The 127,141-nt window shown below is 40.5% G+C and overlaps 2 protein-coding genes and 1 non-coding gene across 14 annotated transcripts in view; all 3 read left to right on the plus strand.

The window, feature by feature from the left end:
• htt (huntingtin) overlaps nucleotides 1-36,503 on the plus strand; it is a 72,108-nt gene extending 35,605 nt beyond the window's left edge. For 2 of the 9 annotated variants that reach the window (XM_038307332.1, XM_038307337.1), the window contains 38 exons: nucleotides 7,369-7,446; nucleotides 7,741-7,964; nucleotides 8,065-8,143; nucleotides 8,254-8,415; nucleotides 8,505-8,560; nucleotides 8,635-8,783; nucleotides 8,881-9,017; nucleotides 9,105-9,221; nucleotides 9,315-9,437; nucleotides 10,707-10,966; nucleotides 11,058-11,200; nucleotides 11,312-11,525; nucleotides 11,698-11,839; nucleotides 13,945-14,124; nucleotides 14,265-14,441; nucleotides 14,565-14,641; nucleotides 14,784-14,919; nucleotides 15,028-15,150; nucleotides 15,302-15,509; nucleotides 17,200-17,345; nucleotides 17,529-17,706; nucleotides 17,806-17,904; nucleotides 17,997-18,181; nucleotides 18,273-18,399; nucleotides 18,569-18,672; nucleotides 21,851-22,005; nucleotides 22,087-22,226; nucleotides 22,300-22,382; nucleotides 22,469-22,599; nucleotides 24,815-24,947; nucleotides 28,372-28,527; nucleotides 28,694-28,884; nucleotides 29,138-29,252; nucleotides 30,802-31,015; nucleotides 32,309-32,522; nucleotides 32,672-32,834; nucleotides 33,068-33,228; nucleotides 35,157-36,503. In XM_038307332.1, coding sequence (XP_038163260.1) covers nucleotides 7,369-7,446; nucleotides 7,741-7,964; nucleotides 8,065-8,143; nucleotides 8,254-8,415; nucleotides 8,505-8,560; nucleotides 8,635-8,783; nucleotides 8,881-9,017; nucleotides 9,105-9,221; nucleotides 9,315-9,437; nucleotides 10,707-10,966; nucleotides 11,058-11,200; nucleotides 11,312-11,525; nucleotides 11,698-11,839; nucleotides 13,945-14,124; nucleotides 14,265-14,441; nucleotides 14,565-14,641; nucleotides 14,784-14,919; nucleotides 15,028-15,150; nucleotides 15,302-15,509; nucleotides 17,200-17,345; nucleotides 17,529-17,706; nucleotides 17,806-17,904; nucleotides 17,997-18,181; nucleotides 18,273-18,399; nucleotides 18,569-18,672; nucleotides 21,851-22,005; nucleotides 22,087-22,226; nucleotides 22,300-22,382; nucleotides 22,469-22,599; nucleotides 24,815-24,947; nucleotides 28,372-28,527; nucleotides 28,694-28,884; nucleotides 29,138-29,252; nucleotides 30,802-31,015; nucleotides 32,309-32,522; nucleotides 32,672-32,834; nucleotides 33,068-33,228; nucleotides 35,157-35,370 — 5,694 coding nt within the window. In that variant the 3' untranslated portion in view covers nucleotides 35,371-36,503. Of the gene's footprint in view, nucleotides 1-7,368; nucleotides 7,447-7,740; nucleotides 7,965-8,064; nucleotides 8,144-8,253; nucleotides 8,416-8,504; nucleotides 8,561-8,634; nucleotides 8,784-8,880; nucleotides 9,018-9,104; nucleotides 9,222-9,314; nucleotides 9,438-10,706; nucleotides 10,967-11,057; nucleotides 11,201-11,311; nucleotides 11,526-11,697; nucleotides 11,840-13,944; nucleotides 14,125-14,264; nucleotides 14,442-14,564; nucleotides 14,642-14,783; nucleotides 14,920-15,027; nucleotides 15,151-15,301; nucleotides 15,510-17,199; nucleotides 17,346-17,528; nucleotides 17,707-17,805; nucleotides 17,905-17,996; nucleotides 18,182-18,272; nucleotides 18,400-18,568; nucleotides 18,673-21,850; nucleotides 22,006-22,086; nucleotides 22,227-22,296; nucleotides 22,383-22,468; nucleotides 22,600-24,814; nucleotides 24,948-28,371; nucleotides 28,528-28,693; nucleotides 28,885-29,137; nucleotides 29,253-30,801; nucleotides 31,016-32,308; nucleotides 32,523-32,671; nucleotides 32,835-33,067; nucleotides 33,229-35,156 lie in introns of all 9 variants that reach the window. The other 7 variants (XM_038307331.1, XM_038307333.1, XM_038307328.1 and 4 more) reach the window with 6 other exon arrangements.
• LOC119798016 lies at nucleotides 7,492-7,621 on the plus strand. The gene has a single exon (XR_005282651.1).
• Nucleotides 36,504-42,050: 5,547 nt separating the features above from the next.
• Nucleotides 42,051-118,292, plus strand: rgs12b (regulator of G protein signaling 12b). 4 transcript variants are annotated; one of them, XM_038307291.1, is made up of 19 exons: nucleotides 42,051-42,203; nucleotides 44,260-45,535; nucleotides 47,058-47,297; nucleotides 49,574-50,563; nucleotides 56,252-56,371; nucleotides 95,334-95,355; nucleotides 103,715-103,884; nucleotides 104,425-104,517; nucleotides 104,632-104,775; nucleotides 107,250-107,432; nucleotides 107,563-107,713; nucleotides 108,008-108,114; nucleotides 110,652-110,855; nucleotides 111,146-111,219; nucleotides 111,311-111,437; nucleotides 112,568-112,664; nucleotides 112,750-112,811; nucleotides 115,371-115,542; nucleotides 115,849-118,292. In XM_038307291.1, the coding sequence occupies exons 2-19, from the start codon at nucleotides 44,456-44,458 to the stop codon at nucleotides 116,454-116,456; spliced, it is 4,644 nt and encodes a 1,547-aa protein (XP_038163219.1). In that variant the 5' UTR covers nucleotides 42,051-42,203; nucleotides 44,260-44,455; the 3' UTR covers nucleotides 116,457-118,292. The 4 variants fall into 4 exon arrangements, with proteins under 4 accessions (XP_038163219.1, XP_038163220.1, XP_038163221.1 ...); XM_038307292.1 differs by having other exon boundaries at nucleotides 108,020-108,114; XM_038307293.1 differs by lacking the exon at nucleotides 115,371-115,542 and having other exon boundaries at nucleotides 115,849-116,048.
• The last annotated feature ends 8,849 nt before the right edge of the window (nucleotides 118,293-127,141 follow it).

A 127,141-nucleotide genomic window follows, 5' to 3' on the forward strand; every position in this document is an offset into this window, starting at 1 on the left:
TATATAATAAGCATTCATGATTAAATGTCGTTCTTGGAGCAAATGTCACATAGCAGCATGAGGTGAGAGAAAAGATGTGAGCGCTCTTACCGTGGGCAATTCACTGTGCCCTGCTTCACCGCCGTTCACCCCACGGTTAAGGTTTTGTTGCATTGATGAAATTATAGAAACACGATAAAGGAATCTTTCTATGGTGGACTTGTTTCTATTTGGAGGAGTGGATGGAGTCATGAGGAACCAAATAGGAACTGACATCCATCAGAGCAGAGCTCTCTAACCCCGAAATCCCACATCCTCTATTTTTATTTCGAGGATTTGAGGAAAAACATTTAAGAAAACTGACATCCCTACATCAGAGCGCTACCTGTTCGATCTATGAGCGGTTTTCCATCCCTGCAACAAAACGTTGGGTTACTTAACGTAATCCCTGGTTCTTTGATAACAGAGTGAGGTGTTTCACTATGGGAATCGCCTTGGCGTGACCAACTACGGAAGCTCCAATGACATCACGTCTGTCTGAGACAGACAGGTTGAGCCGTGTTCGTGGCTCCACCCACCAGCTAGATCACGGCCAACCTACCCGCCTCAACTCATTCTAGGCAGGTTTCTTTCCGTGCCCATGCAAGAAGGGATGTGTTGGTGAAACATCTCACTCTGTTATCAAAGAACCAGGGATTACATTAAGTAACCCAACGTTCTTTTTCTAACTTCGCTCGGTGTTTCACTATGGGAGATATGGCCCACTCCCGGATTGCATGATGATCCCGAAGCCATATATGATAGGAATCACAACCCAGGTCTCAGTTGGACCCTAACATCCCTACTCCAAGCACTGAGTGTGCTAGCGATGGCCGGGCCACATCCAGCCTGTAAAACCTCACAAATGTGTGCGGCGTAGCCCAACTGGCTGCAGCACAGATGTCCTGAACTGACACACCACGGAACAAAGCGCAAGAGGTGGCCATGCTTCTGGTAGAATGGGCCCTCACCCCTTTAGGGGGCTCTGATCCTGCGCACCTATATGCCAGAGATATAGCCTCCACAACCCAGTGTGCTAATCTTTGGCGGGAGACAGGTTTGCCCTTATGAGCAGTAGCCCAGGATACAAACAGAGGGTCAGCTCTTCTAAAACAGGCTGTCCTGTCCACATAAACTCTTAAAGCTCTCACTGGACATAAGCAATGAAGCTTCTGCTCCTCTGCTGAAGAGAAAGGGGCTGGATGGAATGCCAGCAATTCCACCATCGAACACCTATATGCTGAATCCAACACCTTCGGCACAAAAGCCGGGTTGGGTCTCAAGCACACCTTAGAGAGCCCGGGTGCCCACTGTAAACAGGCCGGACTAATTGAAAGTGCATGCAACTCACTCACCCTCTTAGCCGTAGCCAACGCTAAGAGCAGGGCAGTTTTCAATGAAAGGACCTTTAAGCCAACACCCTCCAAAGGTTCAAATGGGTGATGACAGAGGGCATCCAACACCAGAGAGAGATCCCATAATGGCACCAGAGGCTTAGAAACTGGTAACTTACGTCGGGCCCCTCTCATAAAACGACACACTAAGGGGTGCTTCCCCACAGGTTTATCACCAAACCCTACATGACAAGCAGAGATTGCGGCTAAATAAACCTTAATTGTTGAAAAAGCCTTACCCTTCTCCAACAAGCTCTGCAGAAAGCAGAGCACGTCCCCCACTGAACACTGAAAAGGAATGGTCTGTTTTTCCTCACACCATTCCTCAAACACTCGCCATTTACCACTGTAAAGATAGCGAGTAGAAGAAGCCCTAGCATTCTGTATGGTGTCGATCACCTCTGGGGGGAGGCCTGTTGCATTTAAATTCCACCTTTCACGGGCCAGGCCCAGAGAGCCAGGTGATCTGGGTGTGGATGATAAATCTCCCCTTGAGCCTGAGACAGCAGGTCCCTTCGAACGGGGAGGGGCCATGGTTCGGCTGACAGGACTTGGATTATCTCTGCCACCCAGGGCTTCGATGGCCACCAGGGAGCCACCAGAATCAAAGACAGCCCCTGTTCCCTCACTCTGACTAGAGTTGGGGATATCAGGCTGAGAGGAGGGAAAGCGTAAAGCAACGCGTCTGGCCATGGGTGCGCCAGCGCGTCCATACCCAGTGGAGCGTCTGGGTCTGACAGGGAGAAAAACAGCGGGCAATGAGTGTTTTCCCATGAGGCGAAGAGATCTACGGCAGCCCGTCCGTATCTCTGCCAGATCTGCTCCACCACCTGTGGATGCAGCTTCCATTCCCCATAGAGAGGGTTCCCTCTGGATAAAAGATCGGCCCCTCTGTTCAGAATTCCCGCTACGTGCGTTGCTCTGAGCGACAGAACTCTGGTGCTGCTCCACATAATTATGTCCCTGGCCAGTCTGTGTAACTGCAGGGACCTGGTGCCGCCCTGACGGTTGATATAAGCCACCACAGTGGAGTTGTCGGTCTTTACCAAGACGTGGCGACCCATCACATATGGCATGAAGTGCTTCAGAGCTAGGAACACTGCGTGCAGTTCCAGCATGTTGATGTGAAGCCGCCTCATTCTCGGCGACCATATGCCATTCACCGCTCTGCCCATCATAGTTGCGCCCCAACCTGTCAGGGAAGCATCGGTTGTCATGGTAACCCTGGATGCTACGGTCCCCAGCGGGACGCCCGACGTGAGAACCGTCGGGTCTCTCCAGGGCTGAAGAGCCGCCACGCATGTCTGTGTCACTTTTACTCTGCGGCACAGATGACGGCGGGGACAGAGTCGCAGCGAGGCGACCCACCGCTGAAAGTCCCTCATCATCAGAAGCCCCAGATGGACCACTGAAATCACGGATGCCATAAGGCCGAGGAGCCGCAGGCACAGTCTGAATGTAACGACGTTTCCCAACTGAAAACGCGTCATGCACTGGGTGAATGACAGGATTCTCCCCTCTGATAGTGTGACACGATAAGAGAGGGAGTTTATTTTGAGACCCAAATACTCCGTGCATTGCACGGGAGTCAGGCGACTTTTGGCTTGATTTATCCTGAACCCGAGGTTGATGAGGTGGTTGATCACTGCCAGGGAGTCGCTGACTGCCTGCTCGCTTGACCGAGAGCAGATTAGATAATCGTCTATGTACGAAAATATTCTGATCCCGCGCGTCCTCAGAGGGGACAGCGCCGCCTCCACACACTTGCTGAACACCCTCGGGGCTAATGACAGCCCGAACGGGATGGTCTGAAACTCGTAGGCTGCGCTCTGATAAGCGAACCTGAGAAACTTTCTGTGTGGGGGGTAAATGGAGATGTGAAAATAGGCGTCCGCGAGGTCGATGGTTACAAACCAATCCCCCGGACGGATGGAACGGCACAGTGCTTTGTGTGTGAGCATCCTGAATGTATATCTGCGTAAGTGTCTGTTTAACACACGCAGGTCCAGAATGGGGCGTAGTGATACGCCGTCTTTCTTTGGAATGAGAAAATAGCGCGAGTAGAAGCTCTGACGAACCTCCTCGTCCGGTACAACTCTGATCGCTTTTTTCTCTAACAGGGATGCTATTTCGTCTTTCAGGACGTGAGCTGAATCCCCGGTGGCAACCGAGGAGAGCACTCCGTTGAATCTCGGAGGTCTCGTGGCAAACTGCAGTCTGTAACCCTTGGAGATTGTATGCAAAACCCATGGAGAGACAGCGCATGCGCGCCACTGATCTGCCCGAGCAGAGAGAGGAGAAGCGTCGCTGCTGAGTGACGTCATCCCCTCTGCACTGCTGCGCTCGGCTCTGTTGTACAGAGCGCGAGCTCCCTCTGCTGGGCGCAGAGGGGAGTGGCAGAGAGCCATTTGTGTTAATTTTTTTCTTTTTTGTGGGGGGCTTTCTGCCCTTGGCAACATGCCTGGCTGCAGAAAAGCTGTATTTATTTTCTCTAATTCCCCCTGAACAACACTTTGTAACATGGGGCACAGCTGAGTGCTTGGTGACACTGATAACGTGCTGTGGAGTGTTTTGTGACACTGTGTCCTCCACCCCAAAATGTCTTCTCTCTGAACGTGAGAGGGAGAATTTAACATGCCTCCTGGTGAACTGGGAACTACAGGAGCATCTGAATCCTGGACAGAGAAGTTTGCCCTGGTGCCTGGAAACCTTCTCTTCAGAGGGGAGATGGTTAACAGTGGGGTTAGGTTGCCCGCTTTTTCTTGCTCTCCCCAGGGTGGGATGGACGATTTTTTGCAGCGGCCGCTGCAAAAGAGTGCTTCCCCCATGGTCTTGGGTTCTCCGCTTTGCTTTGCTGGGTGGATTGTGTGGCAGGTCTCCTTGAAGGCTTGGCTCCACCTTGCCGTACTCTCACTGCAGCAGCCGCAAACCCAGGTCTGGGTCCCTGTGGGGGGGTTTGGCTGGGCTTACGAGGCAAACAAAGGTTAAAAGCCTCTCCCTCCTGTTTTCTGAGGTTACTCGTCTCCCTCATCTTCTCCAAGGAGGGGCCAAATAGACCTTTTGTCGGGTCATAGGGCGCATCCATGATCTCGGCCTTCTGGGAATCACTCAGGCCTGACAGGTTTAACCATAGGCCTCTTTCCCCTGAGACAGCCAGACCCATGACCCGACCACAACCTTGAACAGCACCTCTAGAGGAGCGCAAGATGAGATCGTTCACCACACAGATCTCATCCCATAGACTGGGGTTAGGTGTCCCCGAGTCCAGTTGACGCCCCATCTCCTCCAAGATTTCACCTTGGTACGCAGACAGCAGTGTAACCGCGTTAAGTGAGCACACTGACTGACCCGCATATCTGTACATCCTTTGGTAAATGGAGGCTGTGAGGCGGTCCATTTTACCTGGGAGCGAGATGTTTGAGGATGCTGAAACCGATCTGCGGTTAGGGTGGAGGTGGTAAGCCACTGAAGGCTCTACAGCTGGGGGTTCGGCCAGCCCCAGCTCACCCATGCCCTGTATCTCCAGCTTAGAGAAGCCCTTGGTGGGAAGCTTACTCTTAAATGGGCTGGACCAGAAACGGCTCATTTCTCTCATGCAAGCGGGAACGGCTGGTAAAAGTTGCTTTGCTGGTGGTAAAGCTGGTGGAAGCCTTTTACCGTCGTACAGGTCCCGTTCTGCTCCTTCTGAATTCTGCGCTGCAGGCCAGGGGATGTTCAGCTTTAAAGCCGCCCGTCTGCACACATCGTACAGATCACTATCCCCCGGGGAGGTGACTTCTGCCCCGCTTGGAGGCCTGGAGTGATGACCCGGGAAGGTCGAGTCCTCCTCCTCCTCCTCCATGTCCTCCAGTTCCAGGAGGTCGGAGTTAGCGTCACCCTCCGTTTCGTCGATGTCTGCCTCGAGTTTCCCACTGTCCATAAGGCCCTCAAACAGAGGAGGCATGGACGGGTACTCCTCTTCCATCACGTCCGCCCAGCTCTTAGAGGCTAGCGGCGGATGGTTTTCACCCGCCGCCGCAACGGCTGCAGGTGAGGAGAAGCAAGGGTCCTGGCTGTTAGCGACAGCCACCCTAAGCCGCCTCTCCAGGATCCTTTCCGGTATCGACGCACAGTGCTGGCATCCCTGAGGGTCCGCCAGCGATGCCTGAGCGTGCTTAGCGCCCATACATGCTATACACATCGGATGAGGGTCCCGCCCAGAGATAGATGCCCCGCATGACGCTGGACACGGGCGGGATACAACCTCTTTAGCCTTCGGTTCCGAACCTTTGGCAGGGGTAGGAGCCGCAGACATGACTGTGGTTAAACACGGAGCTCGTCGCTACACGTTAGCTCTTTACTGATATAAAGTCCGTTCGCCACAACACGTTAACCGGACTCTTATGCTAGCGATACACTGCTAGCCAAAAACCAAGCCCACCTTTACGTGTTAGCTCGGCTGACACAAGCGCTCTCTATTCCGTTAATTAAAACGGAGTAGATACAGGGACAGCTCGCCTTTACGCGGTCACCGCTCCCAGCGTTTGTGTTCCAGAAAGTGCTTCTGCCGAAGCGCTTACTCAGCACGGTACAGGCCTGTCCTGGTCCTGCGTTCAGCGACGTTTTCCTTTACGGAACGCCTGAGAACAGTTAAACAGGTCCAAGCTAACCTGAGCGCGCTGAGGGAGCTTAGTTGTAGTCTTCACACGGGAAGAAAGCGAGAATGAGTTGAGGCGGGTAGGTTGGCCGTGATCTAGCTGGTGGGTGGAGCCACGGACACGGCTCAACCTGTCTGTCTCAGACAGACGTGATGTCATTGGAGCTTCCGTAGTTGGTCACGCCAAGGCGATTCCCATAGTGCAGGGGTCTGCAACCTGCGGCTCCAGAGCCACATATGGCTCTTTGGAGCCTCTCCAGCGGCTCTTAATAGTAGCTAAAATGTATATAAAGAGCAAAATAATTTACTATAATATATACCGGTATCAATAGCTTTAGTGTTTTTTATAAGATGGAAAAGAATGAGATTAAAAGAACCAGAAATATGTTTTAAGAGACATTTTTCTATGAATTAGCTCGAAAATTATATGTTTTAACATTAAAAATACACGAATTGTTGATTGTTTGAGATGGCAACAACTAATTTCCTATACAAAAAAAAAAGGTTTTCTAGAAAAAGTCATGGTATATTTTGCGGCTCTAAACAACTTTTACTTGGTCGGACTCTGGGCAAAACGGCTCTTTGGATATGAAAGGTTGCAGACCCCTGCCATAGTGAAACACCGAGCGAAGTTAGAAAAAGAACTAGCAGCAGTAGTGGATTTTGGATATGCAATCCACTTCTTAAATCTATCTTTTCTCTCCACTAATTGCTCCAGAAGTTCTGCAATCCTGCTTTTTCTCTAACTCCCAACTTTGTTGCCAGCTGCAAATTTAGCTTGCCTTCCCTGGAAATACCTTTCCAAATTACTCTTTCTATTTTTTGACAACTTCTCGTTACAAAGCAAACATGCAGGCAATCCTTCCACACAATGAAAGTAAATGATTCGGTACATTCTTCTTTGAAATCCTTTGTTGTCATCAGGTATCTTCTCTTTTTTCTCTTTGCGGGTCCGAGAAACACCTTTGTTTGCCTGGCACCGCGTTGCGCTGAAATGTGTGTTGCAGGCCACTGATCTCTATGGCTATGACGCAAATTTTTATTGACAGAAATGTTAAATTTTTTGTTTACATTTATTTATTATACAAATGGTTTACAGCATGTTTGACCTCCTGCACACCATATTAAACAGTTTTTGAAAACGCTCCAGGGAGCTGCAAAGGGGTCGCTAAAGAGCTGTGGGTTGCCGACCCCTGCCTTAGACGGCTATCTTTATTTTAACTGCTTATGAAGATAACATTATGCTTTGTTTCACTAAAGGCAGAACTGGCATAAGACTAATGTTATTTACAGAAAGTGACAATCTGTTTGTCTTTTTAGTGTGTAGAGGAGATCCTTGGCTACCTGAAGTCCTGTTTCTCCAGAGAACCGACCATGGCCACAGTTTGTGTGCAGCAGGTTTGTGATCTACGTTTAAATTTGGCTTTCTTACATTAACTATGTGTGGAAGTCCTCATGGCTGTAGCACTGAGCAGTGTGCTACATCCGGTTCTGCTCCACACAGAGTGAGGCTGGTTCCTGCCGACAGGGCCTGTAAAGACATTGGTTTCCCTGTGCGATGGTTCCATACACTGTTTAAGAGGAGAAAAATCAGTTTGAAGAAGTATTTCATGCTCTAGATGAAGGTTAAAGAGACTCATTTGGTTGATGTTTTGGTTGAAAGGCAGATTTTATTCCCGATTTATTGTTCAGTTATTGAAGACGCTGTTTGGGACCAACCTGGCTTCCCAATATGAAAGCGTGCTGAGCGGACCCAGCCGCTCCCAGGGCAAAGCGCTCCGCCTTGGCTCCTCCAGTCTGCGCCCTGGCCTCTACCACTACTGCTTCATGGCTCCGTATACACACTTCACGCAGGCGCTGGCTGATGCTAGCCTCCGCAACATGGTACAGGCCGAACAGGAGCAGGATGCCTCGGGGTGAGTGGAGTAGAATAAATCCTAAATACTTTCCTTATTAAAACACTGACAGCCCTTGATTTTTTTTCACATTTCGGTCACATTTTCTCTCAATGTTTAGATGGTTTGACGTGATGCAAAAAGCGTCCAATCAACTGAGATCTAACATTGCAAATGCTACACGTCAGCGGGGAGACAAGGTGCATATCCACTGCTTTTTCACTACGTTAACTTTCAGATGTTTACTCAGACATAAGTGTGTCCTAAATTGGCTTATTTAACAGTTTTTTGTTTTTTTTCTCCTCCTCAGAATGCCATTCACAACCACATCCGTCTGTTTGAGCCGCTCGTGATCAAAGCCTTGAAGCAGTACACCACCAGCACCTCTGTGGCCCTGCAGAGACAGGTGCTGGACCTGCTGGCCCAGCTGGTGCAGCTCAGAGTCAACTACTGCCTGCTGGACTCGGATCAGGTTAAAAGCATGCACCTTTCCTTTAAATATACCCATCTATAAACATTGTGTAACCTGCTGAAACAATGTTTTTTTTTTTTATGTTGCAGGTGTTCATAGGCTTCGTCCTAAAGCAGTTTGAGTATATTGAAGTGGGGCAGTTCAGGTATGTTTGTCTCCCCCCCCTAAAGATCAAAACCTTTCATTTGAGTGGATATAAACGTTTGTCCTCCTGTGCAGGGATTCTGAAGCCATCATTCCCAACATCTTCTTTTTCCTGGTGCTGCTGTCTTATGAACGATACCACTCCAAGCAGATTATCAGCATCCCAAAGATCATCCAGCTGTGTGACGGCATCATGGCAAGCGGCAGGAAAGCCGTCACCCATGGTGAGCAGAACACTTCCACAATTTTCTTTGTTTGTATTTTTGATCGGTGTAACTAATCTGTTAACTAATCAGGATATATTTATTTATTTTCCTCCAGCCATTCCTGCCTTGCAGCCCATAGTTTATGACCTTTTTGTGTTGAGAGGCTCAAACAAAGCAGATGCAGGCAAAGAGCTGGAGACCCAGAAGGAAGTGGTGGTGTCCATGCTTCTCAGACTTGTACAGTACCATCAGGTACGGACGGAGGCGACAACAGGCTAATGTTAGGGGGTATCCTAAGTTTGTTTCCCTACCTTAACGTGCCTGGGCCTTCTGTTTTAGGTGCTGGAGATGTTTATCCTTGTTCTGCAGCAGTGTCACAAAGAAAACGAGGACAAGTGGAAGAGACTGTCGAGGCAGATCGCAGATGTTATCCTTCCTATGATTGCAAAGCAGCAGGTTGTTGAAGACCAAAGCAGTCATCTCTTTTAATACCCAAACTCTGTTTTATTTCTTTAACTCCCTGTTCGTCTTTTCTCTATCATGTGACAGATGCTCCTGGACTCTCCAGAGGCGTTAGGTGTGTTAAACACTCTGTTTGAGACTGTGGCCCCCTCCTCTCTCAGACCTGTTGACATGTTGCTCAAGAGCATGTTTACTATCCCTGTCACCATGGTGAGACTCCGCCTCTATTCTTACTGTACTGTAGGATGTATTCTTTACCTATTTCATTCAGTCACCTCTGTACCTAATAGTTCAAAAAGCTTCACAAACATTTCTGAAAGAAGGGGTTGCTTTTGTGAGCATAATGATTCCCAGCATGCTTTTCTGATAAGATGCTAACTTGGTTATAAATTAAGTCCTAAAATGTCCTCACTACTCATTATTCTATCGTTAACTCTTCTTTGTATCAGAAATGATTGGGAATAACAGCAACTTGGCCTCAAATTCAAAAGGTGAAGGGGATCCAGTAGCTACAGACCTTTAGCGATGATTTGGCCTTTAGATTTGGTCATTAACAGGGTATAGAGAACCTCATTGGACGAATTTTACTTGCTGAGGAGCCATCCAAACCTTACACCACAAAGAAGAGTGCAAAACCAAAACAAGCGCTTTAAAGGAAGCCACAAAGAACAGTGGAGACATCTTCTTTTTAGCATCTCTGTTTGACAACTGCAAGATCATCCCGTATTCACAGAAAAGTGAGTCAGTGTAAACCAAACTGAACCAGATTGTTTTAACAGCAACATACCTTAAGCTTTTCATGGGGCATTTTGGCTGATCAGCAAATGTTCAGGCAAAGAATTTTCTGCCTTAAGTTTTTTTAAGGCAGCAACTTTCCTCACTTACATCTAGCCTTTTATTAGATATCTTTTTAATAAAATATTAATTATGCCTTCCTAATGAAAGATTGGATCCATGTTGCCAGAGAGAGAGAAGCTGCTGCTCTTAGTTCGGGGCAGATGCTGATCACTGATTGGTCAGTCGCTAATGAGTCTCCAGCACAGATTGGCAGGTTACGTTACATCTATTCATTGAACCAGTTTAGATTTTTCAGTTCTTATGAAAACAATCTGGCTTCAAATGTTTGCTGCAGAGAGACAGCAGAAAGATTTGTCCCCAAACTGTAAAATGGAATCACTAAACTAAGTTATAACTGATAACTGGTAGGCAAATCAGTCTAGATCATAAAATCAGACTCTTGTCCAAAATCAGTGTCTGACCTTATGAATGTGCTTCTGGAACACTGCTTAAAAAAGAATCGCATGATCACTCTCCTAAACTTCATAGAAAACTTTTTCATAAAGAGTTGAAGCTATTGATCTGTTAGGTCAGAGAAATCTGGTGTTAAATGCTGCGGCTGTCACTTCATTGTTAGCAATATCTGCACAACAGTCAGTTTAGTAATTAATGAGTAAATAGAGCTTTTTTTAACACCTCTAGGCATCCGTCGCTACTGTCCAGCTGTGGGTTTCCGGAATCCTGGCCGTGCTTAGAGTATTAGTGTCCCAGTCCACTGAGGACATTGTCCTGTCCCGGGTCCATGAGCTGTCTCTCTCTCCACACCTCCTCTCCTGCTACACGATTCGTCGCCTGCATCAGCAGAGCCCCTCCTCCAGTGACCCACCCGCTGCTGAAACGGGCTGCAACCAGGAAGCCAACGGAGACCCACAGAAGGTTCCACCTGAAGAAACCTTTGCAAGGTGTGTAGGGTGGTATGGTGGGGTAATACACAAACTCCTTTGGCTATTTCATACAAGTTTATTAAATATCTTTTTCAATATCTCCCTCTAGGTTCCTTCTTCAGCTAGTGGGAGTGTTACTGGACGATATCTCCAGCAGACGGATTAAAGTGGACATCACCGAGCAGCAGCACACCTTTTACTGCCAGCAGCTGGGAACGTTGCTCATGTGTCTCATACACGTCTTTAAAAGCGGTCAGCGCATGCTCTTCTACTTTTACTCAGAAATTTTGCAATTTAAAAATGATTTATCTCAAGTTTCCAAAATAAAATTTAGAAAGTAGGCTTTAACTTTTGTATGAACAGGAATGTTTCGCAGGATCACAGCTGCAGCCAGTCGTCTCCTGAAGGGCGAGGCCGGTTCGGAGACCGGTCTCTACTACCCTTTAGAAGGACTCAATTGCATGTTCCAGAGTCTCGTCACCACCCATCCGCCTTTGGTGCTGTTGTGGTGCCAGGTTCTCCTCATTATCAACTACACAAACTATTCATGGTGGACCGAGGTTCATCAGACACCCAGGTGAGAAGAAACTAGAAGACATACTTTGATTTCTAAAATTCTTTCACATACATTTTCTAGAAATGAACAGAAGTGATGCTAGTTCTCTTGCAGTTCTTTTATGTAAATTTATTAAGAGATGATTTCCATCCGACCTCTTTCTGTCTGTCCCTTCTTCCATCCTTCTTTTCAGGGGGCATAGCCTCTCATGCTCTAAGCTGTTAAGTCCACATTCCTCTGGGGAAGGTGAAGAAGAAAAGCCAGAGTCCCGGCTAGCGATGGTCAACAGGGAGATCGTACGCAGGGGAGCCCTAATTCTCTTCTGTGACTATGTGGTGAGAAAGCTACTGTTGACTGTAATTTGGATTAAATTTTGAGCTTATATTATTGAGGTGGATGTACAGATTCAAGGTTCATTCATGATTTAAGAGCACGGCTTCTATGCAAGCTAGAACCATGGAATTTCATCAGAATGTCTTGATACGTCTTGAAAGGAAAACATTATGGAAACATCCATCTGTCCATCTATCCATGCCCACTGCAGAAATAACTGCTATTGTTATTTTGATCATTTCTCCTCAAATTTTAAACGAATTTAAAATAGGCTTTAAACTATGAAAATCTTAGGCAGGATAAGTGAAGCTTTACATGAATAATTGTGCAGTTACTGCAAAGATGAGATTTGGGCTACAATCATGCTCTATTCTGATTTTTTTTGTTTTCCTCTTAATTTTTATTAATTTTTTTCATATTCGACCGTTATCAGACTTCATTCTGAATGGTTCAGGACATCATAGCGAGTGCAAGCGTAGAGGAATACTGTAGACATCACATAGCAGTCCAGTGTTAATGGAAATTATGATGAATGTGACTCTGATTAGAAGTGTTGATTAAAGTCCTGTTAAAGAAAAAAACCCAAAACAAAAAAACATAATGGTTGATGCTAGGGGTGTAAATCACATCCATCATGGCGATTCGATTCAGTATCGATTTCCTGACCCAACGATTCGATTATTTTCGATACTCAAGAATACACCACGATACGATTTGATTCGATTAATCGGTAAATTTTTTTTTTTTTTTTTTTACACCTTACAGGCTAGACAAAGTATCAAGTTTCAAATAAATCAATGAAAGCTGTAATATCGTTATGCTTTTTTTTTTTTTGAAACAACAGCAAATAACAGAAGTAGAAAAGTTGCATCAAAAAATACTGCACATAATCAGTGCAATGAGTGCAATTCAGTACCTCGGCTCCAGACGTCCCCGCCCCCTCCACAGACGCTCCGCTGCACCTCTCCCAAACTGCAGCTCACCGCAGACAGGAGGCCAGCTTGTTTTGTTTTTATGACCGAAATTGCGGAAAACAACTCGTGAAGTTTGACTTGCTAGAAGAGCGAGGTGCGCGAGAATGCTGGGATCCTTTTTCCACCTGGATCTCTGCCCTCTTTGGCCCTCATGTCCCTCCGTCATCAGACTAAACTCGCTCCCACTTCCTCGCCGCTTCGGCCGTATCTAGACCCACAGCGTGTAGCACAGACCATGCTTCAATATTGAGCATAATTTAAAAATGTCTGTGTCAAGCTTACTGCAACACACTGCTGTAAGAGTATAACCAGGAAGCGAGGTAGGAGGGCAAAATAGGTTTAGCGCCACCGCAGCACGGGAGGAGAATTACGCCCAGGAGCAGATGGATAAAAATAGTCCGGAGGAAAAATCAAAACATGAATCGATTGTCTTGCGGACGTGTCGATGCATCGGATCGTCGGCTGTTGGATCGATGCGTCGATACAAAACGATTATTATTTACACACCTAGTTGATGCCCAGTGTCTTTGTGTTAATAAACTCCTATTTTATGGGAGCTGATAGCAACATGACAACATCATTAACAGAGAAGGAAAGTAAGAAAAAAACAGCACAACTAATAATGGCCACCCAATGGCCACTTCTCATTATGTACACCTGGCTTGATCCTTTTTTGTATTTATTTATTTAATCATTATTATTATTTATTTATTTTTTTTTATTATTATTTATTTTTTGTATTCTCAATGGGAGTATATATGTGGGTATGTTGGGGTTTGTTCTAGTTCAATTATGTTTATATGTTAAAGGTACATTGTTATCTATATAATTATTCATATGTCTTTATGTTGTACCATATGTTAAGCGTAAATAAACTTTGGAAAAAAAAAATAACAATGGCCACCCAATAAAATGGGTTCCATTCAGACTGCAGGCACTAAATACGATTGGATACATATCAGATTTAGTACCACATATGGAAGTGAATGATATTTTAAGGATCAGAATGGGGCTGTTCGGACTGCCATTAAAAAGATCCGAATTGGATCACATTTGAGTGCATGTTAACGTAGCCTTAGCCCCACTGAGCCGCATCCTACTAGAATGAATTTGTAAATTGTGCTGCTTTTTAGTGTCAAAATCTCCACGACTCGGAGCATTTGACCTGGCTGATCGTCAACCACGTGCGCGACCTAATCAGCCTTTCCCATGAGCCTCCAGTACAAGATTTCATCAGCGCTATCCACCGCAACTCTGCTGCCAGTGGTCTCTTCATTCAGGCGATCCAGTCTCGATGTGACAATCTCACCACTGTAAGACAAAAACCTGCTTAAAGTCTGAATAGTTTTTCATTTAATCCTTCTTCTCAATGCTCAGTCCTGTTGTCACTGGATCCTTCAGAGTTTTTCCCTTTCTTTTTCCTGACATCTCTTCATTTATTTGGAATTCCTAGCCCACCATGCTGAAGAAGACGTTGCAGTGTTTGGAAGGCATCCACCTCAGTCAGTCTGGGTCTCTTCTCATGCTCTACGTAGACAAGCTACTCAATACGCCCTTCAGGGTTTTGGCACGCATGGTGGATACGCTAGCATGCCGCAGAGTAGAAATGTTGCTGGCCGAGACATTACAGGTGACTGTGAATATGTGGAAGTGTAATGATGATACCAAGATGTGAATGTGGTGTGAAGGTTGGTGGAAAACTTTTTTTTTTAAATAAATGAATCCTTTGGGCTCCATATATCGCCCCCTACAGAACAGCATAGCCCAGCTGCCTGTGGAGGAACTGGAGAGAATCCAGGAATACCTCCAGACCAGCGGATTAGCTCAAAGGTCTGCTTTCACAACTTGTGGTTTCTGCTTCTCCTGTAGCTGAATAATTCTCTTGTATTGCACACCTGATAAGAGTTTGATTTTATGGTCTGTCAATGAGGAAACAAGTGAAGTAAAGGTCATCTCTGTTTATCTGTTGAAGGCATCAGAGGTTCTACTCCCTGCTGGACAGGTTCAGAGCCACTGTCGCTGACACCAGTAGCCCGAAACCTCCAGTGACGTCCCACCCTCTGGATGGGGATCCTCCTATACCCCCTGAAAATGTTGCTGCAGACAAGGTAATGAATAGAAAGCTAATTTTAACAACATAACTTTCAGGAACACCTTTGAGCTCCTGTTTTACTAAACAAGAAGTAAATCTGGTTGGAAATGTTTCATCTTTGTAGGAGTGGTATGTTGCTCTGGTGAAGTCCCAGTGCTCGCTTGGTGGAGATGTTTCCTTACTGGAGACAACAGAACTACTCACTAAATTACCTGCTGCTGATCTGCTGAGTGTCATGAGCTGCAAGGTAATAAATAACACAGATGCACAAAACATCTGTTGAAAACACCCGATTCCAACCGACAAAACAAATATGGACTTATGGATTTATTTCCTCATGCAAGAGTGGATTAAATTAGATATTGACTGTAACTTTGTTGTTTGTTTTTTTTTCTCAGGATTTTAATCTTGGTCTGTTGTGTCCATGCCTGAGTTTGGGGATGCAGAGGCTAACCCGGGGTCAGGGGTCTCTGTTGTTGGAGACAGCCTTGCAGGTGACCTTAGAGCAGCTGGCTGCAGTTACTGTGTCACTTCCTGTCCCCCACCAGCCCTTCCTGCCACCACCTGAACCTCAGACGTACTGGAACCAGCTGGGGGATGTGTACGGTGAGCGGGGAGGGGGCTTAACATTCAGGATAAGTCTTTGATTCTTGCCTTATCATGATAATAACAGTGACTGATGATACTGGTTATAGGGACAGCAATAATACCAGTTATATTAACAGGGATGAAAACTGTACTTAATAGTAGTGATGATACTGATACTGTAATAATAATGGAAATTAAAACACTGATAATGATCATTGTAATAAGAAGAATATTGGTTGGACAAAAGATAATCCATATTTTACAATCTGTAAAATAGATCTTGCAAACACACGAGGAAAAAAACGCTAAAATCTTCCAGCCGATGTTTTGGTCCATCTCTAATAATAACAGTCCTGCTAATAGTGAACTGTTATCATGATACTAATGAGAATTAGGATGATAATAATCATTTCTATTCAAGGAAGGATATTGGCAACTACAACATTTACTTTTAACAATGATAAATGTATTAATGACAGTATTAGTACTGTCATTTATCATAGTAATGGTGATGACTAGAATAATACCGTATTTTCACGACCATAAGGCGCACCGTACTAAAAGATGCAGTCTCAGTTATGTGTGCCACTACTGTATTTAACACACACCGGATTATAGGGCGCGGGTTTTATATTCAGGTACATATCCTCTACTACGTTTAAATACCTCTACTGCGTATTTAAAAATAGAACGGGAGCAAAACTGAGTATGTTTGTGCTTTATTCATTTATTTATTACAAAGTATTAATCAAACCCATCGAAATCATCATCCCCTGTTTCTGAATTAAACAGCTGCGCTAAATCAGACATGCCAATTTCTCCTTCTTTGCTGTCAGAGTCACTTTCCGTGCCGGGCGGCTCCTTGGAAATGATGCCGGCTTTTGCGAAAGCTCGAACAACAGTTCCAGCAGACACGTTAGTCCAAGCATCAACAATCCATCCGCAAACGGTGGCGTAACTTGCCCAGTGCTGCCTTCCACTTTTCGTGAAACTGTGGTCTCCGTCGGTCATCCATTGCTCCCACGCCGCTCGCAGCCTTACTTTGAACGTCCGGTTCACACCGATGTCGAGCGGTTGAAGTTCCTTTTTTCAGACCCCCCGGGATAACGGCGAGCACAGCGTTCATTTGATTCGCCTTGTTTTTGACATCGGCTGTGAGATGGGCACGCATGGAGTCACAGATTAACAGCGATGGAGATGTGTGGAAAAAAACACCTGGTCTCCTTACATTCACCTGCCTCAGCCACTCTTTCATCATCTCCTCATCCATCCAGCCCTTTTCATTTGCCTTAATAACGACTCCAGCTTAAAAAGACTCTATAGGCAAAGTCTTTCTCTTAAAAATCACTATAGGTGGCAGTTTCTGTCCACACTTCCCCCTTTAACGTTCTCATGGTGGTCTCAACAACGTCCGCAGTAACAACACACATAGGGCGCACCGCACTAAAAGACTAAAAGAGGGGAAAAAAAGACGTTTATATGCGCCTTATAGTCGCGAAAATACGGTAGTAGTGTTTTTATGAATAAAGAAAGTCCATGTTTTCATAGTGAAACAGTAAAAAATAAGATCACAATAAATTAAATCTTGATTTTTGATAGCATTGATAAGGAAGATGAAGACAGTCTTAGGTTTAATAATAATATACCCAGTTTTTATTATTTTATGTCAAAACCACTGAAAAACCAATAATTGTTGTGTTATTTTCAGATGAGCCGGGTTTCTATCCCAGGGTTTTGGCGCTGTGCAGGGCTTTGTCCCAGTATTTGTTGAGTGTGAATCAGCTGCCTTCATCACTACATATTCCCTCTGACAAGGAGCACCTCATCACGTCTTTCACCTGCACGGCTGCAGAGGTAAAACACGACACACGCCAGATGTTAGAAAGCCTCTGGAGAACTTCTAAAGGGTTCTTTTGTTTGCTGTCGGATTTGATTAAGACATTAAATCTGCAGTATGGATTAGTTTTCATAAAGTCTTTTCAGCATTTAAATTAGCATTATGAAATGAAAATGATCTCAAATCATCTCTTTGTCCAGGTGGTTGTATGGCGGCTGCTTCAGGACCACTTGCCACTGAGTGTGGACCTACAGTGGGCTCTCTCCTGTCTGTGCCTGGCCTTGCAGCAGCCCTGTGTGTGGAACAAGCTCTCTACCTTCGAGTACAAGACACACACCTGCTCCCTCATCTACTGCCTACACCTCATCATCGCTGCTGGTAAGGAAAGCTATGCTGGCTGCATTCTCTCACAGATTGGGTAAACTTTGCAACAATCTTATATTTTAAGTTCTGCTACTTGTTCATTTTGCCTCCCAGTGGCTGTGCATCCCGGTGAGCGGCTGCTGCCTTCAGAGAAGAAAAAAGCTCAAGGAGAAAGAGACGATGAAGATCAGCTGGACTCAGCCCATCCTAACAGTAAGAATCATTTCAGACATGCTAATATTTATTCGTTGGCGTTCTTTGTTCCCCATCTTTTATTTTTCTAAGTAACAATGTGTCTGCTACAGATGAGTGTGAGTGGCGAGCATGTGAGATCATGGCAGAGCTGGTGGAAGGACTGCAGAGCGTCCTCTCCTTGGGTCACCCTAAAAACTCTGCATTTCCCGTTTTCCTCACACCGACGTTAAGAAACATCATCATCAGCATTTCACGTCTGCCACTGGTCAACAGCTACACAAGAGTACCTCCACTGGTTGGTTTCTGAAAGAGAAAAAGCAGCGTTTGTGGTTCAGATCCAGAACTAAATGGGAATATGTGGTATTAATAGATGTGTTTGTGTTCAGGTATGGAAGCTGGGCTGGTCCCCTCAGGCAGGAGGAGAATTCGGCACTACGCTCCCAGAGATCCCTGTGGACTTCCTACAGGAAAAGGATGTCTTCAGGGAATTCCTGTACCGCATCAACACCTTGGGTACAGAGATGCTAATGCACCGTTGGATAATATACTTGGTTTAATATAAAGCATTCCAGCATAATAATGACACATTTTTATTGCATTGTTCTGAAATAACTTTCAAGGTACGTCTAACCTAATGTTAACTTTTTGTCAATAACATGGACTATGCTTGCTCTGTCTGAAGGCTGGAGCAGCAGGACTCAGTTTGAGGAGACCTGGGCTACTCTGTTAGGGGTGCTGGTTACCCAACCAATCACCATGGACCAAGAAGAAGAGACGCAACAAGAGGTCCGTATACATGGCAGCTGGAAAAAACTAACCTTAAATTTCATCACTAACCATATACAGTTTTTTTATAACTAGTTACTTGAATGTATTTTACTGGGATTTTATGTGAAAGAGAGTACGAAAACAACGCATTAGATTTGATTTAAAATAAAACATATTTTTCGCCCGTTCTTCTAAGACATCTCTAGCTGAGGATATTACTGTGCAATTAATTGCATTTGCAATATGATCACAGTTTACCAAAAGGTAATTCTAAAATTGCAGAGGCGCACTGTTTTGGTCACTTCGCATTTAACAGGAGTAATGCTATTTTTTCTCTTCATACAATTTGCGCAACAAAAAGCACCTGTTGCTTCATTTTGAAATGCTTGTACACATTAAGTCCAGTAAAGCGTGTACAGATGCATCTGATGCTTCTGCTGCTCCTGTGTTCAGTTGCAGAGAGTGGCTTTGCTATATTTGCTGTTATAAGTGGGTAAAAAGTAGTTAGGTATGTTTTTAGGTGAGAAAGTCCACCTAAAAGCTTCATCTGTGCGGTCAGTTCATCAAGATTATGATCCTGCCTTCAAATATTTTGCTGTCAGAGCCACCCAAACCTAGCCTGACGTAGTCCTACTCAATTCTAGTCAGAATATGAGTCTGATACTGCTCCATAGAGCTGTGATTATGGGGCGTGTTTCGAACGAACCAGGAAAAAAAATGCCTCTGCACTCAATTGGATAGACCTACAACCAATAAGAGCAACGGAGTGCGTGACGTATGTTAAGCCAGGAACAGTTGTTAACAAAAATCAAAGCGTGCAGTTTCACGCCTAGAATAAGATGAGCCTTGATCGCGTTTCTCTGTTCCTCTTTTAAAATTAATTTGCTGTCAATATCTTCTAGAACAGACCTAATAGCAGAATCTACACACCTCAACTCTCCAGCGGCAGCCATTGTTGTTGCCAAAGCGCGCTTTGGTCACGTGGTTGATTACGTTACTGTTGATCATCTGTCCATCATCGTATAAAGCCCGCCCTGACAATTTGATTGGCCCGCCAGATATTGTTGCAAGCATACTCGTGCTACTACTGAGCAATGCCAGACCGAACTTCCCGACCTCAAACGTTGTGGGCGGGACTAAGTTCGGAATGACACCCAGGCTAACCCAAACCCCCACATACCGGCGATGTTCTGTCACTAGGAATCCCCTTCAACAGCTGCATCTGTCCCAGTGGCTTCTTCTGGGTTTTCCTCTACTGTTCATGGAGGCAGGAAGTAGATGTTAGCGGTTTTCATGTATGTGATCCAAACTGCAAGCACCAGAATTATAAAAGCGAACATATTTTGCTGGCAGGCTTCAACATTTTAAGTTAATTTAGGGGTTAATAAACTGTTTCGGTGGAGTGATCATAGCGATCTGTGTCAGCAGTGCTGTGTCTGTCCTCCTGCCAGCTTCCAGATCAGCTTCTCTGACTGGTTGATGTGACGTGTCGAGCAGCAAAAGTTCAATTTTTCCAACTCTAGCTTCTGCTGCTTGTGAAGCATGTCACACGACTGAAATGCTCAGAAGCTCATGAGGCGCTGCTCAGATGCGTCAAGATATGCTGCTCCTGCTGCTCAAAACACGCTGCAGGTCCTTTTGCTGTGCCATGATGCGAGCCAACCATAGACTTGGCATGTAAACTAGCAGCTTCAGGTGCTTCTATCGCATGTGGTCTGAATGTAGCATAAGACCCTGACTTTCCAACTGTGGGCCATTATACTGGGCAGTAATACTCCCAGTGTGGGTCTGCTGCTACATAGAAGGGAAGAGGGCGTTGTAGCGAGAGTGTAGATCAATGCAAATGAATAGAAGTAAACGCTTTTCTACCTAACAGTAACAGTAAAGTCCTGCCTTAATGGACCGTATACAAGCTTTTGATGAAAACAGTGAAACCCTGGAGTCAAACCTCTACATGACTTTGGTTGGTGCAGAGGAAAATCAAAATAATACCAAAATATTGGTAGAAAAAAATAAAGTACTAAGAAGTAAACTAAAAGGAGGACATTAAAAAGCAAAATATGTGCCCTGACATCTGACCTGCTTTCCTGTCCCTGCTAAAGGAAAGAAACCCCCAGCATGAATCCCTGTTTCTTGGTGGGTTTTGGTGAAATGCAGTCAGTATTTGCCACCTTTTTTTCATGGTGGTGATATTATTTAGACCAGGCATCCCCAAACTCGGTCCTCAAGGCCCCCTGTCCTGCAGGTTTTAGAGGTTTCTCTGCTTCAGCACAGCTGGTCATAATGATTGCAGTAGACCAAAAGCCTGTTAATCAGCTTTCAATTAAAATCAGCTGTGCTGGAGCAAAGAAACCTCTAAAACCTGCAGGACAGGGGGCCTTGAGGACCGAGTTTGGGGATGCCTGATTTAGGCTCGATACGTGGATCGGATCGGGACGCCGATATTGGCAAAAAAAATGTGTATCGGCAAAGCATGTAAAATGCCGATCCAGACTGCCGATCCAGTTTTTTAAAAAAAATCCGGTTTCGCCGATTGAAACGATCCATTCCACTATTTTGCGCCAGTGTTTCCCTGTTTTGCATTTTTTTTAAAACTTACAGTAATACTTGCACCTTTACCTGTTTATGGTTTTACTCTTCACTGTGCAATTTCAGATTGCTATTCATAATTTTGTCCAGTTTGTGTTTATCTCTTAATAAACAGGTAAGATTGTTGTTACCAATAATTGTGTTTTATTCAATCTCACCTAATTCAGCTGGCTAGATGTTATCAAGAGTACTAAAACCCTTTTCAACATGAGTCTTACAACTAAGGCTAAATACTTTAACTTAAACTTAAATACATGCTCGGATAGGCTGGTATCGGCCAGTATCGGTATCGGATCGGAAATCCAAAAACAATATCGGTATCGGATCGGAAGTGCAAAAACCTGGATCGGGACATCTCTAGCCTGATTTAGACCATGATTTATATAATTTCACTTGGAAATTTATTTTGGGTTCCTTACATAAGATACATTTATGGAACTTCAAAGTTTGTGATCATGATATAATAAAAATTATATTAAAAAAAATTGAAAATGGTTATAATCTTTTAAGTCTCACTAGAGGAAGTTTTTTTATCATATTGGAGTGAAATTTTTTTTATTTTTAATCCCATATGTGTCTTTCATACCACCGTTCTCTGTTTTTCCAGGAGGACCTGGAGCGTACCCAGTTAAATGTGTTAGCAGTGCAGGCTATCACCAGCCTGGTGCTGAGTGCCATGACCCTTCCCACTGCTGGCAACCCTGCGGTCAGCTGTCTGGAACAGCAGCCCCGAAACAAAAGCCTTAAAGCTCTGGAAACACGGTAGAGATGCAGTTTTTATCCCTCTAATAACAGCCACCTAAAGATTAGGCAGATTATTGATGACTGTTTCCCTCTGTTCAGGTTTGGAAGGAAACTCGCTGTCATTCGGGGGGAAGTTGAGCGAGAGATTCAGTCTCTAGTGTCAAAGAGGGACAATGTCAGCACACACCACCCATACCACGCCTGGGACCCTGTACCCTCACTGTCAGCAGCCTCTGCAGGTAACAACTGGACTGGTTTAATCCTGCGCTTTGCAGTGTCAGGTTAGTTTTGGCACCTTATTTGTCTCAGCAGGTACGCTGATCAGCCACGAGAAGCTGCTGCTTCAGATCAACACAGAAAGGGAGCTGGGAAACATGGATTACAAACTGGGGCAGGTGTGAGAAGGAAATAGTTGGACGCTAATATCTGAGGCAGAAGATCCATTGCTAATGTGTGTTTTATTTGACGTATGTCTCACCAGGTCTCCATCCATTCAGTCTGGTTGGGTAATAACATCACTCCTCTTAGGGAGGAGGAGTGGGGTGAGGATGAAGAAGATGAAGCAGACACACCGGCACCTGCCTCTCCCCCTTTATCACCTATAAATTCAAGGTCAGACCTCATCCAGTTAGTCAATCCAATCTGCAGTACTTCCATGTATGTAAGGACCGAATTTTACAACACTAAAGTATAACCAAGAGCTCTTGATAGATATTATATGCCCAGTCCCATTTCTCTTGCTCGGTTCTGAGAACACTGCAGTGAGTTCCCTCCACAGTGAAGTCCACTCAGTGAGGGAAGTGCAAGTGAAGATTTTCTCCTTAAAAAATGGGACACCACTAGTTGTAAAATAACATCCTAGCCCAGTAGATGGCAGTAATAAATAGCCTTATGTGTTCACCTACATCATGGGTAAACACAACCTGAGTCACAGTCCTCTGCATGGAAACTCTGCAATACTCTTTCACCAAACACATGCATAATATTGAACAACAAATATATTACCAAATGTAAAAAGTCAATTTATTAGCCAGCATGGAGAAATAAAGTTATCACAACTATCTCTAAATTAATAGACAATCATGGTAATATAATTAGCTACAACAACTGTTTGATGAAATATCGGTTTCTAATAAGATACTAGGAATACATATCAATTATACAGTGGATCCCCAATGGACTCTAACAATTATTAAAATCGTAACAGTTTACTCCAACTGTGACCATCAAACTTTTTCTCAACAGACTGTATTTTCTTGGGACCAAATATAATAACCAACTCATACGCGACACATTTCAACAATCCAAATGCCTCCAACCAAGAGGCAAATTCTACTGGAATTCCTTTTTTAGTAGAATAGACCAGAATAGAATAGGCAAATCATGGATCTCTACCTCATCAGTATCCCATTAACAATAAAATGCGTGAAATTAATTTCATAATTCTTTATGACATCTATCGTACAAATAATGAAATAGCGAAATATCTTGAAATAAATCCAAATTGTTCCTTCTGCAGTATTGAACCTGAAATAACCCCTCACATATTCTTCACATGTCCTGTAACCACATCCTTCATGAAAAGCGATAGAGCAGAAAAAATAAACTCCAGTATAACCCTCTCTGGCCATAGCATTGTAGCTTTTTTTACACACCTAAACAAGGAACTGGCAAAACAAATTAATCTATTCATATTATTTGAAAAATTTCACATTCATAGAAGTATATTAAATAAAACAAAACCCTCTTTATTTGCTTTAGATAGTAAAATAAAGAAATACATCCAATTTAAGACACTGAACTAAAGAAATGCATCCAATCTGCAAATCATAGCAACATTATACAAACCAACTCTAAAGTTAACACATGCTGGAAACTGATCCTTCATTTACCCCAAATACCAAATTAATCTAAAAATTTAAAGCCCTCACAACTTTATTCGTCCTCAAATGCACTCATCATTGTGTTTGTAAATCTACTGCCTTTTTTATTATGTACTTGAAATTACAGTAAAATGATTCTCTCTTCTACTATAAATATTGTATAGACCTTTTCCTCTATATTTTCCTGTATATTATGTATACATAAAAAAAAAAAAAAAAAAAACGCTTTGTTTTTGTTCCGTGTTTTCCTACATGTGTGGATGTGGCAGCTCCAGCAGTTATTTTACCTTTTCCTTGGGTGCTGATGACGCTTGTCTGTGTGGTCAACCAACAGAGAAGTAATGTGTAAAACCGAAGACTGCTCTGACGCTATTTTTCACTAATTAATCAGTTTACCGTATGTTGAATAGTTTATTAAGATACAATTCTTTTCATATGGATTGGCCCAGGAGCTATTGAGATATTACTCATAAACCTGAATAATCATGCCTTATGACAGTTACCGTGTGTCTGGTGCTGTGCCGTTTAAAAAAAAGTGCGATGAGAATTATGCATAACGTTATACCATCTATGCTGCTATAGTGACCGTTGCAATTCCATGTGTCCAGATAGAAATGGTCATAACATCAGGTTGTCAAAAGCTCCCGTGCATAATCATACCGTGGAGAAGTTGATTAAAAACCAGACACCCAAGCCCCACGCAGCCAGTGAGATCCAGCGTGGGGCTGATCCGACCAAGGGACCTAGCTCTTAAAATTATTGGGACACACTAACCTTACAAGTGAATGTGCAAAACCGAGTGCTAGGGTCCAAAATGAGTGCAAGTGAGAGAAATGGGACTGGGCCATTTACTGTCTCTACTATTGTTTTTTCCTTTATTGTTTTGTGGACAGATTTTGTGTCTAAAATCATCCACGCTCTCAGCTTCTGTTTTGTATTTTCAGGAAGCACCGTGCAGGCGTGGATATTCATTCATGTTCTCAGTTTCTCCTGGAACTCTACAGCCAGTGGTTGATCCCAGGCTCTCCCGGTAACAGGAGGACGCCGACCATCCTCATCAGTGAAGTCGTCCGATCGGTAAGCTAGAGAAATCACCTTAACAGCTGGTTACAGGACTATTAACATAAGGGCTGGGCGATATGGCCTGAAAAAAAATCTCAGATTTTTTTATTTACGTTTTTTTCTGATCCCCCAATTATTAAGGAAAGCAATAAGTCCCCTATGCGGGGGGGCACATCACTACCACGCCATGCTATTGGCAGCCATGCTTCTGTTAACAGCTAGCTTGTTGGCTATCTTGACTGGAAATCTTTTCTGACCCTTTTAAAATGTGCATTTCAATGCATAACCCCATTTCTTCTAACACAGCGCATCTAAATAAACTCGCCAGCCTTCCTCCCTCGCTGTTAACCTTGCGTGTTGCTAATGTTTACAAGCTTCTATTCACTGCCGTTTCTGCTATCTTGGCTGAAGCTCGCTCATGTAACTGACCTCCCGCTCCCATCCTCCTACTAAACTTCTTTTTGGGTAGCAGTCAGCATTATCGCTGGTGTTGCTATGAAACTCACATTGACAAGTTTATTTTCCCCTCCCAAAATAAATCCCCAACCACGGATGCCACATGCCGGAAATCCGCAACTATGCCCGAGAACTTTAATCCCTGCAGTTCCAAACAACAGATGATTTTATTTCTGTTTTGAGAACAAAGTTCTCACTCACCAGTACTTATGATGTCGTTTGCTGTTTTGTGTGATGCTGTCACTAGCCAAACTGCAACCAGAGGGTAATACTGCAGCTACAGAAACTCAGAGGTGCCAAAAATGTAGCGTTATAAAAGAGAAAAATTGTCCGCAACAAAGAATTAATTTAATTGAATTTTTTTTTTTTTTTTTGCCCGGGCCTATGTTGACATTAATGAAAGAATAGTCCACTGTCTCTGTGGACACATTAACATTTACACAGTTTGGTTCAATGTTGAAAATAAAGACTGTAGTTAAAAAAAGGCTTATCTGCTTATTAGTAAATCTAAAAATGTGAAAATGTCAAGTTAGTTTCAGTTACTCCATGGACAACTCTTATTTAAATGCATTAAACAGAATAATATGTTTGAAGGGTGTGGTTTTAAGTTTGGAGACTGTAGCTCACTGCTGATTAAAACTCAGACCAGTTCATTAGAGGATTATTAAAGGAGAAGTTCGGTTTTTTACACTTTAAGCCCATTTTCTGTAGTGTCCAGGATGAAATCGAATGATCGACACCAAAATTTTGACAATTGCTCCTGTCTCTGCTTTTTGGCTCATTTAGAATCCCCCCCTGGCTGCTTTAGAATGGCTTGCATAGAGCATGTCCGATAATGTCCTTAAAACAACCTTAAACGTTCTTTTTTTAAAATATGCTACTCACCGGGTCGTCAGCGCTGTTCAATGACGTTCCAAAAAAAGTTTCGTGAAGAAAAAACGTTCCTGTAGTGTTTTATTTAGCATTTTGTAAATCCCATTGAGTTCTGTAGGGATAGTCAATATTCCCCTGCCGACGGAAACGGAAATGGAGCATGTTTACACAGTTGTAGTCTTTTCGCTTCACTCTGTGTACTCCGACGTCGAGAATCAAGAATCCACCTTTCGTATTCCATTTTTAGAGTTTTTTTAAAGTGTTTAACAGAGACGTTAGCACCTCAACGTCGGAGTACACAGAGTGAAGCGAAAAGACTACAACTGTGTAAACAGGCCCCATTTCCGTTTCCGGTGGCAGGGGAATATTGACTATTCCTACAGAACTCAATGGGATTTACAAAATGCTAAAAAAACACTACAGGAACGTTTTTTCTTCACGAAACGTTTTTTGGAACGTCATTGAACAGCGCTGACGACCCGGTGAGTAGCATATTTTAAAAAAAGAACGTTTAAGGTTGTTTTAAGGACATTATCGGACATGCTCTATGCTAGCCATTCTAAAGCAGCCAGGGGTTGATTCTAAATGAGCCAAAAAGCAGAGACAGGAGCAATTGTCAAACTTTTGGTGTCGATCATTCGATTTCATCCTGGACACTACAGAAAATGGGCTTAAAGTGTAAAAAACCGAACTTCTCCTTTAAGAGCTCTTTAAACCAGCGGTCCCCAACCACCCGGCCGTGGACTGGTACCGGGCCGTGGGTCATTTGGTACCGGGCTGCACAGAAAAAAGTATGTATGTGTATATATATATATATATATATATATATATATATATATATATATATAAATAAATAATTTATCGACGAAGAGACTCTGAGCGATGTTTTGATAAATATAAAAAATTGGAGTATTCTCTCCCAATTACATCAGTCGGTGCATCTGTGCCTCTTGACAAAGGTTAATTCAGTTCAAGACTCATCCTATCTATAACATCCTATCTTTGTGAAGCGGGATTTTCTGCGGTTACAGTGACCAAAACAAAGCTACGGAGCAGACTGGACATCAGGAGCACACTTCGTCTGTCGTTTTCTCCGATTACGCCTAGATGGGACCGGCTTGTTGTTTTATTTCTATGCTATTTGTATTTGATTTTATGACAGTCGTATCATTTTACTTGATTGTATCAAGTAAAATACCATTAAAAAGTACCATTAAAACACAGGTTTTTAATTCAGACACAACAGGTGAAGTACAAACGGTCACCACTAAATAAAGTTGACTATTTAGACCTGTGTTTTAAGGCATATTATGGAAAGTTAAGTGGAATGAAAAAGTGGGAAAATACCAGGTTAAAATTTTGAAGCAAACTCCCATTTAAAAAGTTTGGGGGATATTTGCAAATTTTGTTCAGTAGCTGTGGTCATAGATTCGGGAGCTACAGCACATGACAGAAATATCCCAGATGAGGGATACAGCTGATGAATCCTTGATGTTAAACCACCTGAACCAGACAGCAAGTCAAAGGCCTCTGACCTAATGCTGAGGAGAAATGCTTTTGAATTAAAATTGAAAATCAAAGTCCCAGAGTCTGGGCGATGAGGGGAGAGACTCCTAATCCAAGGTAAAGGTGAAGTTTACAGGTCGGCGATGTTTAAGGGTATCACACTAGCTGCTGTGTTTGCCAATGTTGGAACATTTCATCCTTATCTCTGATGAAAAGTTTATCAGGATAATACTTTCATTTTCCAGCTGGACTTGGCATCATTGCTCCTAGTAACTATACCCTCTAAATGCCAGTCCACGTCATCCAGGAGAAACCCCAGCCAAGTATGAAGTGCACATACTTCACAGGATATGCACAGACATTTTTAGTTGGCTGAAGTTCCTTAAACAAAAAATCTTTTATTGGTTATTTGTGATTTTTGAACTTTGAAAAAGTGATTTTTCTAGCTGCTAGAAGCTCTCCAGGGAAATTCATCAAAATGAGCAAAAACAAATGCTTGTTGATCATTTGAACACTTGTTTTACATTTTAACAGACTGAGATGTGCCTGTATCTCGTGGGAATGCGCCTCTCCAGGCTCTAATCAGACACCTCTCTGTCTCTAGCTGCTGGCGGTATCGGACCTGTTCACAGAGAGGAACCAGTTTGACATGATGTTCTCCACTCTGATGGAACTCCAGAAGCTTCATCCACCTGAAGACGAGATCCTGAATCAGTACCTTGTGCCCGCCATCTGTAAGGCTGCTGCTGTGTTAGGCATGGTGAGTGAGACATGCACTTATTTCCTTGTGGGGACAGTTTCTCAGAACTATGATACATTATTGGGACTTCCGGGTACTTGTCGATGAAAACACACAAGTGGAACACTGCAGACCTTTTTAAACTACCGTCAACAACTACCTCTAATATTTGCCTAAACATTTGCAGGATAAAGCGATAGCTGAGCCTGTGTGTCGTCTGTTGGAGACGACCCTGCGGAGTACTCACCTGCCCAGCCGCATGGGGGCCCTGCACGGGGTGCTCTATGTGTTAGAGTGTGACCTGCTGGATGACACGGCCAAGCAGCTCATCCCCACAGTCTCTGAGTACCTTCTGTCAAACCTCCGGGCGATCGCTCAGTGAGTGTCTCTCAGTCACACAGACACTAACCTCAGTTCATCTCTAATGAGTTTAAACGGTGATGACAGACCCTTAGTGAGTCACTGTGTTTAATGTCACTGTTAATCCCTCTCCTCTGCAATGTAAGAGGATCCATTTGATTAGTATTTTTAATCCACTTTATCAAATTAATAGAAGCAAGAACTCTGCTGACATTTCACATGCATGGCAGCTGTAATTTCCATCTCCTGGCTTCGTTTCTGTGTTCTGCAGCTGTGTGAACCTGCATAACCAGCAGCATGTGTTGGTGATGTGTGCTGTGGCCTTCTATATGATGGAGAACTACCCTCTGGATGTTGGAGCCGAGTTCATGGCTGCAGTTATACAGGTAAGATAAGATTGATTAACAGTTCTGTTTTTATGTATTAAACCTTTCTGGTGCAAAAGGATTGAAACTCCCTTTGAACTTTTCTAACCTGGCGATCAGGTTTAGTTCAGGTTTAGGACATGATTAATCTAAACTCACATGCGTTTGTGACACAAATACCATGAGACCTCAGCTTCCAGGCAAGGTTACAACTTCTCTACATTTGATCACGCTTTAACGAAAGACCTTAATGTGTTTATAAGGATCCTTTGTGATCAATCATCAATCCGTAGTTTTTCATGTCTCAAGCCTGTTATTCACATTTATATCCAACCTTCTTTAGTTTATGCCCCTAATTAAATCCCATACAGCAGTCATGTTATTTGTGAAGGAAGCTCAGTATAAATTACAAACCAACAACTTTCTCTTGTGTTTTTCTGTTCAGTAAAATACCTCCAGACTTTTTGGCTACGTTCACACTGCAGCCTGAAGTGACCCAAATCTGCTTTTTTGGCCCATATGCGACCTGGATCAGATCTTTTCATGACAGTCTGAACAAAACAGATCCGACTTTTTTCCCAATATGACCCAGGCCACTTGGCTATGTGGTCCTGAATCCGATATGAATCTGATCTTTTCAAATGCGACCTGTGTCTGAACGGCCAGGTTGCATTCATCCGACCTGAACGCCATTAATACCCGACAAAGGTCACTATTCTGGGTCCTCCTATGAAGAAGCGGCAAGAAAACGTCAACCTTGGCAGACAATGATGCAGGAGCAGTTTTTATGTTTAACCATCTTGAAAAGATTGTGTTTTTATGGTTGGGAAAGATCGCTAAATGCGCTCTGGCACTACCATCCCCATGTTTACTTCCGTAAACACGTCATTGCGTCCTCTACTGTGCATGCGGGACACTTGCGTTGTATGAATGCAGTTCACACAGGAGATCACATAGAAGTCGTAAATATTTGGAAATGTGAACGGCGACGCAAAAAAATCGGAATTGAGCATCAAGGCCTGCAGTGTGAGTAGCCTTTGAGTCTGACGCTGAGGATGCCAATACTCACTGCTGCCACCCCCGGGTTAAGTGGGGAACTGCTTGTTTTGACAAATAAATCTCACAATGTTGGATTATGTTTAAATGAAACAAAATCCTGTATCCAAATTATGATCATCAACTTTTAATGTATTTTTCCTTTGCATGAGGGACACCTGTGATAAACATTTCATTAAAATCCACCCATAACTTTTAAAGAGAGACGAACACACAAACTTTCCTAAAAACAAAACCCCCATGATGGAGGTAATAACAAAAAACTTATATTCCATAATTGAACCTCTAGTTGCATTTAAATTCCAATAACAGCAAAGTTCCAAATTCTTCAACAATTAGCTCATAAAATGTAACTGCATAGCTACTTTGGCTAGTAACTAGTTACTTTCACTGAGCAGTAACTGAGTTAGTAACTCAGGAACCAAGCCAACCTCCCACAGACTTCAAAGCATTTCACTCCATGTATTGAAAAGAAATGAAAGCTGTTTCCCTGTAACACTCCTGTCCTGTGTAGTTATGTGGCGTGATGGTGTCAGCCAGTGAGGACTCCACTCCCTCCATCATCTATCACTGTGTTCTGCGGGGGTTGGAGCGCCTCCTGCTGTCAGAGCAGCTCTCCCGCGTCAACGGCGAAGCCCTGGTCAAACTCAGCGTGGACCGAGTCAACATGCCGTCCCCTCACCGAGCCATGGCTGCTCTGGGCCTCATGCTCACCTGCATGTACACTGGTAAGCAAGGCTTTGACACGACGGCTACCGCCAGCGCTGCAAAACATGACTGATGCTACCATTGCTGCTGCGGTGCAACAAACCAGCCAGCGAACCGTCTGCCCTGATGAGCCTCTAACACATTCCTGCTACACATTTCATTCAACTAATAGCATGCAGATCCTTCCACTGCTCCATTCTCCATAACAGCCTAATTATGAGTTGAATGTGAGCTGATGTTTGACTATAAAGTATATTTATAACTCTGCTAAACTTTCAACAATTATTTCAGAATGTATTATTGCTCTTAGCTGCTTTACATGCATATTCATTGTATTCATCTTCTCTTCTTCAGTGCATGTTCTCAGCTTTGCACCTTCATCTGTATATAAACAATCTTTATTATTTTAACTATTAGAAGCAAATCATCATCATCATCATCTGCTTCATAAACTGTTAAATATACTGTTTGCTGCCTGCATGTGTTAGCTATTGTACCTCTTATAAATCCTACCTCTAACCCCTCGGCTACTAACTGTATAAACTTTTAGCATTATGTATTTTGCGCTAAAGGCACAAACATTTCTCTTTTGTCCGGGGCAAACCTGTAGATTCTGAGACTATGCTCTCCTACAAATTCCTATTGCTCTCTGGTTCCTTTGTGCTGTTTGTTGGAAAAGTATTCAGACTCAATGACCTTTTACACACTTTGTTACACGACAACGACTAGTTCGTTATGTGTGACTTAAGGTATATAGTCCAACACAGGAAAATGATTCATGGTTCTCAAATTACAAAACAAAAATAAAAACAACCAAGTTTTCTTTTGTTTTGTAATCAGATGACATTAATTTAATTAACTTTATTTAAGAGATCAGCTGTATTTAAGTTAAGCTGATACAGATTTTAAATTCAGGGAAGTTGAATGTTTTTCATATTTATGATAAAACATTTGAATAAAACCATGGTTCGTTTTAATTTTATTACAATGATGGGTTAAGTGTTGGAATATCTCATAACATCCGAATAAAATGCATTAAAGATTGCAATAACAAAGTGACCAAATTTCAAGAGAAGTAATGCTGCAGTAATAAAGGCATATCTATGAAAGAAACTAGGCCCAAGGTCTTTTTTGTTTTAGCATCAGTTCAGTTCTGAAATTCTCCGACAATAATGTTCCTAAAAATTCAATTCTCTTCTGTTATGAAAAATTAAATCTATATATCTGTCAAATGCTGGCATTTGCGATCAGCTCTCTAACCTGTCCCCCTTCCCGGTGTTAACCGGTGCCACCCATCCCTCTCGCCCTCTCAGCGGTGCTCGCGTCAGGTTCAGATGCGACAGGGGTTACAGGTCAGGTTGACTGTGCTGTTGCGGAGGCGGTTGGCGTCACGGCGGGTCATGTTGGTTTCTCCTCAGGCAAGGAGAAAGCCAGCCCCGCCAGCCGCCCCCCTCACTCAGACCCACAGGTCCCGGACAGCGAGTCGGTCATTGTTGCCATGGAGAGGGTCTCTGTGCTCTTCGACAGGTAAAGCTTCTTCATTTACCACTTACTGTGAAATACATGATTGGTGTTTTGATCAAATGCGTGTCAAACTGAGCTGCCATGAGATGAAGATTGTGTCCAGAGAAGCTGCTAGTTCTTAATAGTGTATCCACCTGTCTCTGCTCCTTCAGGATCAGGAAGGGTTTACCCAGCGAGGCTCGGGTTGTGTCCAGGATTCTACCCCAGTTTCTAGATGACTTCTTTCCGCCGCAGGACGTAATGAACAAAGTCATTGGAGAGTTCCTTTCCAATCAGCAGCCATACCCCCAGTTTATGGCCACTGTTGTCTATAAGGTCAGTGACCGAACATAACGACAAACGTGTTTAATCATATCGGTTTTGGTCAGAAAGTATTTAGGATTCAAATGTATTTTATGATACACCAAGTTTTGTCTCCAGAAATCCTCTCTAGCTTATTTTTTTTAAGTTTTTAAGGTGCAGTTGACACGCATTAGCACCCATGTACAGTATGTATTCTCTTCTTTTGCTCTTTCTCACTAACACTTTCTTTATTTTTGATTGCCCAGGTATTCCAGACGCTCCATGCTACGGGCCAGTCTTCCATGGTGCGTGACTGGGTGCTGCTGTCTTTGTCCAACTTCACACAGAGGACACCGGTCGCCATGGCCATGTGGAGTCTGTCCTGCTTCTTCGTCTCTGCTTCCACCTCCCAGTGGATATCTGCCCTGTATCCTTACCTTAGGGGTAGATCAGCTGAATTAAACAGTGATTGTTCTTTTCTATTTCCTCCCAGTGAGTATTTGATAATTAGCACTGCTGTGAGAACATTCTGACACTTGTCACATTAGATTTTTACAGCCTGCCATCTTTTATTTGAACACATTCAAATGGAGGAACTACTGTCTGATGGAGAACACAACCCCTTATAATGAAAGGAGATAATTTTTCCATGAAAACAAATCTGATACAGTGGGTGTGCTTTGGAGGTGCAGTGGTTTGCGCGCCACCCATATACAGAGGACTTAGTCCTCAGTGCGGCTGACCCGGGGTCGAATCCGGCCTGTGGTTCTTTGCTGCATGTCTCTCCCCCTCTTTTTTACCCCCTTTCCTTTCAGCCTACTTTGCGAAAACGAGTCACTAGTGCCGAAAAATCCAAAAACAGAGAAACCACTATGTGTATTGAATGATGGCGATAAGACACCATAGCACTGAACAGCCCTGGAAAGAATCAACTACTTAATATTCAGTCTTTCTTTTAACCAGTACATAAATCTGTACTTTTATCAATCTTTGTTAAGAGAATTAAAATAAAAATCTTATTTTCTTACCTTTTCCACTTCCAACACTTTAAGCAGAGACAACACATTTTATAAGGTTTAGCTGAAAGTAAATTAAAATGTATTTGATACAGAAGGTGCCCAGGTTACTGAGTAACGCTCTGAACATACCTGCCTGCCTCTAGCTGCATTTTCATTAACCATCAAAATGTGCGGATTGTAATTACACAAATAAGTTGGCTAATTCAGAACACTTATTTAGAAAAAACTCCTGTTTTTCCATAACATGTTTTCACGCTTCAAAGAGGTGTTTTTTTACTCGTATCAAAACTTATATTTGGAAAAACTGCAAAGGGAACACTTTTGTTTTGGTTGCATCACAGGAGTCACGTGATCTGCAACTTTTATTTTTATATGCAGCATTTTATTTAATTTTGCTTTGGGATTAGTAAAGTAATTTTGAATTGAAATGAACCTTACTGCCTTGTAAAGGGATGATGAGCTGTTGGAGGATGATGGCGCCCGCTAGAACTGTGGCTGAAATATGGATATATCACATCCACCACCGCCATGTTGTTTTCAGTTATCGTGTTAACAAGCGTATTCACGTGCAAATTTAATTGTATTTATTTAATGGAAATAATCTTGAAACTGCATTTCGGATATCAGAAAATCAACATAGTTTTGCATACATCTGCATTGGAAACATAGTTTCTGTGAATGTGAGCTACTTGAAGAGTGCAAACACAAACAAACCTGTAATCATCCACAGCTGCACAGCTGTTCCATTTTCACTGCAGCCTCCCAGGAGGTGATAAACCGTCTAGTGTTCCTTTGGTTTAACTTTCTTCTTTTTTTCTGTTTTTCTCTTGTAATGGAAAACTGCAGGGGTCTTATTTTGGCCCACTAAGTAGCAATGTGCAACTATAGGCAGAAGGAGGCGGTGCTGCTGTGTTACGCAATGCTTCTACTCAGCCGGACAAAAGTCAGGTTTCTGTGGCTCTTTATTACGAAGAACTACGATGCAGGAACGTTATAATAGAAACATCTTGTTATATCTGGTAGCATTAACTAATCTAATGCGTACAGGCAAAAAGAAGGCTCATTAATTTAGAGAAAGTAGAGCCAGCATTATTGCTTAGCTTATGTCAGGGTTGAGCTTTGTGTCACACCCACATGACTTTCTCATTTAGTTATTTGTTTGGTGATTTCATTACTGGGGGGAAAAAGTGGGTTTGATAATATAATGTGCCTCCTCCTAACTGCATTAAATAATTAAACCGCCTTCTTCCAGATTTACCACGGATTAGTTAAGCAAAGATCAGTCCCTGCTGGTCAGATGTGCTTTGTTTTCCTTAACCCCCTGTCTGTTAACTAGCCTTCCACATGTGATCAGCCGGATGGGCTCCAGTGACGTAGTGGACGTCAACCTGTTCTGCCTGGTCGCCATGGATTTCTATAGACACCAGATCGACGAGGAGCTGGACCGCAGGGCTTTTCAGTCTGTCTTTGAGACAGTGGCCTCTCCGGGGAGCCCCTATCACCAGCTGCTGGGCTGTCTGCAGTCCATCCACCTGGAAGCATCACTCTGAAGGGAACAAACCGAGACGGGCACAGAGGGAAGGCCGGGAGGCAAAGTGAATTAGAGTGATGAGTAATTCAATCTGCATGTCGGGCTCCCTGATAAACTGTGATGGAGGTTAAACAGCAGGAAGTTCATTCAGCGATGCTGCCGAAGCTACAGTCTCTGCACCTGAACCCACTCGTGCGAAGTCAGCGGCACAAGTACACCAATGAAGAATGAGATTTTAGATTGATGCATTTGGAGGAGCAGATCCCTGCCTGTATGTGAAGGAAGCTGCTTCCAGCTCCTGCAGATTGTTCTGCACACCCCCCCTCCCCACACACAGCACTTTTTCTTTAACAAGAGAAAAATGTAAATTAAATACAAAACGGCTTTGTTTCTTTCGCTGGTAGGATTTGCTTATGTATTGTGATGTCAGTGAAGTAAAATAGAAACAAAAGTATTTGCTATATTTAAAGTTTCGACGCATCTATTTTTCAGTGAATTTTCCTAAAAAGTTGCTTCGACGGGACGTTGTAAACGGGGCTGACACACATGGGGTCAGATAGGCCTGACCGATCATGTTAATAGTTATTCTATTTAAGTTGCGTGTGTCTACCTTCAGACAGGTGGAAGGTTAAAAACAGTAACCAATCTCTATGTGCGGATGCTAATCCTGTTTTTGTTTTTCTTTGCCATTGATGTGGGGAACTTCTTCTACTTGCTACTACAGAAAGTAACAAGTTGCCCACCCTGGATGTTGTATATGGAGGGGGAAGGATCTAAACGGGTATATCTAGTTAGTTAGTGATTTAAAGTCAGCTTTTGCCTCTGTTCGTCTAAGTTATGTCATTTTAACAGTTTAACCATCCTCCTATGTCAGTGTCCAACTGTTCAGGACGAAAAATATTTTTTTTTCTTAAATCCAGCAGCAGGCAGGTGCAAATCATTCCCCTTATGATTTTATGAAATAGTTAAAATCTACCCAGATTCTCTTTTTATTATAATTAATAACTGCAGATCTAAATATAATCCGTTCTACTTTTTTAGTCTCAGGATGTTGGATGTGACTTTATAAGTATTGTTATCAGACTGGAAGTAGTTTCCAGTCTTATGTGGAGATACCTTCTTATTCTGTAAAAGAATAAATAAATATATATATATATATATATATATATATATATATATATATATATATATATATATATATATATATATATATATATATATATATATATATATATATATATATATATATATAAACACACACAAAAAGAAAAAACTGTACAGTGACCTGAAAGCCATGTTGCATGATAAGAGTAACTATTTAAAGAAGGGTGTCCACACTTTCTCACAACTTATGACAGACATCAGTGAATGCAGAAAAAAATCCAAGCTTAATAAAGACTTTGAGCTGCCGGGGAGTGTGCTCTGTAGATACACTTGCCTTAGACAAGACTGAACCTGTCCTCTACACTGACTGCATGCTAACACTACTGCTGTGTTTAATATTGTATTCCTATGGGCGGCAGAGATGCAACACAATCCAAAGGGAACTCTTGGGACCTTAAGAGACCGACAGCAGCTTCGACAAATCAAGAGATTGTGAGAAAGGTGTAGCAATGCCACGTCAACGCAGTTTTTTTATAAGCTCTAAATATGACATCGGTATCAACCGCAACCTGCACTTACAGTGAAAACTTGAAGTTCTGTAAATGTTGTTTAGTGCTTTCTCTCTTTATGCACTTAATAAAACATCCTAGTGGTTTGCAACCTTGACAGCTGTGATTGGTTTCTTCTGCCCAACTTAAAATAATGCAGTCGGACGATAAAGGAGTCTGCTGCAGCTGTCGCTTAAATTCCAAAGTGAGGCCTTGCTGAAGGAGAAAAGCAGCCCTTGTTCCCTTTGTTGGTTTTCTTTGAGTCTCCAGGGTTATGAGAGGGTAAATTAAATAATTGTTATCCTTTTTTAAATGAAAAAGTAAAAAACTTCAGTGTATTTTTGGTTGCAATAAGAAGTGTAGAGAATCCCTGCAGGGGGGTGTAATAGGATTACCCTGAAATCTTTTCTGGGTCTGGGTCAGATGAAATGTCCTGACTGAACACCATTCTTCTTTTCCCTCAAATGGAAAAGTCTTTGTTTACAAAAATGCCTCTTTATAACCCAACACAGTGTTTAATAAACAAAATAGGGCTTCAACTAACAATTATTTAGCAAATGCATCTGTTGATTATTTTTTCGATTAATCCATTAATAATCGGACAACCAAAGGTTCATTTGAGTCTTTTTATGACGTTAAACCAGGTGAAACTAAAATATTTCCTCTAGAGGAGTTCTGCATCGAACATATTGACAGATGTTTGTTTTTTTTAACTTAAATGCAAAATGTTTAAACATTTCCATTACAATTGTGGTATAATTGCTGCTCAAGGTGGGTTGCTCTGTTAGCTGAAGGCCTGTTTAAGAGTCTCTTATCCAGTTAACAATTAATCAATAACTAAATTAGTTGATTTTTTTTCAATAATCAATTAAGCATGATTAATCTGATTCTTTCAGCCCTACAAAATATGTTTTTTTTTTGTTTTTTTTTGCAGCCTGATTGTAATAAAACCTAGCCAAACTATCAATCTGTGAATATCTCTAATGGCTAAATGCCAGAATAATAAATGTTTTTAGAAACATTATTCAAATTCTGAAGTCTTTGAAGGTTTTACATTTAAATCTTGGCCTAGATGTTTGGGGTCTCCCTCCATGGGCTGTTCACAGCAGACTGCAGGAATGTCTGCTGCTACAAACCCGTTGTCTATGGGTTAATTGTGCCCAACTCTTAAATCTCTGGATGTTGTCATTAACATTTCTTCAATATTTCCATATATTCTTTTTTTCCTTTTCATTATACCAACAATTTTGTGAATATTCTCTCTCACAGCACAACAACGTACTATACGACTCAATTCACTCTTCTCATGATTTCCTCATTTTGCTACTCAACAACCAGTTGGAGCAACCAAATACGTTTTGGTTTTGTTAGACGGAGTGATATATCTGCAAAAATCTTTTTTTGTCTTTGAGTAGTTTCATAACAGTAACTGCGCTCTCTTTGCAGGTAATTACATAATTTTGGTCATCCTAACTTGACTAAAACAATTTAGTCTGCTATAATAAGAAAAACGGTATATTTGTATATTTTATAAATACCTTGTCTCCTACCTTCAGTTCCCCGAGAAACTATAAAAAGACAGTACCTCATTTTTACTGCTCTAAGGAGATAATTTCTCTGCATACACTGTGGGAATAAATGCTTTAAAATATCCTGTTTTAAAACTGGATTTGCTTTCTGAGAAATAAGTGGAACTCCCCATCATGACACAATCAGCCTAAGAGATTAAAAAATATGCCACTTCATTTTAGTGCCAACTGGAGAAACAAATTCACCAGTCAGTTCCAGTTCGAGAGGGAGAAATGCTCATATTCAGCTGGCTAGAAAAACTACAATAATCAGGGGATTTGTTGCTATTAGTTTTTGCACTACACTTTTCTGTAGTATTAAGCGTACTGCTGCTGTACAGCAGCCATTAAGATGAGTGGTTTAATTAAAGGTATTAGCAGGATTACCAGGTCGCTGCCATATGCTCCATGACACAATGAGAGTAAGAGATCTAAACGTTGCCAATGTATAATGATATTTTCTGATCATGCAGATGGTGTCTGGGTTTTCCTCTTACTGGCTACTATTTTTTTTTTGTCAGAAATGTTCTTATATCTAAACTAAGTAGAAAAGCACACCTAAGCCTGCAACTCTTTGCTCATAAATCACAACCATAAATAAAAAACAACAACTTATAATAACTAAGGTTCTTAAATATAAACTAAAGGTCACCAATCAGTTCTAAAAGCATCTTTAAATGAACTCTTGCTGAACCTGGGAGAACCACCGAACTAGATTATTGCATTACAAGGAGTTTCAATCTGAGTCTATTTTACTCATACCAGCGGTAATCCATGGTCCTGTCTTACTTCTTTTTATTGATTATTTTTAAAACTGGACACAGTTGGCAGACTGCTTGTTTTTGCAGCTAAATGCTGCATATGTAGGTATTTTTACTGCACGTCTCAGTGGGAGTGGGGAGTACCAGCATGGCGGACGGTGGCTTCATTTTTTTTCAATCAGCATTCCAGTGAATAAGTAAAGATCAGTGGGCAGCTCCCCATCAGTTGTGTGGGGATGTGATAATGAACTTCTGCTTTTACTTCTTTGTCTGTTTGAAAAGTGTGGCGCTCTATTTCTGGCAGCTGAGATCCATAATGATCATTACAGTCCAACAAGCGCTGCACCCTTTTAATCATCTTGGTCAGGGGTCTTCAATGTTCCAGGTCAAGGACCCCCAAACTGATGGCGAAATGGAGCAGGGACCCCCTAATTATATATATTTGTATTTTGTATTTTCTTCTCTTTTTATTTATTTGTAAAGTGACATTGAGTGTCTAGAAAAGCGCTGTTAAATAAAATGTATTATTATTATATATGGTATGAAATTGTGTTAAATCAAACTGGTCCTATAGTCACTCTATTACAGATGGAGTAATGTAACGAAGGTAATTTCTCCCTGGGATTATTAAAGTATTTCTGATTCTGATTCCTCATTGATGGGACAGGTGTTGTGAATGAAACGGTGCCCAGCTTGAAAGAGCTCTGGTGTGTTGCTGAATGTGTGCATTGATGACTGAAAGACATCTTCTGCCTCCATTTATCTGTTTACTGCAGTGTGTTGAATTCATGTTAATGTGGATTTAAATACATTTCAATCAGTGGAAAAATTGCAGGGGGGGAAGATATAAACAAAAAAAGTCTAATCAACCAAAATATTCGCGACCCCCATGCTGTACCTCCGTGGACCCCCTGGGGGTCGCGGACCCCCTGTTGAAGACCTCCGATCTTGATGTTAACAGCAGCACAAAATGCTTCTGTAATAATTGTTTCTGCCTGCTATGCTGAGGTGCTTTTCTACCGTAATAACAGTAAACGGTATAATCGGGGACATTTCCAGGGACAGCTTTAACCGAGGACAGGTGGTCCAAAATGGGTACTTTCCCCAGAAATTGGGGATCTCTGGTCACTCTGTCATGTGGCGGCCTAGTGGTTAGGGCATTGCTCTTGGCCCCCAGAGATTCTGAGTTCAAGCCCAACTTCCACGGACTGACACTCTGGGTCCCTGAGCAAGACTTAACCCCACACTGCTCCCCGGGCGCCGCACAATGGCAGCCCACTGCTCCCCAGAGGGGATGGGTTAAATGCAGAGGAAAATTTCTCCAGTGTCAAAAGTAAACACATTTATTACTTAAGTAGAAGTATAGATACTGCAGTTTCAAAACAATCTGGTAAAAGTATCAACTTGACCTCTTTACTCAAGTGAAAGTGAAAAAGTATGTGCTCCAAAAACTACTTAAAGTATAAAAGTATAAAGTAACCTTTAAAGAAACAGCCAGATGCCAATATAGGAATTGAAAGCTCAATTTTTAGACTAATTTGACATTTTTTTGAGATAGTGCCAAGAGTAATGAGTAACGTTTGTTTTAAAAAATTTAAGGAATAGAAAGCACAGATACTTGTTTGAAAATGTAATGAGTAAAAGTGTACTTAAGTACAGTCAGTATTTGTACTTTGTTACCTCTGCCAGTGTGAGATTAATAAAGTTCAATTATTATTATCAAAGACCATAATATAACACTGTCTTAAATAAAATTTTAAATTAGTCATGCAATATTGTCATTTAGAGGAAAAAATTATTTTAATTAAGGAATAATAATCCTCAAAATAGTTAAAAAGGAGTGAGTGGAATTTATTATTTTTACTTTTTGAATTAATTGACTGGATTTCAGCTTCAGAGCAGCAGCTTAGATGGGTGACATGTTTAACCTAAATCAACAAATAATCCAGAGTATAAACGGATTTTAACTCTATCTCTATTCAAAATGCTTGAACCTATAAAAAAAGATCAAATATGAAAGTTTTTTTTACGTTGAAGTTAAGCTTCAATCTAAAAGTCACCAGTACAGTATTGTTTTAGTCAATGGCGTAACAACACAACAATAGGGCCGACAGCAACATTATCTGGGTGGGCCCCATATGCAGTACAACACCTCTGGATTACCTAGAATTCCAAGTTGTAGAGTAAAAAATAAAATACTCAAATACGTCGTTCTTTTAAGATCTTTATTGCGGTTTGAAACATGTTATATAAGCATATTTTCTTACCAACTGATCTAATGAACTATACACAGTTATTAACATAGTAATTAAAAGTACCACTGTCTGCTTTGCTATATCATGTTGAAATCTGGCATGTCTTGGGGTATAAATACTTTTTAATTTTCAAATTGTACATTTCAAATAGAATGTTGGTATGTATATGCTGGGGTACATTTTGAAAAATAAATCTCAAATGTCTTTTTCATTTTAATTAAGTAAAAGGATGAGCAGTGTTAAAGAAGAAAATGCAAACAGGTTTATTGATTACTAATTTCATTTATGAGTCAAAAAATGCCTCCACATTCTTAAAATGAAAAAGCATTTCTGGAAATGATTTTTCATTTGAAATATGGTAACGATTTGCTTCCATACTGGACATGATAAAGCCTCCTAAACTAAAAGCCTGTGCTTCAGTCAGGGGGTCCCACCACGTCTGCACGCCCTTTTCCCTGCTGCCCACTCTAAACACACCTCCTCCCAATCCTCCTCCTCCTTCGCCAGATGGTGCAGTCTTTTTCTTTTGTTTACCCATCGCCTCAGAGTTTACCTAACATAGCTTAGCGACAGAACTATGGGATGTCTCTGAGCAGCATCACCGCTGGACACGCACGTAAGTCCTGTTTCAAATCTCCGCATGAGTGAACCCGTTGCTGCAAACACATTTACCAGGAAAGAAAAAGGAACCTGCGTCCACATCTTTAACTTGGCCATCCCAACTCGGACGTCTTTCTTTTTTTTTTCCTTTTTTTTTTAGCCAGCTATAAAGTCGTTGTAAACATAGTTTCCCTCCCTCACTACTTTAATTAGAAACGTTTTGCTTTTTTTAAAAATGGCAGCTTCTGCAGTTTGAGGCTCGCGGCGCTTACTGACACCTGTGGAATCCGTTACCGTTAGAAGTTTTACTTGTGATTTCTCAGGCTAACTTCTTGGTCAGTTTTATCAGCGCGACCCGTTGACAGACAGCGGGGAGAACCAATGAGAGAGCAGAACGGGTCTGTGTATAGTTCCGTTGCTAAGGTAACAGACCGACATTCCAAAGATGTGGAACAAAAAGAGGCGGGGCCTCAAGCTGTAGCACGGGTGTGTGAACGCCACGACAGGGGACTTAACTGAAAGGAGGAAACTTTGTGAAACGGACCTAAACTGATTGCAAACATGCAGCCGTGACAGGTTAAAGTCGGCGATTTTGATTGCATGCCGTCTGGAACAGCTAACAGCCATGGCTAACTCTACTAGCATGCTCACCTAACGAAGCGAACGTCAATGTAAACATGTCAATTATGAACATGGATTCCTTTTACAAAAAAGTCCAATAGTTTAAGTTGAGACAGTTAAACATGAGCAAAGAAAAATAAAACAAATATTGACATTAAATCGTTACAGAACTCAGATATGTCCTTATAGGTGTACCTGCAGCACCACCTCTCACCTGTCCCACCTATTGGAGGTAAACATGAGGACACACTGTTTGTGATTACAGGAAAATGAATCTAAATCTGGACTAAGTTGGTTAAAAAAAAACAAAAAAAATTAATCAAAAACACACATTTATTGATTGTGGCTTGTAGGTAAGAAAAAGGAAACAAAAAAGTCTGTCAGAAAATGAGAGAGGTAACATAGGACCACCTTAATCAAGGATATTGGTACCCAGGTGTTGGCCTGCTGAAAGGTGCATTCATCTACTGTTCATAATGAGCAATCACCAGTAAACTGGGACTTGCTTTTGCAACATGATTATTATCCTGTTTCAATTACACCAACACCGCAGTCATACAGGTGCCAAATCCTGTGGGTAAATAAAATCAGTAAGCCTTTTACAGCTGCTTTTTGTATCTCTGCTTCTGTCTCCTTGAACCCCAGTCGGCCTCAGTAGATGGTCGCTCACACTGAGCCTGGTTCTGCTGGAGGTTCCTTCCTGTTAAAAGGGAGTTTTTCCTCTCCACTGTCGCTACAAGCATGCTTAGTGTGAGGGATTGCTCTCAAGTCAATGAGTCGATGCAATCAACTGGTTTTCCTTAGATAGAAAACTTTAAATCAATTTGACTGTATGATCTGGTGAACTGTAAAGGGCCTTGAGATAACATGTGATGTAAATTGGCGCTATAGAAATAAACTGAATTGAAATTGAACTGAATTGAATTGCTCTGTCTTCACACAGTGAACCAACACAGCACATGACATGGCTCCTCAGATCACAACTGCCTGGGGATACTTCAAACTGGACCTCTTATGTACTCTTCTTCTAGAACTTGATTTAAATTAACTTTGTAGTTTGTGTAACTCTGTTTCATGTCCATCTTTACTGCTGTTCTTTTCCTTCCCCTTATCGCCTTGATACAATTTCTATCATACAGCTCTGTGAGCAGTGTCTTGTTGCTTATCATGTGGAAATCATCAGAACTGCCTGCAGTTAAGATGGCATATTTCAACGTTTATACACTAGATATACATTTGTCTTGGTTTTCAGACAATGTTTTAATCATCCTAAAAACATTAGGTCATTATCATCAGAAGCCGCAAAATTAAATGCAAAATTTCCATTTTTGAATGGGATCACTTAAATAAAGTTACTCTTTGATGATGGTTTCATTGATTATGTGTGAAATAAACTTGAACAGCTTTAAATGATCCTGATAAAGTGACTGCTTTCTCATGTTCTGCCTCAGGTGTCTTTTGGCAGAAAGAAGGACTGACACCGTGATGGGATCCCTCACAGGGTTGTGTTAAACCTTGAAGTCTTCTTCTCACCTATGTGCTGCATTCTGAGCTGCTGCTCATCTTTTGGAAGCAGGCCAGCTGAGACAGATGTCGGACATGCCTCCAACCCAGAGCGTAAAATGATCAACTGAAACCATCCGTTTGATGGACAAGAAAAGGTTTCCTGGCACAATGTCCAGGCAAATGGATTCGGCGTCCAAGAGACGCCCCTGTGCAGGAAGTGGCTTGATCTTTCCTCAGCCCTCGCAACTGTCTGCCACTGTCCAGTACGGTTGTATTCAGGCGGTAGAGGTTGCAAGAGGAAGAACAGGGTATGGCTTCACACTGACAGGCCAAGGGCCTTGTGTCCTCAGCTGCATCCTTAAAGGAAGTCCTGCAGACTATGTGGGACTGCGCTCAGGAGACTGCATTCTCTCAGTCAATGACATCAACGTCTCCAAGGCTTCGCATGAAGATGTGGTCAAACTGATCGGACGCTGCTCTGGGGTTCTGAAGCTTGTCATTGCTGAGGCAGAGCGCCACAGACGCCACCCTCAGCGCGCTGCTGGAGGTCGACACCACAGCAGCAATGCTATGGGGCCGGCTTACCTGGATTCCTGCTCCAGCGATGATGAGCTGGACGTTTTTTACAGCAATGGTGCAAGCAACAGCAATAACGGCCGGTCGGGCTGTGGAACTAAAGGAGGCTGGTACAAACCCAGAGTGGATTCCAAACAGCTTGGCATCAACAGAGCAGAGAAGGTGGTGGCAGAGCTTCAATCTGGAGGGATCTTTAACATGATCTTTGAAAACTCCAGCCACTCGTCCAGCAGCTCCGACAAGGACAGACCTGGGGTCAGCCTCTCCTCAAAGCCGCGTCGGCTGTCTGATCCAGAGTTCCATCCGTACCGGAACGCCTCCTGTTCCCAGAGCAACCCCAACCTCCTCTCCGAGGAGGAGATGGCCCAGGTGCTGAATGATGACTCCGTCTTCCTGGAGTCCAACTTCCGTCACCTCCACCTTCACCATCATGAAGAGCAAGACATGGATGTAGGAGAGGGTGCTGACTTTGGTCTGGAGCCCAGTGAGGAAATCCTCAACGTGGGGATGATCGTGGGGTACCTGGGCTCCATAGAGCTCGCCTCAACAGGCACCAACCTGGAGAACGACAGTCTGCAAGCCATCAGAGGGAGCATGAGGCGCCTGAGGGCGGAGCAAAAGATTCATTCACTGGTCCTCATGAAGGTTCACTTGATGCTTCTTGTTACTTTAAACACTTTTAAACAGTTATTTTTAAGGCTGCTGCTATGTTAGAAAAAATAAGTAAAATTACTGAGCTACCGTTGCTATTTAGTCGCTAGACCCTGAACACATCCTAGAGAAACCAAACACTTTTGCTTTTCCATCATCAAGCCCTTTGGAATTCCCTGACAGCTCTTCTTCTTTAGCTGCTAGGTTTCATGAATCAGACTCCGCCTTATAAGCATAGTCCTCCAAATATTTAATTGAATATTGAATATTTCCAGCCCCACCATAAACTGTTCACTTGCAGAAATATCCAGGATGAGGCTTGAGAATACCGACCAAGAGAAAATGCTCAAAAGTTGACACCTTCAGGGTTGACCAACCTTGATTTAAAGCTGCATACTTTGAAAAGTCAGATGCCGTGTACAGAACATTTTTACTATCAGGAGAGATAAAGACTGAGCTGTTTAGAGGAGTCAACATGAGCTTTTCAAACCAACTAACACTGAGGTGGTAGAATCAGGTTTGGGGTATGTTTAATTTCTAGCTGTAATACATTGAACATTGTAGACAAATGAACAGATGGAGAGCTATATCCAACTCCAGTAACTGTAGCTCAATTTACCAGGTAGATGGTTGAAATGCAGCGAGTGCAGGGTGTTCCAATAATGATACCAAATAAAACTGCTTTTGGATTGGAAAAAAGCTGGGTTAACATTACGTTTCTGGATTTACTGACTTAAGAGTTTCTGAATTTTTGTGGACTGTGATTAAAAGCTTATTAGATGCCAGTTTGAACCAGATTGTCACGGCTTAGAACAAAGGACCCAGTATTCGAGGCAAGACAGTGGAATTACTCAAAAAGTGTTGATTTAATACAAACAGATCTGTGGTAACAGCTGCTAGGACACCTAAGGCAGGACACTTTGCCTTAACCGTTCAGTCCGTGCCCAAAGAACAAGTTAGGATCCAGGTGGTGGGCTGCCAACAAGATGCGGCGTCGTCGCTCAGAGTGTTCCAGATGCTGCAGCCCCGGAGAGCAAGCAGGAGTCCGAATCCAGGTCAGGCAAACAGAACAGGAACAGGCAGGCTCAGAGGTTGAGAGACAGACAAGGAAATCAGAAACACTAAGGTACGCTAAAAACACTCTTACCACAGGCTGGAGAATAATCTCTTTACTCGCTTCAGTGAAATAATCTGGCCCTGATGACTGGATGAAAGCAGCTTAAATAGAGGCAGTAGCAGGTGGATTAGATAAGGGTAATGAGAAACCGGGCAGAATTGGACAGGTGAATGAAATGAGTAATTAAGCCAGTCAATCAGCACCAAGATTAATGTGTAACAGGGCCTTTAACCATAATCTTATTGAATAAATGTAGCCTAGATCAAACATTAACTTCCATTTGTATCAACACCAAAACAAAAGGATTAATTGAAGCATGCACTTACCTAACTATACTTTCTACATGTGGAAACCTTATAGTCTATGAGGTAGTAAGTTGCATCGGTTTGATCTGAACAGGTCCTGCATGACAGCGTGCTCCTGTGCAGCGACAGAGGTCAGGTTCTGGCCACCTATCCTGCAGAGAAACTAGCCTTTAGCGCCTGCTGTCCCGACGATCGTCGCTTCTTCGGACTGGTGACCATGCAAGCCACAGACGACCACAACGGCCGTTACTTCAGCAACGGGCGGGACGAAGAGGGGTGTCTGAGGACCTCGTGCCATGTGTTCATTGTGGACCCGGAACTATGTCATCACCAGGTAAGCCCAACCTAAGTAATTGGAAAAAAAAGGTTTAATTTCGTTCCCCTATGACCAGAGGTCTCTTTTCCTTAACATATGATTGGAACAAACAAGTTTTTCCTCTAATGGCAACTTTCTACCAGCGGCTTGCTGTTTGCTACTAACTCTTATATTAGGAGGACTAGACTTAGTTCTCTAAGAAACAAATACAAATTTTGGTCTTACAGTAGATTTCAAGACCCCAGAAATCATCTCTGTGATCCATAAAGTTTGAAATTTTTTCCGGGTTATTTTGAATTTGCCTCTATGAGGTTTGCCAGATCTATGGCAAAGAAGCCTTAGCTGAATCCTCATCTTGGATTTTTGCCCTTACTTCAGGGAAACTTCCATCTGCTTCATGTTTGATGTGTTTGACTTGTGAACAACGATCCTCAAGTGTATCCATAGATTCTCATTTCAATTAAAGTCTAAAATTTTTTTAGGTCAATCAAACACATTTAAACGTTTTCCTTTTAAATCACTATAGTTGCTATAGCAGAACTCTTTAGGTCATTAGCTACGTTTACATGGACACAACTAATCGGATTGAAGGCCTGATCAGATCAAAAATGTTTCATGTAAACATGTCAGACTGAAGATTCTAATCCGATTCGGTCCGATCGGATCTAAATTTAATTCCGAAAGAGAGAGGTGGTTTTTGCTGATCGCCATTCCAATTGGCGTCCATGTAAACACCCATTCGGATCTTAAGAGTAAAATAATCTTCACTGCGCATGTGTGCGACGTCAGCGTGACGTTTTTCCGCCTTGTCAACAACAGGAAACCACCGGTCGCTCTCGCTCTCGCTGTGAACATCATGGCGGGGGGAGTCTAGGAACGCCGACTTATACACTCAAGTTCATTTAAAGCTGCAGGAAGCAGGAATTTATCCTCCTCCTCTTCCTCTTTTCTCTCTCCACAGCCCACTCGCTCTCCCACGCCGGTTCAATCGCTCATTCTCTACATTTTCTCTCGTACATTTCGCTGCCAAGCGCTTTTTTTCCTCCTCTCTCCTTTTTTCTTTCCGCTCGCTCCGAGCGCATCGTTTGTCAGGCCTCCCAAAAACCAGACGCAGACAGAACTGCCAAGTTTGGCAGGAAGTTCTGCGCATGCTTAAAAGATTTAATCTGATCCAACGCTTGGTACATGTATACACACGTCATGATCGGACCATTTCATTTAGTGTCCATGTAAACGGAGATTTTGAATTTCCGATCAACCAAGGTTTGGTCGGATTGGGGAAATTTTGCGCATGTAAACGTAGCTAATGTCTAACTTATCCTCCCAGCCCCAATTTACAACCAGACTTGTGGTTATTTTTTTCTCAAGAACTTCCCTGTATTTAGCAACACCCATTTCCCCTTGACTATGACCAGTTTCCCAGTCCCTGCTGCTGAAAACCATTGCCACAGTATGCTGCTGCCGCTACCATGTTTCACAGTGACGATGGTAATGTCTTGGTGACAAGCCTTTTCCTTGGTGACTTAAAAGCTCAACTTTAGTCTCATCTGACGAGAACTTCTCCCTCCATTCATTTTAAGAGTCACCAAAACACTTTTTGACCAACTAAAAACATACCTGCTGCTCTCTTTTGTCTCTGTGCTCCCTCTCTAATTAATGCCCACCTGGCCTGGTTTGGTCTGGGGGTCAGTTTTTTCTGGTACCATGTTTAAATTGTGCTAAATCAAAGATGACCTCACTCTTACATTAATGTCTAGTTTAGAGAGCTCCTTGGTGTTCATGGTTTAATGCTTGGTGGTGTTCAGTCCATGAGGACTTCCTGATTAGTGGGATTTTACTGACAGATCATGTGACCCCGGGTGGACTAGTTTGATATAATTAGGTGATTTTTTAAGGCAATTGTCTGCAGCAGAATTAGGGCTGGGTGATTAATCAATAAAATCAACTAATTGCATATATTTTTTTGTGTTTTTTAGAAAATCTTTTTTTTATTAATCCTCTTGTTATGCTTCTATAGCTCAGAGTGACTTCAGCTCATCACTTTTTATTTTTAGATGTGATCTTATAACTAATCAAATAGTGTGATACCACCAGCTGGAAGCATTTAGTTTGTTGTATTTTGATTGTTTTTTGTGAAACATGATTATTATACATTATTTTTCATAGCTTGAATTTTTATTCTTATTGCTCTTCATCACATACTCTAAGAAGAAATGCATTTAATTCACAGGCTGTGTGTGGGAGCATAAATACTCTCCTAAATGGCATCATTGTTGTTTCTGTTGCACGGACAGGTCCACATGGGGGTAGCCAGAAGGTTCGGCTTTGAGTGTACTCCTGATCCAGACACAGGCGGCTGCCTGGAGTTCCCCCCCAGTTCCCAGCCTCTGCTCCAGTTCGTCTCCGTCCTCTACCGAGATATGGGAGATAATATTGAGGGGGTTCGGGCCCGCGCTTTCCACGACCCAGACAACGACGCCCAACAGAACCACAGCACCAGCAGCAACAGCGATAGCGGAATCGGAAACTTTTTACCCGAGGAGAAGAGCAACAGAGTTCTTTTGGTCGACCTGGGAGGGCCTCCCAGTCACACCCACATGTCTGGAGCACGTCACTGGGACAGCCCGCCTTCATCCCAGCAGGCCTGGAGCCCCATCCTGGGAGCTGCTGCCTCTCACCCGCCCCCTCCGCCCCCTCCTCCTCCTCCGATGCTCAGAAATGGTCACTACCTTCATGATGCGCACCTTGCAGAGCTCCCTCACCCTCTCCCTCTGGCTCACCCTGACCTGCCGAGCAGACTCTCACGAGGACTCAACCCGCACCACTACTCAGCGGGGAAGCTGGGAGGAGCCATGGTGGGAGGAGACAGGAGAGGGGCTGGAGGAGGGGTGGAACCTCAGAGGTGGCTGCCAGTCCATGTGCTGAGAGACTGGCGTCAGCAACACCACCACCACAGCCACTTCCAGGGTCTGAGCAGCGATCAGGAGTCCTACGCCGAGTCCACCGACGGATGGTCCTCAGCCAACTGCAGCACCCTGCCCCCACCTATGAATAAGATCCCTGCCGACCGCTACCGGGCCCCACTGGCCCCAGGGGACCACATGCATCCACCTGGGGTCAGTCAGCCTCCTCCTCCTCTTCCCTCACACCCACACAGCAACCGGCTCACCGCCCAGAAAGATGAGTGGGCTAAGAAGCTGTTCGGAGACCGGGAGCGTAACAGAGCGAGGAAAGCTGAAAGAGAAAAAAAACGAGAGGCAAACTCCAAGGAGGTAGAGAAAAAGGTACGTTTTTAACAAAGTCAGTTAAACAAATGCAACTTCGATCACTTTTTATTCCTGCTCATATGTTGTTCGGAAGTTTCAGCTAAAGGCTCTGAATAGAGCACAAATGTCCTGCTCTGTTTGGGACTGTGAGAGAGTGGTGTTAGAAGTGACTGGGAGATGAGAAAGCTTGGTCACAGGCTGCTCCCCCACATCACATATTCCTGGTTTGGAAATTTACTTTGACTAGAGAGCGTTCAAGGTTACAGATTATTGAGGCTATAAATCCATGTGTGCTCACCCTGCATTTTGAGTCCTCTCGTCAAGGTCTAATGTTTACAGCATGCGGCTCCAAAACCCATACACCCTTCCTCCTTAGACGTTAAAACTTCTCAGTTAGAAAGAGCCAACATTTACAAACACTGATAACACTGAGCAAATGAAACAGGCTGATTCCTTAGACTTGATAAAATGCACGGATGGGTTATTTATCCTCTCTGCTCCAGTATCAGATCATGTATTATGCACTAAGCGGACATCTGCCGTCAGCCGAAAACCACCTGTCTTCCACAAAGGAGCAGATTCCTCGCAGTTTGGGGAATTTTGAAATTCTGTAAATGCAGGTGATTAATTTCCACATATATTGTTTATATAATGTTTATACCAAGAAAGCAAAAATAAAAACCCAACTATCCACTTTGACTAAAGCACATGAGGAACATTTTGACAATCCATCCACAGGTTCTTGACTAAAATAATAAACTGTTAGATGTTTTTCTCTAATCCACTCTACTGTAGTGTTTTATGTTCAGGGTATTCTCTTTCTTTTTGTCACAGCATTAGCATTTTTCTTCAGGCCTTTTCTTCTTTATCTTATTCTCAGCTGTAGCAGGTCTTTATGCAGAGCTTTCTCACTCTTACCGCTGAAACACTTTGAGGTTTGGGTTTCCAGCCACTGGAATACCCTAACCCATCTGCCACTGTGTTTGAGTTTGTTGTGTTCTTTCATGAAATATTTTCGTCTAACCTTCAGCTGTGGTGTATTCTCAAACTAAACATACTGTGTAACAGCTTGATATGCACAGAAGTTCACCCTTAACAATAAAGCGTTCTCTGTCTAAGCACAAATAGGAACTTTTAACAGGTATCTTCTTTCTGAGGCCCAAACTTTAACTTTTAGAGCTCTCTATGTAAAAAAAATAAACAACAAAAAAAACACACGATGGCACCACAATATCTGAGCTCGAGGAAAACTTGGAGGAAATCACCCCCCATCTGGAAAAGATCCACCTGTTTGTAGATAATCCGTTACTACAGAATCAGAGCCTCTAGAATAGATGATTAAAAAAATGACCCTAAACCTTTTCTAGAAGGGAAGCAGCCATCACTGCTGTTGGTTTTAGATCTTGGCATTGTGTTATAATACATGCCTGTATGCTTCAGAATAGTAATGGGTTGGTTTGTTATGGGATTCACTCAGAAAACCTTTACAAAAATATATAAAGGATTCTCAGTAATTATACAAAAACATCTGACATAGTCTAATTTACTGACTGATAAGTAGATTGTTATTGTCATAGTGCTGTCTGTGACATCTATTAAAGGTTTTGCTGGCTATGATCTTTATAGCCTTTATTCTATCACAGAAACAGTATAGAAAATATTAAAGTGATATTATGTGGGTATAATTGTAGTGTCTGCGATGGTAGCCAGCCTGCAGACGGCTGGTTTACAGACACGTTGCCTAAACTCCACCAACTGCATCATCACCATAATATCCATGCCTTGTCGAGCTTGTTGTATCGCTGCCCCTTGGCTCTGTGCATCATTTTGAAGTGGAAATACGGGATCATGTTTCTGGCCCCTTAGTGATGGAAAACTGGAGCAGCCTTCTTTCAGCCAGCTGCCCAGCAGTGTGCAGCGGTAGGGAGAGTTAGGTTAGAGGCAGGGCTCCTAATCCCGCCTCTGAAATGAGAAGAATTATAGGATGTTTATTTTTAGAGATGATCAGATATTAGATATTTTTTTAAATACACTTACTCAGTTACTTTTACAGTAGTTTTACAGCGTTGTACTTTTTACTTCTTCTTGAGCAAAAATATGTTAAGTTAGCTCTACTCTTACTTGAGTCAATTTTTTTGCTGCTCCATCCATTATGAGTAACTTCACTTAATGAAAACAAGCTTAAACAAATAAGCACCATTAAGAGACACACTTATTTTTGTTTGTTTGGTTAAACTGTAATTTCCATCTGCTGAGTCACCTGAGTGAGAGTACAGTAAACAGTACACTAGAATTTAACCTGTTCTACATACTTTGACTATTAATGTTTTATATCTAAAAATATGTATTTTGAACAGTCTTAATTCTGTTTCAATATTTTATTGTATAATTATGGCATGTTATATGTTTATCTCCATCTCATTCTTTGAAACACCAGAATGTGCATATCACTGAATATTTTGTCCAATTTTACATCATTTTTGTAAAATACTCTAATGTTTGTTGTTATGATCATGGTTAATAATTAGATCAGTTACAAAATACTTGTTTAGTCTTACTAAAGTAGAAATATGATCTATCACTACTCTCCTCTGCTTGTGACTCACATTTACTGTATTTACTGTAAAGTCTAAGAAAGATGTTTTCTAATTGTAAAGAATATATTATTTCCATTAATCCTACCTTTATAAATGAAAACAGCCTCTGCTTCGAGCTGAATGCAGGACAAACGCTGCAGCCAGTCTCCCTTAAAACTGGAGGAAGCAGATGTTTTTAATCTTGAAGCTGATTGGCTGAGAGGTTCCTGGGACCCTCTAGGGACAATCAGAGGAAGTAGGAACAATGCCAAAGCAGGGCAGAGAATGACATTCGGGAAGATGAACGTTGAAGGTGTTATGGACTGGTAAAGATCTCACAATTAGTATCAGGAGCATGAAAGCTTCCTCCCTCAGTGGCTTTGCTCCACTGTATTAGTTATTAATGTTAGACAACTAAAAATGTCTACCTATTAACAGGTGATGTTTGCTCCTTGTTTAACACTTGGTGGCACTGTCTCACTTCTCTCTCTAGGCGTCCTGCTCATTCAATTTTCCCTGCTTTCATTACCTCTGAAATATGGTGATACCTAAAGAAGGTGCAGAGTTAAAGTTTGAGTTAATTTCACTTGTAACAAAGTTGTGTCTTAATGTTTTTATGTAAAAGCTTTGGCTTACTTGTCTGAAAGTTTCTGGATGGATAAATAATATATACATCTTTTTGGTCAGATGCATTCTTAGTTAAAATACATATCTGCTTTTATTAACCCAGCCTGCTGCATTGATTTAGTTTTAGTTTTCTGTTTGTGAATCTTTATTATATGAAGAGATGTGTTGTTATGAAGGATTTTTTAATGTATTGTTGATTATGTGTTTATCAGTGTGTTTTAATGTTGAGGATAAGTCTCACAGATAAGAGATTTTAATTTTTCCTGCTTTATTTTTCCATAAAAACACCAAGAACAGCCTCCTCTTTACCAGTTCTTTCCCAATTTGTGTTTCTCCATAAAATGTCTTTGGCTTCCTTCCTCACGTTCAGCACTACTAATGGGGTTAAAAAAAAGGTCATATGTTAGTAAGTTAGGGAGTGTAGTGCCTACACATTTAATCAGCTGTTTGAATCTTTATTATCTGGACGTATGAGGGAATGCACGGACGTAGAGTTGACTCTGTATCCAGGCAACACCGCTGCAACTGCCTGATGAAACGCAGCAACAGCCTTTCTAAACAAGCGGTCTGATTCAGCTCGCGTCTGTCCTCTCAAACCTGTCGGCGTCGTTTAATTACCTGTCTCCCTCTATGACCTGGGGTCCGGTCTAGAATGCTGCCGTCTACAGTCAGACGTAGTTCAGTTTGTTTGTGGAAATGCAGCAGCTGTCAGAGCGACCGCTGATGAATCGCCGTCTACTGTGATTTATTTGCAGCAGTCAGTCCTCAGTGAGATGACGTCATTTTCAATTTGCTTTGGGTCATCCATGTGACTGATGTGATGCTCTGAGGTTTCTGGCAGTGTCTCGCTGCAGGGATGTTGGAGTCTTACTCCAATTAGCACTTTTCCATGGCAGCACGTCTGCAAACATCATAAAGTTTTAATGTTTTTCTAACCTGCTGCTCTCCGTCATTAGTTGGTATCTCCAAATACCAAACCATGTGACAGAGATGGTGCATATAGAGTGAGGAAAATACGTATTTGAACACACTGCTATTTTACAAGTTCTCCCACTAAGTAATCATGTCTAAAATTGTCATTGTAGGTGCATTTCCACTGTGAGAGATATAATCTAGGCTGTATTATACAAATAAATAGTTAAAAAACCAAATATTTTGATTTCTGGATTTTGTTTTAGACTATGTCATGGTAATTATGCAGGTTTTTTGTAATCTTTGCATTAGGACCGTGAGATTGATGTAACAGTTGGAGAACAACAGGACTGTACATGCATGCTTATACCATGTGGAATGTAGTATGTAGGGGATAAAATGTGCTCCAATTAGGAAAACATACAGTCCCAGACACATTTCTAGGTGTTTTCCCAGCTCTTTAAAGCTTAGTTCTCTTAGAAGAAGTTATAAGTCAGTTTTCCCTATTTGTTGTATTTTCACTGCCTGTAGTCATACTTAAGTTTGTAAGTTATTTGTAATTTGAGACATTAACATGAATGAGTTGAAAGTCCTCTTTAATGGCCAGGTGAGTGTAACACTCTTCATTGCTCACGTTGTCTTTAAAAATTCTAAAAGAAAACCAAACAATGTAAAGATGAACTGTGACGAGATCTCAAAGCGAGCTAGAGGCAACTAAAGATCTAACTAAAGAAGAAGGTGTTCAATTTCTTTGAACTGTGTTTCATCTAAATCTTCTCTAAAGAGATGTGTGGTGAAAAAACAAAAAAAGATTCTACTGTACCTCATATTAGATGGGTTGGATTTTCTTTGAAGTTTTTTTTTTTTTTACTGTAATTTTTCAGGAACCCTTAAAAAGAAGTTAATAATGCTTTTACTAATTATTATTATTACCATTATTACTGCTGTCATGTTCTTGGACTGTGGGAGGAACCCGGAGTACCCAGAGAGAACCCATGCATGCATTGGAAGAACATGCAACATGTGGACTCAAGGAATCCAACCCAGTGCCTTCTTGGTGGAAGGCATCGGTGCTACCAACTGTGCTACCGTACAGGCAGTGCCAAGAAAACCTTCCAAAACAATTTGTTTTCCAAAGTACATATATAAATTTTTGATCTTTATCAGCCTCTGCATCTTAAATCGCTGTAGTCACCTTTTAAAAACAGGCAGGGATGCTGTAAATAAAAAAATTCACAGACATACATGTTTACAAGAGCCCATGTTTTGGGTGAATATGAACTGGTGATATAAAACACAACACACGAGTTCTACATAATTTTCTAGTTAGAGTATACAAAAAAACAACAACAACTCTGAAGTTACATTCAGAGCACACAGGATCCTGTTCAACTATTTATCTTACTGGTTCCTTGAGTTTAGGACCGTCTTTGAGCAGAGAAGAAGAGGAAAAGAACCTACAGTCAGAACCTGTAGATTCTTATTAATTAGCCTACTTCAATGGTTTCTCACTAAGTGGCAAACAGGTGTTTAGTAAGACCTTTGTTGGAGCACAGCAGCTGAACCTAATGTTATCCCTTATTGACCTCAGGGTGGTCGGTTCCGCGGTTTGACGATGGGATTCCCTCCTCTACCCCAGCGCTCTTCAGCCAGACGCTCTTTTGGGCGCTCCAAGCGCCTCAGCATGGCTCGCTCCCTGGACGACTTGGAGGTGAGTAACTCTTGCACTCGTACTTACTGCACTGTGGTTTTATTTCTTTGGCAGGAAATAAATAATAACATAGAAACAGCATGGAAACCATTACTATCACACATAACATTATCTTATAAAAAAAACAACAACAACTCAGCGTTGCTTTTTTGTGACAGAATATCCCTCCATCTGGTTGCTGATCTTTCAAGCTGGTTGCCAACTTTTTGAAAACTAATCCTCCAGTAGGATATAATGTTGGGCTTTTCCATTTTTCAGTGACGGTTATTGTTCTTAGATTAAAAGCTTATTTCCCTCCTACACCAATGAAGCATGGCAATGTCTTCTCATTACTTTATACATACTCTCTGAGACAAACTGATGCTTCTAATCACACCCCTAAACTCCCGGCCTCTTTGCTTTATGCCTCAAAGAACTAAAGCAAAATGTTACCTGAACCTGGTCTGAGCTAGCTGTACCTCATATTATGGCCAGTCCATATATACAGATTGGATTCTATTCTGAAGCCTCTACTTGCAGCCGTTGGTTGTTGTTTCTCCCGTCTGTGCAATATGTTCCCAACTGTTTTAATGGCATCGTAATAAATTATTTGGCCTACTGAATTACCTGACTTGAACCGGATCACTTGTGCAGCTTGGCCGAGTGTAACATGGCTCCATTGTCCCAGGAACGGTTCCTCTGCCGTTCTTTTAGCTCCAAGAAATGACCTGGAGTGAAGTCATTTGAGAACCATGAGTTTTGCCCAACAATATGCTTATTTAGAGGTTTTTTTCATGAAGTCAAAATTCAGCCTGTGTGTTTTAAAACTTGGGCGAACAGATACACCATTAGATACTCCTAGTTTTTATTTCATTTGTTCCAAATACAAATTGCAAAAATCCTACTCGTAACTAAAAGCATAAACTGAAGTGTTACTGCTGTGAAGAGTCGTCTGTGTGTTTACGTTAGAGGGAGAGTCTTACTGTCTAAGGCTCTTTTCATAACAGAGGCTTTGAGATAGAAATCACAGTTAAATGTTTCCGCTGTTTAGTGGTGACTGGGGCACCCTGGGAGGACACAGCGCAAAAACACACCACCGTTGCTTCACTAGTGACAGTTTTTTCCCTCTATGCATTTTTCTCATTCTTTCTTTTTGCAACAGGAAGCAAAACATGAGATAAAAGGCTTAAATTGATGTTTTCTTGTTTGTTTGAAAACTCAAAGTTGCTAAGTTCTATTTTTTGCTGGTAACTTTGAATAAACTTCATACATTTAGACTTTGTCAGATTAAAGAAGCCTGTCACAAAGTTCTAGGAATCCTCCTTTGATGATTGCTGAAAAAGATTCTGCCTGAACAACAGGCGGTGCATCCTGACCTGACAGGACAATGACAGGAAGTTATTGGATGAGCTTTGTCAGCTCAAGTATGGAGGAATAAAACTGTCTCTGTGCTCCGACAGAGGCTGACATGATGCTTGCATTAAATGTAATAAAAGCCCTTCCGATGAATGAGACATCGGAAGATTGTCGATGAGACCAACCCGTTGTTTTTCAAACCATGTCTGTAGCTTTTGGCCAACGCTCTGACAGATGAGCGCAACTGACTGTGACGTAGTAAGTGCGACAGAAAGCTGGTGGAGGAGTGTAAACAAACAGCCTGTCGGTAAATCGGCGAATACGTCCTTCTTAAAAATGAATGAGAGTAGAGCCTCTTCCTGCTCAAGTTTCAACAAAAACCCCAAGTCTAATCCTTCCAAAAACGGATTCCAAAGCTGATTCAAATGACAACTGGTCAATAGTTGTAGCCATCTTGCTTGTTGTGCTTTCTCCAGCGTTTCACAACTTTGTCTTCCCGCCCTCAAAACCCTGCCTGCTTTGCGTTCAGAAATTCCAAACACATCTCTGTGTTGTGATTGGTCCGCCAGTTCTAGGGCCAGGAGCATTGATCGAGGCTAGACCAACTTACAGGCAAAAATGATATTGGCCGCTGGCGGGTGGGGCTAGTTTACTAGGCTATTATTTTAATCCTTTTGTTTCGTTCTCAGTTTTTATGAAAGTAATTCTGCATAGTTAAAGGTTCTCCTTGTGCACGCTCTGCCATAAAGTTGCTGTTTGCATCGCTCACGCAAGCTTACTTCCCAAAAGAAGACTCACAATTTTTCCACTATGTCAGACGCACCACCGGTAAGGGAAAATAAGGATGAGAACGTAGGACGGCCTTACGTAAACATATCACCAGAATGATTGACAATTAGGAGGACCACTTCGATGATCCACCCGGAAAAAATTATGGATGAAAAAGAACATCCATCCATGATCTGACACGCTTGTGGGGTCGTGAGGTGTGCTGGTGCCTATCTCTAGCTGTCTACGGGCAAGAGATGGGATTCACCCTGGACAGGTCGCCAGTCCATCGCAGGGCAACACAGAGACAAACAGGACAAACAACCATTCAACGCACACTCTCACACCTAAGGAGAATTTAGAGAAGTCAATTAACCTAACAGTCATGTTTTTGGACTGTGGGAGGAAGCTGGAGTACCCGGAGAGAACCCACGCATGCTCAGGGAGAACATGCAAACTCCATGCAGAAAGACCCCGAACCCAGAATCTTCTTGCTGCAAGGCAGCAGTGCTACCCACTGTGCCACTGAGCAGCCTGAAAAAGAACATCCTCCATTATATTCTATAATCTTTTTGCTGCTGAAAACATCAACATTTCCCCCTTGTGGGACAATAAATGGATTTTCTATTCTATTCACTAAACCTTTAAACTGCAGACTTTTTGCGTGATTCTCATTGTTGACGTTCCATCACCAGAGCATCCCATGTCCAGGTCTTTATCTTGGCTCCGCCTGCCGCCTCTATTATACCTCTTTCCTTCCGGTTGTTAGGCCTTTTTCTCTTGCTGCACATGCTGTCATATTCACAAACAGAGAGCGCATTGTGTTCTGAAGGAGGAGGTCTTTGTGGTGGAGCGTAATTGGGCTCTAAGTGTCGGCCCGCTCTTCCAACGAGCTCTGATGAGCAACAAGTTGACATTCAACTCATTAGTGAGGAGCTGACACAAAAGCGCACACAGTATGTAGACTGGCATATAAGTACACACAGCATAAATGCACACATCTAGAAGCTTTTAGATGTCATGGTGAAGCTGAGATATGTGTCACTGCTTAACATGAACTACTGTGTATCTACATGCCAGCCATCTATTTATGGCTACATTTAATCAGTGCTAATTCTTACATGATGTTTATTTTTTTCTGGTAGCTTTTGTCATTTAACTTGTCCAGTAATTTTCTTCAACATTTCCCCCTACATCACAAACCCGTCTGTGAATAGATTTCTGTTCCCTTATGGATTTCTCCTCCTTTGCTTTTTTTTTAACATTAAAATGTTTAAGGTATTCAAACAAGTTATAGATCAAGTAGATGCTTTTAAAAAATAATAAATAAACACAAATGAACTGTGGTAATCGTACAAGCCGAATTCAGCTTTTCCAGCCGCACCCAAACCTGTGGAGCTATAGAAGTGTCTAAAAGAAACCTGTTTGACAATAAAGCAGGAAATAATATCTCAACAACCAACAGATCATATACTAACATAAAGGAATGGAAGAACAGATAAGAAACCACGTTAATGAGTGTGGAAAGGGATCTAAGCCGTTTCTCAGTTAACCACAGTTAGAATCACTGTTCACCAAAAGAAGTAAAAAAAATAAAACAAACAATAAACCTTACTGAAAGAGCCCTGCCTGCCTCATACATGACCAACGTTTAGGCCCCGTCCACACGAAGTCAAACCCTGGCCTAAATGCACAAATTTTTCACCAAACCAGCCTCTCATCCATACGAAGCCGGCGTTTCAGGGGTCTGTAAACGATCTTTTTTTTATTAAGCCCTCAGAGTGGGAAGATTTTGAAACGCCGTTTTCGCTTTTCCATCTTTAAGCTCTAACCGCATTTTATTCCTTACACGCATGCGTCATAGCGTCGCCTTAAACACGCATGCGCGATACAGTATCACAACAAATATGGCGCCGTACTGTGTTGAATGGTTGCTGCTCATGCTACTCACCCTGCTGTCGGGCTTACAACAGAATCTCTCCAGGAAGAACAGAGCAATATCGACGACATAGTTCAGCACCTGAATTTGACTGAACCACGAAAATGGACCCGCAGGGCAACCATGTATAAATATTAGTGCGCATGCCCAACATTTCGTTGCCTATTTTTGCTTTGGCACTACAGTGCCACTTTCAGGCCTGGCATACATTTTGCAGTGTTTTCATGCATTCGTGTGGACGATCACATTTATTTTACGTCTCCTTCTTTACGACAAACGTTCTGGAAAATATTAGCGTTTTGTGTTCGTTTTGACTTCGTGTGGATGGGGCCTTAATCTAGTAGGTTAGCTTTAAGCACTTGAAGCTCTACAGGTCTCATTTGCCTCCATTATGGTCAGGGTTTATGGCCCCGTCCACACGAAGTCAAAACGAACACGAAACACTAATATTTTCCAGAACGTTTGTCGTAAAGACGGAGACGTAAAATAAATGTGATCGTCCACACGAATGCATGAAAACGCTGCAAAATGTATGCCAGGCCTGTAAGTGGCGCTGTGGTGCCAAAGCAAAAATAGGCGACGAAATGTTGGGCATGCGCACTAATATTTATACATGGTTGCCCTGCGGGTCCATTTTCGTGGTTCAGTCAAATTCAGGTGCTGAACTATGTCGTCGATTTGCTCTGTTCTTCCTGGAGATATTCCAGAAGAAGAAGATTCTGTTGTAAGCCCGACAGCAGGGTGAGTAGCATGAGCAGCAACCATTCAACACAGTACGGCGCCATTGTTGTTGTGATACTGTGTCGCGCATGCGTGTTTAGAGGCGACGCTATGACGCATGCGTGTAAGGAATAAAATGCGGTTAGAGCTTAAAGATGGTAACGCGAAAACGGCGTTTCAAAATCTTCCCACTCTGAAGGCTTAATAAAAAAAAGATTGTTTACAGACCCCGAAACGCCGGCTTCGTATGGATGAGAGGCTGGTTTGGTGAAAAATGTGTGCGTTTAGGCCAGGGTTTGACTTCGTGTGGACGGGGTCTAAGATTCAGCTGAAAGGTGGCCTTCAAAGGAGAGTTCTAACACAGAACAGAAAACCTGTCATCTAATGAGTTCAGTTCATTGTATATATTCAGAGGATTGATGGAATAAAATGGGATGTTTTAGGAAGATGTGTATGTGTAACTGAATTTACAGAAAATGAAATCCTCATTGATGTTTCTACACAACTGGATTAAGATGACTTGCACTGAACAATATTGGCATCTGACACAGAATAGGAAACACAGGTTACAATGTTCAGTCATGATGATAAAGATTCTTATGTGTATGTATATTCTTAGGTTTTTATTTTAGATGTAACTTTCTTATACTTGACTGAACCAAACTATGCCTTAATTTCCTTATTATTAAATATAAAAAAATGACAGTGACAATATATTTAATTGTCTTATTTTTAATGTGCTGGTAATAGTTTAATGGTCTGGGCCTGTTTTGCTGCTTTAGCACCTTAACATCTTGCTGTAATTGATGCCCCCAGCAGTCCAGGAGGATAGTCTGACCATGTGTTGTGGAGTGGGACAATCAGTCGAATCAGTCATAGCAGTGATCTGTGAATGGGTCAGAAAACGATTCATATATCCAATAAAAAGGCTGATCAAGCTCTGGAGCCCTGAACTCTGACAGAATTAAAACAGCTCGCAAAGAGGAAGTTGGGCACCAAGTTAGGCACAACCATGAGCCATGGAGCACAATTACTTTTTAATACATCCATGTTGGATTTGGAGGATTTCTATTTTGCATTGTACAGAAAAAGTAAAATCATTATTTGAAAAGTACAGTCTGTATTTACTGTTATGCTTGTCTGATATTTCTGACATTTCTTAAAGGGAAACGCTACACATAGAAAACTAAAACCATGCTTGTGTTTGATATAGGGCTTGCACCGAATTGGTCCCACACGTTACATTTTCACACAACTAAGGCTAGCAAATGAAATTAGGCGTTGGGTTTTATTCAGATGTTTAATCCTTGGCTATAACTGACTGCTTGTCTGGTAGCTCTTCAGACATAGAGTGATTAATGGATGGAGGAAGCTGAAATTTGTTTCCAGTGGAGCTCAAATCTAATTTTCATGAAAATAAATCCTGGTAGCATCTCTGTGGACTGAAATGCTGCTTTGTGGGTTGTAAAAGGTTGTTGTGTTTATTATTCCATAATTTGGTCACTATAAAATAGACATTGACAGTTTATATATAAAAAAATGGAAGGTTATATTTGAAGAGCCCAAAGTTTATCAAAGAATATAGTTAAAGATTGATTCATGTCTGGTTTTAAGGAATTTGGATTGTTCATCAGCAAACAGTTGATATGTCTCTGTGAAGAAACCTGATTTGGGTTCACTAAGATAATGGTTAAGGCCTTGAAACGTAGCTAATCAGTGGAAAGCTTGAAGTTGAACCAATCACAATTTTGTTGCCAATTTCAGATCTCTGGTTTTTGCAATGTTAAGCTCTGCCAAAACGTATTTTTAGTTATTCTTTTCCTTTTTCCTTTAGAAATTTCACATAAAAATATAATATTTCTAAATGTTTTTATTGCCCTCCAGCTGAGAGCAATGTATGATTAGAAGCTAACTGCAAACGCCCTAATTTGTCGAAGAGAATTTGCTGTTTAAATGTTTTTTTTTTTTTTTTCTATTACAGAAAATATTTTAAACATTTTAAACTGCCTTTTGCTTTGCTTGTTGCACATTTACATCAAACCAGTTTAATTTATATAACACAAATTCACAATCACATCATGTTAGGGCTCTTAACCCTGAGTTCACAATGAACATGGTGATGACATGGTGTTGTCTCAGTACAGTTACGGAGGCCATGCAGATTGCCCGGGTGATGCTGCAATCTCTACATCAGACTTCTGAATTTCCTGAGCCAAACAGGAAAAAAGCTCAGGGTATTTTCACAATAATCACTAATCCATCACTACCCTGACCAACCATAACAGTCAAGATCGTAGCCGCTAAAGAGCAATGATTTTTATGATGCCTATCATACCCTGAATGTTAATTATATACGTTAGAACTCCTTAACTGCCTGCTGTTGAAAATTTTCAGTTTAAAAAAGAGGATTTTGCTCCACATCCTTAGTTATCTGATTTGTTCTAACCCGTTTCCACTGACTCTGTCAGCTCTGCCTGTGAAACTGAGCTCTATCAGCTCCTTTCCAGACTGATATATCATGTAGATGGACGTCTGGCCCGGCTAATCCATTTCAGGACAACACAATCATGTTTACACACACTAATAGTAAGCAGTGTAGAACCACCTGTCGACCTAACAGTCATGTATTCATGTTCCCGCTTGCTTGCGGGGGAGAACGCACACATCCACTGGAGAAAATGCAGAAAGACCGCAGGCCAGAAATTGAACCTAGGACCTTTTTACTGCAAAGCAGTAATGGCCTAACTGCTCCAACATGCGCTTTACCTTTTGCATCTTTTTATTGGACTCCCAGCATTGTAGGCATTTCCTAATGTGCTTAAACTTTTAGCCAAACTCCACATGTGACTTCAGTGAGTCCTATCCTCGACCGACTGATATTTCCTAATTCTAATTAACTTAACTGTTGGCAAGAACCCCCCCCCCCAAAGGAAACAAAAAACCTTTCTGTTTCGAGGAATTGCTGGGAATGCCCAACCAATAACAACATCTTACATCACTGCTCTAATTAACCACCTGACAGTCGTCTTTTTTTCATTTCTCTGCCCTTTGAGAGGCTACTCATCATTTTAAAGCTTCTCTCTTGTTTTCAGGTGTGTCTTATATCTCTGCCGCACTCTCAAACTTTATTTTGATCTATTTTTATTTCAATACACACTTTAAAAAAACATATATATAAACTTTTATATTTGTTTTTTTCTCATTTAGCTCTGATGAAGTTGTTGTGTTTACAGGCCTGCTTTTTGAGGAAACTATCAAAAAATAAGTTTCCACCTTTAAGCTTTTTGTGATAATGCTTTGTATTTAATACAGAGCAACTACTAATATTAAGTCTTATAATTTTTCTACTGCTCAGTCTTTTTTTAATGGGTGCCAACGTTACCAGAGTATTGCTTTACAGGCCCTCTGTGATCTGTTTCTGCTGGCTGCCAGTGTTTCACCTTTCATCTTTGTAGAGGATAAACAACATTACTTGAAAGAAATATTTCTGGTTAAATAATAAATAAAAATAACAGAGAGCTGCAGAAACTAAATCCACTCATCATATGCAACACTGTTTTAAAAGTACAGTTGGCAAACCATGAGCATCATGTCTGCAGGGCAGCCAGCTGCAGGCTAACTATTGTACTGTAGCAGACAACTCCAATAATTAACCTGCTAGGGATGGAACGGTTCACAAAATCCACGGTTCGGTTCGATTCACGGTTTCGTGGTCACGGTGTTCGGTTCGATTCGGTATATGTTGATTGTTACACCGAAATCCCATAAAAATTTATGAAATTAATGAAAAAATCCCCCAAAAAATAATGGATTGTAATTATTTTAAATGATCCGCGGAAACCCTGGATCATTTCCGTATGTTATGCTGCTTTGAATTTAATCATCTCGCGCATGCTCTCTACGATCTCCAAGGGACTCAGAGGGGAGCGGACGGGAGCCACAGTGGAGGCTGTAGGCTTTGCTTTGTGCAGGCGGTCTGGAGCGCAGCGGGGCGGAGCGGGGGTTGCTGACGGAGTATAAGGGATTTCGGGGTTAGCATGACATGTTGGTCGTGTTGCTGTTAGCATAAACAAAACGTGTTGCACAATGCTTGGACACTGTTGCACTTTTATCCACAACTTTCTTTCCGCCATCATCGTAGGTCACTCTAAATGCAAAGCGGTCCCATACAGCAGACCTATAAAGTGCTGCAGGCGTGTCTTCCAACTCCTGTTCTTTCCCACTCGCCATACCCACACAATTCTCCAGAACAACTGATTTTTTCCTGCTACACCCGGCTACGCTGCTTCGCTTCTTCTTCTTCTTTTTTACTACTGGTGGTTGGCTTTGGTCGCTGTACCCCCACCTTCTGCTCTGGAGTGTAAACGCTTCGCCTATGAGAAAAAGGAGCAGCGCATGAACCGAACGAAACACACGCGAATCGAACCGAGACAGTCGAACCGAACTGTTCGGACGGTTTTCATAAATCGTCCCATCTCTATCACCTGCTATTATTCACTTGTTCTACAAGTTTTACATTATGAAGAGCAACACTTGAAAACGTGATATTCTTCACCGTTAAAACAAAATTATCTGCCACTACTTTTTTGTTTTGCTCCATACCATACCGTGCCATACCATACCATACCGTACTATACTGTACTATACCGTACTATACCATACTATACCGTACCATACCGTACCATACCATACCGTACTATACCATACCAAACCATACCATACTATACTGTACTATACCATACTATACCGTACCATACCGTACCAAACCATACCATACCATACCGTACTATACCATACCAAACCATACCATACTATACTGTACTATACCATACTATACCGTACCATACCGTACCAAACCATACCATACCATACCGTACTATACCATACTATACCGTACTATATCATACCGTACCATACCATACCAAACCATACCATACCATACGGTACTATACCATACCATACCAAACCATACCGTACTATACTGTACTATACCATTCTATACCGTACTATATCATAGCATACCGTAGCATACCATACCAAAACAAACCATACCGTACTATACTGTACTATAGCATACCATACCAAACCATACCGTACTATACTGTACTATACCATACTATACCGTACTATATCATATCATACCGTACCATACCAAACCATACCATACTATACTGTACTATACCATACTATACCGTACTATACCATACCATACCATACCAAATCATACCGTACTATACTGTACTATACCATACTATACCATACTATACCGTACTATATCATATCATACCGTACCATACCATACCATAACAAACCATACCGTACTATACTGTACTATACCATACTATACCATACTATACCATACCATACCAAACCATACCGTACTATACTGTACTATACCATACTATACCGTACTATATCATATCATACCGTACCATACCATACCATAACAAACCATACCGTACTATACCATACTATACCGTACTATACCATACCATACCAAACCAAACCATACCGTACTATACTGTACTATACCATACTATACCGTACTATATCATATCATACCGTACCATACTATACCATAACAAACCATACCGTACTATACTGTACTATACCATACTATACCGTACTATATCATATCATACCGTACCATACCATACCATAAAAAAACATACCGTACTATACTGTACTATACCATACCATACCATACCGTACTATACCATACCAAATGATGTATCAGGTGTTTCAAAGTGGTGATGGTATTCCCTGTTTAGACAGTGGGCTACCTCCTTACAAAATATAACCATTTTATTTTTGCACCAAACAAATTTTAAAATATCCACATATCAGATCCACACAGCTGAAACCTGCTTACAATTTGAAATCTAAACATAAATCAGATCAGCATTTCCTCTTTTAGGGCAGTTAGTATTGCATAAAATATTTATAGCTGCTAAATGCTGGAATAATTAGAGTATTTTCTTTCAAATCTGAAGGTTATATACCCTAAGATTACAGCGCAGTGTCATCTACAGTGATCCACACATAAGTGGGCTGAGCAGCCAATTAGAGAGGAAGAAGCCTTTACTCTAAAGGCAAATAAAAGGAGAATATTAAAGTTAGAGGATAGACTCAGGAACAAAGACTTATGGTTTCATAGACATGTCCTGTGGTGTTATAGAACTACAACATGAAGTGTTTGGTGTTTCATTTATCGTTATCAAAGCCTTTCTGTTGGAATAACATTTTGCTCCAACGGTAATGATGATACAGTATTAACAGACCCCACAAACTAACAGCATCATTAGGACTGTCTTTTTTACTGTGACTTTCATTAAGGGCATTAATAAAAACAAAAATATATTTTAAAATATGTTTCAATTCAGTTAATGCCTGCTGTTAAGCATGGCATTAATTCATTTATTCTAAAGTAGCCCATACTTATTTCAGGTGTTAGTTCAAGTGTTTTTGGCGCCATGTGCGCAGTAACATGCAGTCACAGCCGTTCCATGATGCTACCACCTATGCATTTCATATCCCAGCTGTGGAATACATAGGTGGTAGCATCATGGTATGGGGCTTTGTTACAGGAGGGGGTGGTGGACCTTTCAAAACAGACAACATCTGAAGGAAAGAGCATTAGACCTTTAGGATTCTACCAAAGCAGTTGTACTGTTTCAGGGCGTCACGAGTAATTATGGCGATTATCTAACAAAAATACTTTGTTATCCTAACCTACCTAAGGTGTGAATCATTTAGTCTGATTGTTGTTAGACAATGAGGGGGGGGGGGGGGGGGGGGGGGGGGGGGCTCCCTTGATCACTGGTTATTCATCAACAGTTGGAGTATTTGATTGGTGCTCCTCTCTCCGTTGTCACCCCTGGGCCAAATTGAGGGCAGGCAGCAGGGGTGTGTCAATGTACGGCAGTGAGTGTTGGGGTGAGTACCTCCACTGTGTCAAGGCATGTTGAGGAATGCAGCTACTTCTTAACACGCAACCCTTCCTGCAGATAGCTTTCAGAGCAAATCAATGCTGAGTACATCCAGTCCTCCCCTCCTCCTCCCCTTCTTTCCTTATTTACCGTGCACCCCCTCCAAACATCAAGACTGTCAGGTTTTGCTCCCCACACACGTTGGGGTAAATTAAGCAGATAACAGAAGAGCTCTGAGGGGAATAAATTGAACTTTGCGCTAATTTTATGTGGGGTGTCCTTCTGCAGCAATGCCAACACATTCGTCTCGAGTGTGTGTCAACCGGCAGCAGTGTGGGTGGAATAGAAATTATGTGAGGGTGGGTGCAGCAGCAAAGGCAGAGGAGGGAGGAGGGGGTAAGTTAGACGAAGAGAGGGAAGAAGAGGAGGAGGGATGAGAGAGAGAGAAAGCGCACGAGAACGAAGGGGAATCTGGTGACGGCGACATTCTGTATCCGTTTGGGCATTTGGAAAACCAGCCCCGGGTCTCTCTCCTCTCTCTCACACACGCATTCAACAGTTGATGACAATGTTAACTCAAAGCAGCCCTCACATGCAGCGCTGAGGATTACTCGTCTTCATGGAGCAGCAAACTTTTCCCGAACTGACTGCAGATCCAGTGAGTTAATCAGCTGTGTGTGTTTATGTCTCTAAATGTCCACTGTATTAGTGATGGATGTAGTCTCTATGATGACCGTCTGTCTGTCTGTCAGTCAGAATATACTGTATTGATACAGGATGCTTCACACAACCCTAGCCATGTTCAACCACAGCAAATGATGAAAACTCAGTTTTCATCATTTGCTGGGTTCATTATCAAAAACAGTTTGAGTTAATAACCTACTTTATTGTGAGCTGTGATGCTCTACAGACAAAACAACCAAACAGTTTCTAGTGTTTCCAGGTGTTTTTATATTCTTTGTTCATGACATGCATCCATATTAGTTTTAAATGAACTGGATGGACAGAAACTTTGGTTGAGGCCCCATCTGAGGAATGACAGATCATGTGACCCGTTGGAGCCAATCATCAGGCTCTTTCTAGCTCCTTTGATTTAAAGGGACACCTGTTGATCCCTGCGTTTGATCACTTCATCCTTAAGGCTAATTGATTCGGCTGTATCTGTGTGTGTCTGCAGTGCCCTGAATTACTTCATAAGTGCTTTATATAATTAGGGGTGAATATTGTTTCTCAATCTTTAACTTGATTGAATGATAGGAAATTTGAAAGGACTCGGGTGTGTTGTTGTTAATGCTGTTTTTAGTTGGTAAAGCTTTGTGACATTTTGACACGCTAGTGCAGAGCAGCTCAGGACATTATTTAACTGAACACATCAGTGGGAAAAGAGCATTCTCCCAGCCCTTTGAGGCAACAAACACATACACACTCCTAGAGACACACACATAACCACAGCGGCAATAAGAAACTAATTCATATCCTAAAAATATCCATAAAAACACATCCAGGCACCGAAAGATAAGAACTGCACTCGGGTTTATTCCTGTGTGTGTGTGTGTGTGTTTGTTTATTCTCACTGTAAGGAGATACGTGCGTGTCATTCCTCGTGATATCCCCTGGGAGCAGAGCGCGTTAGGGAGGGAAAATCAGATGATAGAGCCGGATCAGCGTCGCTTCTGTATGTAAAACATTCCATAAAGCCAGAAGTCCCATTGGACATAGCTCTAATTAAAAATTATAACAACTAAATCTGTTTAAACCTTATCTAAAGCAGCATTGAAGTTTTAACTTCGTTAGGACACTGAGAAAGAGTCTTGTGAATGAGTTACTGGACTGTGTTTCTTCAGCTAGGCTATATCGGAGCATTTTAAACCCCACAGGGAACGCTTACCTGATAAAGTCAGGGTTTTTAACTTTTCCAGACAAAAATGTCATCAGTGCTCTCTGTCTTTCGACAGAAGTCTATATTTTTTATTGCTGCTTCCATGTCTAAGTGTCGTATTGGCTTCAGTCATGACTCGAACCGTTATCCTTGTCTTTTTTATGTGTAGTTGTGTCCTAGTTGTCATCCATTAATCACAGGATCTATAGTTTCTTCTCCGCTGTCACAAATGGAAACAGTAACTCATCACCAGTGTCAAACTGATCACCTGAAATTTATTTGAAATAAATGTAGTTTAAACATTTATGACATTATTTTAATTTTAAATTGATCTGTTCTATAAACCTTTAATCTGTCTACGTCTATGACTCTCTTGAGGTATTAGACTATTCTCTCAGCTCTTCTAACTAGGAAAGACAAAAGGACATACCATTTAAGAAAGACAGAAATGCGCTGATCTTTACGAGTTTGAAAATGTTTACAAGTAAAAAAAATAATGAGGTTCCTGTTCAATCTTGCCCATATCTAGTCAGAGCAATTATTATAGAATGTGCAAGCTACTACAACTGTGACAAACAAGACTTTACATGGACCCAGTGGTATCCTGGCATCACTGTGGCAATGTTAGTAAGACATTTTTCAGAAATACACATGTGGAAAACCATGGCTAGTTTACCATGGGGAGATCATGCTTTTTATTTTTATTTTTTATAAAGTTTAATTTATTCTGATGTACAGAATAAATAAATGTACAGTAAAGACACTGTGTGTCTTTACTGGGATACGACAAGGTGGGGACTGCTGGAACTGTCTGCAACAGAAAAGTTTTCCAACTACTACATGATTGACATTTTACAGCATACACATTTTGGAAGTGTGGAAAAAAAACCCTCTCACAAAAATTTGTTTTAAGGATTTAATTATTTAAGGATTCTTAAGACAAGTCTATCTATCTGTCTGTATGTATGCATAAATACACCTCTCTCTCTCTCTCTCTCTCTCTCTCTCTATATATATGCACATTTATATATGTGTGTGTGTGTGTATAGAGAAAACTTAATTTTTGCAGCATTAACTACATGAATTGAAAAAGCATTGGCATCTACATGAGATGCTATAAATAGATGGGATCCTTTTAAAGTCACAGGTCGAGGAGACTTTTATTATAGCTGCTTTTTTCTAAAGCTGTTGCACTGTTTAACGACTTACGTTTTATCTAAAACTTATTTCATCATTGTTTCAAGATGAACAATTGAATTTCTGTTAAAACACACAAAGTGTGTTTATTGCCCGTGATGCACCTCCGATATCTTTAGTTCAAGTGTTGTATATTAGCGTCTTATTTTTTCTTACTTTCCCATACTTATTGATCCCTTGACCATCTTGGGATAGAAGTACTAAATTTCTGAGCGCATGCAAACAGTTCAATAATTTTCTTCAGAATTAACCACTGTGATTTTTCAGCATGCAGAGGGGAATCATATTAGATAAAATCACAACATTAGCATGATGTAGCATTAATTTATGTAATATTACAGAACATGTTTGCAGTGCCATCAGTAAGGCTTTAAGACATGCACCTTTGTAACACAATCCTTGTATATCCCATGTAGTGACAGTTTCTATGACATTAGAGTCAAATATTAAGCCATAACTTTGTGTTTAAAAATTTCTAAATAAATAAGGGAAAAAACAACTTGTCAGATGTGTTGGGTTTGCTTTACTGATAGACTTTTACAGTAAAGGCTAAGAAACACCCTATAATAACAGAGTATGTGTCCTCTCTCAGAGCTGCAAGAATACAAATCCGTCTTTCTAATACAGTAGCCCTGGTATAGGAGTTCTTGTAGTTCCTTCTTCATACATCTGGGCAGAGTACTGTGGGAGATATCTAGAGGGTCTTCCCAACAGTTCTACAGCCAGGGTCTTTTGATGTTTGAAATGTGATTGTTCTTGTGCAATAAAAAAAAAACAAATTTCTCTGTCCTTTCAAGGTTTGTTTTGACATAAAGCCCAATCCCATTCAAGCTCTTGGCCCAACAACTTGATGCTAGCCACTCTCTTTGTGTTGACATCAACTGGTCAATTAAATCTTGAAAAGTTCAGTTTAGGCAATTGGACGGGAAGCTTTCTAGAAGATGTTTCACCTTTTATCCTAGAGGCTTCCTCACTTCTAACTGGTGGAGGGGTGCACTGGGATAATATACTGTAGACAGGGGTTGGCAACCCAAACTGTTCAGAGTCATATCGGACCACAAAAACAAATCTGTCTGCAGCCACAAAAATGTATAAGTCTTATATAAGCATTGTATGGCAACATGGGATCTAAGTGTATTAGCCAACTATAAAAATTAATATGTGGGCTTAATATATATAATAAACATTTAATATTAAATGTTTATCCTGAAGCAAATGTCACATCATGCGACTACTCTGCTGTACGATATTTCGTGCTTTAAGTTTAAATTCCATTACAATATTAATATATTAGATTTTGTTGCATTGATTATATAAAGAAAATAAAGAAATCAGATATTTCATGTTATTTTTTATTTTTCATGTTTTTTCCTGGATTTAGGGTTAAAAAAATAGAAGGAAGTGCACATACCTGTGTAAGAGCACTACCTTTTCTATCTGTGAAATTTTTTCCATGCTTGCAACAAAACTAGCAGTAGTGGACTTTGGAGATGCATTGCACTTCTTAAATCTTTCTTTGCTCTCCTCTAATTTATCCAGAAGTTCTACAAGCACACTTTTTCTCTAACTCCCAGCTTTGTGATTGGCTGCATATTTTAGCATGCCTTCCCTGGAAATACCTCTCCAAAATGTTCTTTTTATTTTTTGACAACTTTTCGTTAAAAAAGCAAACATGCAGGCAGTGCTTCCACATTGATAATGAAAGCAAATGATTCGGTCGATTTTTGTTGGAATCTATTTTCAGCTATCTTTCTTTTTTTCCTTTTTTGGATCCATGGCCAGAGACACACCCACCGCTATGTATGTGAAACGTGTGTTGCAGGCTATCACGCAAATCTTTGTTGCAGGGAAATGTTTTAATTTATTTATCAAACAAATTTTGACACCATTTGAAAACATAATGAATATTTTTTTGATCTCCTGCACACCGTTATTAAAACAAACATTTTCATACAGTTTTTAAAAAGCTCCTGGTAGCTGCAAGGGGGGCTTTAAAGAGCCATGGGTTGCTGAACCCCACTGCAGATTAATATACCTCTCACCTGCCCTCACCTGACTCTGGGCCGGATTTATCAAGATCCAATTTTGCGTGCAGTAATTTGCGCTCGCAAACTGGAATTTTGCGCGAGGGGCTGAACCATGGTTTGCGGGTGATCTAACAAGAGCGATTGCGTAACTGGTGGCAGGTGCAAAACTGTTGGAGACGCACTATTTAAATGATGGTTTTGCGCGTTTTGTGGTTTGCGGCAAAGTAGTTTGTAGTTTGTGCAAACTAGTGCATTAAGAAATTTTAATCTTACAGTGACACCCCCATCCCCTCCAAAACCTTTATTCCCTAAGGTGGTATGTGGCTGAATTTCTACTTCACTGCAGTAAAAAAAAAAAAAAAAAAGTGGGAAGTCGGGGTTCTCCGATAGGGCGTCAGGGCGACATGGCATTTAGAATGTCGGACAGCACTTCTGAAAAATGAGATTGGGAGATCCCAGATGCAAAAAAGTGCAATGTTGCAAGGAGTTTTGTGATATCTGGTATTGCGTGGGTCCTCCTTGTGGCTGTCTCCAAATCCATTCGGAGTTCCTCCAACAGCTCCAAAATGGCAATGCTGGATAAACGATATGTTTTGATGATCGTTTCCTCGTTCATTCCAAAAATATTCACACGGAGTGAAAAAATGCGTTCTCTGCGTCTCCTTGCTTCATTTCGATGTCTCCTTCTTGCGACAATAACCGCTGCCATGTGTGCGCAATTACGCATACAGACCATTTGCACCTTCTTTTGAAACGTGTTAAAAATAGAGAGTCAGATACCGTTAGCAAAATTGCTTTCAGGTTTAATAAATCACTTTGCGAGTGCTAAATTAATATATTTACATGTTCTCCTCCCACAAGATGCACTTTTGCGTGTAAACGCCCCATATTGCATATTAATTGCAGAAAAGTACTAAATGGATAAGAGGCGCTATGTAGCACGTTTTAAAGACCAAATCCTTTTAGCACGCTGTTGATAGATCAGTTTGTAAATTTTTTAGCGTGCGCAGTGAAATAGCTCACGTTTTTATACACGCAAACCTTTGATAGATCCGGCCCTCTAACTTCAATGAGGCATGTGACTGAAACCACTCTGACGAGGGAGTTAACAACCCATCAAAACCCCCTAATGACCGTTAGGGCTGGCCATGTCTGGTAGGAGGGATCCAAGCCACTTTCTGTTCCCCCTGATTCTTTGTTACACCTACAGTATATTAATCTCAGTGCTTCCCAACACTAGTTAGAACTGAAAAAGCATCTTGGATGAGAGGCGAAGCGTTTTCTTGAAAACTTTACGTCCTGTTCCCTAAACTGAACCTTTCAAACTTGACCATGACCTGGATGACTGAGAACCTTCACACTTGATCTGCTAAGATTAACAGGTTCTTAAGACCCTGTGTTTACAAAGTTTTTATTTAGTTTATTTGATTGTATTTATCATTACTCTGTTAAATCTGGTTGATAAAATCAACTGCACGGTGGTCATTTTCTGCAAAGTTTTGTTTTTTGAAAGGCGTCTTATTAGTACTAAGGATCCGGGTGCAACCAAAGGGATTTTGGGGAATATCATTAGATTTGTTTAATGTTTTTTTTTTTTTAAACCTTTAACCTCTTTGAAATACTTAATATCTAAAGTACTTTTCAAATCCGTAATTTGATGCATCTTGTTGGCATGTACCAGACTGGAAGTATTGTACAACCAAACATAATCAAAGTTTTGTTGTTCAAAAGAAACACAACATTGTAACTGCAGCTTTATCACAGCAGTTAACTTTTGCACCTCTAAATGGTCACATGTGGAAACAGAAGAAGAGTATAATAGCTGCAACAGTGAGACCAAAAAAGTGGCCGTGGGAACCGACAATGTGAAGGAACAACACCAGCATTGCTGCTTTGCATCTAACATCCATGATGCTTCTGTTCACGCATGCACAGACCTTATCTTATCGCTTGCAAATAACAACTGGAAGCTGTACTCATACCAGATTTGACACACAAATTATATTTTTAATAGTCTAAAAATAAACTAAGACACACAGGCTGTACTTGAGCTTCACAGAATAATCACTTCTTTTACAGTTTAAAACGGCCTTCTTGCATATTTTTGAATGTCTGCTTCTGTAGAGCTATGCAAGCAAATAGAGATAAATTTAGAGAAAAATTTTCTTTGTGAGTTAATGAAGAGACTAAAAAGACATTTAGTATACAAGATGAGTAGCATCTAAGCTGGAAACTAGTTAGTAAATATTCTTTATTTATACAGAACTTGTCTTAGATAAAATCCTAAAGTGCTTCACAGAGCACAAGTAAGTATAAACTTAATACAAAGTAAAAAAAAAGGTAGGAATAACTCATTAAAACAATACGTAGAACAATTAACTGAAAGACTGTGAGACAACGGGGTAGCTGTGGGGCTACTTCTTGAATAGGGCTGCGCAAAAAAATCAATTTAATCGATTTTGGATCGATTCCTTTACATTTTTGCAAAATTGATGTCTGGGGAATGAGACCGATTAGTTTTATAGTGACGCTCGTGACGTTCACATTCAAATGAGCAGGAAAGATGCACTAAAGATGACTTCAAGCCAGACAGCTGCAAATATAGCCAATAGGTTGACTGAAGACATTAAAAAATGGGGGCTGACCAGCAAACACCCTGTAGTTGTTACAGACAACGCTGTAAATATAGTTTGTGCAGTGAAGATAATGCAGCTCATGCATGTCTGATGTTTCCACACTGTGTCACGTCTGCTTGCTCGTGTGAGGCTTCACTTTTCACAAACAAGTTTGCGCTTTTGAGACAGTTTTGTTCACATCTCAAGTTTAAACTGTCTGATTTACAAGTTTTCACGTTGTATTTAATATGACAGGAAAAAAAAATACGGGAGTATTTTGAAACACAGTTGAACCATTTTCATTTTTGTAAAAACGGATCGAATTGAAATTAATCGATTTAGAACTGCATGAATGAAAACCGAATCGATTCAGGACTTTGGCGAAAATAACCAGCCCTATTCTTGAAAGGACAGACTACCCCACATTGTAAACCAGGTTTTAGAACCTTCAGAAGGTTCTGGGCTGAGAACCGATCAGCGCGCCCAGAACTGAACCAGTACCTGTCCATTAATGCTCTGAAAGTCAAGTCTAAAAAGTCTTATAAATCAATTCTAGATTGATAGCCAGTTTCAAAGCCCTCTCTGCTACTTTCTGGACCAGCCAAAGATGATGAATTGAAGGTTTGTTACTTATTTCAAATGATCTGTACAATCATCTAAATGAGAGGAAATAGAAGTACGAGTGATCAACTCTAAGTTAGGTTTGGCTAAAACTGTACTCAATTTCATTATGTTTCTCAAATGATAAAAGCGGCATCTATCCAGAGACACTTACTGGTCAAATAGAACTCCAAGGCTTCTTAGGCTGGTGCTAATATAAAGAGGATTCAGAGAAATGTTTATTCACTTAAGTAGCCTTATTGTATTTTACCAAATGTTCTTTATTTTTATGTTAAAGTTACATTACTTTTAACCCTGTTAGTTCCATTCACTGTAAACTAAATTCGCCAGTTTAATTCTAACTGGGCATCTGTTCTGGAAATTCTGTACTTTTGCAGCACCCAATCAAGAAATATATATACAAGATATATAAGACATTATCTTTATCAATCTACTGCTGTCTCAGAATGGAATGTTTCAATTACCTCCACAGCCTGTCATCAAGTTCTGCGGAAGTCAGTTAATGACCCAGTCATTTGATTCAGGTCTGTTAAAGCAGGTAATCATTGACCCTGAAGGACAGCAGATTCCCCCCCCCCAGGCTCTGCCCCATCCAATGTCACTCCTTAGTAATGCCAGCAGGGGGCAGGGTTCCATTTTCCTCCAGACAACACACCACCTCTGCTTATATCATTATTGATCGTGAAATCACCTCAAAGAAATGTGGCCAGTAGAGGTTTTCCTTTTATCTTTACATTTCTCAAAAAAAAAAAAAAATCTTTTCACTTTGTTTAGTCAAAGGGCTGATTTTTCCATTTTTGTCATAAGACTGATATACTGTTAAGATACCTAAAGTTTAGACTTGTTTCTCATTTTAATACTGAGACCAATCTAATTTTCAGATTTTCTCAATTGCTTTTTCCATTAAATTCTAAATTTAGGTTAGATTGGAAATCTATAGAGTTTTATTTATGAAATGCCACCTCTAACACTAACAATAATTCACAAACTATGTTTTTTAAAATATAAACCCGCTTTAAACTGAGACAAATGGCATCCCCAAAAGCTGGAAAGAAACCAATATCTGCCTTAACATTTGTTTGAGTGATCCATATGTTGTTGTTTTTTTTCTTGCAAAAAATAAAATCTAGATCAGATAAACAACAATATGAGGGCCAGTATAATCTTTTACTGTAAACGTTCCCCCTCATCAGATGGTGGTAGAAAAACCCGGTTCAAGGACCCTGCTTCAATAAATGTCCATGAAGTGACAGACTTACACTTATTGGGTGTCCTCTAGCTCGATGGCGGCAGATACACTGAGGGATTCTTTCTGTTTCTCGTTTCCTTTTCATATCTTCATTTTAGCCTTTTTCTTTCCCTCAGTCATCAGAATGTGAGCCACCTCTTATCTTTTGTGACATTGAACCATTTCTCATGTTTTCCTGCACTGACAGATGTGTTTTAGGGTAAGCTTGAGCACATTTAATTACAGTATTCACCACAGCTTTGCTAAAAACCCTGTTTAAAGAGGTGTGAGCATCTAGTTTTCTGAAATGCTGCCGTCAGAATTCCAGCTGTGTGGTTTTCTCAGCCTCTGCGGTGCTTTTGGGCGTGCAGGCCGAGCTGAGCAAGCTCCCAAGTACTAAGTACTAATCCTTTGCTGGACTTTCCCTTTAAGATCAGCAGCCCCTGCTAATTAATGCTTTGGCAGCTGCTTTCTGCTCAGTATCTGTATGTTTGTGCATATTGGTTGTCAGAGGGGTGCAGAGTGCTGGAGCCATCCCTGATGTTGCTATGATACCGGGACGTCGAAGGTTAGCATTAACTTTAGCAACAATATGGCACAACGTTTGAAGGGCTTTGGACTCTGATAGGGTTTGTGGTGGAAAAAGAAAGACCAAAAAAAGATCCTGTTTTTTTTTAGTATTTGTTTTTAGAAATTATTTTTAGAGTAAAGGGTTTCTGGGATTATATTTGAGGACTATTTTAATTCTTATCCCAGAGGTTTTGAGTGTTTTACACTGGATCTTAGTTCAGTAAAATGCAATATTTTAAGGGTCGTCTGTCTTGTTTGAAAAGGGAAGATGGAAGGGAGGCTCTGTACTCATTTAGTGAAACCTTTGTTTAGTGAGCTGCAAAAGTTTTAATTTTACTATGTTACCACCAATAAACTGGTTGTATTTCAGTTTGTATTTGATAGACCAACAGATAAAACAAGGCTTTAGGAATAATTTTGAAATAAAAATCTGAGCCTGTTATCTCCAAATCCTTCGGGAAACATATGTCTCTACTAGCTTTGAACATCTGGAGAATTGAGTTATTTATTTTTTATTCCTCTTTGTAAAAAACCTCAAACTTAGACTGGATAGTCTGTGTGAACATTAGCTTTCACATCCTGGCTCTGATTTCAGGGTGGGTTTAGTTTTGGACTTTAACTGGGACATTCTCACACATTTATTCCCTGCATGGTTAGAGTCCCGCTCCTGCTGAAAGGTGTTTTTGTTCCACCTGCTCCGTGTCCATGCTGAAGAAGAGTATAGTAGATGATGCTGCCACCTCCATGTTTGACAGTTGGAACAATGTTTTTTGTGATAACGGTTCACACAAGTCAGGAAGCACTGGATTAAAGCAACCTCTCTCTCTCTGAATGACGACTGAGATTGGTCAATCATTAATACTTCATCCCACAATTTTAAATAATTGGATGCTGCGTATCTTTGTGCTTTGTGTTTTATGATTAATTGCAGCTATCGTGCACATCTCCGTACTTTGTAGGCTACAACAGATTGTGCCTGTCTGTCTCTGCAGACACTCTTTCTTTAAATGCATTCTTAGACTTCTTCCTCCATATTTATGCTTATTTCTGTGCAGGAAACTCCATCATTATGATCTGTGTTCTTAGGTAATATTATTCATCCAGATTCTGAAAGTCAGAACTTTACATTTTCTGTTCCTGCTACCTGTAATATAATGTTGAAATTATTTAAAACAGTCATGTCTATATAACCTTCAGGGAATTTATCTCAGTTTTCAAGAGGAATTTGCTCACTTGGCTTTTGATATAATTGCTCAACCATTTAATGCTACTGTACATTGATGTTTCAGGAGTTAATTTATTATTGTAATAAAGTTATTAGTTATTCTTGTTTGAATAGAGGATGCTATGTGCTCTGTCCCACCCCCAAGACCAACAAACAGTCCCCCAGTCAACAGATTCTCTCACCTGTTCTCTGCAGCTGAGTCTGCTTCTCTAATATTCTCACTGCCTGGCAGTTGGTTTACATTTCTATTTTTAAATCCTTTTTGAAACGCTTACAGTTTCATTTTGGATTTCCAACTTTGCTCAACTATGCTTTGGTGTGTTCTTAGAAAACATGTTGACTTCTATGTTCTCTTAACTGAAGCCAAACTATTTTTTTTCCAGATTAGAATGTGTTAATCCTTTTTGTCCAGACATTTGGAGGGGCTAGAGCTTAGACCATGTGCATCATTTCGGTCTGCGTGTGTATGTATGTGCTGAAGTGTTCTGTGTTCTGTAAATGCATTTGTTTGCTTTGGTTGACCTTTAACAAAGAATTTGTTTCCATCCATCTCTCCTCCTGTCTCATCATCTCCTGGTGTTTTTTTCTCTTTTCAGAGTGGACGGATATTTTTCTTTCTAATTAATTTAATTTTGTTGAAAATAAAGTTGAAAGTTACCTGAACACATTAAACAGTGATTTGAAGTATGAGCAGGAGGAGAAGGGTGGAGAAGTAAAGACCATGCTGCCTTGTGATTGGCAGGCTGACCTTTGTTCCCTCCCCTTCTTGTGTCTAGTGGGGGCGTTTCACTATGGAAACTGAGCCATTCATGTGTGCGTGCCTGCCGGAGAATGAAACTTCCTAGTCCGTGTTTTAGCTCAGAGTGAAGAGGAATGTTGGTGTGAAATAGAGGAAAGAAACAGAGAAATTAAACGCCATCAGCGAGCTACAGCCCGTTCCTTTTAAACAACTTCAACTGATCAGTTGAACTGTTCAGAGGGGTCAGTGGCACTGAGGCATGGCTCCATCCATGCCAGCTGTCTACACAGGCTTCTTCTTGTAGATTCCTCCTGAAGACGGTCCGTCTGCACGTGTGGCTCAGATATGTAAACTGAACAGTCAGTGGGTTTCCTCCTCTGTGAGAGGAGAGCAGGATGAGCCTGAGGAAGAGGCTCTCCTTCAAGCGCGTCTGGAACTTCAATACAGTGAGTACCACACAGGTTTAATCCCACCATCATGTTTTGGCAACTTGAAAACATCAACTAGAGTCCTGCTTATTTGCTTTATAAAGATGAATAAGTCTTCTGCAAGGTTAGAATGAAACTAAAAAAGCGAAGGAGGGAGAAATGGACTGAGTTAGCGTCTATGACCTGCTGCAAAGTGCAGAGCATGCAGAGACGCAGGATTCCACTGACTTCATGTGGAGGAGAGGAATGGATTGAACCAAAAACAAATTGTGGAGCAAGAAATAAATTGCTGTTTATCTATTGTTTCCAGCAGAGAGTGGCTGCTGTGGTGTCGGTTAGTCCCCGTTTTAGAAAAAGGTAAACTAAGACTGAAGAAGAAGCCAGATGTTTTCTGCACCAGAGAAACAGAGAAGAGAAACTGAGACCTGAGACAAATGGGGACAGAGACAGTGGGAGCCTCCCTGCCAAGGCTTCTCTTTGGTGTGTGCATATTCAACCATGAGGAAAAAACAACTTTAAGACAATGGAAATGTTGTCTGGTTGAAAGCGAATTAATTTCCTTCCATCCAGGACGCGGCCCGGCTGCTGTGAGCAGTTCAGGCAGATGTGCCTGATCAGATTCACTTTGTGTTTACGTCTTGTTTTCCTGCTGTCTGCGTTTCAGGCAACAGCAGCTTTTACCAGATATTTCTCACCGTTTGGACTCTGAGTCACATCTCCTGTGTGGCTCTGTTGTGGGGAAAAACCATTATCTGAATTCCTCCCCATCAATGAGGCTGGGTATCGATTTCTGTATGCGCTGCGGGGATTTCTAGGTTCACCCCTGTCGTTCGCAGAGAACGTCACCGTTTAGGAACTATTGATGTATGTGCCGGTCCTCCCGCGCAGCATGTTTCAGGTATTAACCTTGGACTCGCTATGGGTCTTCAGAATTAAATCTTTTTTTTTTCCCAGTCATGATTTCCAAGCTGAGCTAAACTAAATCTGAGCGGCTCCAGTGTTGCTGGTCCTGGCAGGATGACTCCAGCCTTCTCAATGGCAGCCACTATTCCACCTCATATTCAAAAGTAAACACACAGGCACACACTTGCTCACACTGTAGGTCCACCAGCTTCCTCCTCATTGGAAAGTGTGTAACCTTTTAGGGACAGTATGTGCAAGCTATTTGAATGGTTCTAGGTGGGGCCTTCGAGCAGTGATGCCACTGTTTACAGACGTTCAGGAGACGTTAATGTTCTTCCATATTTCAGTCGTCGTTCACTGCAGGTCATTCGAGGAAAATCTCATGCCTTACCAAAGGTGGCAGTTGAGAAAAAGCCTTGGAGCCAGGAATAAGTTCCTGTGGAGCAAACAGGGTTGTCTTTGTGTGTGGGAGTGCATATGTTGTGTGATCCCTCATGCACTCCACCGCTGATCTCTGTCCCTTACTGTCTCATCTCATAAAACAGAAACAGACCTTTATTCATAATCCGCCTAAACAAGGCGTGATCTGGAAACCTGAGGTTTTTTAACAATGGTTTAAAAAAATCAAGATAAATGGTTTAAGATTACTCCCTGGGTTCAGACTTGTTTTTTTTTTTTATCCTGGATTCTAAGCTGTAAGCCAATGATGTGAACCATCCCTTCTTCCATAAAGGAGCGGCTCACACAGAGGCGAGCCTCTTCCTGTACACTGGGACACCAAACCTGACTTAAACGGGACTGACTCAAGGCTATAAGGTGTAATTTTATGATCAAACAGCTGGAAACAAAAGGAACATGTAATCAAACCAGGTTTAAACTGAAGAGAAAACAGCATGATTTAAGTGAGAGCAGATAAGGGATCAGCAGTATGGCCAGGCATGTGGACTGAAAGATTTATTTTGGGATTTTTTAAATTATTTTTATGCATAAAGTTTTAGTTCAGGGTTTGTAGGTGAGGGCTTTGCAGTCAGTATCTTACCTGCAGTAGCAAGCTCCTTTGGTTTCTTCTTTTAGTATCTATCCAGATAAATCTGTCCTGGTTGGTGAGGGCAGCAGCTAGCCCAAAATGGACCCACACCAATATGTACTTCTACTGTCCAAAAACATCTCTGGACCCTTTCATGATATGTGCACAGGGTGTTTTCTTTTTTTAACAGTTGCTGTTTGTTTATAGGAAATGGAAGTTGGAGGCAGGAACCACATATATAATCTTTCAATAGAAAAGTATTTTATTATATTTTATGCTTAGTATGATGCTCTACCTTTCAGTTGTTTCACAGAGGACAATAAATGGTGTCACGCCTCCCATTTCCCTTCATTTCCTAGTTCAAATAATCATCCATGTAAATATCTGTACAATGCAAAATGGCTGACAGTTTAAAGGTCCATAAAAATCATCATTTGCATAAATTGCTTTCATGTTTTTATAAGACTGTAGTTCAAACTCTGTGATCTGTTTGCTCCCCCCTCAGAAAAGCTGCTTCAACCATTGATTACAACCTTCTGGGCTTGTGTTAAATAAAAAAAACACCTAAGAAAGTAATTTAAGGCTAGGTTTGAGACTATCCCTTTAAACAAAAAAACAGTGGGAACACCTTTCACGAAAGTGTTTGTTCTGCTTATTGTAGACATGGTGTGGGAGCATAACGAACTGATCCTAGATGCTTAATTAGTCAGGCTGTCTGCTCAAGTAGCCAGACTGCTGTTAATTACTTCTCAGAAGTACTGCTTATAACTTTCCAGCTTGGAGTCATAGGTGCCTCTGCTGATTTGTTAGAAGAGCCATATCCATCTGTGTGGAGGCCGTATTTCAGCCAGCTTACCATCGGTTTTTAGCAGCATATGTTGGGGATTGTTGCTGCGTTACTTTCTTAACTCTGATTAAAAGACTTTAAGCTGTAGAAATGGTTTGTTGAATAAATGTGTTGTTTGCATCATTATCTTTTGAATTTGGTTTCTAAACTAATAATTTTTCAGCTTTTTTATATATAGACCCTTTACTGATTTGATGTTTTATAAAAAAAATAATAAATAAACTTTATAAACCCCTAGAAGTAATACCTGGCTGATTCCTATGACGCTTCCAACTATGTGATAAACAAGTGTTATTGTCAACTACCATTGACAAATTTTGTTTATAAGTTTATATAATTTAATTTATAATTTATAATATAATTTATAAGTTCTGTAAGTAGGGTTTATGTATTCTACATTTATATAACAACTAGCCTTAAAATACTTTTAAAGCACTGTATGATAAAAAAAAAAAATCTAAAATTCCACCAAAATTGTGATTCTATTGTTTTTTTCTCTGCACTGAGCGCAATTAACAAATATGCCCTAAAATAAACATGTTTGTAGACAAGGTCTAATTAAACAATTAAATAAGCAAGTACAAAAGTTACAGTTCTCTATTTATATCAATATTTTTGTTCCAGTGGGTAGATTGCGGAGTTGAACAGAAAGTGTTAAGTACATCTAACTAACAAGTCCATGTGTTAAACCTGGGATACAGTGTGTGATATTTTAAATCTTGGCTCTCTGATCCAACTCATATTATACAAATCAGAATTCAAAAGTTCACAGATCGCGATGTGTGTCCTCACATTGTACGAACAGACACTCAGGTGCAATCTAAGTACTCACACTGTACGTCCGTAAAGACAGGCCAGGCTCTGGAACAATCCTGACATGCAACACAATAGAGGTAGCTAGTAGTAGAGGAAGAAACTTCTGTTTTTGTTTCACTACAATATTTGAAGAAAGAGCACTCAGTCTGATCATATCACCGCATAAACGTGAGATTCACTCAGCAGCTCAGACCAAAACATCTAACAGGTTTGATCTTCTTGCGACCCACGATTCTTGATCAGGAAACCTTGTAGTGAGGTGCCGATGGCTTCTTACGACTCCCTTGTATACTGCGCAATGCACAATACATGATTTGGCCAAGAGTCGGCCCGATCCCCAAACTTATCGCACGCATGGAAATTGTCTCAAAAATGACCAAAAACCGCACAGTATACGGCAGGTATTAAATAGCTTAACTGGTACTTCATCCTGTAGTAGCATTGCTAAACATGTGTTACCCTGATAATCGCTGAGACACACATTCCCTTTTATTAAAAGCAGAACATTCACAGACGATGGAAGAAGCTTTCCTCTTTGTCTACAGATGGTCATTATTCTCTTCAACGCCAAATGCACTCTTGTCCAAAGTCTACTTCTGCGGGACTTTACTACTATGCTGAAAAATGCTAACTTCTAGCACGCATGCAAAGAATTGTGCGCTAGCTGCAACTCTCTCTTCCTTCATACGTGGCGGAAAACTACCATGCAGCCCCCATTTAACTCCAGTGTTGTGAAAGTTAAAAGCTCAAGACATCATCATCTGGGCTTTACCAACTCTTTATACACTAATCAAACTAAAGCCCCATTTATAGCACCCTCTGAAAACTGATCCGTGAAGAGCTTGGATTAGTTAAGAGTGCGGATCTCTGTTCCTGAAGACTGTTCACACACCACGCTCGCACAGGTCCTCGCCTCCTAGTGACGATCAATGGTACTACTGCCCTCTAGAGCTAAACAAGCAAATCAACACGGCAGCGCCCGTAACATTCAGGAAGTTTGCGGAGAGTCAGGCGAAGAAGACAGCCTTTGGTAAATTTACTTAAAAGAGTTTGCTTTTGGGAAGTGGATACAACAAACGATAGTCTAATCAGGGCTTATAGATACAGGAAACAATTGATGTTGAAGTTCATCACACTGTTAAGCAGAATCATCACTGGAAATCGTGTGGCAAGGTAGGAAAGCTTGTATTTTATAAATGTCTGAAATTTCATGATTATGGAGGCTGACTGTAAAGAGATGACATAGTCTACTAATGCACTTTTTGTTATCAGAGAACCATGTCAGAACTTAACTGTGCCGAGCCCTACTGATGAACTAGTACCAGTTTAGTGCAGTTCGGCTGTTTCTGGTGCAGTCCAGTTCAGTTCTGCGTACCATTTACACTCAACAGTTATCTCGGTTACCGTGCTCGGACCGATCTCGGCACGGTCTCAAAAGGGTAGTGTAAATGGGGCTCTAGAGTATCTGATATTAGTTGTCTGGTTTTTAAACAAGAGGAAATGAAATCAGCATGATCGTTCAAAGTGAAAGCCTGCTGCTGACCAAAACTAATACAAAGACCTGTCTCATATTTGCCAGAACAACATATTAATAATCCACAAAATGTTTGGAAGAATATTTATCTCCAAAACAATTATTTCCCCAAATAAATATTAAGTTAGCCATAGAAATCTTTTCCTGAAGGAGCAGAAGCAGTTAGAGACCGTGATTTCAAGCAATGTCCACATATGTGACCCTGCCTATGAAAACCCAGCTAAAGTCATTTTTTGGTGAATCTCAACTTAATGTATAAAACCATTCTACACAATGTTAAGAATGTATTCTGAAAAATTCAGATTGATATCTCTAAAATTCACAGAGTAGGGCCATATCAAAGATTGTGCTGCATACGGGTTCAGAAAAACTGACTTTTGAGAAATTCCAATGTAAAGATTTGGAACTCAAAATTCTAAACTAAAAATACTTTCAACACTGATGCATCTTGGAATCACAATTATCCTGGCAGTGTGTCATACACCAAATTCAAGTTTAGATTCTGCTTTTTCAATTAATATCCAACAGATGTATATAAAAATGTTCATGTTTAATAAAAATGGATCTATTTAGTATGATGATCATGGCGAAAAAGCATACAAATTATACTAAATGAATGTCTAGGTGGTACCAGATGAAGCTGATTATGTAAGCAGTTGCATAACACAATACCATGATGTTACTATCAGATCATGTAGTCATGTTATTTCATTATTATTATTATTATTATTATTATTATATTATTATTATTAGTAGTAGTAGTAGTTGTCAAGTGATTTGATCTTTGCTGTGCTATTCCCACACTTGAAGGGTTGTATTAAGCTGAACATTAAACTGGATTCCACTCAATGACCAAACTGTTGTTTCATTTTTCCCTTTTTTATTCTTCTTCTTGTGTTGTTTACAGGTTTACAAAATCATTTAATTAAGCAGGTGAAAAACCTTTGAAAGAAATGAAACCAAACAAAGCATTTACCATATAGCAAATTGTAATAGTTCTGAGAAATGCAACATTAAATATATTTATGAAAATAGACTATGTTTTTAACTTTAAATTAAGACCATTTAGTTTTTAATTATCATAAAAAATGCATCAAAAAACGTATTAACGCATTTTAACCGAAGCAGATTTATGGAGGTTATTTAACTCCATAGATTACATGAATTCTTAAATAGCAATAATAAATAACCAGTGAGTGATTTTTAGTTTGTTTTAAATATGCATAACATAGACTATGAAATTTCATTTTAACTGTTAGAAGTCTATTTTAATCACACACAGAAGAAAGATGCAAAAATTACCCCGTGCAACAGTTTCACAAACACATTCATTTGGATTGTTCAACCGCAATATTAAATCACTGAAAAAAAAAGTTACACCAGCATTTTTTCCAACCAAATAAAGCAAGCAAGCAAGACTTACAAGCCAAAATTTTCATGACGTACCGTGTGAGTATTTATAAGCTTAAAACTACAAACAAACATTTCCCGCACGTCTCAACGCCTCATCAGCGCGGCGCATACATTCTTTTCACAACAGAAATGCAAGCTTACCGGCTGTCTGTTCAGTCCTTTGCTTCCTTAATACACATTTTGCACAGCTTCTTCCACTGCCCGAGTAAACGGGGGCTTTTTATTTTCATGCTGCGATCCTCTGCTTGAACTAGGAAGTTTGTCTCACCTTTTGATTGACTGATTGATTACATACAGGTAAACTGCGCGCTCACGCTTAAACAGCTGATGTAAACAAAAGGGGCGTTCGCCGCAACAGTAGTAGTCGTAGTAGTAGTAGTAGTAGTAGTAGTAATTTAATAGTATCACATAATGTCACTTTGCATTTTGCTCAAGTACAGTACGTAACATAATGAAGTCAAAACAGCTGGGAAAGTGGCACCGGCTAAAATCGGAAGTTGTTGCTTCCTCTTCATTAAACATCGTAACAGATGCGCATTGATCTCAAAGTTTGTACACTTTTTAATGATAGAAAACACAAGTCTTTCGATAGAAATGCAGTGCCTAAACCAAACCACACCCAATTTAACCGTTGTTTGTACACATAAAATAATCCCAAAGATCATAGAAAAAGCAGCGCGAATGCATCAAACTTCCGGAAATTTTTAGCAAAAACAACACGATGTAAGGTTTATAAAATCACAAAATACGCTATTTATCATGTTAGAAATTGACTTTTAAACAACCATCCATAAACCTCAGTACTTAATCTATCATTTACAGCAATAATCTCATATAGCACAATTTTGACATTTTTATCGATATGACAGCTTTGACGTAGCCTGACGTAGTCCGACTCAATTCTAGTCAGAATATGAGTCTGATACTGCTCCATAGAGCTGTGATTATGGGGCGTGTTTCGAACGAACCAGGAAAAAAAATGCCTCTGCACTCAATTGGATAGATCTACAACCAATAAGAGCAACGGAGTGAGTGACGTATGTTAAGCGAGGCATAGTTGTTGTCCACAAAAATCAAAGCGTGCAGTTTCACGCCTAGAATAAGAAGATGAGACTTGATCGTGTTTCTCTGTTCCTCTTTTAAAATTAATTTGCTGTCGATATCTTCTAGAACAGACCTAATAGCAGAATCTACTCACCCAAACTCTCCAGCGGCAGCCATTATTGTTGTCACCCTAGCGCGCTTTGGTCACGTGGTTGATTACGTTACTCTTGATCATCTGTCCATCATCGTATAAAGTCCGCCCTGACAATTTGATTGGATCGCCTGACAGTGGGCGATAATACTCGCGCTACTATGGAGCAGAGCCAGACCGAACTTCCCCGAACTCAAACCTTGTGGGCGGGGCTAAGTTCTGACTGGCACCCAGGCTAGCTTTGACGACCTTTATTGAATAATTAGACGTTGCGACTTTAGCCGGGTTCTCATGGGCGGGGTCACATATTCCTTAAAACCTATCAATCTGACTAAATGTAAGTAATTTCGCATAGAAGTTTCAGAACAAAACAAGTTTCTTTTGCCAATTATCACAACCATTTGATGACAATCTCTACCACTAATGGTAACACCAGCAGTAATTAGGTCCTTAAGTGTTTGCATCAAGATGCTGCATATCTTCCATAGTCTGTTGCAAAGAGTGTGTTCTCTGGCATCCACTTTTGGATAAAAACACCAGAGCAAATGATTTAAATAACCTCAACAAGCAAGATCTATGAACTCCTCTAGAGAGGATTTCACAAAGAAACACATTTAATAAAATAAATAAAATGAAGAACTTTACGGACAACAGTGAACATCCTCCTCAGACTGTTAAACAACAGTGTCTTTAGCCAAAGGCTTCCCCAGATCTGCATAAATACATCCGCTACAGAAGATCCTTTCTGCCTACAAATAATAACATATAAAAAAAAAACTTGTTAAAAAAAAAACTTTTATAATTACAGCTACAAAAAATGTCCCTTTGGGATTAATAAAGTATATGTAAATTGAATTAATATTAGGGGACTATAACTTTTTCATAAAGCATCAACTTTGCTTATTTTTTCCCCTTAAATCAATTATTTTCCTCTGTAGATGTAACTTTGTACTTACTCCAGTGAATTTTTATTTTATATTGCTTTGCTTCTGTGGGAGTTTTAATCTTGAAAGAGTCGTTATTATGGTCTGTGAAGAGATCTCTCACTGCAGCCCAGCCTAAATCCACCATAGCTGTTTCCAGAAAAAATTCTGATTTTGAACCAGGAAAACTTTCAGCCCATCAACGACTTCTTTGTGGTTATAAAACTTCCATCAGTACAGCTTTGCTTTTGTTTTTTCTTCTTCATTAGACTCTACTGACATTGCATTTAGCATATGACGAGTAAACAAGTTCCAGTTGATATCTGTAGAAAATCAATAAAATTATGTAACAATCTTCACTTCAAGCGCTAATCTAGATTTTTCTGAGATATTAACTGACACAATTAATGTAATCAAGTTTTTACTTGAAAGAAGATGCATATTTCACTGTTGCTGTAATACATACATGTGTCTCCCTAAATGCCGGTTATGGAGAGTGGAATTTGAAAAGGGAATTTCTGGAAAACCCCAGTTATTCTCTCTGGGTTGTTAGGAATGACCAGGACCTGCAAAAAGAGGAGGGAAACACCGCCTGAGTGACTGAGGTAATACAGGCCTGGTTTGGCGGAAAGCTATGGTAATGAGACACGGCGACAGGAAGAAAAAATTAGATTATCGGAGAGGGAAATGGGGCAAATAAAAGGAAGGGGAGCTGGAAAACACAGCCTGTCTGGAAATGATCACAATAAAAAAATATATATATATTAATATGGTTTTAGCTGAATACTCACACACATAAACAGACCCTAATAATAAAAAAAATATAGCTTTACCAGATGTCAGACATGGGATTTAACAGTATTGCCCACAGAGAACTCCCCACTAACTTACTAAATGTTGCAGAGAGACTGAGATCAGGTGGTGTCAGAAAGGTATGGTTAGATCAGTGAAGAGAGCATTTAACAAGACTCTGACCCTGTTATTAGGCCCTTCCTCTTTGCTTTTTAAGCCACACTGACTTCCTGTTCAGACATGTTGGATCTCTCTCACCTGCTGCTGCCAGTCTCTGCACTTTCTGACACATTCATACGTCTAATTACACTGATCGAGCTCTCTTGGCCAGTCTGTGTGGCTCACCACAAGACGTGGACAGTCTGTGTATAAGGACATATAGCTGTGTGATGCTTCATATTCGGATATGATGAGATTTGCTTTAACAACTAACATATATTAAATACTATTGACATTGGTACTACTACCAATGTCAATAGTATTTAAATAGGGAAATGTAGTACTACTGCCCGCACAGTCACCATCACAGCTGATGGTTATTAGGGCATAGAAATTGGCTAATCTTTGAAAGAGCTGCTGGCTCTTTAGTAAATTGTCATGTCATTGACATAACATGGATCCACTGCTTAAGTTCAGATTCCTCTTCGTTGCATCAATGTCAGAGGATGAGAGAGCACATACAGTTAGTCACAGTCAGAGAACCAGGACTACACTGAAAAAAGGCCAAGCTCCAACATCTAGGAGGATAGAGATAGAATTAAACAGAATAATGAAAAGGAGTCCCTATGTCCTCCAGAGGTCTAAGAGGTCTAAGCCAATAGACCTCTGGAGAAAGCCAGAGAAACCTGAGTCTCTTTAACTTTTGTTCCCTGTTTTAGGGTTATTATTGGATCAAGCCTTTTCTATCATTCTACAGTATAAAATAAGTAATAAACATTAGCAGGATTCATGCTAAAAGCATATCGTGTCAATATTGGTATTGGTCAATTCTCAAAGCTTCAATATTGGTATTAAATCTGAAAAAAAGTTGAATTGGAACACCCCTACCAACGGACTATGTCAAACCTGTCAGATTTTTTTGTTTTTGTTTTTTTGCTGAAGGGATGTGTGTTGGTTATTTCTGAGTAACAGAGGTTATAGGGCACAAAACATCTCGGAACAGAAGTGCACAATTTGGACTTGTTTTAAGCATAAATAAAAGTATGTAAAAAGAAAACGCTAAAAGTTATAGCCTGTCTCTAATTGGTTTACTGAACTCAACAATGAACTTTAATTTAAAAAATAAACAGTCACAATGGCTCTTAGGCAAAGAGAATTTACTCTTGCTTAGCTAAAAGAAAAATAACAGTTAGATTTTTATTCACATCATGGTTAATGAGAACTGAGGCTTGTATAAAGATTATTATCATTATTGTTGAAACCCAAACACACAATCCTCAAAGCATGCAGACTGATGTGTTTCTACAAGCAGAGAACCTACTGTAAGCGGTTTTAATTAGCTTTAATTCTTTTTTTTTAAGTTCAGACGTTATGCAGCTCTGGAGAAAATAAAGAAACCACTTCATGTTTTTTTCCCAAACCAGCATTCATACACATATAACAGTCATTGCATTCCAGTATATGCTGAATCCAACACTAAATACTTCAAGAAGTACTCATCAGCTGTATCCATAAGCATAGGGAAGGACTGCTTGAAAGCAAGCATAGGAATACGTTTGCATTTGTGTCATATATTTAATTAGAGGTAGGAAAATATTGCATTTCCATGTATTTTCCATATTTTGCAAATGCTCTAAATCACCAGGATGCACAGTGTCTGTGTATTATAAATATGCTCACATATGTTTTTTTATATATATTTATAATATACAGTACAGACCCCATTTGGGACAAGCATGTAAGAAAATGGATGGATGGTTGGATGGATGGATATACAGTACAGACCAAAAGTTTGGACACAGAGTTTCTTTATTTTCATGACTATGAAAAGTGAAGATTCACTCTGAAGACATCAGAACTATGAATTAACACTTGGAATTATATACTTAACAAAAAAGTGTGAAACAACTGAAAATATGTCTTATATTTTTAGGTTCTTCAAAGTAGCCACCTTTTGCTTTGATTACTGCTTTGCACACTCTGGGCATTCTCTTGATTAGCTTCAAGAGATAGACACCTGAAATGGTTTTCCCTTCACAGGTGTCCCCTCTCAGGTTTAATACGTGGGATTTCTTGCCTTATAAATGGGGTTGGGACCATCAATTGTGTTGTGCAGAAGTGAGGTGGATAAACAGCTGATAGTCCTACTGAATAGACTGTCAGAATTTGTATTATGGCAAGAAAAAAGCAGCTAAGTAAAGAAAAACGAATGGCCATCATTACTTTAGGAAATGAAGGTCAGTCATTCTGAAAAATTGGCAAAACTTTGAAGCGCAAAAACTATCAAGTGCTGCAAAGAAACTGGCTCACATGAGGACCGCCCCAGGAAAGGAAGTCCATGAGTCACCTCTGCTGGGGAGGATAAGTTCATCCGAGTCACCAGCTTCAGAAATCACAGGTTAACAGCAGCTCAGATTTGAGACCAGGTCAATGCCACGCAGAGTTCTAGCAGCAGACACATCCCTAGAACAACTGCTAAGAGGAGACTGTGTGAATCAGATCTGTGTGGTAAAATAGCTGCTAGGAAACCACTGCCAAAGAGTGAGGTGTGCAAGAACACTGGGACCCTTTTTCCACCTGGATCCCCTCTCTTTTTCGCCCTTATGTCCCTCCGTTGTCGGACAAAATTGCTCCCACTTTGTGACCGCCTCAGCCATATCTCGATCCATGGCCAGTTTGTGATTGTCCCTCTTGCATTGTGGCGTGGAATTACACAGCGCGGACCACACTTCAAAATTTAGCATAAATCAAAAAATGTCTGCGTCACACACTGCTGCGGGAGTATAACCAGCCCTTTACAAATACAGACGGACCGAATGGTAATGGAAAACCAACCGGACATTATGGTGATGGAAAAAAAGCAGAGGAAAACCGTTGTGGTTGACATAGCAATACCAAGTGGCTGCAACATCAGGAAATAGGAACTTGAGAAAGTAGAGAAATACCAGGGGCTCAGAGAAGAGCTGGAGAAAACCTGGAAGGTCAAGGCATCAGTGGGACCCATGGTCATTAGGGGACTTGGGGCAGTGACCCCCAAACTTGAGGAGTGGTTACAGCAGATCCCTGGAAATACATCAGACATCTCAGTCCAGAAAAGTGCAGCTCTAGGAATAGCAAAGATACTGCGCAGAGCCCTTAAGCTCCCAGGCTTCTGGTAGAGGGCTCAAGCTTGGAGGTAAAAAGAGGGGAGACTACCCCTCTTTATGTTATATATATTAGTGGTGGGCCTTTATCTGCATCAGGCAATAAAAATGATATTGCCTTTATTTTCACAGTTGGGTTTGGAGTTGGTTCTATGCTAATGATGACTTTCACCTTGATAGTTTAAGGCGGATGTAAAGCTGGGGGCGAGAACGAATCAGTCTGCAAACTTGTAGGTTTGCTGTGAAATTACCACATCAAACGTGACGTGCTGACATGGATGCAGCTATAAGCACAGCTTTATCAGCCAAGCTAATCATTCCTCTCGCTCAGTGAATAGCCACAAGCTGCGTGGCTGATGGGCTCAAGCTGGTTCACCAGGTGACCACAGGTGACCCATCTTACAAACTACCTGCAAGGCAAACTATCATGAGGAGAATACATGACCAGCGCGCCGCGGAAAAAGCCACCAAAGTTGATAAGTTAGTCGAGGTGATGTGTGTTTCAGATTTTCAAACACACTTTATTGTGGCACATGTTTAATTGGAAGTGGGACACTATTTTTTGCAGCAAAAACACAGTAACAAATTATCAAAAAAAGTATTTATTGCTTTTTCAAAATCTTAAGTAAGATTCCAATTTATCAACCTACTTTTGAGTCTGGCTTTTCTCATTTTAAAGCTACTTATAACAAAACATAGAGCACATCTACAGCTAGTTTATGATGTGTGTATGTGTCAATAAGATGACAGAGATTGAGCACAGACCTTCCCAACTACACACGCACTTAAGAGAAGTTGAATTTCTTTTGTTCCGTTCTTATGGACATTTTGCTAACATTGTTTGGGGGGGTGGAATGGAAAAGTTTGGAAACCTCTGAATGACAATAATGTATTTGGAACTTGAACTTTGAAGCTAACAGGTTCATTTTACTCAGATAACATAACCTCACTAATGCAAAAATTAGTCCCCTGATGTAATTCACAGGTTTGTATTAGAAAACTCATAATTCAAACAGTTTTGAAAGTTGTGTCTCATTTATTTTCCTTTGTTACGCCTATAGATAAATGCTTTCTTAGACAAAAAAAAAAAAAAAAAAAAAAAAAACATGCGTAGCCCATTGAACCTGACAGACTGGTAAAAAAGTCAAACAGACAAATATGAAGATCCCAACCATCTAGCTGAATGTTAACTTATGTGAAACATTAGCTGGTACATGAGTAGTTGTTTAAAAAGCCTTTTTTTCCCCCCAGTTTCATAAAGTCTATAATATAAAGGAAGCCTTTAAATATAGCCATATAAGGCAGATGGGAAAGTAGGGAAACCTGAAGTTTTGATTCCTGCAACAGAGTAGATGTTAGAGCAGAGTTTAACTTTAGAAACAACCAGACTGTTGGTTCAGTCTGCAACCTAAATATCCTTTACTACTGTATTTTTGTTGTTTATTTGGTTTTCAGAGCTGGATCATTGTTGATTTAAGACCCCCCAGTTGGGTCCTTATCCCAAATCTGGTGAACCATTCAAACATAGTTGTCGCACTCTCTTCTACCTGCTAATGTTTCACTTGTTTTGCATTTGGTTTTAGTTTTTTTCCTCTCTACATGAGTACATTGAATTGAATTAATGCGCCTGTAGATAAACATCTCACCCCACTGTTAAATCACCCCCATTGTCACCCCCTTCACCTTTTCTTTTAGTTAAAACACAATAAGCCCAGCCCCCACAGAGATGAGGTCTCCCTGCAGAGCAGGCACAGCCTGTTCACAGAGGACTCCACCCACTCTGAATACAATGAATGTGGGCACTTACCTGTTATGGAGTGAAAGTATAAACGATGACGGGACCCGGCCTGTAGAAGTCAGCTTGTGGCTGAGAGTGCATGTCTGGGCAGCTGTCTGATGGCCCTAACAGACTATGGTGGACTGGCTGAATGTGTGTTAGTGCTGGGCCAAGGAACACTTCTAACCCATGTCTCTGTGTTTCTCTTTTCAGTCTGCTGCAGTCTCTGATGGAGGTGAGTACATGTACCTTTTAAAATCTGATCACCTTTCATTATATTTTCTCCTCATCTTTATGGCTCTTGGTAGTTAGATTTCAGGAAACATCTCGTTTTATATACAAATCTGTAGATGTCTGTGCTGTGTTTTTTGCACAGCAACATCTCTCACTGCTTCCAGTCATGTGGGCCCACTTTGCGTGTTTTGAGCTTCCTTGTTCTTCCTGTTGTGCATACCTAAGTTTCTATTCCAATTTCCAAAGACTGCTAATTATTCCAAGCAGACTGAAGGTGTAAGTGTAAAGCTCAGTTTAAAGAGGGGTTTCAATTTAAACCTTCAAGTCAGTTTAGGTGCAGCAATAAAGCAAATTTGATGTTTCTAAGCACAGAGAGTGAGGGAATAAACAGTAAATCTGTTGATTGTTTTCTCAGGCTGTACAGTTATTCTGGTTTAACCTGCTCTGCTTCTTCTCCACCTCTGTCTGCTCTTTAACAGCTGCAATCAATGCAAAGTCCTAGATTTGTTGGCATTTTAACAAGAGGTGAAGATATCCTCAGTAAATCAGTGTATAAGACACCGATTGCGAGAGAAAAGGATCTGCTTTAATGCAACTAAAGACAAAATTACCTTTTTTTGTTTCGTGACAAACTGATTTATTTTGATTCGTATAAAGCTAGAAGGATGTTGATGCTTTAGATTTCCTTAGAGTACAGCCCTTTTACCATTCAGCCATTTGTAGTTTTAGTTGTTTCTTGGCTGGCAAAATCTAAATCAGAAACATTTCACATTTGGAACTGCTAAGGCATTGTTTCATATCTACTTTAGCTCGCTATCAAAAGTGATTCCGTATATGCTGCTCATTTACTCCAAAGAGCATTCTTTAAATAAGTCAAATGATTTTTACCAGAGTAAGTTAACTCAGCCTTACTTTGCTTTTATCAGGCATTACAATCAGTCATATTTGGTTAGTCATCTAACCCAAATGAGGATCAGCAGCACCATTGTTTGAGCAGTATCAAATGAATTGTTTGGAAAAGCTTCTAGAATAAAATCTAATTATACATTAGAAATACAATTTTTATAAATTTTCATCCTTGTAAATATATCAAAAAAGGTAGGAGCAATCAAAAGAGAGATGTATGCTTTGTTATCGGCCCCCATGAATAGAAGTGTGGAGCAAAATTGGTATGGAATAGGGTTGCCCTTCTTCAGCTGAAGCAAACTGATCTAGAAACAAGTACCGGTATTTCTGAAGCTCTGTTGTCAGAAGGCCCACTTCCTTGTGAGTTACCATGTGAATGCACTCTGTTGGGGTTTCATCTATTAACATATATAGGATAGGAGCAGATAGGAGTTAAAAATGTAAAGGCTAAAGGGCTCGTCAAAGCGTCCTTTAAACAAGCCCTTCATCAGTACTGCGCTTTAATTGTGTGCCTGTATATCGTGAGTTTGTGTTTGTGCTTTAGTGTCCCCTCCCTCGACTCTGAATTATTTATTATATTGAGGCCTGTGTGCACTTGGATCACTTACCTGGCTGGACGCTTGGCCCTGTGTGTAAGCGTGCATGCATGTGTGTGTGTGCGATAGTGCGACATGACTCTCTCTGCGGTTCCTCGGGTTGTCGTCCAGGTTGCTAACCAACGGCAGCAACTCTCTACACCTTCTTATTCCCTCTCTTTTTAGTTTCTTCCTTCCAGTGATGTCAGCTGTTTGTGCCCTTTATTGGACTGTTTGCTCAGCCTGGTGTGTTTGAGCTTGTGAGTGGGGAGGGGCCCTGATAGAGGGATTATGGATGGAGGGGCTTGGTTACCCCAAAGGATTCGATACCTGCCCCGCTGGCACCACACTGGCTCCTACCAGCTATACCCAGGTGAGGATAACAGGAGCTCTGAAGGCTGGAGAAAAAATCTCAAGAGTAAGAAATGGCAATAAAACGTACTGAATGATGGAGACTGTGGTATTGAATATCTGAGTTACTACACTGACTGAGGATAAGGAGGAAAGCTATTGCTGTAGGTGATGATTAAATATTGTACAGTACAGTAAATGTCTTTCCAATAAATGATTTAAGTGGTCTAGTTTGATGGGCACGATTAAAAATGTGGACCAGAATCTTCCTTCTTACCTTTTTGCGGTCTGACCTTACATATTTTGTCAATGTTTCGTCCTTTAAGCAGAACCGTCATTTGATTTAATTTGCAAACATTTTCTCAGTCAGCCAGTTTTCTTTGTAAGGCTTAAAACATCTTTTCCTTGATTAACTGTTCATACCCATTTATTTATCTATTTTTTTACAGTCCAATTACAAATACAAAATGTAGTGTTCTTTCTGGATTTTGAATGAAAGACTAAAACAAGTGGTTCTTATTTGTAAAGTAAGACAAAGCCAAAGGAATTGCTGTTTTTAACAAGCCATGAAGAGGACAAAGATCATCGGGTAGCGAGAAGCTAACAGATCATCCCTCTGGTGGAAGGTGGGGAGGCTTTTCTTGGGTGCCTGTTCGTAGTTTACGATGGATGACTTCAAATACAGACCACAACTGGTCAAAAACTTGTTAGAGGCCAAAGAAGACTTGAGTTGAGGGTGGAAGTTTGGATCGCTGTAGGAGAACGAGCGTAAACCTGCAGTCAGAGTTATGGTGGAGCGGCTTGGATGACGGGATGCTCATGTGTAGGAAAGGTCAAGAATAATGCTGTCTTCACGTGGTCTGGTAAAGATTCTTTCTACTTGTAAAACTGAAATACCAGCGCATTGTGTTCAAGTGCTTTTGTTAGGGTACCGAAGAGGAACATATTGGAACCAAAGATTATCCTGACCTGCTACTTGGGCAAAACAGTTATAGGGTCATCTCCTAGTTCCAAAACATTTTGTGGTCATTGGGGCGCACTACAGATCAAATCCTGCTGGCTGCTATCCCAAACAGACTGCTAGCTATCTGATAAAATCTAAACAACACAAGTTTAAGTGGAAATGTTGTTTAAAGAAATGTTCATCAGAGCATTGTGTAGGGTACAAACACAAGAGAACAATGACATACTCGCCATACAGAATCATTTCTCTGCTTTCCAACATGCTGAAAGGTCAAAGTTTACCTCATGGCAGCAACTCGGGTATCCTACAATTTTTGTGGTTCTTCATGTGCAATTTTTATGTTGTTTTTTGGTATTTACCATAATTATGATACCACCTGAAGGCCGCATTGGTCCAGTTTGAAGACATTTTGATCACTTCTGAGCTGTTTTATGATTTAAAATCTTCGGCTGTGTCTAAACCGCCCTAACCCCTAGATTCCTCAATCACTATATAAAGCGGGGACTATATAGTGGACGTTATAGTGAACTCAGTTAACTGACTGTTCAGACAGATGATCACTACTTTTCACTCCCTGTTGATCTCGTAGATCTGCCTCTCCGCGTCAGGTTGTCAGGTAGGGTCAGCCATAGGCGACAGCCGATCTGACAGCAAATCCCATGATGCTTTGCAAGGAGAGCTCTCCTCCCAAAAATTTCTAGGATATATCTGCTCGTCTAGTGACCATGGGTGATCACTACTTTTAAAGGTGCATTGTGGGAAATTTCAAGTTCACTACTTTTTCATCCTTTATACTTTCGAACATTCATCTAAAATGGTGTAACCACTATATAGTGGCATATATAGTGATTAGGACGGACATTCGGACACAGCTTTCATGTCGTAGGCTTGTAGAGACAGCCTCCAGTGGAGAGTCAAAAGTTTTCTGCAAACATACAGTTGCACATATTCTGTTGGGTTCATTTATTTCCAGTTGGCGGTTTATGTCTTACATTGTGATGGTTTAGTTCATAAAATCTTCTGAAGTTTGTTGTTTTAACAAAATGTGAAATAGGTCAAAGGTTATGTGAACTTTTGCAAGGCGCAGCTGAGTAGAAATATAAGAAGTGATATCGATATGACCATGATTAAATGATCCGACTGCATTAAAGACAAACATTTGCAAGCAAAAAGATTGTATACATCTTGATTCCTTTCTGAGGAGCTGCTGCTAAGAAAGAGTTATACACTAATGAGGAAACCCACAAATTTGCAGACTGTCATGAAACCTTGTGGATTCTTTGCTCTGTGGCCAAAAATAAAATTAGCTGTTGGCTACGATAAACTAAGATGGAACAAAATAATACAGCTTTGTTTTTAAGATTTCTGCTTAATGTATTTTCTAGTTGACCTTTTGAGAGTCTTGTTTTATCAGGCTGTCTCTGTGATGGCCTCTGTGACGCTGAGCAGAGCACTTGGTTTAGACAGCACCGACAGGTTTACACAGATGAATGTTTTCTCCTTATACACAGTGATAAATATTCATTAATATTTAGTAGATGTTTTAGAAGTTTATTTTTAATCTGCCCTTGAAGAGATCTCCATTTGGTGCAACTGATTTGAAAGTTTCAATGTGAAAACTGTCAGTGATAAAGAAGCGGAAGAGTAAAAACATAAGTCACATTGAAACTATCCACTGATTTTCCCAATCTGGGGTTTCTAATCGGAGAGGCTTTAGCTGTGGGCATAATTCCCCTCTTTACCCTCGCTTTTTTTTTTTTTTTTTTCATTTACTGGATCTGCGTTGTTCAGGGCACCTGACTGCTGTCCTCCCTCTGGCTGTTCTTCCTTTTAGTTTTATCTCAACATAGCAGGCCGCTTATGTTAGTCTGGCCTGCAGCTCATTACTGGTTATTCTCAGCTCCCCTCTGTGCCTCTTCCCTGCCTCCTGATCACAGCTACACGTTAGGAACATGGACAAATCGCCGTATAGTGGTGGGAAACATAAGCCCTTCCTGGATTCATCAAGACTCTCCCAAGAACAGTAAAGCAAGGATTGATTTGGAAAACTCTTTGGCTTAAATATTAAATCAGTTTGCAGAATTGCTTTATCTTGGGTCTGTTACTAAACCTTTGGCAAAGCATACCTTTTAGATATGTTTTAATGTACAAACACAAGCTTTACTGTGTCCCATTTTAAATTTATTTGGTAGACAAACAGAAAGTAGTTCATAGCTATGAAATCAATAGAAAATACAACTTTTATTTTAATTTTTTTAACTCTGGTTCCGAAACTTAAAATTCTTTACATTTGCCTCCAAAATAGCAGTGAAATCTAATTACCATGTTTCTTACACATGCATGTCAGGTTTTTTTTGAGTGGTTCAACCATACAAACACAATTCAATCCATTAGATCCTGTGGTTAAAACGTGACAGAATCTGTAAAAAGTTTCAGGGGCATTGGGTACTTTAGCAGGGCGTTGGGTCTGCATCAGATGTAATCATAGTTGTTTTTAATATGAGTCAGTGTGATGGAGCCATATTGACAGATTTACGAACAGATTAATGAAAAGAGCAAAAAAAGACATTTTTCTCTTTTGCTTTCAGTATTTTAAGCATAATATATTCTCTATTGACTGTTAGAGGAATATTGCTTGATTTACTGAGAAAAAAAATCACCAAGAGTAAAACAAAAGAGCTCTGTTGTGTTAAGCCTTTACTGAAGATAGTAAAAGCTTTGACCTGATCTGCAGGTAGCTGCAGGGATCATCTAACACCCTCAGTTTATCAAACAGATCATGCTTGAAGAAAAAGACCTTTCTCTTTATTTTAAGTTTTTCTTCCGAGTCTAATTTAGATCACTGATAGGACCGCATTCTCTGCAACACAGTGTATTAGGAACAATCTTATTCCTTTTTATTCAACAGTATCAGGGAATCCTTGTGTAGCATTTTGCGTGACAGTGAACCACAGCCCCTCATGATGAGGTTTTAGTTCAGTTTGATGGTGTGTGATATTGTGAGCAATAAATGTACCCTGGTTTGAACCGGGACTTCTGAAAGTGCTGCGTCTGGGTGTTTTGTTGCAAAAAGAGAAACCAAAGAACAAAACCGTCTCAGAGGACAGGTTTCTACCTGTCCTCTGAGACTGGCAGGGGACACATTGATGACTAATGAGATCCACTGTGACTCTGCTTCTCTCAAAGGCTGGAAATTCCCTGCAGGATGAAAGAAAATAAAACAAGTTAGAGACCAAAAACAACCAAAAAGATGTAGGATTTCTATCATAATTGGTCTTTAAAACAGGTGTAAGGATTTTTTGTTAATGTTGATCATAACTATACAGAGGTCTTTGACTAGTATGATGCTAAAAAATACCCAAGGCTCCTCTTGTTTTGAGATAGATAAAAAATTATTCATAAGTCCGAAATTGTGGGTTTGACTCCATGGTTTGAATAGCACTCCATAGGTCAGATTTCTGTTTTCTACTTACTGTTGATTATAAAGATTTGATGTCATTAGATTTCAACCCTCACCATAAGAGAAAGCAGGGTAGTCTTCCAATGTAATACTTGTGAGTTTAATTCTCGCTTCCTGCTAGTCCTATGTTGAAGCGCTCTGAAGTAGCCGTGTCTATATCTCTATTGTCTTTTTACCGTATATAAATGCACCGTCTTTACAGTACAACAAATTACAGCATTTACCCTGTTTTATGCATGAAGGTATAATATTTTTTGCATAGTTTCTGTTCTAATAAGGTTTGATTAATTTGACTGATGCCAGGGAAAAGTAGATGTTTTCAGTAACTGACTCGTCCATTACTGATCTTTACTAATCAAGTTGAAACTCTACTACAGGTGCTGGTCATAAAATTAGAATATCATGAAAAAGTAGATTGATTTCAGTAATTCCATTTAAAAAGTGAAACTTGTATATTATATTCATACATTACATACAAACTCATATATTTCAGATGTTTATTTTGTTTAATTTTGATGATTACAAATGACAACAAATGAAAATCTCAAATTCATCATATCAGAAAATTAGAATATTACTGAAGACCAATAAAAACAAAGGATTTATAGAAATGTTGGCCAACTGAAAAGTATGAACATGAAAAGTATGAGCATGTACAGCACTCAGTATTTAGTTGGGCCTCCTTTGGCCTGTATTACTGCAGCAATGCGGCGTGGCATGGAGTCGATCAGTCTGTGGCACTGCTCAGGTGTTATGATAGCCCAGGTTGCTCTAATAGTGGCTTTTAGCTCTTCTGAATTGTTGGGTCTGGTGTATTGCATCTTCTTCTTCACAATACCCCATAGATTTTCTATGGGGTTAAGGTCAGGAGAGTTTGCTGGCCAATTAAGAACAGGGATACCATGGTCCTTCAACCAGGTACTGGTAGCTTTGGCACTGTGTGCAGGTGCCAAGTCCTGTTGGAAAATGAAATCTGCATCTCCAAAAAGTTGGTCAGCTGCAGGAAGCATGAAGTGCTCTAAAACTTCCTGGTATGTGGCTGCGTTGACCCTGGACCTCAGAAAACACAATGGACCAACACCAGCAGATGACATGGCACCCCAAACCATCACTGACTGTGGAAACTTTACACTGGACTTCAAGCAACGTGGATGAAGTGCCTCTCTTCTTTTCCTCCAGACTCTGGGACCTTGATTTCCAAAGGAAATGCAAAATTTACTTTCATCAGAGAACATGACTTTGGACCACTCACCAGCAGTCCAGTCCTGTTTCTCTTTAGCCCAGGCAAGACGCTTCTGACGCTGTCTGTGGTTCAAGAGTGGCTTGACACAAGGAATGCGACAGCAGAAACCCATGTCTTTCATACGTCTGTGTGTGGTGGTTCTTGAAGCACTCACTCCAGCTGCAGTCCACTCTTTGTGAATCTCCCCCACATTTTTGAATGGGTTTTGTTTCACAATCCTCTCCAGGGTGCGGTTATCTCTCTTGCTTGTACACTTTTTTCGACCACATCTTTTCCTTCCCTTCGCCTCTCTATTAATGTGCTTGGACACTGAGCTCTGTGAACAGCCAGCCTCTTTAGCGATGACCTTTTGTGTCTTGCCCTCCTTGTGCAAGGTGTCGATGGTCGTCTTTTGGACAACTGTCAAGTCAGCAGTCTTCCCCATGATTGTGTAGCCAATAGAACTAGACTGAAAGACCATTTAAAGGCTTTTGCAGGTGGTTTGAGTTAATTAGCTGATTAGAGTGTGGCACCAGGGGCCATCAATTTTGAACCTTTTCACAATATTCTAATTTTCTGATATGATGAATTTGAGATTTTCATTTGTTGTCATTTGTAATCATCAAAATTAAACAAAATAAACATCTGAAATATATGAGTTTGTATGTAATGTATGAATATAATATACAAGTTTCACTTTTTAAATGGAATTACTGAAATCAATCTACTTTTTCATGATATTCTAATTTTATGACCAGCACCTGTAGTTTCTTCTTTGAATGATTGATTTGCACATCTCTGCATTCTAGTTTTTATTTTTTTTAGCCTTTTTAAGAGTCCAATGATTTAATGTCATGTTTTGGGTTTTGTTTTTATAAACAGAGCTGAACAGTGTGGAGCTGCAGGGCTGCAGCAGCGACAACAGTCTGAACAGTAATGCCAGCCTGCCCAGTGTCCAGAGTCATCGGCGCCACACTGAGAGGAGAGTGGCCAGTTGGGCCGTCTGCTTTGAGCGGCTGCTGCAGGACCCTGTGGGAGTCCGCTACTTCTCGGTACAACAACAGAGGCTCAGGACAGACAGCCCCTCCATGTCTCTGTCATTTACAATTCATCATAATTCATAAATGAGGCTTAACAACTGTTAGATGTAGTCACCCTGAGATGCTGCTCTCTAAGAAGATTTCTCCCTCCCCGCCCTTCTCTCGCTACTTGCTGACAATATAAACAGCTGTCCCCTCTCTGCTTCCTTGTTTTATAGAAATGTTTAAAGTGCCTAAGCTTTGTTAAACAGTTATTTCCTAAAATATGCTTTATTTTCCTGAAATATACTCACATTAGTTTTTCGATTATCTACGTTTTTTATAAGATATTCTGCTCCAGCAAGAAAAGAAGACACTCTGTAAATACGTTGCACTATTGAGGTGTTACAGCACAGTTTTATACACTTGGAAAGTTATGCAAAAGTATTTGCTGCATTGAAGTCAAATACATTTTCCTTCTGTTCTTACATTTAAACCATGAAACTGTTGCAGTCACCTATATAAACGTGAAGATTTGGCATTTTTAACCCACGTTTAATGTATTTTCTGTAGGAGTTCCTAAAGAAGGAGTTTAGTGAGGAGAACATTCTGTTCTGGCAGGCCTGCGAGTTCTTCAGCCATGTTCCTGAGAATGACAACAAGCAGGTAAAACCGTATCACCCGGACATTCAGACATTTGTTTAAATCTCTCCTTCCGTTATAATGGAAGTCCTCTCTAGGCCTTCATCTTTAATGAATTTGTCTTCCCCTTTGCATCAGCTCTCTCAGCGCGCCAGAGAGATCTACAACAGCTTCCTTTCCAGTAAAGCCACGACACCCGTCAACATCGACAGCCAAGCCCAGCTTGCTGATGACATCCTCAACGCGCCGAAACCCGACATGTTCAAGGAACAGCAGCTACAGGTAGCCGCATTTTTATAAAGGCTTCTACCTCCGCCCCTTCTAGATAAATCTGTTTTTATTATTCTTAAGTTACTGAAAAGAGAACTCTTTTGAAAATTGTGCCCACACCACACAAGGCCAGTCATTCATCTTTGCGCGCTGTCGAGCAACAACAGCCTGAATGGCCTCTTACACATGCATGTTGTTGATGGAGCAAAGTGTCTGAAAAGCTCTGTTGATTTCAGCTGCAAAGCTCAGATGTTCAAACTCTGATACGGGAGTCACAAGGCCTGAAGGATATCCCTACTATCATGCCTTTTCTTTTTTTTTTTTCTCCGTTCGATATCCACACATAATCCGTCCAATAAACACTCACACATTAAAGTGTAAGGGAGCTTTTCTGCTGTATTTCAGGGCTCACGGGGGAGGGGGGTTATATACGTAAAAGAGGGCATGGTTGTAAAGTGGAAGGTTCTTGATACATGGCTTTGGATATCATGTGACCTTTTTGGTTAAAATGAGTTTTGAAAGATTTAGTCACATTTCTAGCCAGATGCCTCATGCAGCTTTTTCCACAGAACGTTCCCCTTATTTGGCTCCATCCATCTTCCCATCAACTCTGACCAGCTTCTTTGTTTCTTCCTAAAAATATCATCCTAACATGTTTCACAGTTAAGGGCTGGCTATTTTCCTGCAGCAGTGTGTCGCAGTGAGCTTGTTGCAGATATTTTTGATTTATGCCCAATTTTGAAGCGTGGTCTGCGCTATGTTATTCCACGGCACAACGCAAGAGGGACAATCATGAACTAGCTGTGGGTCTAGATACGGCCGAGGCAGTGAGGAAGTGGGGGCAAGTCTGTGCGACAACGGAGGGACAAGAGGGCTCCAGGTGGAAAAATGGTCCCAGCGTTTTCACGCACCTCGCTCTTCTAGCTGCTCCAACTTCACAAGTCGTTTTCCACAGTGACGATCATACAAACAAAACAACTGGGTAAAAATAGGAAAATAGGTAAATAGGAAATACACATAGTATAGAGCCGATGTAGATTTGACCAATCAGATACCTCCTGTGAGCGGCACTGTCTGCAGTCACCTACAGTTTTGAAGAGGTGCATCAGAGTGTCTGTGGCAGGGCGGAGGCACATTTGCATTCATTGCAAGCCACAATCTGGTTTCTGAGTATAAACCAGGCTTAATGATGGTGTTTTAATGGTAAAATGCAGCATTAGTGTTCAGACTGTGTATTTATTTATTTATTTATTTATATTTTCTGTTGGCTGATATTCCAAAAAAGTTAAAAAACAAACCACTGGACTTTGTTTCCAAGTTTGAAGATGTTTCGCTTCCCATCACAGAAGGTTTTCCAATGCAAAATATCAGAATTAGCGTTGAGTTCCAAGCCTTATAGAGCAGCCAAAACAAAGCCTTGCTTTGGCTTGAACCAGTAATTTTTTTAGGAATGACTATGACCTGGATGACTGAGAATCTTCCCCAGCATGTTGGCTGATAACTTCCCTTGTGACAGAATTCTGACATTTTATGTCACTCTTTATCACTGAATTTGAACTATTGTCACTCGTCCATGAACATTGCCTGCATGGTTGTAATATGGATATATTCTCCTAGTTAAGTTGTGAATCTCTGTAACTCCTCCAGAGAAATGCTCTCCTTATCTCGCTCGCCTGGCGGCGCTGATAAGGAGCCATGTCTTTGGAAGATGCAGGAACTGCACCACATGTTCAAAGCTGTTATGTTTGTTGTAAAACCTATTCCTGCTTTAACCATCTCAAAAGTATAAGGCATAAGTAAAAGATCCTTAGATTAAGTGGATTTACCCTTAAGTGCATTAACAGAATGATATAAAGTAAAACATATCATTCCCACGTTTTACTTTAAGATGTCCCCACACTGCAAAAACGATCTAGGAATAAGTAAAAATTTCTTGAATGAAGTGTATTTACCCTTAATTTGAGCAGGTAAATAAAATGATCTGCCAATGGAATGATTGTTTACTCTTAAAATAAGAAAATTAGATAATATGCACTTGAAATTATACAATGTAATTGTTTTTTCTTATTTGAAATGTTAAAATGGCAAAGTCTCTCACTTACCTCCTCAATTCAAGAAAAAATGCACATATTTTAAGAAAAATGACTTATTTAGAGTAAATTGTTTTTCAGTTCAGCTGTTTGTGTTTGCACAGCTTGTCCAAATATAGAGTTTCCTATAAAGATTAGGATTAGGCTCAAGACCTGTCTTTAAATATATTGTTTTTAAAGCATTCCAAGAACCGCTTTCTGGATTTGGTTTGACTTTGCCTCAGTTTTTAGACTTCCATTTCAAAATAATGGACTAACAGTCTGTGTTGGGTTTGTTTCTCACTTTGATTGAATTTGTCTTTTCTGGCTTAAGCATAGCTTTTTTTATTCATCAACCCACCATTCCTCATACACCTTTTCTCACCTGCTTGAGTCTTTCCTCCCTCACTCCTTTAGATCTTCAACCTGATGAAATTTGACAGCTACACAAGATTCCTCAAGTCTCGGCTGTACCAGGAATGCATGCTGGCTGAGGTGGAGGGTAGACCGCTGCCTGACCCCTATCACATCCCAAGCAGTCCGACGTCAAAGCACAGCACCACCGGCTCCGACCGCTCCAACCTCTCCACCCCCAAGAAGGTAATGCAGCAGAAAGCCTGCTGCTACACAAGCAGCTTTAATTTAAGGGCAATTAAGAGCATCCTGGATGTTTACGTGTGAAAACAGTGTACAATGTTCAGTTTTACAGATGCATCATTGTGTTTTGCAGGAGGACAAGAAGACCAAATCAGGTCGATCTTTGAATGAGGACAGTCGGGAGGATTCAGGAGACAGAAGGAAGGGCATGTTTTTCTCGTGGTCCAGAAACAGGAGCTTTGGCAAAGGACCGAAGAAACGAGAGCTGGCTGATTTTAATTACAGTAAGTTCATGTTTTCCCTTATTATATAAGTCCTGTCTGCTGGAGAGTTTGGTTACAATAAGAAAAAAGCATGCAATGGAAGTCAGGAAATGTTAACATCTGTCATGAAATAGAAGCTAGATTATCAGGCATTTACTTGTAGGTTTGATGTTGCTGTTCATCTGTGGTGTCCCCAAGATCTTATCTGATGAAGGATTTCTTTGGATTCTTGTCAGGAGACCTTTGTATATTCGACATGCATTTGCTCATGATGCTTCTTATCTTTCAATCGATTTATTTCTTTTTCGCGTGTTGGCTCCCTCTCAGATTTTCCTGGCACCAACGGCCGTCGGGAGTCCCAGGGTTCTCTGTCCTCAGGGGCCAGTCTGGAACTGGGGACGTCAGGTTCAGGGAAGAATGAGGTCAGTCTGATGGGAGTCATCAGGATCTAATCAGCTCTGCTAATAATTGGTTCATGGAAACTTCTTTTTTTTCTTTGCATGGAGCAGCTTTAATATCAGTGTTCTTATTAAAAAGGGAAGTTGAAAAAGAAACATAAAAGTTCATGCCAGATAAATTCTAAAAGAGAAATTAACTTAATGGCAAGAGAAAAATGTTACTCAAAAGGTTTAGTTAATTCTGCTGAAAAAGATAAATAAAGATATGTAAGCGTAGGTAGTGCTGCTATGAGATGAGTTTTACAGATCAGATCTACAGTTCAAATTATAAACTTCTTTTAAAAGCTGCTTCAAAACCAGACTCTTTCTATCTAATGTTCTCTTTAGAAAAAGTACATTATATAAAACTACAGTTTGATCTGATATTCAGAGAGGCACAGACCACAACGTCATGACACATTACTAAACCAGAGATTTGCTCTCCTGTTACCAATATGTCTTTTGTTAATGGCCTATATGTCTGTTTTCAAACTTTTACTGTCCTTTTCCACATGCTGTAATATTATAGTGAAGCACAGTATGTATTACTCCACCACACTTCTGACTACGGTGGCTGTAATGCTCCAAATGCTGTGGCTTTGTAATTTACCAAATCTATACTAAAACATCTTGACTTTTTGAGAAAATTAGAGGCTTTTCATTGCGCCTTATAGTGCAGAAAACACGGTACATATTCGGCCAGAGGTGTGGAAATCATTTTAGTTTTATTGAGTACCAATAAGGCTGAAACAATTAATTGATTGATCATTATTGAAATAATCATCAACTAATTTAGTAATCAAGTAATCGTTAACTGGAGTATAGAGACTAACACAGACCTTTAGCTGACAAAGACCCACTCAGAGCAGTTATATCAAAAAAGGTAAAAAAAAAAAATGTATATAAATATTTTGCATTTAAGCTAAAAATCTTTTTCCTCTGTCAATATGCTCTATCCAGAAATCCTCAATTAGAAATAATTTAGTTACACTTTATTTATTATGAATCGATTAATCAAAAAAATAATTGAAAGATTAATCGATTTGCAAATATAATCGTTAGTTGCAGCCCTAGTACCAATATTTTTGAACTAAAGGGCTGATTGCTGCCGTGTAAAAGAAATGCTTGATTTCATAGTTTCTTCTACAAAAAGCAAATGGATGGTCCTATAACTTTACTCCCATTTGCGTCACAGTTGAAGCCACTATGTTAGCTTTAAGAGAAATTATGCCTCTATGTTATGAAATTATATGTCTATTTTTTTGGCTGTTGATGTGTGGACAGATTGCTGTGGCAGGCCGGATTCAGCCTTTATTTGGACATGTGTTTGATGATATGGAACATCTGTATCCATTTGCTTCATATTATTTGTTTTTCATTTACTTTGGATTATATGGGATTTTTCTTCTGCATTTTGTTGCATATATATTTGTTTTTATCCCTGCTTTGATATGTGTATTGCTTTCTTTAGTTGTCTATGTCCTTCCATAAGTCTACGACTGTTGCTTGAAATTGACTTTATAATAAAAAAAACTTCACTTGAGTTTTTTTGAGGAGGAAACAACAGCTAACAATATATTTTTCACTGTTGTCTGGTAGCGTCTGATTGTTGCATTCACTGAATGCTTGAAGATCAGTTTTTAAGGTTTCTGAGCCGCGGGTCAAGCTGTTAATCAGACAGTTTTGGTCGTCATAAGATTTATGGGAATAGCTCCACTTTTAGACATTTCTCGAATTTTCTGTAACATTTTGAGTTCTATTCCCATAAAAACAGATTTACTGTCAGACTGCTGTTCCTTTTGTATGCCTCGTTAAATCAGTTGACATTTCATTGTGTACTGAATGGCAAACAGGGTGAGACGGTGTTTCTCTGGGATCTATAGCATAGTACTGTCTTAAATTAGAATAGAAAAATGATATAAAAAAACAAGATAAAAACAAACAGACGCAACATGTGACTAATGGCTCTAATGGAAAGTGCTCAACCTTAACCACGGTTCAGTGTTTTTCACAGCTTGAGGCAGAAAGTTGTAGCAGTCTGGTGATTCTGCTTTTGGTACGGTAAACTGGATGAAGAGGATGTGAGGAGTTTCTCATACTGAGAGAGAGTCAGTTGCTGCAGCAGCTGGAATTGAACCTCAGACTGCCTCCCCCGTTCCCCTCACTGTCCTCTGCAGGGCACCCTTTTCAGCAAATCATTTAGTATTTTTCTCATTACACAGAGAGTTAAGATGTCAGGAGAGGATAAAGTTAGACTTTCAGATTTATTTGGTTATATATTATGTTAATTTGTTTGCACTTCAGTTTTCAGGATTTCTGCATCCCAACCTATTCAGACAGGATCAATGTGAGGGAAACACTCATTTAAATGACTCAGTGGTGCATCTTAGTTACACTTTCTTTGTACTCTCTCTTTTTGTGCTTACAAGTATTTTGTTAATCCTTATACCGGGTCACAGGTTTAAGGGTAAAGCTGGTGATGAGGGATAAATAACCAAATCTTTATCTCTTTTCTTTTTTAGCAAGATATTTCCCGTGGTGCATTATCAGAACGAGGAGGAAGCAGCGCCCCCTTAAGGCAGTGTAACATCAGCTTGCCGGACGGCTCTTGTTGCCCGGTGGAGCTTCAGTCTGGCATGTCCATCAGAGACCTGCTGCAGGGCCTTTGTGAGAAACTCTGCATCAACCTGGCAGCCATAGATCTCTTCCTAGTAGGCGGAGAGAAGGTAAACCTTTATATGTGTTTGAGTTTATGTTTTCATAGATTACTCAATACTGTCATTAATTTCTCAATGTTTTAATTAAACAGTGTGTCAAGGAGCCAGTTGTTTTATATGTCAGCCCATAATTGTTGAGCGCAAAACTTTGGTTGGTCGACTCATTTTTGGAAATATTGTGTTCTATGTGTTTTATTTTCCACCTTAAGATGAAGTTGTTAAAATTTCTACCATTACACAGATATTTATAAGCAAGGATTGAGCAGCTATCTCAATTCAGTGACTGTCTTTTGTCTCAGCCTCTTGTTTTGGACCAAGACTCTATGACCCTGTGCTCCCGTGACCTTAGACTAGAAAAACGAACCCTCTTCAGGTATAAAAACACACCGACAGCAGGAATAGTTGTCACTACAGAGCCCGGCTCACACACCAATCTTATCTATCCTGTTTTTCTTCTCTCTCAGACTCGACTTGGTGCCCATCAACCGCTCTGTGGGCCTAAAAGCTAAGCCAACTAAACCAGTGACTGAAGTACTGAGGCCCGTTGTTGCCAAATATGGCCTGCACCTCTCTGACTTGGTGGCACGTATAGTAAGTATAGTGTCCCAGTGGTAACATTAACCTTAAAATTCAGTCTGTGTTTTATTTTAAGTAATAGATAAACCAAAAGTAGTTCAAAATAGAGACATGAGTTTTTAAAAATATACATTGGCCTGTATTTCTGCTCCATCCCCATTACAATAATATCTTTAAGAAATGCAGTGCATCCTATTGTGGCAAAGCGGGGTTTAATGTCAGTATGAATGCAGCTGTTCTGTGAAGACTTTAGAGTTTTGTTAGAGAGCATAGGTCAACAAGCAGCATCGCGAAGATCAAGGAGCATGGCTTACAGGTCGAGAATAGCGGTGATCAAAGTGTAGCTCAGTAGCAACTCAAAAAATCAGATACTTATGGAAGAAGGCAAGAAGAAAAACAACTCTAAGAAACAGGAACAATGTGGAAGAGGCTGCTTTTTGATAAATAAAATAAACACTGAACTTTTTGGCTTATATGCCATGAAACATCATGAAACACGGTGGTGGCAACATCATGCTATGGGGCTTTTCTCTTGCAGGGCATAAAACAAAAAGTTGTGAGATAGGGTTGGAGGTTTACCTTCAAGCAATGCAACCCTAACCTACAACCCAAAAATCTCTCAACTGAGCTTGAGCTATTTTGAAAAACTTAAATCTTAGCCTCTAGATGTGCAAAATACCTACAGACATTCAATAGCCAACTGTAATTAAAGCAAGAGTTGGTTCTGCAGTATAAGAAGGAATGATTACAGTTTTTTTTTATTTTTAGCCAGTCATTGGCCGCCCCTAAAAGGTGATTTGTTATTCCCATGTGGCTTCACCAGCAGTAGAACGATGACACAGGGTGGCAGCAATGATGCATTCATGTAGAACATTTTATCTGGTATATTGATAAAAAAAACTGAAAACAAAAATACAGCAAAAAATATTCACAACGATATATAATAAGGTGAATAATCCTGGATTTTGCACGCCCCCCCATGCATCCTTTTTCTGCCTCTGTTATATAAAACTCTGCACTTGTTTTGCTCCATCGCATAAAATCTTAATGAAATACAGTAAAGTCTGTGGTTATAATGTAATAAACTAGCCAAAAGGCTCTGCTAAAGCCAGCATCATCTTCTTTAATCTTTCCTTGTGATCCAGAGTGGAGAGTCAGAGCCTTTAGATCTTGGGCTTCCTATTTCCAACCTGGATGGTTTGCGAGTGGTATTAGACACAGAGGAAAACACTTTGGGTAAAGGTAAAAAAAGAAAGACAGATACACACGTTATGTCTCCTATTCCTTGGTTTTTAAATTAGTAAATGTTTTATTTTCCTCCTCACAGACAAACTAAAAGCAGCTCAGAGTCACCTACCAGCCTCTACAAGCAGGAACCAGTCAGCAACAGTAAGATCACCTGCAACCGGTCTTTTCCTTTCATTCTTGAATGTCCTGTAACCCCCTGAATGTCTCCACTGCCTGGTTGATAATGTCACGCTATACTAAGTGCCCCCCTTGCTGTCCTCAGTCACCCATGTCTGTTTGCTGTATGTCGAACATGGGCACAGGTGCGTTATGTGTTTGCTGTGGTGCAAAAAGAGCCATGTCACTCTGTTAAGATTCCCTAATATTCCATTAATGTGGTCTGCCTGTGGCCGAATGCATCATCAACTTTCCTCTCTGGTTTACCCTTTCTGCTGTAACAACATCCCCCTTTTCAGGCTCATCCATCGTTTGCCAAAGGTGGCGATCTCAGGATCTTCAGCATTCTATCATAGTGGTGGTGGAGGAGCTTTATAGTTTGCTTTATAGATGTTCTTTCAGCTGTGGGGGTTTATATCACAGCTAATAGACTGATTATCCTCTTGGTAAATACCAAGGATCTGTTTTGGGAAACAGATTTGTCCCCCTCCCCATTAGTTGCAGTAGTGCAGCTTTAAGTAGTGGATAGTTTTGTCCCTCTGGTGTTTTGCCTTGTGCTTTCAAGTTGATGATGCCGAGCACACAAAGCTGACTTTGACGCTGTCTAAATGGAATATCCAAGTCCACGTTTCACTCAATTTATTTGACATTCGCCGCCTGGCCAAAAGCAGTGGTAACACTTTGATAAAACCCTTCACCTGGCAAAGGCAGAGGCATTAAGTCCTGATTATTTTCTTATACTGAAAAAAAAAACATTTTTAATCCATCAAACTATTAGATTATAGTTTTCCCTTAAGCAAACCAATAACTCAAAATAGAACTTAAGAAACCTGGTTAAAGAGCTAGCCAATGCTTTTTTTTAACTATGGATTTTTATATTTCATTGTGTGGCCTAGAGGATGAAACATTGCTGGAAAAAAGCCTCCTGCTCTCTGCTTGGTTTTTTTTTTTGTTTATATCAAATTATCTCTCTAAAAGTAAAGTCAATTTAGACATGCTAGATCAGTATTTGCTACCATAAATATCCATATAGGATTTGGGTGTTGCATTTTTTTTATTTTTTATTTTATTTTTTACTTTGCCTCCATTTAAAAAACATCATAGCTGGTCCGTTGATTACTCACCATCTAAATCTTGATAAAAAAAAGATCAGTCACAAAGACATGGGGTGTATTCCTGTGAATCTGAAGGATTAAGGCAGTTTGATATTCATCTTAAAAAGTTTTAACATGGAATTATTTTTAGCTAAAAAACATTCTTCTTTACATACATTTTTCATTTATTTGGCAAAACCAGTTTTAAATCTTTTTTTTTTTACTTAAATTGCTGCTCTGAACATTAAAAGCCATTCACTAAAGAATGTAAACCCCTATGTATTCTTCTTCTTTTTAATAATACTGATAGTATTTGGTAATTATAAAAAAAAATACAATCCATTTGTGTGTATTGTGTTCATGGCCAGGTACACAGAAGAACTTTTGAACAGAATTGATAAAACATAAAAAAAAAAATCCTAACTGAAAGAAATGTCCTTTATGCTTAAATGTTATATCAATGGCGGATATTTAACTTACTCTACCTCTTCAAAAGGCTGCCAGCATCTCCAAATCCAGTCCATTTCAAGGAGCTTAGAACAGAATGTCTTTGTTCTGCTGTAGTCAGTGTTCCTATCTAGTTAAAGTCCTTTGCTCCCTCTAAAGCCGGGTGAACACTGCGATTTCCGGGGCGATTTTCCAGTCGTGCGAGAATTTCCTATCGGGCCGACTTTCAGCCTGTGTGTCATTTAGTGTACAGGGGGTAACGAGGGGCGATCAGCCTCTCACGACCACCTCCTGATTAGGAATCGTGAGGTTTTTAGTTTTTAGTCATAACGTGTGAGCAGGTAGATCGCATCAGAGCGTCGGGTCGAAAAAATATTGTGAGCTGTGAACTCACACTTTACGACTAAACCGTAGGGTTTAGTCGTACAGTGTGAGTGGTAAGCCCGGCTTAACATTGCTCTGCAGCCAGAAATAACTTTACCATGCCTCTAAAGCTTAATTGCTGTAGCATCTTAAATCTTTGTGGTTCCTCTGAATTCAGTTAAAAACACCTGAGCTCATTTTTAGTATTCCAGACTCTGAGCTGCTCTCAGGGGGACCCATTAATAATTTGATATGATGCTTCCTGCAGTCGACAAGGTTTGATATAGATTCTGTCTATGAACTTGGAGTCCGTTTTTTTGGAAAATCTTCTAGATGCTCTCAAGGCATAAACAATGCCTCACCTAATATTCAACATACATGCTAGAAGTGTTTAACCTTTTTGGCCAGGTGGCGTCTCTAAAATCAGGGTTTATTTCATCTAAAAAGTTAGTTGACATTCCTTATAATCATCCCCAATCAGTGAAGTGGGTGTCGCACACTCACCATCAAATTGTCCAGTTTTATCACCCTGTTCACTATCAGCACCACTGGTTCCCACATGTCATTGCTTCATCCCATACGTGCACCACTGTGACTCATCCGGGCTAATGCCCAACTCCGCTCTTCGTGTGGCCCCCAGGGGGACAACAGGCCATCGAGGAAAGGCGGTTCAGCCCACCCCCATGGGGAAAATGTCAAGGCGGGGCCCGGCCCTGACCCAAGCGGCCAGCCCTTACCCAACCACTCTGTCTCTCTGCATAAGGCTCCGGGGAAAAGAAAGCAGAAAAAGATTAATATAGACGAAGCTAAAGGTAAAAACTGAACAACCTCCCTGTTTCTCTTGTTTCTCTGTGTTGCTGTGATCAGACTAACCCTTCAGCCTGCCTGCAGGACTGCACAAACACCCAATGCTTTAAAGCTAGCTAGCTACACCTAGCACAGTTCACTCTTTGCTTATACTAAACGTAGCTTTGACTTGTCTAAAAGATTAAAACATGCATGTTTCTGCAACAAAAACAAACCTTTTTTCAGATGCTCTGACTGTTTATTCTGTTGTGTGTGGACCTGTTCATGTAATTGTGTTTGTTTTTGGTGCATGCCGTGCTCCGCGTATGCAGAATTCTTCGACCTCATATCCAAAGCTCAGAGCAACCGAGCCGACGACCAGCGAGGCCTGCTAAACAAGAGTGACCTGCAGCTGCCGGACTTCCTGCGACTGTCACCAAACAACCCGACAGCTCCTCCTTCCTGCAACCCAGAGCCCCTGTGCTCCACCCCAAATTCCCGTAACACCAGCAACGCCGGCTTCCCCAGCAGCAGCAGCCAACGGGGTAACAAGGGAAATGGCAACCACAGGGGAATAATAGGCAGTGGCTTGCACCTACTGAGTGCCAGCCATCAGTCGCAGAGCTTGGACTCAGCTCTGTGTGCGGAGTATGGAGGAAGCAGGAAAGCCAGACCGCACCCTTCGTTTCCTGCTACCGTATCCCCCATTCAGACAAACCGAACCACTGCGCAGGGTCTCCCGCCGGGCCCAGATAGAGGGGAATCTATACAAATGCTGGAGGAGGACACCCTGTCTGACCTTACTCTTGTGGGTGAGGCGGATATTAACAGCCCCAGCCTCAACTACATCACCCCTTCCTCCCTGTCCAGTAAACCCCTTCCCCGACCTCTACCCAAAGCACAGGACGGTCGGCCTAGCTCAGGTACCTTGCCGGTGTGAACTCTTTAAAATACTGAACATGCACCCCTCCCTTCACCTGACTGCTAGTGGGCCTAGAGACCCACTAGAGTCAGCCTGAAGTTAACTCTGTGGTCACTGCTCACATGTGGCAGGAAATGCATCTAAATCTCCTCCTTTCTATTCTTTGAGCTGAGTTCTAAAATATTTTTATCCTATTGAGACACTTCACAGAAATTTAGGAGCTATTTTCCTAGATTGGTCTAGAAAAAAAAACACACTATAGGAAAAGGTTTAGGTTACAACCTAATACCATAACATAGGGATGAGATTTCATTCAGACAGAGAAGATTAAATGTAATAAAGAAAGGTGTGCACTACTCTGCGGCCAGCAATCTAATGTAAATGTGTCAAAAGAAAGAAGAGAGGAAAAATGGATGCATTGAGCATGGACAAGTTGTGCCCCTGGAGTTTCCTTGTGTTGTGTGTGTATCTGTGTGGACTTTTCAACGGGCTTGCTGTGGATTTTCTTTTTGCTTTGAGACATAAGACTGAGGTTAAGCTTGGTTGCAAACTGGGCCAAATTCCCTCCTCCAGTCCCTAAATGTACAGAATCTTAATAATGCACTTTAGCCAATTGTAAACAAGACTATTATTTGTTTTGAATGTCATTTTTCCTGTTAGTCTTTACACATTTACTTGTTATCTGTGTTTCATTTTACGTGTGATAAAACTGCCATATGTTTAGAAATAAGTAATGGAGTTGCATCACTAAAGATATTGTTGCTGGTTTTCATTGCCTGTTTTATCAAATTCCAAATTTTGTTTTGAGAGTACTTACTTAAAATCAACATTGAAAGCATCTTTTTGTAGACCTCTTGAAATGAGCTATATTAACAGAACACCATCTATGAGACAACGGTCACTGTAAAACAGGAATTTACCATCTTTAAAAACAAGAGATAAACTACTATGTTTAGCATTTTAAATGAGCGGTTAGCATGGCTATCATTACTAAAACCACAGTATTTGTGTTTGTTTTTTACAAACTGCAGTTCTTCCAGTTAACTCTTCCTCTAAAATAACATGTATGATAAGATTAAATAGTAAAACAGAGCAACTTTGCAGGACCCTGTTTAGCCTTCCTGTTATCTTCTGAAAACTCCCCCCTTTCTATTTTGAATTTACAGACATTTCTTGTCATGTCTTAGAAAATGGTTGCTTGTCAGATAGTTTCTTTCATTTATATGAGTATTTTAAGGCACCTCACTGATAGTGACAATGTTTGACTCAGTAACAACTTCCACATTGAAGAGCGTTATCACAGGATAATGTGTGGGTTTAATGTATTCGCTCATAGAAACAAGGCCAGATTTTTGATATTCAGACCAGCCATGATCTGAAATCTCTAATAATATACTAGTTTTAAAGCAAGGATAGGTTACACAACCTTAACACACATTCTTTTTGTAAAATTCGTTCCCATCATTGTTCTCTTACCTCAGGCCTTTTCGACTGTGTTACAAGTGCTTATGCGTGTAATCCTGCTCCTTGATCAAGTGATCTTAAACAATGTGCACTGACTGTAAAAATCAGCTCTTTATTATCATTATTCTATCATCTCTGTTTCAGATCCTGCAGGCTTCTATCTTGACACAGTTCTCATGAGTCTTTACTGTATGAATCCACTAATTTATGTATCATGTTGTTTTCATTGTTACCACCAGTTAAAAGTATTAATTTGTACATAGTTCCCCATCTGACTCCTGTAGTCGTTGTTAAGAGATATTTCAGCCATGCTGTCTAATTAGAAAATCATTTCAGCTGAGTTTACTCTGCTATCTGTAAATAGTTCAAATAAATGTTTTCCATGTTTTACTCTCTCTCTGTATCCTTGTAAGCAACCTCCCTTTCCTTTCTTAGTTTTCAGCAATAGCAACTTCTTTCAGACTTTTCCTTGCAGGTCCTGGAAGGCACTGTTCTCCGTCTGCAATGTTTGAATGACAAAGTACTGAATTCCTGTTGCCCTGACTACACATCTAAAACTACTAGTGAAATGGCCTGTAGTTTGTTTACTTAAAGCAACATTGTGTAAAGTTTAGCCAATAGGGGCACTAGACCTGTAACTTTCAGGTTTAACTCCCCTGAAAGCAACCACTGATCTCTATTATTCACTGGGTTGCTGATAAACCGAAAAACCTGGAGTCACCTGCCGCCATTTTAGTACTCCCAACTTTCACAGAGTCACACCGTAAAAATGCCTGTAATGTAATTAATATAACAATGTAATCAATACATGTATATTACATGTACATAATCACTTTAGCACTTTTGGCACATCAGATAGTGTGTGTTTAATATTCTTTACGTTAATTAATTGATACGGTATTATTATGCTCCATTTGCACATTAATTTTGTCGTGATGGATTTGTATAATATGTTAAATTACATGATTTTTAGAGTTCATACCGAATATTCAATGTGATGTGCCTGTTTTTGACCATAAATCACAGTATTCTACAGATTCTGTGAAACAGCACATATGTGTCAAAGTGATGACCTTATCTTTATTTTAAAAGTCTTAAGCCCCCCTGAAAATGAGAACATCATCATCCAAGCAGTCTAACTAGGGAGTACCAATATGGTTGCTGGTGATTTCTCAGCAACGTGTACTACCAACGGTCAGTCAGCTGAAATAGAGATTGGTGAAAGCAACCGGTAACACTACACTATCATAAATGAAAACATTCTCCCTCCATGTTTGAACCTGATAGCAGACGACTTTCAGCAGATTGAGAGATCATTGAGTTACTTATAAAGACAAGGAAACATTTAACATTAAATGCTACATCAGATAAACAAAATATACCTAATGAGTTAGCTGTTAAATCTGGTTAGAGGCCTAATGTTGAGCTTAGTAGGCTCAGACTGCTGCAAAGCAGTGCTCTGAGTCACATGACCCAATCAGTGATGGATCCCAACCTCTTAACTTGCATAGGTTAGTTTTTTAAAAGGGCCACCAACAAATTTCATTGATAAGCACGAGGTTCTGTACGCTGATGTGAAAAATCAGTAGATATATGACATGTGAAGCTAATGCCGTGTAAAAACTAAATTAGACATTTACAAGTAAACAAGAGCTGTATATATAATTTCCATATGACTTTTTCTTCCCAGGGGTTAATTTCTCAGAGCAAACAGGTAAAATATAGTCAGATACATTTTTAATTGCATGGAGAAGAGGGAAAGCTGCGATTTGTTCCCCTTCTATCAGGTACACATCAGAACCTTCCTCATTAAGGGCAGATATAAAAACACAGTGGCTGCCATGTAGACTTTCAGTTAATGGTGTCCACATTTCCTCAGATTTTTGTTTTTAAGTATTTGAATTATCAGGCCGAATCAGAAAATAAGCTTGTATCCTGCACTCAGAACAGAGAGATGTCTGAGGAAGAAGAGTTTAGTTGCTATCCACAGCTGTGGCATACCATTTAGAAAAATGTTGGAAATCAAGAAAAAGGCACCAAAATGGACTCTTGATTTATTACCTTTGTGAGAGATAAGTGGGTAGATGAAGCTCAAATAAGGTGTTAACGTCTGTTGAGTATAATCAACCACACAAATGTAGTATTTGTATGTTTGTTGAGAGTAAACTCTCACCCAGCCCAAAGAAGGAACAAAATATGTGTAAAAATAAGTGATTTCCACATGAATTTTCTATATGCTATTTTTTATTTATCATTTTTTGCATAGATCTTTTTTTAATTTTACACTTTTTCCAAATCAGTTAATGTCTTCTAATTAGATATTCAGCAGAATTAATGACTGGAAGCAACAGCAGATTTTCTGGAAGTCTTTTAAGAAACCTGGATTATTTTCAGGGAATTTAAAATAAATAATAAAAAAAAATAGATTTTATTTAATTCCTGAGTTCCCACTGAACAGTGCTTTGAAAGTTATTCATATTCCCTTCCCCCCTTTTTTATATTGGAAGCATATACCGACAATGTAACCAATGTTAGTGGCAGTGCCATACTGTGGGAGTGCTTATTATCAGCAGGGACATGGAGGGTTGTCAGAGTTGATGGGGTGATCGATGGAGCGAAAACTAGGCCATTCTGGAAAAACATGTTGGATGGAGCGAAACATCTGAGACTGGAACTGAAACCCAACCTTTGAGCAGAATAGGAGCCCTGAGCGTACAGCCAGGGCTGCATTAGAGTGAGCTGTTTGGATTTGAACCCCTTATTCCACATGAGCCAACAGTGCTAACCGCTGTTTTATCATGCATCCCCATAATCATTGCTAAAAAGATGTAATGTGTGCTTGGGGTTTTTTCCTCTGACCTTTTTCTTCATCACTTTACTGTTGTCCCTCTTTGATATTCCCCTCCTGTCTTTCTTGCCTCTTGTCTGTGTGTGTTTAGGACCAAGCTTTTGTTTTTTAGCTACAAAAGCTTTTCAGAGCTGGTTCATTAGCTATGCAGGGACTCTGCTCCATGTGCGGCTTGGCCAGCATCGTCATGCCTGACTGGTTGTCAGCCACAAACCTAAAGACTGTCTCCACTTCTCACACACTCAAGGTTACAGAAGGAGATCACTGCTTGCATAACACGACGTTCTGATTCTTCAGCTATACAGTTTGCGTAACTCATCATTGTATTTTTTCCTTAAGGACCAGTGCCACAATCATTGTAATTTTGTTTTAACTAGTCCATAATTAGAAAGAAAAGAAAAAACAAGCTAAAGAGAGATTTCTTGCCTCTTTTATGAAGTAAATCACACTCACGTCATGATTTTACCCTATATCAGATGAGGAATCTTGAGTCAACAAGTCATTTCTTGTATTTGTTCTAATCAGCCACTAAAGCAAGTGAGTCCAATCTGAAGAGTGAATTAACCTGTGCAGATTCAACTCAACCGGCTCAGTTGCTGGGAAGATGAAATACATGATATAGAGATGATCTCCCATCTCTGCCCAATAATGACTTCAGCATGGTTTCACACCACGTCTGCTGATTAGGCTCCTGTTTAGGAAGATCTCTGGCAGTGAAAAAAACCCAACAAAACAAATTTTTATAACTTAGTTGAGAAAGTAGCTAATAAGAGAAAAATTGTGAGCGCTGTGCAGATTAGGAGGTGATCAGTGAAAGTGGGTGTGATGGTTACTTTAGAAGGAGTGCCATGGCCAAGGCAGGTTCTTCCTGGAGAGGTGGGTAATCTCTGCTCTACCTAAAAGAATAATATCCATATATTTTACAGGACAGGGAGAGCATACATTACAGGGATTAGTCAGATATGCATTAGTGTTGCGCCGATACCCGATACCTGGCTGTGCAGTATCGGCCGATACCGATATCATAATAATGTAAAATAATTGCCATCATAGCTTTGTCAAGCTGCTGCCTACCTTTGTGAAGCAGGAAAAAATCTAATACAAAGTGAATCCAGTAGAACTTTTTATTGCCTACCAAGAGTGGGTGACAATAGTTGAATAAACTTATGGCTCTCAAAATGTTATCAGTCCCCTATTTGTTGGTACTCGCCGATACCGATACCACAATATTAGGGCAGTATCGGGGCCCCGTCCAATACTGGTATCGGTATCGGTGCAACACTAATATGCATAATCAAGCAAAAATAATATTTTGGATGTGATTTTTAGGAACGAATAGCCTTATAACATTTTTAAAAGCTCTAAAGTGTTACTTTTGCATTATATAGGCCATTTAAAAGAGCTTTCAGTTATTCTTGAAGTATTTCTACCACTTCTAAAATTAAAATACTCTTTATCTAAATTTTAAATCCAAATCTGATCTGTTTTTACACTCTTATCATGGATTTTAAAAAGCACATAAAGCTTTAAAATTCAGGAAAAAGTATGTTCTTGTCTGTGGTTTACTACTTAAGTTGAGATGAATATGATGGCAGCACAAACAAACGACACAATCAAAAAATTAGATTCCCCCTGTAGGAGGCTTCTGGCAGATTCTCAGTCAATTAATCCCAGTGGGAGACGTGAATGTGGAAACAGTGTAATCTGTTTTATTCCACAGTATTTTACTGGACCTCTTTTCTGTCAGCCAGGTGTGTTTTTGGCACCAGAAAGAGGTCTGGATATTCATGTTACTTCTGAAATAATAATTGATTACTTATATCTTTATGTTGTACTTATGCACATCTTCCCAATCCTGAAATTAACTCATTGGGAGGAGCACATTGTAAAATACATTGATTTCTTAGAGTAGGATCTTTCAATTGCAACCAGAGGGTATTCTGATTCATCTAACATGCAACAACTGAACTGTTACCATGGTGGCCTGCTCTGTGTTGCCTTGGACAGTAGCTGACATGCATCAAAGCAAAGCAACACCTCAGACTTTAACCTCTTTCACCCGACCAGGCAACACTGACCCTGAGAAGCCTCATTTCTGTAACAGTAACCAAATTATTACATATGCCAACAGTAATGTTTTTCATGCTCAGTTTGTGTTGTATGTTTGTTCTGTTTGTGACTTAAGAACCAACTAAAACTCAAAAAACATCTGCAGTAACATTCTGTTAATCATCAGTGATTCTCCAAATATTAATCTGTTATTTATTCTGTTGGTAATATTGATCTCTCTCTCCGATTGCCTTGACATAAAGGCTTCTACATCTTGTCATTTCTTTGTTTAAACACCTAAAAGTAAAGAAAATCTTTATTTGCACTGTGAAAACATTAGAACAGGGAACATACGTTGTAACTTTGCAAAAATCTGGGCTCCAGAATCCTTCTAAAAGATGTTTCCGTTTTGTGATTTTTCTCATTTGTTTTTCTCTTTTAAGAGAAATGGTTTATATTTCAACTTTGTGCATTGATAATTCTCAGATTTAAAGAGAAAAAAACATAATTAAACATGAACTTTTAGCAAAAATACAAAGCAAATAAAGGAGGATTTACTAAGTTTCCCACTACCAGCCAGTAGATGGCAGCATTTTGTTCAAAACTAAATCCCAGGAATAATCTCAGCATCTGACCCTTGATGTTGGAGCAAAGAACCAGTTTGGGAATATCTGTCAATTCCAATTAGCTTCTTACTTCCTTGTTCGCTCTTCGTGTTGTAATTGTTTCTGAGTTGTTTTGCTTCCTATAGTTACAGGCACATTGGGGAGATAATTACAGCCGTGTTGCTCTTAAATGTCTCATAAAATGTCTGTTAAACGTTTGATGTGCTTTTCTCTGTTCCTCTGTGATGCTTGCTAGTGTTTGCAGTGCCAGTGAGTGCAGCCTCCATTACATTTTTGTTTGCGTCTAAATCAGCCTGTTCCTTCCCAGGTAAAGACAGATCTGGGTGGAGAGGCAGGGATAAAGGTGGAGGAGTTGGTTTGAAAACACCAAGCAGACGGACAGCATCTTCCAACCCCATCCTTTCCTCTCCACCTTCTCCTCCTCCTCCACGCCCTGCTCCTCGCTCTCGTCGCAAATCCAAGTCCCCCTCATCACGCTCTAATCATGCAGGCCCAAGACCGGCCTTGGAAGTGGACAAAATAGGAGGCACGTTCAACCCAGAGGATTTCAGGAAGCCTCGCAGAGAGTCCAGAGACCCGCAGGCACGCCACCGTTCAGAGCTGGATAGGAAGTGGGAGGGTGTTGCCTTGGAGCTGCAGTCTCGTGGAAGCAGGATGAGGTCGGCGGTGTACCAGACCTCAGACCTTCCCTCCATGGTGAAAGCCAAGAAGCAGCAGGACCAGGGTTACAGGAGAGGGCAGATAGACCGCAGTAAACTGAAAGCAACTTTTGTTTGAGGCGCCTGATGATGGGGTGACTCACAGAGTGTCTGTGACACTGATGGGCTGACTCATTGACAGCTGATATATTGCCTTGATTTAAAGCTGGAGCAAAGAGCTCAGAAACGACAGCTGTGCAGCTGGTTGCAGACACCCCACTAAGAGCTGCAATTAACAGGAGGCAGGATGAGATTGATCGAAAACTTTGTCCCAGTTCCATGTATGATAAAACTTACTGCTCAACCGTGGAAATTAATATTAACCACTATACTTAATAACTGTGAAGCTCCTTTCCCCAAACATTTTTTTCTCTTTACTTTCTGGAAAGAACACAACAGACTACAGACTATAATGTTAATTTGTCTTGACATTTCAAAGAATTGATTTTCATGTTGGGTCTTCCTAAAAAGCTTTGAGTTAAAAGTTTCAAACCCTGAAGCAACAGATCTTTATTTTCTTCCAATATTATTTAATCCTAAAGTTAGATATTCTAATAGGGTCTTTTTAAAAATAAATTTCTAATTTTGTGGACGCATACATATGAGGCTCTCCTATTACACGCATAATGCCTCTTAATCTGTAACAGTTTATATGAGCTTTAGTTTCTAAAATATCTCTATTCTATCCATAATGTCTGCCATATTGTTTGTTCTCACTGTAAGCTAATCAGGCCATTAAAAGTGTTGGTCTTTTTTAATTTATTCTACAAGAAATTATGTTTATTTGCTAATTGATTAGAATGTTTATTATCTTTTCAAATCAACAACTCTAATTAAATTTAGAATGAAAAAATGTATGATCCAGATGGTAAAAAGAGGATGGATCCGATTTTAACTTGGTCACAAAGAGACAGCAAATAATAATAATTATAACAAATATATATCTTAAAAGTTTGGTGCGACTGATGTTTATTTCACAACTTAATGAAATAAAATTGTCTCATTAATGGTTTTATTCTCATTTTAAATTCAAAAGCAACAAATACACAATTAAGTTAGCAAGTTTAGCTTCATCTAACCTTTATTGGTGTTATTTGGTCTACAGTAACATTTATTTTTGCCCGATATTAAAAATGTTAACTTTATTTATTTATTTGTAGAGATAAAGGGATAAATGGGAGTTTAACATTCAAAAGAGCTAGCAATCTAGCTAAAAGCTATTCAATTCAATTCAAATATACTTTATTGATTCCTATGGAAAATCGATTCATGAAATATAAACATATGGATCATTAATAGTGAATAATATTGAAGATAACTGTAGGTAATATGCTCTTTCCAGTCGTCCAAATATGGTCGTTCAAAAATGTGTTGTCTGTTCATTTTGTTCATTTATTCAAATCCTCTCATATAAAATGCTTCACATTGTAAAATCCCCTGATTCCTATACAGCAGAATAGCATTTAATTAAAGTGCAGTTTGTAATAGTAAGGTTTGTTTTTAATTTTTTAAAAACTTTTTTTCTATGATATTTTGTCACAATATTTATTTGCAAATAACATGAACAGATCATGCATCTGGAATGCAGATGCTTTTTGGACATGTTTAATTCAACATAAAAAAAAAGCGATTTTGTAAAGCAAAGCAATAACTAATAAATAAATAGATTAATTGAAATTGTAATGTTATTATTTATGTTTTACATCATATTTTCTAGTTTTAAAACAACTGTAACAACTAGTTTGTTGTTTTAACATATAAACAGTAATATAGATTATATGATTCTCTTTAATTGATCAGACCAATGCTTTTATAACAATCTAATATAGAATTGGAATTAATTAAGGCGAGACGGGGTGATGAAATGAACTAACTAAGCTTGTCTTTTAACATATTTGTAGAGGTTGTATTTGGACAGAACCTGTTGGCAAGAAAAAAAAAGGTGCAGTTTTTTTCTTGCTTACAGGTTAAATTATGACCATGGGCCGTCTGACTTAAATACAAAAAGAAACAGACTATGTCCAGTGTTTTTTACAGATGAACCTGGAGAACCTTTGATGAAATGGCTTAATGCAGTGATTATTCAGAAGTTAAGGTAAGAAACAATTTTAACCCTAAAACACTCTTTTAAAAGAAAATTTGTCACAGGAAACATCCAATGTATCCATCTTCTTATATCTGAATTAAAGGACAGGCGATAAGTGGTGAAAATAACAAAAAGATCATACATAGACTATATTGAACTTATGTAAGGACTCATAAAAGAGGACCCAGAGTTTAGGTAAGGCAGAAAGTGGAATAACTTAAAAAGTGTTTATATAAACAAGCGTGTCTGCGGTAGCAGCGGCTAGGGCGTCTAAGGCAGGAACGTCTATAGGAGGAAAGCACAGGTTAGTGACCACGATAACCTGATGGAGGATGATTATTAACATGTAGTCACTAACCTGGTTTAATAGTTCAGTCTGTGCCCAGAGAGCGAGGTTGATTCCAGCCGGTCGGCTGACAAGACGCAGCCAGAGAGTTCCAAAGGCGGAAGCCTAGTAGGCTGCAGAACTGGCAGGAGGTCAGACTCAAACAGACAAAGGAAGGCAAGTTAATCCAGGTCAAAGTCAGAAGGCAGATCCAGGTTCAGTCCACAAGAAGAATCCGGCAGATGTCAGAAGGCAGGTCAGGCAAACAGATCAGACGGGGCAGGCATGCTCAAAGGTCTGAATACAAAACGGGTCAGGATCAGACAATCAGAAACCAGCAAGTTACGCTAGAAAAACTCATCAAAAGGCTCAAGAATAATCTGGCACTGATGGCTGGGAGCAAGAAGTTTAAGTAAAAGCAGGAGCAGGTGGATCAGAAGAGCAGTGATGAGAAACAGGGCAGAGCTAGACAGGTGAACGAAATGAGCAATCAAGCCAGCCATCAGTGCCAAAATCATTATAACTTTACCACTTGATTCAATATAATGTAAAAATGAATGGTTATGCTGTTTTAATAAAACATTTTACTGGTCAGTAAATATATTTA

This window comes from Cyprinodon tularosa, unplaced genomic scaffold, assembly GCF_016077235.1.
Source record: "Cyprinodon tularosa strain WSP-4 unplaced genomic scaffold, ASM1607723v1 ctg607, whole genome shotgun sequence".
Lineage (NCBI taxonomy): Eukaryota > Metazoa > Chordata > Actinopteri > Cyprinodontiformes > Cyprinodontidae > Cyprinodon > Cyprinodon tularosa.

Excerpts from the sequence above, each read along its gene's own strand:
- rgs12b (XM_038307291.1), top strand. The coding sequence starts at position 44,456 with ATGGACAAGAAAAGGTTTCCTGGCACAATGTCCAGGCAAATGGATTCG. Across the intron at positions 104,518-104,631 it reads CTGAGAATGACAACAAGCAG|CTCTCTCAGCGCGCCAGAGA; the intron begins GTAAAACCGTAT and ends CCTTTGCATCAG. Across the intron at positions 112,665-112,749 it reads GGAAAACACTTTGGGTAAAG|ACAAACTAAAAGCAGCTCAG; the intron begins GTAAAAAAAGAA and ends TCCTCCTCACAG.